Source organism: Lineus longissimus, chromosome 4 (assembly GCF_910592395.1).
Source record: "Lineus longissimus chromosome 4, tnLinLong1.2, whole genome shotgun sequence".
Taxonomy (NCBI): domain Eukaryota; kingdom Metazoa; phylum Nemertea; class Pilidiophora; order Heteronemertea; family Lineidae; genus Lineus; species Lineus longissimus.
In genome coordinates this window covers 16,664,647-16,808,825 of record NC_088311.1, presented here as the reverse complement: position 1 = coordinate 16,808,825, position 144,179 = coordinate 16,664,647, and the positions used below count along the sequence as shown (strand labels likewise).

At 40.5% G+C, this 144,179-nt stretch overlaps 8 protein-coding genes across 9 annotated transcripts; 3 read left to right on the top strand and 5 right to left on the bottom strand.

Annotated features, from left to right (window-relative positions):
* Nucleotides 1-5,440: 5,440 nt before the first annotated feature.
* LOC135486216 (armadillo-like helical domain containing protein 1) lies at nt 5,441-22,087 on the bottom strand. Of its 2 annotated transcripts, XM_064768873.1 has the most exons (11): nt 21,604-22,087; nt 21,190-21,261; nt 20,513-20,679; nt 17,793-17,989; nt 17,105-17,189; nt 16,863-16,982; nt 16,174-16,376; nt 15,406-15,483; nt 14,400-14,481; nt 11,781-11,797; nt 5,441-6,936 (listed from the first exon to the last, which is right to left on the bottom strand). In XM_064768873.1, exons 1-11 carry the CDS (start codon nt 21,810-21,812, stop codon nt 6,934-6,936), a joined length of 1,233 nt encoding a protein of 410 aa, XP_064624943.1. In that variant the 5' UTR covers nt 21,813-22,087; the 3' UTR covers nt 5,441-6,933. The 2 variants fall into 2 exon arrangements, with proteins under 2 accessions (XP_064624943.1, XP_064624944.1); XM_064768874.1 differs by lacking the exon at nt 11,781-11,797.
* A 4-nt stretch (nt 22,088-22,091) lies between these two features.
* LOC135486217 (transmembrane protein 53-like) lies at nt 22,092-26,302 on the top strand. The gene is made up of 2 exons (XM_064768875.1): nt 22,092-22,348; nt 22,916-26,302. The coding sequence occupies exons 1-2, from the start codon at nt 22,119-22,121 to the stop codon at nt 23,583-23,585; spliced, it is 900 nt and encodes a 299-aa protein (XP_064624945.1). The 5' UTR covers nt 22,092-22,118; the 3' UTR covers nt 23,586-26,302.
* An 18,815-nt stretch (nt 26,303-45,117) lies between these two features.
* On the bottom strand, nt 45,118-54,511 carry LOC135486788 (UDP-sugar transporter protein SLC35A5-like). The gene is made up of 6 exons (XM_064769888.1): nt 54,369-54,511; nt 51,003-51,139; nt 50,283-50,381; nt 49,509-49,642; nt 47,952-48,019; nt 45,118-47,768 (listed from the first exon to the last, which is right to left on the bottom strand). Exons 2-6 carry the CDS (start codon nt 51,103-51,105, stop codon nt 46,925-46,927), a joined length of 1,248 nt encoding a protein of 415 aa, XP_064625958.1. The 5' UTR covers nt 51,106-51,139; nt 54,369-54,511; the 3' UTR covers nt 45,118-46,924.
* Nucleotides 54,512-54,705: 194 nt separating this feature from the next.
* LOC135486264 (ATP synthase subunit delta, mitochondrial-like) lies at nt 54,706-58,172 on the top strand. The gene is made up of 4 exons (XM_064768943.1): nt 54,706-54,866; nt 55,822-55,975; nt 56,498-56,586; nt 57,333-58,172. Exons 1-4 carry the CDS (start codon nt 54,741-54,743, stop codon nt 57,456-57,458), a joined length of 495 nt encoding a protein of 164 aa, XP_064625013.1. The 5' UTR covers nt 54,706-54,740; the 3' UTR covers nt 57,459-58,172.
* A 4,297-nt stretch (nt 58,173-62,469) lies between these two features.
* On the bottom strand, nt 62,470-66,583 carry LOC135486953 (PAT complex subunit Asterix-like). Its single transcript, XM_064770164.1, has 4 exons — nt 66,451-66,583; nt 65,060-65,159; nt 63,518-63,615; nt 62,470-62,583 (listed from the first exon to the last, which is right to left on the bottom strand). Exons 1-4 carry the CDS (start codon nt 66,501-66,503, stop codon nt 62,517-62,519), a joined length of 318 nt encoding a protein of 105 aa, XP_064626234.1. The 5' UTR covers nt 66,504-66,583; the 3' UTR covers nt 62,470-62,516.
* A 60-nt stretch (nt 66,584-66,643) lies between these two features.
* Nucleotides 66,644-118,438, top strand: LOC135486204 (tetratricopeptide repeat protein 39B-like). Its single transcript, XM_064768857.1, has 20 exons — nt 66,644-66,668; nt 69,182-69,213; nt 74,956-75,789; nt 78,542-78,646; nt 83,021-83,119; nt 84,885-84,960; nt 85,756-85,888; nt 87,044-87,176; nt 88,107-88,272; nt 88,811-88,837; nt 89,920-90,031; nt 91,540-91,667; nt 92,178-92,269; nt 92,651-92,815; nt 97,613-97,730; nt 99,657-99,768; nt 104,560-104,677; nt 104,947-105,063; nt 105,352-105,566; nt 106,155-118,438. Exons 3-20 carry the CDS (start codon nt 75,737-75,739, stop codon nt 106,163-106,165), a joined length of 1,980 nt encoding a protein of 659 aa, XP_064624927.1. The 5' UTR covers nt 66,644-66,668; nt 69,182-69,213; nt 74,956-75,736; the 3' UTR covers nt 106,166-118,438.
* Nucleotides 118,439-122,394: 3,956 nt separating this feature from the next.
* LOC135487109 (secreted Ly-6/uPAR-related protein 1-like) lies at nt 122,395-125,872 on the bottom strand. Its single transcript, XM_064770493.1, has 3 exons — nt 125,777-125,872; nt 124,090-124,250; nt 122,395-123,772 (listed from the first exon to the last, which is right to left on the bottom strand). Exons 1-3 carry the CDS (start codon nt 125,823-125,825, stop codon nt 123,569-123,571), a joined length of 414 nt encoding a protein of 137 aa, XP_064626563.1. The 5' UTR covers nt 125,826-125,872; the 3' UTR covers nt 122,395-123,568.
* Nucleotides 125,873-134,045: 8,173 nt separating this feature from the next.
* Nucleotides 134,046-142,332, bottom strand: LOC135486854 (membrane progestin receptor beta-like). The gene is made up of 3 exons (XM_064769963.1): nt 142,166-142,332; nt 137,004-137,159; nt 134,046-136,421 (listed from the first exon to the last, which is right to left on the bottom strand). Exons 2-3 carry the CDS (start codon nt 137,113-137,115, stop codon nt 135,394-135,396), a joined length of 1,140 nt encoding a protein of 379 aa, XP_064626033.1. The 5' UTR covers nt 137,116-137,159; nt 142,166-142,332; the 3' UTR covers nt 134,046-135,393.
* Nucleotides 142,333-144,179: the final 1,847 nt, after the last annotated feature.

The following is a 144,179-nucleotide window of genomic DNA, read 5'->3' as shown; positions in this document are numbered from 1 at the left end:
CGATTATATAGGGGAAGTCACGCTCGACTATTTTTTACTCTGATTCGAACTCTAAAATTTTCTACAATTTTACATCGCCAAAGCCAGACAGTGTACACATATATATTGGGCAAGCTTACGTCAGAGTCACCCTACGAGCTGTCGACAGTTCGCCCTTGCGTAATTTTAGAATTTTCGGGCGATTCCCAGCCATGCGGGCAAGAGCAAAATTTCTAAGCCGGTGTAATGTTTTTGAGTGTTTCTATTTTTGAGTGTTTCCCCTCATTGTTTGGGAACGCTAAAAGATAGATTGACAAGTTTTTCTGTGTTTCCCCCTATTGAAAAGTCATGGTCTCTCTAGCTGCCTATTGTTTGGAAACACTGACACATGGGAAACAACCACAGATGTTACACCGGCATTTGTGTCCCTTGTTTCGTAAGTACAAAGCCTAGAGTTCCTTAACCCATGTCAGATAACAAGGAATAGCGCCCTTGTTTAGCTCTTTACTTTCACCCGGGGTAACTTCCCTAGTGATCTTTTTCACGTGGGTGGGGGGTTGAGAGCTTTCTGTCCTTCCTATAAATGTATCCTCTATTTGTTTTGCAGAATCAACGCTTTAGAGCGTATAACGTGCCAACATGGGGACTAAAACGCCATTTGATCCGGGGTCAGCTTCGCGCTCTGCAAGGTTCTCGCCAAGCTGGGTAAACCTCAAGGGACAGAAAGCCCAACTCCCCGCCCAATTTTGCCCAAAATTTGAGGACGTTTTTTCCCGGCGGCTAAGCTTTGATGTAAATAGTATTGCGCTAAGAGACTCAGATAATTTCGTTGCCGGCCAGTTGCACGAGCATGCCGGTTCTTGGGATGAAATTCTTCCCCCTGACGACCCTATGTCACAACAGTACAGCCACTGGCTACATGATGGAGTTGACATAGAGCCATTTTTAAGCATTTCAAGGGAAATTTTAAAGGGCAAGCATTTGACTCTCAGCGCCCGCCTTCTGAGTCGTTCCAAAATTCGCCCTCCTGTGCTAAATTTGCAAGCTTTATTGCATCAGAGTTGGAACAAAGAATGAAGCCATCTTTAGAGAATGCGGTAGAGGTACTTCCTATTGTGACATCCTAGGCGCGGGAAACCCGGCGGCATCTCCGCTCGTTAAAGCGTACCCATAAAACATATAGCAGGGGAGCAAGCAAGAGCTCAGGTTGTTCCCACTCAGGCCAAGCCCATGTTTCTCTCAAAAATTATCAAAATTGCCGCCTGTATTGATGATCAAATAACTCGTAGTAACCTGTCGCCAAGGCAACGTTTCGCTCTACATAGAGATCAAGCTTATTTCAAACTTCAATTCTTTGCGGGAGATCGTGCCAGTGATTTAGGCAGAGTCGCAAGCCAACTTAGAGGTGTGCGGCGATTCACGGACAACTCGGGTGTGGCGATATCGCACTCCTTCACAAAAGCGATTAGGGGGGCTACCGGCGTTTGCAACACTTTCACGGTTACACGCTGTGCCAATGTTGCTATACCTGCCCGATTGCGGGTCTTGACCGTTACGTAAGCTGGGCTCGTTCATGGGCGGTGGATCTCTCCTTAGGTTATCTCTTTAGAGTGGTATCGGAAAATGGTATCGTCTTAAATAAACCCGTATCATACACTACTATGTATCATCGCCTGATCCATTACCTACGTACCCTCGGCATATACCAGGGTGAGACCCCTCACAGCATAAGAGCGGGTTGCTCTATCACCCTAGCACTTTCTGATGCGCAGCAACCTCTACACCCTCGTGAAAGTAACGCCACCGACAAGATCGCCACCGACACGATGAGGCACGTGGGTTGGTCGACAAGAAAATCTTATGCTTATTACACTAGGGAAGGCTCGTTGAAGCGAGCTATCGCCGTTGCCCGTAGTTTGGCTAGCTCCTCAAGTGCACCACTCAGGCTGGAAAGAGAGTTCGAGCAGTATGCATCCTTTAATGCCTTGCCGCCAGCGCTGTAATTTTCACGCAAATCTGATTCAGCACAAAATACGATTGTAAGCGCTCATTCAATGACATTAGTTCATTAATTCAATGATATGCATGCATACATGTTCACAACGAGGACTTCTATATATCCCGGTAATCGCAGGCCCCTAAACCAAAACTCTTCATCAAGTTCTAGCTTCTATCATCATTCTCACTAAAGTGATTTCGGTAATAATACGTTTTGCGTTTGCATCATGTTAACTCCCGTTTCTGTAGCCGTATGTCACGTATATACATGTACTCTTGGTTCAAAGGAATAAAAGTATCTCTGTATAAGATATATCCGCCTTGTATAATTTTCTTTCACGCGTTGGAGAAGTTATAGGAGTTTTGGGAGTGGTGGGAATGTTGGAATAGGAATGAGCGAGATTTTGCCTGGCGCATTCGAAATTGAAGGAATGTCGTGCTCAGTTCCTCCCAATACTCTTCCTCATGAGCACACGATTGGATGGAGTCACGTGGGGTGCTATCAGACCAGACACTCATTGGTATTATCACAACCGGTTCAGAGACACAGGGACATCATTTCTAAAAATAATGTTGCAACAAGCTCAGGGGAAATGGGATCACCATCACTAGAATGTCATTGTCATTATCACAACCATGTTTATTTCAGAGACACCCTGACAACGTGCTCGTTGATAATATCACTATCCCAACCAGTCTAGAGACACATGGACATCACATCTAACAATGATGATGCGACAAGCTCAGGGGGGATCGCCATGGTTAGACGCTCATTGGCACTATCACAACCAGTCTAGAGGCACAAGGACATCATCTCTAACAATGATGTTGCAACAAGCTCATGCAGGGGGGATCGCCATGGTTAGACGCTCATTGGCACTATCACAACCAGTCTAGAGACACAAGGACATCATATCTAACAATGATGTTGCAACAAGCTCATGCAGGGGGGATCGCCATGGCTAGACGCTCATTGGCACTATCACAACCAGTCTAGAGGCACAAGGACATCATATCTAACAATGATGTTGCGACAAGCTCAGGGGGGATCGCCATGGCTAGACGCTCATTGGCACTATCACAACCAGTCTAGAGGCACAAGGACATCATATCTAACAATGATGATGCGACAAGCTAAGGGGGGATCGCCATGGTTAGACGCTCATTGGCACTATCACAACCAGTCTAGAGACACAAGGACATCATATCTAACAATGATGTTGCAACAAGCTCAGGGGGGATCGCCATGGTTAGACGCTCATTGGCACTATCACAACCAGTCTAGAGACACAAGGACATCATATCTAACAATGATGTTGCAACAAGCTCAGGGGGCATCGCCATGGTTAGACGCTCATTGGCACTATCACAACCAGTCTAGAGACACAAGGACATCATATCTAACAATGATATTGCGACAAGCTCAGGGGGGATCGCCATGGCTAGACGCTCATTGGCACTATCACAACCAGTCTAGAGGCACAAGGACATCATATCTAACAATGATGTTGCGACAAGCTCAGGGGGGATCGCCATGGCTAGACGCTCATTGGCACTATCACAACCAGTCTAGCGACACAAGGACATCATATCTAACAATGATATTGCGACAAGCTCAGGGGGGATCGCCATGGCTAGACGCTCATTGGCACTATCACAACCAGTCTAGAGGCACAAGGACATCATATCTAACAATGATGTTGCAACAAGCTCAGTGGGGATCGCCATGGCTAGACGCTCATTGGCACTATCACAACCGTCTAGAGGCACAAGGACATCATATCTAACAATGATGTTGCGACAAGCTCAGGGGGGATCGCCATGGCTAGACGCTCATTGCCACTATCACAACCAGTCTAGAGGCACAAGGACATCATCTCTAACAATGATGTTGCAACAAGCTCAGGGGGATCGCCTGGTTAGACGCTCATTGGCACTATCACAACCAGTCTAGAGGCACAAGGGCTTCATATCTAACAATGATGATGCGACAAGCTTTAGTTTAGAAATACTCCATTCAAAAGCAATGTGCCAATCTGTCAAGGGAGACTAGACTACATGTATAACCAATTTGAATGTTTTGCCGTCAGTGTCAGTTTAGAAACACTCCATTCAAAAGCAATGTGCCAATCTGTCGAGGGAGACTAGACTATAACCAATTTGAATGTTTTGCCGTCAGTGTCAGTTTAGAAACACTCCATTCAAAAGCAATGTGCCAATCTGTCGAGGGAGACTAGACTATAACCAATTTGAATGTTTTGCCGTCAGTGTCAGTTTAGAAACACTCCATTCAAAAGCAATGTGCCAATCTGTCGAGGGAGACTAGACTATAACCAATTTGAATGTTTTGCCGTCAGTGTCAGTTTAGAAACACTCCATTCAAAAGCAATGTGCCAATCTGTCGAGGGAGACTAGACTATAACCAATTTGAATGTTTTGCCGTCAGTGTCAGTTTAGAAACACTCCATTCAAAAGCAATGTGCCAATCTGTCGAGGGAGACTAGACTATAACCAATTTGAATGTTTTGCCGTCAGTGTCAGTTTAGAAACACTCCATTCAAAAGCAATGTGCTAATCTGTCGCCTCTCTATCACCAATTTGAATGTTTTGCCATCAGTGTCAGTTCAGAAACACTCCATTCTTAAGCAATGTGCCAATCTGTCGCCTCTCTATCACCAATTGGAATGTTTTGCCATCAGTGTCCGTTTAAAAACAGTCCATTCAAAAGCAATGTGCTAATCTGTCGCCTCTCTATCACCAATTTGAATGTTTTGCCATCAGTGTCAGTTTAGAAACACTCCATTCAAAAGCAATGTGCTAATCTGTCGCCTCTCTATCACCAATTTGAATGTTTTGCCATCAGTGTCAGTTCAGAAACACTCCATTCAAAAGCAATGTGCTAATCTGTCGCCTCTCTATCACCAATTTGAATGTTTTGCCATCAGTGTCAGTTTAGAAACACTCCATTTAAAAGCAATGTGCCAATCTGTCGCCTCTCTATCACCAATTGGAATGTTTTGCCATCAGTGTCCGTTTAAAAACAGTCCATTCAAAAGCAATGTGCTAATCTGTCGCCTCTCTATAACCAATTTGAATGTTTTGTCATCAGTGTCAGTTTAGAAATACCACACGGGAGACTGGAGACTGTTCAGGGAGACTGGAGACAAGGTTAACAACTTTTACTCTTATCACCTGCTCTACATCGAATCTAGTTGAAAGTGATTGTAGTTCAAGACAGAATGGAAGTACATGTAGATGTCTTTCCGGATGTTTCGAGTTCAACATTAACTGGCATGCCAAGGGCACTTCAGAGTGCGGTTTACCTGGTTTATCAATGTTTATCATGAAAAATACCTTGCCTTGTAAAGCTGGTCTAAATAATGGTTTTGGCAGATGCTCAGAGATAGGGAAATAAACAGTAACAATTCGATGAAACAATAATATGAATAGTTTATTTACAAACATATATGATATATTTAAACAGAAATGGACGGAGGGAACATTGAATTCGACATCAATTATTTATATTTATACAACCACAAGTTTTATTTTTATCACATTAAAAACAAAGCAATAAGTCATAAGATTTCTTCAATGTAAAAACATCGACTTTAAAACTTTAATACTAGTCAAGTGTTAATTTGTGTGGTCCTTCACCCAAATTTTAACTGCTCATAAATGAAGGTTAGACACTACAAATGCTTGTGCAACATCAATTTCTGAATTTGATAGGACATAACAGTACACAATTATATACAGTAGAACCTCTCTATTAGGGACACCCTCAGGACTGACAAGTGCTGTCCTTAATAGAGAGGTGTCCTGATCAGAAAGGTCAAATTGAATGGAAGCAACCAATTTGGGACCAAAACTATTGTCCTTAATAGAGAGGGTGTCCCTATTAGAAAGATGTCTGCTAAGGGAGGTTCCATTGTAGTTTGATGCAAGAAAATGACTTATCATGTGGTCTCCTTGCAAGGATCGATATACTCTAGCCTCACCGATCAAAGACTGTTTCTGGATAAGCAGACCAAGCCCCCTTAAATATTACGCACATTGTCGTGAGATGTCTTTCAACATTGAACAATCGGGATGGACAATGGCTGGGCAACACCAGTATGTCTGGTGGTCATGCCATTCGCCTTTGCATCAATTTCATCATTTCAGAGTTCAGAAGGCAGGCCCGTAAGGATTTCACTTCATTATCAATGCCGTTTAGATAGGGAAATTGATCGACCACACCATAACAACTGATAGAAGTACAGTGGTTGGGTAACAAGTGATCAGTTCATTCTCAAAGCCAACCACTGTCATTCAACTTACCATAACATGAAGACCGACAAGTGTGAGCCAATCAGTATGAAGGGACCATGCCTGTTCAATGCATTCATTATACTGTGGTCGGCCACGCCTCAAGTTAATGAACTGGTCTTAGATCGATGAGTCTAGAGTATAAGTGGGACCTCACAGATGAGGATCAGCAATTAAACTATAGAGCATTTGTTCAAGTTTGCAATGTCTGACCACTAAAAAGGTTGACATGAATTTAACCCTTCTGCTACAGAAGCCATACTTAGGCCTGTGTCGGCCCATGCAGTGGAGCAGAAGGAGAGAATGCTGAATGGTGCTTACTTTTAACTGAACGGACTAAGAGATTATGCAATGTACTCTAAAAACCATTTCCAGTTATGTTTCCAAGAGCATTTGGTCAAGTGCGGCAAAGTGCTGATGAACTAAAATTATAGTAGGGCATGACATGCTACGCACGTCAACGGCCTGTCATGGGGACATACTATAGCATGTCGCCCACAGCAAAATCTTTAATTTAATCCACCACTGCACTTGGTAATTCCAGAGCATGAAAAGGCAAAGAACGAATTTGTGGGTCAATCATCAGTAGAGCTAGAGGACAACAAAGCGACACTCCTGCTATCTTTTTTTATTCGGTCACATCTATCACTGAAAAGGAAAAAAAGATAGAATATAACACTTGTGATAATGATCATGAGATCTGTTCCAAGTAAGGCCAAGATCCTCAATTAGTCGAGCGTAGCCCAATCAAGCTATTTCATTGGCTGGGTAAAGCTGGTGTTGATAGAAATGATCCAAGTTGATAGTCAAACAATTTTTGTCATAACTAACTGACTAATGTAGTTCACAGTACGAACACAGGGAGGACTGAAAAGAATGTTCATGGGCAGTGCCTGGATATCTGAAATCCTGCACTATCAAGGTGCCTCAAAACTTTCTTCAGTATGATTTTGATGATTATGATTTTTAAGTCTTAAACCAGAATCTGTCTTTCTATGGCATGTTCTTCAAATCCTTAAAGGTCACCTGCAACACTTTTTAACTTAGGGAAAAACAATAGGGCATAAGATAACAAACACGGTGGTGAAAACCATATAAATAACTACCCAACTTCAAGTTATGGCAGGTAGAAAATTCAAATATTCCAGATGGTACAGGAAGAACCAACTGATGATGTACATTGTGCTGTACTGAAATATAGTTTTTGATACCTTTTGATAGTTTCATGCCTACATTTTGAAATTGGACATGTTCACTAAAAGTTCATACCTGTGACAAGGTGATTAAAATATAAGCATGAAACTATCAAAACTTATTTCATATTGTACAGCACAATGTATGCTTACATGAACATCATCTAGAACAAATGTCAGAAATGAAATACATGTATATGTTTGTAACTACTGTCCAGTTGCTGGTTTGAAGAATAACTTTTGCTGTCTACTGATATGAAAGTTTTTGTAACCAAGGTAACTACTTTCCAATTGTTCATTTGAAGAGAATAATCTGAGCAGTTTACCAAACAGAATTTGTCAAGGTCTCTGTCGCAGATTTGTGTCACAGATTGTCCTCTTCAAACCAGCAACTTGACAGTAGTTACATGCAGATATTTCGACCTGAGGTGCCTGGTATCCTGGCACATATGTGCCAGGTAACCAAGTCTGAATGCACAAGGTACTTACTCATATTCAAAGGTCTGTCAATGGAATTTTGAAAAAATGAACCCCTAAGGATAACATGGAACCGCTTAGGGCCCCAAGCTGATCAAGCAGGGTGTCAATGTTAAAAGGCAAGTTGAAGGAATCAAGCCTAAAGGGGGACTATAGGCAGGAGCAGAGGGGCTAATTTGGCCATCTTCAGGTGACTAATGTACAAAGTAAGGGCCCTGGGTCATGTCAGATTCAGCACTAAATATATTCCTCGTACAAGCGTGAATTATTTCATCATACTGTGAGATGTGAGAGACCCCTATTGGCAACTTTGTGTAACTTTATTTTGCCCGTCTAGCTGCTGCCTATATTGTCCCTTTAAAGCACTTCATTTTGCAAATAAAAGGAACACCAGCACTTTTACAATTACCCGAAATCAGACAAGATATTATTCAGAGGCCATGCAAGCAAAAGGTGGCAATGTCCTCCGAGTAATACTTCAACCATTTTGTGGGTTTCGGATGAGTTCTGGTGTATCTTAGATTGGCAAAATGGAGTCACTATAGTTTCACCTTAACAATCCATCATTGACAATGATTGAGTGACATATCCGTAATGGAAAACATTGAGGCCAGGCCAGTAACATAAATCACCTCGTTAGAAAAGTGATCCATCAACATTGTAACAACATGTATCGAAGTCTAACGAGAAGGTGAAGTAGTCAACATGTCATCAATTACATCAAGTACTTATCACAGGTGTAAGTGATTTATTAGTTTCTCTTCAAGGACTGGGTGTAAATCAAAACATGACCACTGAATGTGGTCAAGGCCTGAATTGCCTTAAAGGATCTACTGAGTTATTAAACAGCATTATTACCAAGCTGTTGACTGCCCAGTCATCATCCATTGTACATGCTGTAGTAGTTTTCATCATCAAATATAATTGAACATAAAAAGGAAAAACTCAAACCGGACTGAATTATCATATTACATTATTCCAATTTCAAAAACGTTTTGAGAAAAATAATTGTTTACTTATGAAACAGAAGCAGAACAAGTGGAATAATCCGCCTTGTCCTTTAACTAGATATTTGAGAAATCTGTTTGAAAAGATCAGAGTTTCACACAAAAATGTTCTTTGGTTAAAATGGATCCTCTGAAGTTTGTTGGGAGGCAGAAAAATCCTCACTGAAGTCCTTAATTCATTATGCTTGAACAAAAGTGGTTACGTTTTTTAAATATCAACTCTGATACACTTAAATCAGGATTTGGATAGCTCTCTGCGCACGGTCTAGAACAGCCACAAACTATCTTTAAAAATGCTACAATCATGACAATGTTGTTCACTTATATGAAAGTTTCAAGTGTTTTTGTTTCATTTTTCAAGTATAACACTTGTTCTGGTTTAAAGTTGCAATCAGAGGCATAAATTTACAAGTGGGACTCCGGTTTTCAAACATACTCCGGAAGCTTCTAGTTTTATGATGGTATTATTTTCAGTCAAAGATTAAAAGCACTTTTCAGTGGGGCCATGTCTATATTTTCACCCTGTAAATTCATTCGAAAATGTCGGTACCAAAAGCCTTACTCATTTTGCCTATTAAACATGTTAAATATTACAGCAGAAGAGGTCTATTTTCCAATTAAAGCATTTGCTTGAAGTCTGATTATGATCAGCATGTAAAATAAAGATTATAAAAAAGAGAAGCAGCAGGCAAGTCCATTACAATTACCTTTCCATTACATATGTGACTCGCTCTACCAAAACTAGGCGCTTGTGTCGCATCTGAACTCGACAGGTTGATACAGACTTTTTGTTCATTTCCCTATTGTAGACCTTTTGTGAAATCTATTACAAACTGATTTGGTCACATTTCACAAAAGGTCTACAATAGGGAAATGAACGACAAGTCCGTATCAACATGTCAAGTTCAGATGCGACAAGCGCCTAGTTTTGGTAGAGCGGGTCACATATGCTGTTCTTTGACAACACTAATGTTTGTCAAAATATAATAAACGTTATGCTCTTTATTAAAATGTGTCATCAAGAGTTGAGTTAACTGCAAAACCTGAAGTCAGAGCAATCCTTAAAGCAGCTGGCACCTGAAACTACTGTTGTTAACCCTTCCCTTACCAAGGAAGAGAAAAGGATAGCAATGCATTTTTTCAGCCAGGACCCCATGTAAGCTTTCATGTATAAAGCTATAACCATTGGCCATACGGTATTCGAGTGTTTATATAGAGGCCAGTTGTAAGATGCATTAGTAAATTTACACAAACTTCCCACAGATTACTGAAAGCGGCCAAATTGGTGCCCTACTCTGTAATGATGGTCAAGTTACGTCCCTCGATTTCAAAAGTTTTCAGCCTATTTCACTGAATGCTGGTGGAGTTGGTGGATTAAAGCAGTAAAAAGTTGTTGTTTTTTAAAACACAAAGAAGCCCTCCACCAAGTTTCCTAGTTTAGGAACTGAGAGCCAAATTTTATGAAATTTGTAGAAAAATAATACAATCAAGCTGGCAGTAAATGCAATGTCGGTGATATCAAATTTGTTGAATAAAAACTCATTGGCACTGTCTGTGTTACTACACATGTATTAAAACAGTATTTTCAAGATCTACCCCCCCCCCCCCCCACATCCACCCACTTGGAATACTTCTTTTTCTTCCTCATTGATTGACAATGATTAGTTAATTAGACGCTATCACCCTGGATAATCAATTCCCCGATTGCTGAGAATCTTATCAGCGCCTTCCGACTTACTGAGTGGCCTGCCCTGGATACCAACCACCACTTGAGCCCTGGGAGAATTGCTGCCTCACAAGAAAATAACTGCCAAAATGTGCACTCATTGGTAAATTTTCAAATTAAAATAAACTGTCTCCATTCAGTTACGTGGACAATATGTCATCATATGCACTCAATTTCCAGGTAAATTAACCAGCGGGTTACTCTGTGGTGCAAGCACAAAATCAATCCATGCGTATCTTCCATTTTGTTCGCTGCCCATAGGACAAGCAGGAGTTGCATTTTTCTCTATGTTACTGTTAGATGCAAATTATGTTTGAAGAACCTTATTACCAGATGAACACAACCATATTTCCTTGCAATACTCAAACAAGACAGTTTTTCAAACTTTATTGAATAAATTTTTCCTTTCCCAGGACAGGCCAGCTCGGCGAACTGGAAGTCGGCAATCTGGATATTGATTCTCCAAGGTGACTATTCAGAAAAATATTACTGTTTAAGAGGTTTTGCCAATGATTTTTCATTCAGGTTTGGTTGTACATATTACTGGCGCGCAATAGGCGTTACGATTACAGTAAAGGTGGATCCCTTTCCAAGGCAGAAGCAACCAAAGCATCACCAAGACAAGAGGGGCGAAAACTGCTGAAGATAATCTCTGTCATTCCATTTTACCAGTTTTGCAAGTCATGTTTCCATCAAGTGGCCTAAGTAGATAGAAATAAACATTGTTGCGGTAAAGTAACCAGACATCGCAACATGATCATCTTGAAACTTCAAGGGTTAAAATTCACACAATTCAAATGTGCTCATTATCAGAAATGAGCTAATTCATTTGTGAATGTTAACCCTCTATGGGTCAAGAATATGATGAAAATTGACCACTTTTTTGCTGTGTTAGAATTTATAGTCAATGCTTACTAACATAATTAAAAAGTCTCAAGTTCAATTCCAACATTTGAACAAACAGCACAGGTCTTTTTAAAAGCCTCAACTTTAAGCCTCAAAATTCATGAACAGAGTATTGTTATTGAAATAAACCTGGCTGCCCCAATTGAAGACTTGGTGACACCTATTGCCAGTTGGATGAATTACCTGGAATCTGTAGCGTGCTGGAGGGGGACAGAAATATTTCATAACATCATACATGACATGCATAAGAAACCAAAACCAAAATTAAATTTCATAGTCAGGTACATGTAACGGGTGACCCACACATAACAATTAAAAACTTACAACGAGGAACTTTGACCCACAGGGTGGTGGTGTAGTGGTTAGAGTACCGGACTTCTGACCAACAGGTTGTGGAGTTGAATCCCATCTGGGTCACTTAGTTTTCTTCTCATTAATATTAAAAATCAAACTTCACTGCCTGCGGTCCAATGACCCAAGAGTCGTTTTTTGCTCTTTAAGCAAACTTGCGAACGAAGATTCCAAAGGGAGTGAAAAGACCAAGCTGTATCGAAGTCTCCATGATAAAATTGTTAAAATCGTTTTGGTTTTTTTAGCATTGAGCACACAAAAATCTTCTGATCAAACGAGAATTTTACATTTTCAAATTCCTATATCATTCTCAAGAAAGGACTTTACATTAGGTATCAGAAAACAACTTTGGAAGCACACCATAATATCTTTTTATCGTGTTCCTTTTTATTCAACAAAACACCTAAATTCTGTTATCCATAATAAAGATTAAAATAATTAAAGCTAGCTCTGAGGAAAGAAGTGCATACTGAACAATTAAATGGTCATCTCCAACACCATTCATTATCTCAAGAACTTATTTATGTATGAAAAGTCCTTAAGTGCAACGATGAATCTAAAAGTTGTGCAAAATTTGACAGGAATTATCGCTGTTGATGACCTCCACCAATCACATCCTAAATCATGAAATTAGTTCAAGGAGATGTCAAGCCCCGAATTCAAGAAAATATCTTGGCTATTCTTCCATGACTGATAAACAAGCTGTTGATTTACTCTTTTTGATCTAACGACTGATGTAGAAGTTTAAAATGTCCTTGGAGACAATGTCCGGGGAACAATGGATTCTATTATTTGTTTAATCAGCAAGCTAGTTGATGATCATGGCCTCGAAAGAACCATCAGGCCTAGGTTAGGCATTTAACCATAATTAGGGCGTCTTTTAACGCCGATGACGTTATCTGTCAACTCATCCGTCTGAATACCACAGGGTCAGACACTTTTTCAAGAGGGACATTTTATACTTCTACACCAGCATTCGCAAACCTTAAGATTATAAGTATATAGATCGATGAAGTGCAATCTGTGAACTTCTAGCAGAATGACTAACGAGGTTTTCTAGACCAAAGGTAAAATGAGGAAATCAGGGGTTAATGTTCGCTTCACTGGCCCTGCACACTAACCCCTGAGGCAGTCGCCTTCATTTTGTGAAGTGCAGACTTACATCACCTTTAAGTCAGCACCGAGATTTAACTGTCAACCTCGGTTCTGGTATCATAGTTTCTAATGATTTGTATGAATGGAAATCGCACTCAGAAATCTAAGAATCGAGGTTGCAGTCCTCCCCTCGAAGGAGACAGCGCTCTCTATTCGTCAGTTTGATGAAACAACTAGTGAAAATGCGAGTTTGGATATCGTTTCGACTGCGTTTTTGAAATTTCTAGCGATGCTCTGATTTGGTGCAATTACTTCTGCGCTGGCACTTCACCAAATGAGGGCGAATGTCTCAGGGGTTTGTGTGGAGGGCTGGAGAAGCGAACATTAACCCCCGATTTCCTCAGGATGCAATTATTTTGGACTGATGCTTTTGCTAAGGACAACAGTCATTCAAAATGATGTACAAAGACATGTGTAGGGCATATAGCAGGCCACTGTACCTGCGGGAGGCACAACGGGCCTAAGTTAATCAAGGGTACATGGACTTTGGTTCGTAGACCATTGGTAAGTTCTTTTGAATCAGCTACCTAGTACCAGTTCCACATCCGCAGTACCATTATATAACCAATAAGAGTCAATTTAAATCACTCACGTTAAACTAAAACACAGTGCAATATGTGACCTGCTCCAGGAAAAGTAGGCCTACACATACAAATATGGATAAAAGGGAGTTAAACAGAGAAAAGTGAGAAGGCATTTTTTTTTCTTGAAACTGATATAGTATATTCAGTTGCTAATGAAGTCAAGTAAATAGCAGGTAACTTGGCGTTACTAATGGTTTGCATTCAAGTTTTCTCAAAATAATAAATTCAAAATAAATACTTGAGAGAATACAGTTGTGTTCTAAATCAATTCTGAAGTAAACATCATGTGTTATCCAAACATCAAGAAGGCAATTTTGTGCAAAATGTGAAAATGTCTGTTTTTAAACCCAAGGGCCTTTTACCTGAGCAGGTCACCTACATGTACATGTATGTGAGTAAAAAATTTCTCAGAGGGGAGGGCAAACGCTGAACATTTCAACTTCTAAAGTAGAAAACACAAGGGACAGGAACACAACACACAACACGCTCTAGAACACAATAGCACCATTTTGATGCTAGAATAAACACACTGTTCGAAATTATGTACTTTGCATCCAAATCCCTCCACCCCAGCTCACCATTTCAACTAGGATTCGTGTTTCACAGACATCTCATGCATTCCTTACACCAGACCTGTTAGATTAACTTTCTCATAACATCAACATGGGTTCAATTCTTTGAAACATCTTGAAGATGAATGAGGTATACTTACATCCTGGGATGTTGACCTTGTTTGACCGTAACACGTCTGCTTGTATTGGGTTCATGTTTACGTAGAGTGTTTCTGGGTTTGTCTGCAATGATTATATAAAACATGACCTTCAAAACGTAACATCATGTACGACATTAGATTTCAACACAGCGCTACGCATTGTGATGTCAAAACGTAAAGCATGCGCCATCCTTCTGGTTGAAAAAACATATTTTGGATGTCACTTCAGTAGCTTTGGGATCCAAAATCAGCTTGATGGAACTGGCTGAAAATTTTATGGAGTGAAGAATTCGGGGAGTGCCATCAATGCGTAAGAGCAAGGGAAGTTTGGATTTTTGTATTCTAAAGCGAATATGTCAGTTTAAAAAACGTATTCTTCCAACCAGCCAGTGCGCATGCCAAGAGTTGCTTGACAATGTTCCCAGAGATTGCATTGTAAAACTCATGTATAGCAATAAAGAAGAGATGTCTCCTAAAACGGACTACTATGCCAGGGTGGGCAAAAGGATCAACTCTCTTTGCCATGAACAGCCATGCCAGAGGCAAAGGGCTGGCAAAAGGATCAACTCTCTTTGCCTACGATAATCAAGCTGCAACCCTTTAGCCTCCCTGTTGCAGGGGGTTTCCACCAGTGGTGTGAAAGGCAAGCTCATGCGCTTCAAATAAACCAGGATGTTTTAGAAAGATGGAGCTCATTAGCTGTCTCGGGTATTTTACCTACGTGATGGAACCTCAGATTAAAAAACCCGGGGCAGATACTGCCCAACTCAACCCTTATAAGCCAAGGCCTCGAGATAAAGGACAGCTTTGAAATTGAAACTATCCTGACGATGGTAACACAAGACCTTGGCAACAAGGCAACTCATCATGGTGTTATATGCACAAATACTTGTCCAGGGAGATTCTCTCTAAAGAATCCGATATCCAAGAATTAAACAGTTCTCAGCGGCCACAAGGTAGGTTAGAATATGCTGTGTCTAAAACTATTATGAGCATTTGCACTTACAATAAACATTTCATAGAGGACATCACCCATGGCATCTTTCACATGGTCATCAACAATAGGGTAGTTGGTACTCAAAAACTGAAAAATAAAGCAAGTTTGAAACAGCTGAACAAAGCTGCCAGTGAAGAACCCAAATGAATACTGGATGTTGATTATCTGAGCAAAATAAACAAATAATTATTGACTATTGAAGAAACTAACTAAGATAAATGAAACCAACCAAACTCGATGGCAATTTAAAGATCGGCAGATCGGAGTTAAAATTGTTTGACATGCAGTTCACCTGTAAAAGACCATCAAGATGACAAAATTTATGTGCTGAAATATTGCCACCTGAAAAACAATCTGCATTCAAATCGACTGTTTTAAGGGCCAAATGTCTCTGCGCTAAAAAAAAGGATTGTAGGTGAAAATGAGGTCACACGATCTTGGAGACACCATGTAAAATCCAAGATGGACATCTCATTCAGGCACGAGGATAGCAGCGTCTGCTGTCATGCAAAGGCAACAGAGGTAATGACATAATAGACCACTTTTTTGGCATGCAAATGTAGAGTCAGCAGTGATGGTATGACATCATATGATGTCATTTTAGGGGGCGGGGCCAACCAACAAAACAAGCCCACAGTATATCAGTCTGTGACCTAAAACCTGCTCCGTGAAACCATGGGTAATTTCACACGCTCACTGTGTCTATTCAGGAAGCTACAAATACTACTATCAACACAAATCAAATGTTCAATCATAAAATGTCATGATTATGCTCACCTCAAGACTAATGCTGGCCTGCCTCTGGCTATCAGCATAGTCCAGATTACCCATGGCGTACATCAAGTTATGCACAACACGCAACTGTATCAACTTCTCAGCCAAATCGGTTGACTCTCTTGCTAAAATCCCTATACACTTTGCCACAGCAGCTTGCTGGACAAACACCGGAAGAGGGGCGTTCATCTTTGGTACATCAGGATCTGCAATCACAAGTCAGAAGACTTTTTTAACACCTTGGGCGCCCTGGGGATTTACTAAAGATTTCTCCTGATGCTTGTATTTCACCACTTTTTAAAAAATCTACAGAAGATTGCATAAAGTCTTAAGGCAGAGGCCTAAGTTTTTTTCATTAGATTCTTCATTAAGACTACTAAGGCTTTCATTCAAAAGTAGTAACATCCATCAAAAAGCACCATTTCCTCCCCCTCCTCAACTCACCACAACCCGTCCCAGTTTCAAGCTCACTAGGAAGATGCTTAAGCAGGGAATCATACATACTCATCACACATCTCTGATGCAAAAAATATTGTAAGTTCAACTCCCATTGTGATTTTCTTTCACATCCGGCAGAAAGAAGACCATTGATAAAAATAAACCAGACTACTTATGCTTGTCATCATATTGAATAAATGCTCTCCTCTAGCATTTCATTTCATCATTCAAAATAATGAAACATCTCTCCTCACCCTCCAATATTTCAGGTTTCTTAATCATGTCTTCTTTGGCTGGCCGCAGGAGTGTTACCAAATTTTTCAGTAGTTCAGACTGCACTTCGTAGCTCATCAGTAGCTTTACCAGTTCAATTGCTGAAATACAGAGACAATATAGATGAAGAAAATATTCTGAAAGATTCTGACCAGAAAATTGCAAACAACATACTTTGACCCAATTAACATTTACTCAGACTCTATTCACTGATAATACAAACCTTCATACTGTACTTCCAAGTGAAGAGTTTTGAACAAGGTCAACAGAGGCTCTACAATGGATGGGTTGGCAGCACCAACAATTGGCTAAAAGAAAATTAAAGCTTTTTCAGTGATATTATGGAAAAACTCATGACAACAGCCTTTCTAGCAATTGAAGATCAACATTATCATTGCCACTGCAATCCTGTTGTTTATTATTTTTGCACACTTTTGCAACCACCACAAATTCACACTCATGTCACACTGTGATGGCCCGAATAGAATTTTTGAAATACCAGTCATGCCAAATTTTGCTTGTGAAAAATCGATCAAAGATTGCTGCAGGCAACATCAGGATTATGTTCAGCATAGCTTCTTGTACACATCCGTATTCAAAACACAATCAAAATCGGAATGAATACATTAATTTACAATACGGCTTACATGTAGTTTCCATTATGTAGGGCCAAAAGTGGGAAACCAACATGAGTAACAGGCCCTGCAATTCTACCTGTAGACCGCAAAGTCTGTGAAAGCGACAAACAGCGGCAGTTTCATGCTATTATGGAATCAGACCTTTAGGCGGTCGATGAAATTCAGTTCACTCGTGACTCAAAAATACCCCGGCTTCTCACATCACAGAGAAGATCAAGTGCAACTGATAATTTTCATTGGGTTATGCAGAAACCTTTTGACGATCACACGTACCTGAACAACCCGTAACGTTTGTGCTGCCATCTGTTGTGCCTTCGGTGAGTTACACAACAGGAGAACGATGAGTGCTTTATAAGCTTGATTTTCATATTTTGGATTTCCTCTTGCAAGTGTCTCCAGCAACGTCCTAGCACACTCCTGGGTTTCTTCTGATTTGGACTTAGCTAGGCACTCTGCCACTGCCCTGATACCTGGAAAGAAAAAACACATTATAGGGGATTACACACTACCAGCGATTCAGCCTACATTTTCTGGGGCGGTGCAAAAGCACCTACACATTTCATGCCGCAAAGTCCGGCACGGAGCATTTAGCCAGGTTCTGCCTGATGAACAAGAATTAAAAAGATTACCAAAAGCTTTATTAAACCAATTGACACAAGTCACATAAGCTATCTATAATAGAGCCAAACTTACATAGAAGTATACAGAGCCGAACCTACATAGAAGTATATAGAGCCAAACCTACATAGTATTAGTAGTATATGAAGTAGCCATGCAGCCTGACTAAGAATTATGTAGATGTTTGCAAACCATATTTCACGGAACACAGTATAGTTAAAGTACTGCCATCTATGTTAAGCTTGAGAAACTAGAAAATATATACTCCGTTCGATTTGTTGATATTCCGAGTCGTGTTCTGTTCTTAGAAGCCTCAAAGGACAGACATTTCAGTATATAGAGCCGAACCTACATAGAAGTATATAGGCTGAGCCTACATAGAAGTATATATAGTCGACCCTACATGGAAGTATATAGAGCCGAACCTACATAGAAGTATAAGAAGTTTATAGACCCGAACCTACATAGAGGTATATAGAGCCGAACCTACATAGAAGTATAGACAGGACATAAATATATGAATGAACATGAGGACAATAGGGCCCGCAATAGGGTTTGATTCAGAAACTGGCGTATGAATTGATGATACATCAATTGCTTCGATACCGACTGAGGCAGGAAGGGCATTGTACTGGCGCTCATACAAAATTCGCTAACCCTTATAGTCTCACTGTCGAACTGTTGTTGACAGCGAAAAGCAACCCCTTTTGTCTAGTGTCCCAGGGATATATAGCATTCGAAAACTGCAAGATATTCTCTTATGAAGCCACATCTGTTTTGTTAATTAACCCTATGATGATAGGGGGATGTGGCGCTTCATTTTGCTGATACTAAGTATGGCAAGGCTTCTGTTGTGATGTTTTCTCCGCTATCTTCGGAGCCAAAACAACGACAAAAATTAGGAAAGTTTAAGATATACACCCAAATCCGCCATGAATTCATATTAGAATCCCTGTTGCTTTTTCCAGGATTATACCACACACAGGTGAAAGAAAATATGAATAATTTTTAAATTACAGATTTTGCAGACATCGTCAGAATTCGTTCGTTTTTAGCTCACCTCTTAGCAGAGGTGAGCTTATCCCATACCGTGGCATCCGTCGTCCGTCGTCGTCCTCCGTCGTCGTCGTCCGTTAGCAGGGCACGTTTCGTAACTGTTAGAGCTATTGAGGTGAAACTTGGTACACATGTACCCTTATGTAATGACACCTTGGAGACCAAGTTTCGGTCCGATTCGTTTCATGGTTTGGCCACCAGGGGCCAAACTTTCTAAGTAAAAATATGCAATATCTCCCTTAATAGTGGTCGGGAAATTTTGAAAAAAATATGGTAGGTACTTCCAGCAAAGGTGCATCATATATCCTCCGGGTTTTTGATTTGACCTCCTTTTCAAGGTCACAGAGGTCAAATGGTGTAAATTGGCTGTTAGGATGTAACGATGGCACGTTTCTAAACTGCAATGACTATTGATACCAAATTTGGTACACATTTACCCCTTAGTCAGGTGATCTCAGGGACCGAAGTTTGGTCCAATATGATTCACCACTTGACCACCAGGGGGCAAAATCCAAAAACCTTAAAAATGTGATTATTCCTTAACTTCTTGCCCGATTGCCACCAATTTGATATCATGGGTACATCTAACCACCATACAGTATATGTCACACAGGTTTTTAATTTGACCTTCTTGTCAAGGTCACAGAGGTCAAATGGCATAAATTCGCCGTCAGGCCGTAACTATGGCACGTTTCTTAACTGCAATGACTATTGATCACAAACTAAGTACACATGTACCCCTTGGTCAGGTGATCTCAGGTACTGAAGTTTGGTGCGATCTGATTTGCCATTTGGCCTCCAGGGAGGGGGCCAAATCCTAAATTCTTCAAAATGCCATTATTCCTAGTAATGACTTGCCCGATTGGCACCAATTTTATATCATAGGTACATCTAATTCTAACAACCATTCAATGTGTCACCCGGGTCTTCTTTGATTTGACCTACTTTTCAAGGTCACAGAGGTCGAATGTACTGTAAATTGGCCATTTTGGGGAAATTGTAATTGCTTGGACCTACATCAAACCTAACACTACATGACACAATACCATGCTCTTTATCCATCTTTCCTCCACATGAGGTGAGCACAATGGCCCTGGCCATTTCATTATACATTTCACAGTTTTTACCAATAAATGGTATGAGATAAGCGTGCAGCTGGTATTACCTTTTATCAAACACTTCTGTCTGAGCTACAAGACCTTATAAAAGATTTCCCTAAAAACTGCAAATTATTGTTCTCCAATGAAAAGCCAAGGGCTGTGTGGGCCCCTGAAGCCTCCACTACCATTTGAGGCAATGGAAATTCACAAAACACTCACCGTAACTTTCACACATCAATTCTTTGTATTTCCTTCCTGCATTGGCAACAATTTGAAGGAGCCTCAGGGCTTCAGCTTTGTCAGCCTCCTTGGCTTGCTTCAAGTTGATGATCTCTAAGACAGTCAGGATGCCACCAACCTCAAGGAATTCTGCCAAAAATTTGTGTCTGAAAGTAAGAGTCTGACCATTCACTGATATTCAAACACAGAATTTTAATGGAACTAACCCGTCTGATCAGCTTAGCTTGTTCCAGAGTGAGAGTCAAAATCCACAGAATCCCAAAAAGCCGAATTTTACAGGAACTAATCCCACCATTAGGCCTTCTGATCAGCTCGTTTCATAGAAAGAGTCAAAATTTACAGATTCCCAAAAGTAGAATTTTACTAAAACTAACCCCACCACAGATAGATTCACCTGATTTGCTCGTTTCAAATGAGCACGTTATGTTCGGTCTGCAGCTTTTGACACCACTTCTGATTAGACAATCCACTGGGACCAAATACCCAAATTTGGCTTTCAAAATAGGTGATGAAAGAATGTATTGTTAGCAGCAGATGTCCGAAGACAGTTGCTCATACTCATAAAAGTCATTGCACAGGCTTACTTGACAAATTCAAAAAGCATATTTATGATAAAATGTATGGCTAGTGAAAGTAAAGATATACAGTATACTTACCCACTTGATGCAGAAAGGAATATGGCTGTACTCCGCAACTGCTCATTCAAACATGAATTGTTCAACATGTATCTGTTAAGGCGAGTTAAGGAAGTAGCCAATACTAATTAGTTTTGGGGATCGTGATCCTCTCCTCGCCTCCTCGCTCCTGACAACAATTTTCTTTCCAAAGACATTGCGCTGTCCAGCAAATATGTAGATCACAATATTGTAAAGATGCTATATTCTTTCATTTGATGTCAAACTCTTTAATGGACCATGAGATGACCACAACCTAGTCCAAGCCTGCACATTATTCTCCAAAGACTTGCTCTATATCAACTATGGTGGCAGGACCTTAGGTTGGGGGCATCCCCCTCAACTTTTTTACTCCTGCCAAAACGCAAGGTGTAAATTTTAATTAATAAAGGATACGTCAATCTCAACCATGCAGTAAGCCTGGTTAAAAATAAACTTGCTGCCTGGGCAAATTCTTGTTCAAGCTCTGGTCCAGTTTTATTTTGATTCTGTGCAATAAAATCCTGCAGCATCCTCTTCCGGACACTCTTGGACCCCTTGTCCCATTCTCTCAAGATTCCATTTGTAACATTTGAAATTGCAGACTGTTGTTTTGCAGAACCCATTTTGCTATTAGTTCAAACTCTTGGGCTGAAAGTAATGCACTTTCCTGTCCCTTGTAACTTTAAGTTTTCTCTCTACGTGTTTCTGACGATTTTCAAAGCAAGATGAAATAGAATTTGGGATTAAATCGAGAGAAATATGAAGTGTGTTGTCATGTTGCTAACACCGGTTCACCATGTTGGATCCGTTCAAATGTAACCGTGATTGCTATTGGATAATTTTCTCGCACCTGCTGCAAATCAGCCAATCAGCTTTGTTGTTACAAATTATGTCGGCGGGCTCAACCTTGACCTTCATTCATTGTAAACATGGCAGAAATTGCAGATGACGATATAGATTTTGTGGTGGAATTTCCCTCCCCCACACCGAATTTAGATGATGATGGGGCTGATGAAGCGATGGCCTCGATGCCTGATGATGGAACCCCAGTTTCAGCAGAAGCAAATATTGGCAAGCAACCTGTAATAGTGCTGCTGGGATGGATGAATTGTCAAGACAAACATCTAGCAAAATACAGTGAAATTTATGAGAAAAAAGGGTGTGTAACAGAAACACAGGTTTTTTGGTCCCAAATAGTAAATATTGTTACATTTTTTTGTCTTTGTTGACAGATATTTTTTGCAACATACGTCTGGCGTGCTAGATTTCTTGCACATGGATGGAAGCGCTCACGGCGTCCTTTTTTGGCGCCTCGTGCAACAGCTGCTGTCGGGGCTTTTCGTAACTAACTTCGACATAAAATGGCCAACGGATATGATTTTTAAAAAGATGGCAAACAATTCTGCGAATGCTGGGTTTGTAAAGTAAACAAATATGTTGTAGCATATCGCAAGCACAGTTCTTGAGTTCATTGGCAAAAATAGAATTGGAAGAACTGACAGTTGCCAGTTTCATTTTCATTTTCTTTACCTTTCATTTTCATTTTTTTTACCTTTACTCATCAAATCCCAAACACTGAAGTTGTTCCCAGTATTAAACTTAGAAAATGAAGAATCAATGCATGCTATATATATATTCAATTTACATGCAAAGATGGACCAATGTGATATCGGAACGAATAAGGCTCCAGCCTTTTAATAATTTAGGCAATTTCTTTTACTTACAGGTGTGTCACCATCCGATACATTGTACCGATAGAAGATTTGTTCTACAATCAAAGCACAAAACTAAAGAGAACTGCTACTAAACTTCTCGATCTTCTCTACGACATGGAATTGGAGGAAAACCAACTCTTCTTTCACGTCTTCAGCAATGGGGGTGGCTACGTCTACCGTAACATCACAGAACAGCTTCACTCAAACACCAAGTACCGAGCCCTGAAGTTGAAAGGATGCGTGTTCGATAGCTGTCCATCTCCAGGCAATTCGTTTTATGCAGCCATGGCACTTGCGAGTTCTTACAATGGAAGTATCGTTGGTCGATACATCTATGCATTTCTGACTCTTATCTATCTACTTTTGTTTCGAGTTTGGGAACAGTTCATTTGGACATTCCGTAGTTTGAAAGGACAGCGCCAATTTTCTGGTGTGATAGGGTATTATAACGCTATGCTGAGTGACCCATCTCCATGCCCCCAGCTTTACCTTTACTCCAAGGCAGATCGCATGATCAAGTATTCAGCTATAGAGAGGGTGATTAAACATAGAAGTTCACGTGGAATTGAGGTGACGTCTGTGTGCTGGGACGATTCAGACCATGTGTCACATTTGAGAGCTCATAGAGAATCTTACATGAAGAAATGCTATGATTTTATCGACTCCTGTACTCACAGGTGAAAATGATGCATAATTGACTGTTGCCAGGTTGTTAGAGTGTGCCATACCATCAGTTTACTCAATACTTTTTTGGCTATACTAGGATAGTAGGGTACTTTAGTTTGTAACCTAGTGAAAGACCATCAGTGGTGACCACCATAAAAGCCAGATTGGAAATCGTATTTTAGCTCCCAATAAAGCCACCACTGCATCGAATTCTTGTACATTTCTCATTAATGAAATGGCCTCTAAATGTGTTAAATAATATACAATAGCTTGTATATTTTCTTGCTAGCTGATCTTACAATTCAGCAAAGATGCAAAACTACTATGACCAGAATACATGGTTTACAGGCCTACAAACTAGCTGTACAAATGTATGTAATATATGGCTCTCATTACACGCTAATGATAAAATATTCTAAAACAACTGGGTTTAGAATGAACTGCACATTACAGTGTAAATGTACTGTGCGTTAAGCCTCGTTTTGAATTCGGCAGTTATGATTAGGCAACCATAACCGCTTGGGTTGGTGCAAAATGTGGAAGCATTTAAACCACATTATTCGTTATTTAATTTGGGATGTTTTAGAATAGACATTGATACCTTACTGTCGGTAATGATAGTCTCACCAAAACCGCTCGGGTGGAGCTAAAATATTGGCCAAAACCGATGTGTTGAGTTCCACCCTGGTGGTTTTGGTGAGACAACCAATACCTCCAGTTCGGTTTCAATTCCTCAAACCTTGGACAGTGATGTTTTATTCTGTACATGGGAGCTTTTGCATGGCTTCGTAATAGGTCCTGCACCCTAGGTTGGCTTAGATTTACACTGGGTTAGCTGGTGATATTTGAATTACGCTGTTACTGTCAGCTGCAAGTGGTGAAGTCTGGCATTTTCAAATGCTAACTTTATCTCACCTACCTGTGGCAAGGTTTGTCAATCAATGCCTGTGTTCTCCTGTCCATTCCATTGTGTACTTACAATACATATAAAATTTGTAAATTAGTTTTTTTAAAGTATGTAAAGTATTTTTTAAAAAGGTCTACGCTGTTTGTTAAATATTTGAAATTTGTATTGTAATTGTATTGATTTGAAAATTTAAAATTGGTCAAAAAAGTACTGGATAAACATTTTGAAGATGCCGTTATGTAGACATATACACAAATACTCTTTAGTACCGCATGTTAGCAAATTAGTATGCATAATAACTGCACTACGGCATTCTACAATTAAATTTGTGTGCCTGAGCTTAATATATATAGTTTTGTTCTAATCTATATTTCTATATTTCTCATTAAAATTTGTGTTTTATACCAGTTATTTTTTGGAATACTGATACTGAACATTACTTTTAGTGAGGTTTTGTAATCCTGTTCCGAGAATGGTTTTCCTTCCTGGCGGAGGTATAGAAATGGGCTTCGCAGTCTTGACAGAGATCATCCAGTGATAACTGACGTTTTTGCACGGTTTTCAGTGTTTGGACCAACTGTTCAGTGGCATAGTACGGCCTGTTTATCATGCTGTCTTGACTTGTCAAAAGACTTTTACTGCATCTGGTCAATCAAATGTGAAAAAAGGTCATTTACCGCCAAAATGTCCCACAAGTTTGCCATTATTTGTTCTCAATGGAGTCCTGGGGTTCTACAGCCCGACTCACGTTATCCGTTTTGAAGAACTTCTGGAAGACTTGCCCTAAAACTGATGACGTCACGCACAAAAAGTTGTCATTCTCGTTGATTTAGTTCTTGGAACAGGATAGTGCAAAAAACTGACAGGTATTATTACTAAGCATGGGTACAATGATAATACATGTTGTTTATCTCAATATTTCCAGATGAATGCATTTTGACTCTCCAAAAAATATTCACGCAGTTAATTTGCCGACTGTAAAATGGCCAACAAAAATATAGATATTGATTGTTGTTAATTTTATGGTCAGCTTTGTATGGTCTGTTGCTGTGTTAAAGGCCTATGCCATTTGTTAAAAATTTGAAATTTGTAATCGAATTTGAAATTTTTTTATTACATACATACTAAATATTAAGTTCCATGTTGCCATCATTGCGCAGACAAATATACAAATGCTTTAGATACCAAGTTTCAGCAAACTTGCATGCACGATAACTGCACTACAGCATTGTGTATAACTGCACTTCTATTTTCCTGACCCAAGATTAAATACAAATGCCATATTCCTTTAAGGAGGAGTGTCTCGAGATAATAGAGAGGTTAAGATTTTCGATCCGAGACAGAGGTGGTATTTTGAATTTGAAAACTATCGAAGCCACTAAAGCCATTTCTTTGGTAAGTATTGGCAATTTTTTCAGATTCTCCAGCAATGCAGACTCATATTTTTCATGCTGTTCTCTGGTAAAAAGGGAATCTGAAAAATTGCAAAAACGAATGAAGAAACATTATTCACAGCCAAAAAACGACCCAAAAAGAATGAGAGAATCAGTTACTAAGGTTAGCCTTTAACGTCATATACATTATACCAAAATAATCATTACCGCAAACTGCCAACCACACATTTTGTTGCTGTTATAAAGTTGTATGGAAAATGTCAAAATGTTACTGTACGATTTTTTATTGGAGATATAATCTAATACTGAATGATTGTGAATAGTTCTGCTTTATTTTTGTTATATTCAATGTAGTTTTTCACAGAATAATGTTTTTCAACGAAATGTACAGAAACATTCTGGTGTAAATAAAGTGCACATCACAGTCTCTGTCAGAAAAAAGCTTCTGTTATTTATTAGACTAGGAAAAAAAGTTTTGTTTTATTAAAGTGCTACCCCGGCCCAATGAAAGGGCCAGCCAGATTTGGCTTATGTAACACCATTAACTTTCAAAGTCCATCACCAATGCCTGGCATTTGAGACTGCATTGGAAAGCGCAAGCAATGGGGCTCGAACCTTCAACCTTCCATTTCTGAGGCGGACAACTGACCACCAGGCCATTGGCGGCAGTTTCATCATAACATCCTTCTGGTACTAGAATCCGTCTAAAATTTGTAAGTTTCATGACACAAAGCAGGATGAAATTTTCCTCGTGATTTTTCTACTGATACCTCATGAAATGTGCCCATGACATTGTGCTTCCATGGGGCAACAAAAGACAGTAGTGAATCAATGAATGGAAGTTCCTAACTGTTGTATTAAGAATTTCAAATTGAATAATCAATTGGAAATACTGAATACAACAGTTAGGAAACTCATCTTTGCCTTGATGATGATATTATTATTATTCAGGCAAAGATGAAGGACTGTCATTGCAAAATTTGTGACCATGGGTCAAGCTCAAAGTTCATATTACACACTTGTGATTGTAATCATGTTTTATACTGACAAAATGTCACTATCCATAAAATTTGAGTTCGACTTAAAAATGTGACCTTGAAAAGATGTTAAAAGATTATGTAATGATAGGAGCGGGTGTACCATTGATGTCCTTCGATTCTTCTGGTAGAAACACGGTAGTTCCCTTGTCTGACTTGCCTCTTGGATTGCATCCTTTAACGATAGATAGACCTCTCCTTGGAGAAGTGTGCCCTTAATTACTCATTAAAACATGTGTAATGAGTCGATCCTGTCACATGCAGCCTCTAAGAGATGCCCTTTCCTATTTCCTACAAGCTGTATAGCCTCTTGATCCTCTTACCATCAGTAGGATTGAAATCGATGATCTTGTCAACAGCCATGTCAAATCCGGAGTGCGTCGTCAACCCCCCATTTGTCGACTATGGATGAAAGTTTAAATCCAAGGGCAAGTTAAAGGCCATGTTTTAATTGATAGAAATGGTGTTCAAGGGCAAAGGCCATGCATTTACAGTAGAATCTCTCTATTAAGGACACCCTCGAGACTGACAAGTGCTGTCCTTAATAGAGAGGTGTCCTGATTAGAGAAGTCACATTGAATGGAAACAACCAGTTTGGGACCAAAGCTAGTGTCCTTAATAGAGAGGTTGTCCTTAATAGAGAGGTGTCCGCTAAGAGAGGTTCTACTGTATAATATATTCCTTAAGCTCAAGTGCAAAGACCACAAATTACGATTTGTTATATTACAAAGTTCTTTTTGATTTAGGAAAAGGCACAATCCAAGCTTCAAGTCACAAGTGCTGATGTCATTCCACCCTTTAGCTGGTCAAGTCAACCACCAAGATTGTGGCAATGCATTCGCAACAGCTTCAGTGTGGGCAAAATACTTGGTAGACTGGCCCAACAAGAAACCAATCAATTCCATTTTGGATGGGATTCAGAGTGCACAAGAGCAAAGTCCCCAGTCATTGTTATCCAGTATGTAATCGCAAGTCAAGTCCTCCAGGAAACTCTATGCCCATTTCCTTAGACAGCCGAGTCGGTGTACAAGAGAGTGGACTCTCCATGCCCATTTCCTTTGTCAACTGATTCAGGGTACACAAGAGCAAAGTCCCCAACCATTACCATCCATACTCACGAAAGGTATGTCCTTCAGGTAACTCAATGCCCTTTTCCATTGACCAATCGATTCTGAGTACATGACAGCAAGCTCTCCAGCCATTGCCATGCGGTCAATGTAGCCTATTCCAAAAGGTACACATGTCTTTCAGGGAAATTTATGCCCATTTCTGTTGACTACTGATTCCAAGCACACAAGAGTGAACTCTCAAGCCATTTGCCACTTTCAAGCAGCAATCATGTCAGTACCTGTCAGGAAGACCCAAATTGCCACGTGAGGAAAGTGGTGAATGACTTGAGAGCCTGGAATCAGTCAGTATGTACTCGCAAATGTTATGCCTTTTACATTTAGCATGTTCAAGAAACTTCATGCCCATGTCCTTTGCCTAACTGATGTTCAGCACTGGTTGGACAAAATTACTGGTGGCACTTGCCACCTTTGTGAAGTAAAGGACACCCATTACCTGTGCACCTTAGTATTTTGCTCAATATGGAAAAGCATCGCTGTATAGTTCAGTTAATCAGGAGGAACTTGGCTCTTCGAGTATTCCCGAGAAAGGTGCTATGGGCTGGGAATTATGGGGTATTAAAAATGACTTAGAAAACAAATCAGACAGCAGTAACGATAAGATAGCTGGTGACAATGATGGAATACGTGAGCAGACGACTGCCTAATTCAATTAGCTGTTCAGGTAAGGCTTGTTGGTGAGCTTTTAGTGACTGGGTGATTTAATATAAATGAAAAAATGAAAAATATATCACAGGTTCTGCAAATGTCAGGACCAAGAATAGCAACCCCCACCCAGGGTGGACAGCAACAAGCGAATAGGGCTCACAGTACCCTTTCATCAATGTTTTATATAATTTCTACAATTCTGGTGATTTTTGAACCAGGACTCCAGCTTAGAGAGAATGGGGTACTCCAATCATAGGGACAGGGACAACAGGGTCCAACATGTAAAGGGTATAAGAAAATGTGTACGAATCAATTTTGATTTATAACTTTTATTTCGTTCAATATAATCAATAATCATCAAATACATGTACATTGTGACACATCATGATTATAATCATAATAATTATTGCACATAAATGAGCATAGTAAAATTCCCTCACAATCTCCTCCAGATTTCCAAATTTTTGATTTGATGCACAATTTCAAAATGTATTGGTCTTTTAGTACCAACCTTTCAATAGCATACATCTGTTTGCATGATATGAACACTTACAATCTCTGTAGACATGGTGGAGAGAGTGTTAACATGGTTAAGCACTCTATAAACCGTGAATGTTGAGAAAGGCCTCAAATGTCACACTGGGGAATCGGCAACAAACACTCCGAGGGTAGCCCACCTCTCCGAGTCCAGGGTGACAAACTCTCTCGAATCCAGCTATCTATACATGCTTCCCAAAATTGGTGGCTTGCATTGGAACTAACTTTTTCCCCCTTGTCCATCATTAAAGGCATTCAAGTGTGTTGGTCAACCATGACTATCTCCTTTGTCCCTCCACCATAAGGCCTAGTTTCCCCTTATGACATCACTATTTCGGACACTCAGCGCCCCATTTCTGGAAAGGTGTATAGAATCTGAACAATCTAAATAAATTTTGAAGTACCCTAGTGAGAATATGTCAGGATACTCCACACAAGGAGCTATGTTTTCAAAGTGAGGTTGCAACAACAGGGGTGTGGCCAGCCTTTTGTTCAGGGGGGGGGCAAAGGGGCGTGGGGCAAAAGGCTCATTGGGGAGCAAAAGGTCACTTATTGAAAGTTTTCAGCCAAAGTCACGGTCAAAAACCCATTGTTTTGGACTTCCTGAGGAGCATTTGCCCCCCCCCTGCCAGCTACACCCCTGAACAAAAAAAAGGGATGTATGCCTTTATTCAAACACTGTAGGACTCAGAGATGCAACATCACTTGAAAATCTAAAAATAGTTCCCGATCCTAGCATATCCCCATCAGAGTGAGCAAACTATTAACACACCCTTAGGAATATAGGTTTTTGAGCTTTTGAATAGAGGTTTTTCAAAATCTCAAAAACCATTATGGGTATTTTACCAAAAAACCTCTTCAGGTGCATATTTGTGTTGGCTGAAAAAACCTTTGAAGCAAACGCTTAAAAGCCTTTCAAAGAATGCATACAATACAAGGGCAAAGTTAAGAGGTAGCATCCTTTTGCCATAAAACTCTTCGGTCTAACATGGTTCACAAAATATTACATTTTCCAAAACTAGTAAATGCTGATGGCCTCTATGCTCTCTCTAATCAGCAAACACAGCCTTTCAGGTAATTGTGTCTGGTAGAAGCCAAGTACAGAAGAAAAATACATGCAAGAGTGATGTAAAATTAACAACATATTTGACTTAGAAATATTATGCAAACGATAAAGAACACAACCTGCGAAAATCAGTTTTACCAAGGACTAATCAAGAGTAGTATTTATTTCTACTTGTTATCATGGTCTCCCTGCCATTGGTCTCCCTGCCGTAACCATCAATCCTCTGCAGAGAGTACAAAACTCGGCAGACCGTTTGGTCACAAGAACCAGGAAGTCAGTGCACATTACCCCGATCCTCAGGGAGTTGCACTGGCTCCCTATTCTCCAGTGTATCCAATTCAAAGTTCTTGTAATTGCTTTCATGGCACTTCATTACATTGCACCGGAATACTTGTGTGAACTTGTCAGTGCAAGATGCCAGTCTCGGGTGCTCCGGTCATCAGAAAGTGTCAGGCTACTGGTTCCCAAGACAAGCATACCAACCTATGGTGACCGGGCATTTTCGGTGGCTGGACCAATGTTGTGGAACCAGCTACCTACGGAACTGACATCTTGTACTGACCTAACTACATTCAAGGCCCTCCTGAAGACTCATCTGTTTGGGTGGGTCTTAGGTCTCTGATCTTTGATCAGTTTCTCTATCATTGTAAAGCGCTTTGAGCGGAGATCGCATCTCTGGATACAGCGCTATATAAATTTCATTATGTATGTATGTATGTATGAATATCAGTAATATCAGTGCATCAGATCTCAAAGTTGACACTGCATAAACACCCAATTATTGTAATATTTTAAAGAACAAAAGATACAGTCCAAATCACAAACGACATCCTGTAAATGGGTGATTATCAGATTAGAGGGCCAAATGCTGTCCGGTGAACTCTTGGACTTAAATTTCCATGTGTGTCTACTCAAATGATGAATTTTATTGTTTTTATGAAAGGGTGGTTCTGAGCAAAAATATGATACCCAATATATTGTGTCCTTGCACTTTTTCACAACTAATATGCAGGGCCAAAGTTCGACAACGCCCTCTTTTAGCTTGTCCAAACCCTTGGTATCCCGACTTTGAATCATTTTTTATATCTTTTGGGTGCATCATACTAGAGGTATGCATGCTTGTCCGTGTTTGTTGATGATTGAACATTATTTTTTGAAAATTTCAGGAGTTTCCATGCAGTGGTTTTTGATTAGTGCACTATGAAACCCTTGTCCTCAACTTTCATCAACTCCGTTACGGCTGTGCAGTGGTGCCACCTATGCTGATCCAATTAATCTAATTGCCAAACCAATCAGATGTCCTGTTACATAATGCCACATTACAAATGGCCGCCCACCTTGCTCAGTGGCCTCCTGGCATTTTTTTCTCAATAAATTGAAAAAAAGGTTAGTATTTTAATTCACCCATCAACTCAGTTACGCAGTTTGCATCCACAGTGCATCAAGAAACTGATGAACATCATGTTGCAGTGAAAGCTAATGGGTAACCCTACCTCATACTACATGAACTTCATATGAGCCCATTGCCATGTAATGACAATGTGGCCAAAAATTTAAAATGCATCAACTCTGTTACATCAACTCCGTTACGATTTCGTAACGGAGTTGACGTAACGGAGTTGATGCATTGGTCTGAAGTGGATTTCAGGACATGACTGTTGAAAATCCAGTTGATAATAATCTTCTTTAGGCCCACATGAATGCATTGATGCCTTGTCCAACAGTCATACCTATTGCCCTTTTACAAAAAAATGTTTTATGGCCTAAACAGAGGTGAAAATCAGAGTGTAAGTTGTAACCAAAGTGGAGAAAAACTAGGGTCAGGGAAAAACCTGGCTCTGGTGCAGATTTTGGTCTGTAGCCTGCCACCTTTTTATTTCAAATTAAAATTACTACACTTCTAACTACTCTTAAAGGGTTTCTCCCCTGTTAGTTTATGTAATTTAAAAATCGGGAATACCGTACTTTTAAAGGGGAACTCTCTCCACAGATGGCACCTTAAAGGGGTCCTCAACCCACAATTGCATTTTTAAAGGCACACTTTCTTGATTGAGGGTATCTCAAAAGGGTCTGGTACTGGTGATTACTTTTAAAGGTAAACTCCCTCCATAGATTGTGTTTTAAAGGGGTCACTAGCGATGGTTGCTTTTAAAGGGGAACTCGCATGACGAATAGTGTCTTAAATTGGTTCTCTGCTCTTCAGGTGATAGGTTCCTCTTCGCTATGTAATTTAAAGGCGGACTCTCACTGTAAACGACTGCTCGGGAATGCTTTTAAATGGGAACTCTCTCCTCAGATGGCAACTTAAAGTGGGGATGACTCAAACCAGGCATAGGCCACGGTACATTCGGAACACTTGGGCCTTTCAGGTTATGATACCAGAACCCTTCCAAGCTAATTTCACAAAACGAGCCTTCCTTTCACCATATTCAGATATTTGTCTCTCTTTTCAGGTTTGGCTCGACTGCCTGCAATCATGGTGAAGTCAGCGAAAGAGCGCATGCGCGATATGCGCAATCGAATACGCCAGGACCCTGAGAGGCTAGCAGCTATGCAGGCAAAAGATAGAGAGCGGTGGAAGGACAGAAATATCCCAAAGATTTCTGACCTGTCCAAGGGCAAACAGCAACGAAAGAAATGGACAAAGGCGTCCAATGAGTACCGTCACAGACAAAAGGGTGTAGTATATTTCAATATTATTGTCTTTGGTTAATTTGGCTTAATTGGCCACTCAGGTTAAGGTTTGTTGTTGCTGTACTGCAACAGGGCTTGCGTTGGTAACCGTATCCAGGCTCCTGGAGGCTGCATTGTTGCCTGTATATAAAGGGCAGCTCTCACAACAATCTAGGACAGTTTACAAGCAGCCAGTCAGTCCCAGTGTACATTGAGATTTAGGAGTGATTATTCGAAGAGGTTTAGAAGAGTTAGAGAAAGTGTAGAAAGGTAAATACAGTTATATCATTATTTAATTAGGTGTTCGTGTGTATTGTTTACCTTTGTTGCACAATCAGCTGACTATAGATAGAACGAGACGGAGGTCAAGGGCGAGTGACACAACGGACAGCGAAGTAGGAATATTACATTGGTGACAGCAGTGAAAACAACTGAATCGTGTAGCCTAGCTATATACGGTAGCCTAGTGTTTGTTAATTTAGATAAATATAGTCCCAGCTATGAATAGAAAGGATGAGATATCCTGGAATAGGCAGAATGAGAGTGACGGCGTCCGTGAAATTGGCCGTGATGGCCGCCCATTGGCGTCACGCATGCAATCGGCAACAGTTTTCAGATCGGCTTCAGACGCATCAAACACTAATAATAGTCACGATACGATTCAGTTCGGACCCGTTATGAACAGAAGATACCCCAATTCATTTTATGCCGCCGATACCTTGGTGTATCAACCGGTGGAGGTTCGCCAACAGGCCGATAGTTGGGAAGATTTTCCCGAGGCAGGGAGTTTGTTGACTTCGAGCGGTAAAAGGGGGGTGTGAAACGACGTTAGAACAGCCGTTGGTGTAAACAACGCGGCTCCGAGTGAGCCGTCTCAGAGAGCTGTCTCGGCTGTCTTCGAGACAGAGATAAGGAAACTGCAGGAGGAGATAAAGGGGCTGGAGTTAGAATGTGCTATGGCTATCAGTAGGGGACATTTAGTGGGAGAGGGTGGCCTGAATAAAGCCACACGTGCACCTGTGTCTCCTTCTGAGCAGCGTAAAGCCCATATTTATGATAAGAGCTGGCAAACTGAAACAGAGCCTCTAAGTCAAAAAGAAAGGAGGAGGGAGAATGGGGATCGGAGCCTGAATAAGGCTAGATCAGGGCAATTTGAGCACTTGGCTCCGGAGCACCGTCAGCTCCAGAGCATGACTCAAAAGGAGCATCTGGCTCCGGAGCATGGGCTCCGAAGCAAGGAGCATCTGACTCCGGAGCAACAGCTCCGGAGCCGAGTTGGTCTGGCTCCAGAGTACCAGCTCTTGGGCACGGTGCATTTAGCTCCGGAGCACTCCATCAGGAGCACGGAGCATTTGGCTCCGGAGTATCAGCTCCAGAGCAGGGAACAGCTGGCTCCACAGTATCAGCTCCAGAGCAGGGAACAGCTGGCTCCACAGCATCAGCTCCAGAGCAGGGAACAGCTGGCTCCGCAGCATCAGCTCCAGAGCAGGGAACAGCTGGCTCCACAGCATCAGCTCCAGAGCAGGGAACAGCTGGCTCCACAGCACCAGCTCCAGAGCAGAGAATATCTGGCTCCGCAGCACCAGCTCCAGAGCAGAGAATATCTGGCTCCGCACCGGAGCATGGAGCATTTAGCTCCAGAGCAATGTAAACTCCGGAGCAGGTCTTACTTGGCTCCAGAGGAGCAATTTCAGCTCCGGAGCAGGGAGGCTGAACAATGCAGAGACAACTTGGAGCAAGTTGCTCCAGAGCAGTATCAGCTCCGGAGCAGAGAGCACTTAGTACCGGAGCAGCATCAATTCAACAGTAATGAGAACCCAGGACAACTGATGAGTACGCCAGTTAGAAGATTTGAACAAAATCCGGCTCCGAGAACAAATGTGTCTTCTATGTGCATGGCTCCCAAATGTCCTATAATGAGGCCAGACACGTACAACGGGTCAGGAGCATTAGAAGATTTTCTTTCTCATTTTGAGGTGCTCAGTGATTTGAACATGTGGGACAGTCAATTAAAAGCGAAGTACTTGGCAGCGAGCCTAAGAGGCCCAGCTCAAAGTGTACTCAGTGATATTTCTCCTGAGAGTAGGAAAGATATCAACGCGCTCACTGCAGCACTAAAGAGAAGGTTCGGACAGGAGAACCAAGTAGATTTGTTCAGGGCGCAGCTCAGATCGTTCAGGAGGAAAAAGGATTCGTCTTTGGCTGAGTTAGCCCAAGACATTAGAAAATTAGCGAGGAGGGCTTACCCCGGGGTGTCCGAGGAGATGCTCCAGTCCTTAGCTAGAGATCAGTTCATTGATGCGCTTGAGGATACAAATCACAGGTGGTTTGTTAAACAGTCAAGACCTCTCTCTCTGGAAGACGCTGAGAGGACAGCCACAGAGTATGAGGCGTTTCAAGCGGCTTCAAATGGGCGCGCGGGTGACCATGGGAAGGTCAGAGTAGTTGGAGCACAGCAATCAATGGGTAATGACAGCCAAGACAAGTTGTCAAACACTCTTGCTGAGGTTCTACAGGTTGTAAAGGAGCTTAAGAACAACAGGAACAACCAGGTGCCAAGGGCAGAGTACAACCAACACAGAAGCTCCAGAGACATATAGTGCTTCCACTGTCAGGGAAACCACTTTAAGAGGGATTGTCCTAAGTGGAAAGTTGAGCTAGAGAAAATCAAAGCTCGGGGCCAGGGAAACGAGCAGGTGTCGACCTCGGGGGCCAGAGATCGACAACAGTAAATGAGGAGGGGCCCGTCGTTGACATGAGAGCCATGGGGGCGAAAGGGGAAGCCGGAGATGACGGTCTTTATATCAGAGGGTGTCTGGCGACCTTGGAGGTCGAGATTTTAGTTGATTCAGGGGCATCGGTGACTTTGCTTAATCCAAAGACGTACAATGACATTCCTGTTAAAGAGAGACACGAGTTAGAAAGTTCTGGTGGGAGACTAACAGCTGCAAATGGTGACGTTATCCCCTTTGCTGGGAAAGCTGTTTTTAGCCTGAACTTTGGAGGGGTACAGATTGATCACCTATGCTGGGTGGCGGACATACAGGACGACGTCATTTTAGGACATGATTTCTTAGCAAAGTATTGCCAGGTTGACTACATGAAAGATACTGTGATGTGCTGTCATCACGAGATAATAGGCACAAGAGGTAGTGTTAAAGACGTCTGTCGGCGGGTGATTTTGCAGGACAAGGTGGTTATTCCAGCACGATGCGAAAAAGTTGTCTTGGGTGAGATGACTGGCGCACGTTGGGGACCAAAAGATGGTTTAGTTGTGCCTGCGTCGTCACTTATGGAAAAGAGTGGTATACTTGTCGCCAAAGGCTTAGTGGACATGTCAATAGAGACGACCCCATTTAGGCTGCTTAATCTATCCGAGGAGCCTGTAGTTTTAAGACGTAATACAGTTTTGGCATGGGTTGAACCTGTGTCGGAAATTTCAGATGAGGAAGTCATCAATGAAAAGATTAGGAGAATACAAGCTCCAGAATCTCTGGAGGCCAGTTTGAGCCAAACCTCAGAGAAGGGTGAGCTCTGGGTGCCAGAGCATGTCAAAGATGCGTTTGACAGAAGTTCAAAAGGGAAAGACCACACTAAGAAAGTGGCCATAGCCCGTCTTTTAAGAGAATTTGCTGATATTTTCTCGAACGACGCCAGTGATATTGGTAAGACGACATACGCCAGACACTCGATAGATACAGGGGATGCAAAGCCAATTAGACAACAGTCCAGAAGGCTTCCCTTGGGACAAAGAGGAGACATAGAGGGGGAAGTTAAAAGTTGGCTTGATCGGGGAATTGTTGATAATTCTGACAGCGCTTGGTCAACAAATTTAATCCCAGTACGAAAAAAAGATGGAAGTTTGAGGTTATGTGTGGACATGCGTCCGGTTAATAGCGTGACAAAGCTTGATGCATACCCTCTGCCTAGAGTTGATGATTGTCTTGAGGCTTTATCAGGGAGCAAGTGGTTCTCTACTCTTGATCTGAAATCTGGCTACCACCAGGTAGAGATGGACAGCCTTGATGACAAACTTAAGACGGCTTTTTCTGTGCCAGGATTGGGACATTTTCACTTCAATGTGATGCCATTCGGTCTAGTAAATGCAAGTGCGACGTTTCAGCGTCTGATGGATGCCGTACTAAAGGGTCTTCCATGGGAAGTCTGTCTTTTATATCTTGATGACATAATCTCACATGCGCCAGATTTTGACAAGGCATTGGAGAGACTCAGAGAAGTCTTTGAGCGGCTAAGGAAAGCAGGTCTCAAACTCAATGCAAAGAAGTGCAACTTGCTGCAGGAGGAAGTGTCTTTCTTGGGACATATTGTAAGCAGTAAGGGAATTGGTATGGATCCTGAGAAAATCAGGGCTGTCACGGATTGGCCGACTCCAAAGAGCCAGAAAGATGTGAGATCTTTCGTAGGCCTAGTCTCCTACTATAGGAAGCACATAAACAGTTTTGCGACAATAGCCAAGCCTCTCCATAAGTTAATGGAGAAAGACAAGGAATTCTCATGGGATGAGGAGGCAGAAGTAGCCTTTAAAAAACTTAAGAAAAGTCTGACAGAGGCTCCCATCCTTGCTTACCCGATACCTGATAAACCATTTATCTTGGACACCGATGCCAGTAACTGTGCCATAGGTGGTGTGCTTAGCCAGTGTCAGGAGGGTGAGGAAAGGGTAATAGGCTATTTTAGCAGGTCGTTGTCTAAGCCAGAACGCCGATACTGTGTTACTCGGAAAGAGATGCTAGGAATTGTCGACAGTATCAAACATTTCCACCACTTTCTCTATGCTCAGCCTACTTTCCGCGTAAGGACCGATCATCATGCACTGAAATGGATGATGTCTTTCAAAAACCCAGAGGGTCAGACAGCCAGATGGTTAGAGTACTTGTCACAGTACAGATTTGAAGTTGAACATCTGGCTGGTGTCAAGCACTCTAATGCTGACGCTCTATCTCGGAGACCAGACTACTGCTTAGATTGCAAGCAGTGTGATAGGATGGAAAGACATGAGCATGATCAGGACTCCGTCTCAGACTCGGGAGACCTCCTGAAGGATGCACACAGGGTGCAAGTAGTGACTCATGATGTAGATTCAGTGCAGGGAAGTCAGAGTTTCACTATTGTCAGTCAGGACTCACAGGAGGAAGAGGAATCTAGTTCGGAACCTCATGAGGTTGATTGGCCAAGTAACTCAGAGGAGTTGAGACAGGGCCAACATGAGGACAAGGACATAGCCCTGATAGTTAAACTCCTGGAGGAGAAAGACGCGAGACCACCGTGGACTGAGGTCTCTCCTCAGGGTGTGATCCTGAAATCCTATTGGAGTCAGTGGGACTGTCTTTCTTTAAAGGACGGTGTCCTTTACCGACAATGGGAGTCTGATAGTGGCGATGCTCGCAAAGACTTATTGGTGGTTCCACCAAAACTTAGACCCCTGGTAAGAAAAGAGTTGCATGAGGTACCCACAGCTGGTCATTTTGGTCCAAAGAGGACTTTGGCCAGAGTCAGAGAGAGGTTTTACTGGGTAGGGATGCGCAGGGAGGTAAACAATTGGTGTCATACCTGCATTCCCTGTCAGTCTAGGAAACCTCAGGGCAAGAGTCCGAGGGCGCCCATGAAGCAATTCAATGTCGGAATACCCCTAGAAAGAATTGCATACGACGTCTGTGGTCCTTTCCCAGGGACGGACAACCACAATTCCTATATACTGGTTGTTGGAGACTATTTTACCAAATGGATTCAGGCCTATGCTGTGCCTAACCAAGAGGCCACTACCATCACAGATCGCTTGGTGGACCATTTTATTGCAACCTTTGGTGTTCCTGATCTGGCTCACTCCGACCAAGGAACAAACTTTGAGTCTCACATCTGGAAAGGTGTGTGTGAGCGTCTTGGGTGTACCAAAACAAGGACTACACCGAGACATCCGGAGTCGGACAGGATGGCAGAAAGGTTCATGAGAACCCTTGGGGACTTGTTGTCTCTATACTGCAGTGAAAACCAATTTGATTGGGATGTTCACCTAAGTCTCCTCAGTCCTCATTATGGCCTACAATTCATCTGTACACGACACTACTGGTTTTTCTCCCGCACAGCTCATGTTTGGTCGTGAAATGACTTTACCAGCAGACATCATCTTCGGGACAAATCATCCAGGGGCCCCAGAGTGTCATCCGTCCGAGTACTTGGACCGGCTCCTGGAAAAGATGGACAAGATACACAGTATTGCGAGGGACAAGCTAGCGATTGCCAGTAACAGGCAAAAGGAGTACTATGACAGGAAGGCGTCATTTGTACCGTTTGAGGAAGGGGATATTGTCTGGTTTCATGATAAGCCTAACGTTCGGGGGAAGAGCAAGAAGCTGCAGAGGCCGTGGAGGGGTCCTTTCAAAGTGACAAAGAAAATTTCAGACTTGGTGTACCGAATTCAGCAGGGCCCTAGAAAAAAGCCCAAGGTTGTCCATTTTAACCGGATGAAGCGGTTTAAGGGACCCGCTCCTGAGTCTATGAAATGGAATGTGACAGTCAAGGAGATTGCTGGGACGGGAGAGAATATCCCAGTCCAAGAGAAACGGAGTGAGGCACCATCAAGGAGGGGTACTAGGTCTCGGAAGAGTGTGTCTCGCCTAGATCTGTAAGAAGTAGGCCCTTCTTGTTCAGTATGTTGATTCGGTAGCCAGGGTAGCTAGTAGTGCTACTGTATTTGTAAATAGGTTATTATGACTAGAAGTCCCTAGAGATAGGGCAAAGATGTCACATTTCTAACGCTTTGTTTTATTTTAAGAAATGGCGCCGCCGACAGACATCAGGAGAAGTCGGAGTAGAGAAGTGTCGCCGTTTAGATGTAGTAAATGCTCCTTCGAGACGAAGAAAAGATCAAACTTGGATCGACACGTTGGTAGGAAGCACACTTCCGGCACTGTCAGGAGCGAGGTCGGATGCGTCAGTTCACCGGTGCTACGGTCTCCTAGGGTTAGAATTTCGGAGCGTCGCTCACGTTCTCAGAGCGAGGATTCAATGAGACATATCAGTAACGGAGAGAAACGGAGACGTCTTATGTCAAGTTCACCTGTAGCCACACAGAGGACGACGCTACCATCCACTTCGAGGTATGCATCGAAACAGGGAGAGTCTTCTTCGAGCAGTGAGTCATCCAACTCATTTGAGGCAACTTGTCTCAGGAAGCTGCCGCTTTGTCTGAAGGCGATCATAGATACGCTGGAGATCGACATTTCGGACGCGAAGATGTCACGAATGATTGTTCGGAAGTATTCGGTAGATGGGGCAAGAGAGGAGGTTCAATTTGACTTTGTTGCATAGACTAAGACATTTAATTAATTAATGGTCTACTCCTGTTTATGAGAGGGGACAGGTGTAGGGAGATGCATGGACACTATAGAGTTTGTTTTTTTGTTTGGACATTGAAGTTTAGGATTGTATATAAAAATTGTAATTCTGCTATGGACTTTTGATGTACCGCTTCGTTTTGGGTATATCATATTTCGGGTGTACATTTATCATGGTACTGTTTTAGGGAAGTTTAAGCTTTTATTTGGGAGGGGATGATGTAGTATATTTCAATATTATTGTCTTTGGTTAATTTGGCTAAATTGGCCACTCAGGTTAAGGTTTGTTGTTGCTGCACTGCAACAGGGCTTGCGTTGGTAACCGTATCCAGGCTGCTGGAGGCTGCATTGTTGCCTGTATATAAAGGGCAGCTCTCACAACAATCTAGGACAGTTTACAAGTCAGCCAGTCAGTCCCAGTGTACATTGAGATTTAGGAGTGATTATTCGAAGAGGTTTAGAAGAGTTAGAGAAAGTGTAGAAAGGTAAATACAGTTATATCATTATTTAATTAGGTGTTTGTGTGTATTGTTTACCTTTGTTGCACAATCAGCTGACCATAGATAGAACGAGACGGAGGTCAAGGGCGAGTGACACAACGGACAGTGAAGTAGGAATATTACAAGGGACTGAAAGAGGGCTGCGCGAGCAGAGGAGAAAATGGAACAAGCCAGGGACGATACAATTGATACTCCAAGGCGTGCAACAAAATGGCTACTAGGAAACGCTGAGGTCCATCCAGATGTGCGAAAGACACTGGTTTTTCACCACGCACTGTTATCAGACTTAAACACCACTGTGACTGAAAAAGTAAATAGTGAAAAGGACAAACAGTTCATTTCAAAGGTTTTTGGTGGTAGAGTCATGAAAAAATACCGTTTGGTCAATTTCGCTAAGAAAAAACTTGTAGGTGTGTCCAAAAAGCGAGTTAAGAGCAATCTTGTTAGAAAGGGGAAAATTTGTATAATATGAAAGAAATATGAAAGAAAACAAAGAGTAGATGCTATTGGTGAGGTCATGCAGGCTAAGATCGCTGAGTACTTTCTTCGGGATGATAACTCACGGGTTTGTACAACAGTAAAGCGTACCAAAACAAGGTGTGGTGTGAAAAAACCCATCAGGTATCTGAATGACAGCATGAAAAATCTTCATGCCAAGTTCAAAACAGAAACATCTGTGACCATTGTGAGGAAAATGGTTTCGTTTTACGGGGTTTTATTCCGGGTTAATAGCGACTTTGAATTTCGCGGGTTTTATAACTTAAATTTAGCTTTACTTTCTTTTGGACCGGGACTCGCGCTTCCGCTTCTTATCCTGTCGAGAGTATACCGTGTCCGGCCCCAGTTTTCGGGTGATATGATCCTCTGATGTTGTAGAATTAACCCAACGTATTGGAATAGTTCAACACGGCTTCAAGATCCCAAAATTATCCTTTATTCACGTCATATCTCCAAGCTTTCGGCATGACCGGCCATCTTCATCACGTGACGTAAACAGCTCTGTCACTCATTAATATTCATGGCCTTAAAATACCTTTTATTCCTTAGGGGCACGGTGTATGGTCGGCAAACTTTAACATGTTGATATTCAGTCTTTTGTACCATGTACCGCATAGCTTTTATGTGATACATTGTTTGTCGGCGAAGTTGCCATAATTGTAAGACTGTCCCTTCCCCTGACATACCTGTGTGTGGCGAGACTGGTTCTCGTGTTACTTCTTGCCTGGTCAGGCATCCTTTTTATACTATACTCTATATACTTAAACATGCAATTCCCAGCATCGCCGAAGGGCATCTTACACCTGAGGGTCAGGGGGCGAGGGGATAAGCCTTCCGTTTCTTTGTCTTGAGGGGGAATAACGGGGAGTCAAGTATGCGGTGAGTGAGACCACGTTGGAATAGCACAAGGGAAAGGATCGGCTATACTTATAATATTCATTTATCATCATATATCGTACACCCGTTTAATCACCGGTTTTGGACCAATGTCATCGTCGGGTACCGGTCTAGGACAGTCGTAAGTTGATAATTTGTCTGTGCATCTCCCTACTTGTATATACCTAGATCGCTTTTAGTATCAGGCTTTCGAATAAAATAAACACCGCCAGAGGTGAAGTGAATCCGGTTATTCTTTCATTTAAGTTCGTTCCATTTCATTGCGGGTGGCCCTTTCCTGTTACACCATGAAAATCAGCTACACTGCGTTCTGTCGCTTGCGACCATTTTGGGTCATCACACCAAAGGTTGGTGACCGTGACACGTGCCTTTGTAAAAAACATGCAAACATCCAGCTGCAAGCAGATAGGCTTCATGAGCTCCACTTACTGGAAGCAAAAAACGCCGAGGATACTATGAAGCTTGTTGTTTGTGACCCCAAGAGCTACGCCTGCATGTACGGTACATGTGGATGTGCTGATTCCAAGCTGACCTTCCCGGCAACTCTACCTGCAAACCAAAGTACCTGGTGGTGGCAGTGGAACACAGTCCGAGAGGTTTATACGAAGGATGGTGTGGAGAAGGTAGCGCAGAAGACCATCAAAGACAAGGTAGTCGGTACTGTACATGACCTTCAAACTTCCTTTTTAGACACGCTAAAGGGGGAACTGTGTCCACATGTACAGGGCCTACAGAGATCTCAAGCTGGAACTAGCCGAAGATGAGGCAATTGTCCACATAGATTGGAGTGAGAACTATCTCTGCAAGTACGCAACAGAAATTCAGAGCACACATTTTGGCGCCTCAAATCAGCAGGTGTCACTTCACACCGGTGTAGCATACTCAAGGTCAGTCAATGATCTATTGTCATTTTGCACATTGTCAGAATCGATGCGCCATGACCCTGTGGCGATTTGGGCCCACCTAGATTCTATCCTCCGTCATTTGAAGACAAGAGGATCCTGTGTCATACACTTTTTTTCAGATGGCCCCACAATGCAATACCGGAACCGCACGAACCTCTGTCTGTTCTCATCCGTCCTGTATGAGCTAGGGTTTGTAGGTGGAATCTGGAACTACTTCGAATCCGGGCATGGTAAGGGTGCCCCGGACGGTATAGGTGGTGTGATTAAAAGAACAGCAGATGACCTTGTAGCCAAAGGGAAGGACATTCCTACTGCTAAAGCGTTGTATGATGAATTGATTGATGCAGAAACATCAGTGAGCCTCCATTACATTCCAGCATCAGACATTTCAAACATGGATGAGAAAACACCAATTCATATTCCAGCAGTGAAAGGGATCATGAAGGTACACCAAGTTTGCACCCAGGCCAAGTATCACATTTTGACCAAAGTGCTTAGCTGTTACTGCACCTGGCCGACACAATGCTCCTGCTACAAAGATAAGGAGGTGATATTTGCCAAGACGGCAGAAGAGGACAATTCCCCAGAGGAACTTGAGCCAGCAGATTTCATCCCTACTACTCCTGTGGAAGCTGCACCAGCTATTCCTGAGAGACCAGAACCAGCAGAAACACCACCAGCTGTTCCTGAGGGACCAGAGCCAACAGAAAACCCCCAAAGCTTCAGCATGAAAGATGATCTGGTGGGGAAATGGGCCATTGTAGACTACGATGGAAAGCCTTACATTGGCAAAATATTGAATAATGATCAAGACTCTGTTGAAGTCCATGAACTTCGTAAGGTTGGTTACAACAAATTTGTGGAACCAAGTGATGACATGACACTGTGGTACACATATGACAAAGTTGTTTCTATTATTCCTGACCCATAGCACAAATCGAAGCGTCAGTTGATCTTACCGATGGCAACCTGGAATAAGTACTTTGCTTGAGGTTAAACCCCTCACCTACAAAACCAAATTCCAGGTCGGATAGGTGCACCACACCTTGTCTCTTGAACATCATTGGGTCAGACCAACAGGGAGGTGTTTAGGTGACGGTAAAACTTGTAAATGTGTTAAAGGGTTTGATGGTTATGTCACACAGCCAGTTGACTGATGGGCACTTTTTACTGAATTTTGATGGTTTAACTGTATTTTGTTATTTCAACTCAATATTCTCAAGTTAGCAATGAGAAATTAACATTGTTAGAAGGAACTGCCTTTGTAAGATTCGCTTTTATAGCAGCTAAAGATGTAACGGAGTTGATCCAATACACAATGGAATAAAATAGTTAAAGAAAATTCTCTAAAGGCAGGTGGCTGAGGATAGACCTACCCTTACAAAGCACTAAAGATATGGTTTTTATGTTATTACTGTTAACAATGTTAATTTCTCAAGTTGTAGGTTTGTTGTTGAAGTTCATCAACTCCGTTACAGTATGAAGACAATGTAAACATATTAGAAGAGTAAAGAAAAGTACATGGATAGGTGGCATAAATGTTTACATGGATACACTTGCAGTGGCATATTGACATTATTCATGAAAATTTGAACTGGTTTGTTAGGGAGTCGAATTAACAATGATTAAGTTTTATTGCAATTAAAATCCTCAGAACGCACTTTGACAGAAAACATGTTGCATGTTACATGTGTTATCAACATAATTTTTTCCTGCCAAGAGATACTCATTTTTACTATGAAGTTATATGCCAAGCAGATTTTGTTATCTGAAATGCACAGAAATAGAGTTCTACTTGTATTCTGGTGAATTTGTTACTAATAAAACGTTTGTAACGGAGTTGACATCGTCGTTTCTCTTCTCATTATTGCAAGGTAAAAAATGGCGGATACAAGAGGGAAGTAATTTTTTAAGGCATTATTTCAGAAGCCTAGCATACCATATATTGTAAAAACATTGGAATCACAAATATTCCATAATAAATATGTTTCTGTCCTTGAAAAGTCCTATTGGGCCCCTAATCTGATAATCACCCAAATAGCGTCAGTGACACGCTACCTAGTGCGTAGGTCGTGCATAAGTGGCGCATGGACCGAGCGTAATATATGTGAAAAATAGAAAGATAAGCATGTCACTTGTGCGTCATTGACGCGTGGGACGCGAAGCAGGACGGATGTCAATTGGGATTAGGACTGTAGGCGAGAGGTAGACTACAAATTGCAGTAAGACAAAAAGTATTTTCATAATACAAAGGGGATTTGTACCTGGTTGTTGAGAATTTTAACATGTTTAATAGGAGGTGTAACAAAAAGTTCGGAGAAATTGAATAAAAGGCTAATTTCAGCATAAAGTTGGATTGTGTCCAGAACTTTTGACAAAAAGGTGTCGGGTTCAAATCCCTTCCAAGCCACTTTGTTTTTTCCACGCTGAAGCTTTGTAATTCATCCTGGTTAAGAAACATTGTACATGTATAGCATATAGGTCAAACCAAAGTCGGTATGACATGTGATGCATCTATGCTTGGAGTAAGTACCATAAGAATATTATCAAAAACAAGTCACTATTAAGCGAGATATTGCACTTTTTACCTTTTTTAGTTTTGGCCCCCTGGTGGTCAAGTCAAGAATAAGATCAGATTGAAATTTGATGTCAGCGGTTATATGATGTAGGGAGTCATCTGTACCGATATTCAAGTTCATAGCTTTAGCAGTTAAGAAACGTGCTATAGTTACACTCAAACGGCCAATTTACGCCATTTGACATCTGTGACCTTGAAAATTAGGTTAAATCTAAAACCCATATGATATGTGATGTATCCTTGCTAGGAGAACCTACCATAAATATTTCATCGAAAACAAGTCACTCATAAGAGAGATATCACACTTTTAGGTTTCCACTTCTGGCCCCCTGGTGGCCAAGTCAAGAATGAGATCAGACCGAAATTCTTTGTCAGAGGTCACCTGACCTGGGGGGGTCCTGTGTACAAAGTTTCAAGTTCGTACCTTTAGCAGTTAAGAAACGTGCCACTGTTTTTGAAACAGGATACAGACGATGGCGACGACGGACGACGGACACTGCGCTGTTGTATAGACTCCCCTACGGTGAGCCAAAAATCCTGTGTTTGATAGAATAGGCATGGGTTAGTCAATCAATGCAGGTTTATACAAAGAAATAATGCCTTCGGTAGGCCTTGCCTTTTAAGGCGCTCAATTACACTTGAGCACCTCAGTGCACCTTAAATCAAATTAAGGTGCTCACTTTCATGAGCACATAGCTCAGAAAATTGAGCACCTCAAACTTTTTTTTTAATTTCGATTTGTCCCCGCAAATTCTAGTCTGGCAGACTACAGCAAGCTAGTATAGCAAACAGAAAACAGTGAAAATTCTGGTTGCAACAAGTAAGCTACAAATTTGGCTCTTAGATCTAATTAATCCAATTACCCTTTAAAAGTGTGGGCCTTGAAATATCTAGAAGGCTCAAAAAAGTGAGCACCTTCATTTTTGAAAGACATGGCTTGCTACCGAGCTACCCTCATGCACCAGTCAATGCAAACCCTGTACCCCCAGGTCAGCAGTCACCATGAATTAAATGCCGAATTAGTGACGAGTTCTGAGTGAACAATCATTTACTCACCGTCAAATTTCTGTCAATAAGAAATATAAGAAATGTCCACTCACTTCGAACGATATCATTTCAAGTAACTGGGTGAATGTGTGTCAAATCCTGAACACGGAAAAAGCAGCAAGTTTTTGCATTGAAATCGGCATTGAACTTACAGCAAGTAGACCTTGGCATAGGAGGATATTGGGTTAATCTTCCAGTAAATCATTGGCTATCACATTGACGAGAGCTCGCCTCTCCTCTGGTACGTCACCATCTTCTGCGTTTTCCAATGGTCTATAATCTCCATTACCGTCAGTCTTTTTACTCTTCGTTATATTAAACAGGTAGATTGCAGACAAGACTATCGGAGCACTGAGGAAAAACTCCAAGGGCGGCCGGAAGTTGAAGAAGTACATCGACGCTGAAATCATCAGAACCGTCGTAGCTTGTGTCGACATCACATGGAACATATTATCACGGAACTTCAAAATTAACGCCACCGTCAGTCCATAGCCTGCAGTCACAAATGTTAACATGACGGAGTAGATATTGTGTCCGTAGAAAAAGCCACAGTGCAGTAATCTACCACGGTAGATACTCTGAATGAGAAGAATTATGGCATTGAATATGACCCCGAAGAAATACAGTTTACTATTCTGAATATAAATGCTTTCCTCCATGCCAGCACCTTCCTTGAATATTTTTTCATTATAGACGTTTGCAGTCGAAGATATAATGCACTGTATGAGGACTAGAATGTATCCTTCGTTAAATTCGAATTTAAATCCACCAGAATTGTCTATCGTGTCAGTAAAGACATCCTGTCTTTCTAATTTAGAATTCGTAGTATTTTTGTGCTGTACTGAAAACGAGTGTCTCATTGGTTGACAGACACCTGTCATATTCTGGTTGTCCGTAGCAACAAGATGATTGACAGCGTGATGCCTATGGTGATCCACTTGAACGTCCTGCTGTGATTGGAGGGATAAGATCATGATGGACAGGAAGAGGATGAACAGCGACACCCATTGAGTCCGATTGAGTTTCCTCCTGGAAGAAAACAAGCAAAAAAGATTATTTTGGACATCAAGTAACTAGAAGACGTGGTTTGCTTAACGTACATCTACATCCCTTAAAGGAATAAATGCTGTTCAAAGTTGTGTCCTAACATAATAAATGTAGTACTTTACAAGTTTTTTTTTCCGCAGTTTAATAATTTTCCTGTTAACTCACTTGAGCAGAATCCTGAAGAGCACAGCCGTTGTGATGATGTAAAAGTTTCCAAGTAAAACTACCATCGCCTGCAAAAGAAGCAAAGGTATATCATATCTTGACCCCTAAGCCTTTGAGATCCTAACTCCTGTAAGCTTTGTTAAAGAATGAAATGATCATACAGAGGGAGCTCAGATGCCATGAGCAGGAACTTCCTAATATAACATTCTCCTATAAAATGAGACACAAATGTCTCCCGCATAGAAAGTAGGCCTAGGCACACAGGGTCAACAACAGACATTGAGTTATTGGCAAAGGTAGCCATGTCGCACATTGTCAGACATTTTCATGATGAGCAAATTGTACAGGAACCATATCTTGCAGTAAAGTACTATCCAAGAGCAATTGTGACCCGTCACAGCAAAACCAAGCGCATGTCGCTCTGAGCTTGGCAGGGTGCGACGGACTGTTTGTTCATTTCTCTATTGTCTGCCTCTTGTGAAATATGAGCACATCAATTTCTTCCATCATCTCCTGGTGTCATTTAAGCTCATCTTCTGTGCGACATGCGCCTGGTTTTGCTGTGACGGGTCACAATTGTGAAAATGACAGTGATATCCAACAGTTTTCAACATCTTGAACCAGACTATAAAACAATTTCCAATTGACAAAAGAAGATACAAACTGCATAACTATGTCTCTCCAATTTACTCTGCCAGCGTCACTGTGAGCCAGAGTGAATGGCAACAAGTCCTCTTATCAAGATATCACATAGGTTACATTATTGTGAAAATGACATTTAATTCACTGCCCTTCTGTCACTTATCTACACACAACAATTATAACAATTAAGGCACGTCACAATTTGCATCTTTCACCCTTTCGCTCTAGCAGCCATTTTTCAGCCTGCACAAGCAGTGGATAGCAATGCAGCACTGCGCTTACTTTTATTTGAACATGCAAATATGTGACAACCATAGCAAAATGAGTCACAAGTCGCTTCAAGCTTGACAGGTTGAGATGGACTGGTTGTTCATTTCACTATTGTCTGCCTTTTGTGAAATCTGAGTGTATCAATTTTTATCTATTATGTCCTGGTGTCGTTTGAGGCTAATCTTCTGTGCGACATGCAACCCATTTTGCCGTGGTGGGTCACATATTCAAAAGTGTCGCCATCTATAGTATTTGGATCAAATTGATGTTTTCCGAGTGCATATGGCATGTTAAGAGAGGCTGCGGCCAAGTGCTGATGAATTTGAAATTACAGTAGGGCATGACGTGCTATGCACATCACCCGCATTTGATGGGGCATGTGACATGACGTGCTAGGATCCGCAGCAAAAGGGTTAAGCCAAAGCTTGACAATGTGCAAAGTGGGGTTATTTGGAAGTCATCTTTAGCCAGCTTACTTTATTATGCAGAGATAATACTGCAGTGTACAAAGACGTCCCGAGTGTAAAAAAAGGGATTTCTACGTCATTAGCTTTGGTGAAAGAATCCCCGATTTTTTTTTTAATTGAAAAGAAAACTCATTCTAGTTATTGGTAAAACAAGAAAGTAAATAAATCATATACTCACTGGCTGGAAATATCTGATAATGTAAAATGCAATCAAATTGTCCATGAAATAAAGGGCCCCAGGCACAGACCATTTTGCAAAGTCGAGAACCTCCGTTCTGCTGCTGCAGCAGAATGACTTGCCGTCTCTGTGATCTGTAATGAAAGACAGAGACCTGTTAGTCTTGCTTGGGAAATAGCCAACTATGAATAACTAACACCTATAACTTGCCCACCATGTTAGTAGACATGAAAAACCTTATTAAGCCACACACTCCTGGCCTCAGCTTTAAACAGGTTGCTATCAAAACCTTTTTTTACGCCCTGGCAAGAACACTGCATATTCCCCTCACCACTTCGTCACTTTCCTATTCTAATCTCAATGACATGGAAAATTTGACAGCTCAGGACATATTTTCTTCAGAGGTCGGGCTTTACACACAATTCTGCATTTACAAGAAATCTGCTCCAGAAAAAGTCTAGACTAATACGTAACATTGGACTTGCTTCATTAGTGAGGTATCTCAACAATCACAAATTACAAACTTTAGTTTAGAAGTACATATAACTCATGTTTCAGCAAGGTATCTTATGTATGTATGTTGTATGTTACGTATTTGAAGGTGCTGGCCGTATGCATGCCTACGTCTAGCTTTGACAGACTAGTATCAATCAGCTAAAAAAACAAATAATTGTGGCATCACTAAAATAGACAACAATTTGGAATTTGTGAGAGTGGCGAAACCTTGCTATTGATAGAAATTGATGAGTAACAATAATGATGCACTGGCCTCACCTTTAATGAAATATTTTATGGACAAAAGAAGACACACCACCAACTTGATGAGCTCTGATGAGACGTTCACAGTCACGGGGAGATACTCATACTTCCCTTCTGAAAAAAACCAAATAAAACCATTTTTTATCTTGAACAGTGAATTTTTTAATCAGGGTTTGTAGTTTTACAGGAATGGCATTTGCTATTAAGTGTCAGTGATAATTTTAAAGGACAAACCCACATGTAACTACTTGTCGCATACTGCGACAGTGTTATATGTTGTCTTCGGCGCCCCGAACGGCTTATTCGGAAATTGTGAAAAGTGTACAAGATAACAACAACCACAATCGAATCTTCGTGTTCATCTCGTCTTTATATTCGTCCAATTAAGGCACAATGTATCAAAATAGCCTACACTACTTCTCTATGATGCAAATCATGCTTGAAGAACCTAAACACCAGATGAAGACAAAAATATTTTCTTGAAAGACTCTACAACATAGTTTTTCTAACTAGACTGAATAAAGTTTTCCTCTCCCAGGACAGGCAAGCTCTGCAAGCTAAGGCCTACCTGATTCTCCCAATCTGAGGAATCGATTGTCCAGGGTGATGTGATGTTTTAATTTAACCCTTTAACTGCCAATTCTTTTTTTTTAATTTGAAAAATTTTCCGATAACGATCTTTCAACGAAACTCAATGAATAACGCGACGATGCCAGTTCAAGGGTCAAGCCTTACCTTCATTTTCAGAAAACTTGATGAGCAGAACTTTCAACGAGCCAAGGCTGATGAAGACTACAGCCAGGCCAGCAGTGGTCAAGATGGAACGAGGCCACTTCATTTTCTTATTTCACTCTTCAATCAAAGTGGCAAACCTGGAAGAGAAAAGCCACATATAGGAGGGCATAAATGATCAACAGTGACATCAGTCACTGGCTACAACAGCCCGCACTTGGCAATGTTGGTGTGTTGTCTCCTAGACTGGTTCTTTAAAGGCCAATACCGAATTGGCATTAAACTTCTTGAGTGACAGAATGATAATGCGATATACCATAAACACAACAATCTACACTTTTGAAGAAGTTTGTTTGAGCGCTGACCAGACATGTGCTTAACCTGAAACAAAGGGTTTGCACAGTGGCTTATGGCGATAGGGCCATTTACACGGTACGTGTTCGATCCGGTTCGAGACCAGTTCAGAATAAAAAGCACCGTGTAAATACGATTAAATCAGCCTGAACCGACCTTAACTGACTTTAACCGAACCGGCCCGAGACTCGTCGCAAAGCTGAGTCTCGGGCCTATTCAGGAGGGTTCAGGCCGGTTAAGGTCGGTTCAGGCGGGTTCTAATTGTCGTGTAAATGCGAACTGGCTTTAAACTGACCTAGGCCGTGTACATTGATACATTGCTCCACGCATATACACGCTGCAGCATATGGTGACCGTCGAATGCCTTACTTGGTTTTAAAATTTCTTAAACTTTTCCAATTTTCATCAAAGAGTTGATAATATATAGGCCTATCGGACTAAAACTTTATGCCAAATTAAAGTAGCATTCCTCGAAACGGCAGCGACTTTTGGGAAGACTTTGAAAAGCCGTCGCGAAGTTTGTAAGGGTGTGTTTGTCACTCGATTGGTGGCTTATTGATTATTGATATCGATTAATTGAGTGATTACCTCCACGTGCCTGTGCCTCCAGTCGACAGGGATTCTGAAACGCCACCATCGGCCACAGTGCGAACGAACTGGCCTCGAATGGGATCGAAGCCGGTTCAACTAACCCGCACCATCTAAATACGATTTCATCCAGGTGAACTGGCTTTGAGGGAACCGACCCGAGGTGGGTTTAGGCCGGTTCCGATGAACCCGCACCGTGTAAAAAGCCCTATTGTCCGAAGTCAGCTAAGGCCTTAAGAATTGTTCTGAGTGTGCGCATTTGTTCTGTTTGGCATTTGGATTCGGATACCTCAAAAGTCCTATATGGCATGGTGATAAGATGTCTTTTGACATCAATCTACCAGTCAGGACTTTTTGCCCAATGGAGCTACAACAGCCAAATGGGCCAATATATCCTGAAGGATGCGTTTTGCTGCCACAAGAGGCTGCAGCATCCAGATCGTGAAGTACCAAAATCTTTTTAATAGATCTACCAGTCAGGACTTTTTGCCAATAGAGCTATACCAGCCAAATGGGGCAATATATCCTTCTTCTTCTTCTTCTTCAGCGTTCGCTCTGCACTTGGAGGGGTCATTCTCCTACGAGTAATCCTCCAAGGCGGGATGAGCGTATCCTGCGTGCCACTACAGTTAGGCGCCAATTGGGTTTATTGGCCAAGTGGTCCGACTTTGGCGAGAGAGATAGAGTCCACGCAAGCTACTCATGTTTCTCACTTGGTGGGGGTCCTAGCTTGCCCTGGCATAGACACCAGGTACAAGGAACCTCGGTTTTGAGTCTCATTCGAAGGCCTGTGAAGAGCCAGGAATTTTAGTTCCTTGAAAGCCACGCCAGTTCATCCAGACATACGATCCTGGGTTCTCCCCGGGCCCTATTGCGTGGTGGCCAGCAGTGTAAACCACTAGGCCATGAGGCTCCTTGCAATATATCCTGAAGGATGCGTTTTGCTGCCACAAGAGGTTGCAGCATCCAGATCGTGAAGTACCAAAATCGTTTTGATAGATTTGCGCATCGAGATTGGGGCATTTGCCCATGCTCAGAAGGTGAAGAATCAATAGGGAGGCGTGTCAAGTTTCTATACGATTATGAATAAAACCGCTTCAAGAAAAATTGAATTATCGATTTTATACTTATAGCCAATCTTCAGTTGCAGCAGATGTAAAGCATATGATGATTTATGTTTGTGGTTGTGTGTCAAGCTGATGTTGTCTAGTTTATTTGATTCAGCAACGAATAATGGAAAAATACTGGTCACAAACAATGAAACATAGAAAGTCGGTCTTTCATGGATGTTGTTCAGTTGCATTCATGTGCATTGTGCTCTGATACTTCTATACATATAGATGGCAGCACTAGCGCTCGTCTCGGGATGCACTGATTTCTGCATCCTGATTGGGTGATTTGTTCAAAGGGCGGTTACGCCCGTTCAAGCTATCATCAGGTTTGTTAAAGGCCTACGCCGTTCGTTAAAAATTTTGAATTTGTAATTGAATTTTAAAATGTCCAATTGCGGAAATACATACTAAATATAAATTTTAACATTGTTATTGTGTAGACAGATACAGTGGAACCTCCCTTAGCGGACACCTCTATATTAAGGACAACTTCACTGTTAAGGACAACCTCTCTAAGGACACTAGTTTTGGTCCCAAATTGGTTGTATCCATTCAATTTGACCTTTCTAATCAGGACACATCTCTATATCATATGACAGAGCTTGTCAGTCCCGAGGGTGTCCTAATAGAGAGGTTCTACTGTATACAAATAATGGTTAGCCACAAATAATATGAATACCAAGTTTAAACAAATTTGTACACATAATAACTGCACTGGCACTGTGTATTGGTGGACTTCTATTTAACTGGACCACAAGCAATTACGAACGGCATAGGCCTACCCCTTTAACGTCCCCTTCAGGCTGTACTCCCAATCAGGCAATTTGTGCTCCATTGTTCGAAAAATCCCGACTGTCTACTGTGGCTTCGCATTATTTGGGACTGTGTGTGGCCCCTATGGTTAAAATTTACAATCCCTGATCGGAAATACATAGTTTGATATTGCTCTCAACTACCGGTATAAAACTATAAATCCATTGAACAATGGCACTTACATAAATCAATGACCTTTTTTTTTGGCTGTGATCAGGGGTTGTAAACTCCTTCCGCGCCTTTTGAGGGACACCAGCGCATGCGTGTGAGACAGTCGGTCAATGGGGCCATGACAGGGAGTGGCTGTGGCACGCGATAGGCCCGGCCCCGTGGCCCTGGGAGTGGTACGGTGGGAGTGGCCATGCAGTGCTGAGTGCAGGGAACGTGATTACCGATTCAGGCGATTGTTTCCAATCCAATCCAACAATTTACCTATGTTTTATTGTCGATTCAGACGTGCTAATTGACATATATGTTATCTTAAGAACGAATCATCCAATACCTATTATTCCCTAAAGCACTATTTCTTAATTCACGGGAGCCGTAATCTGCAATTACGAACATTTTCGAAAAATAAACATGATAAAATTCGTGGACGTGGTACTTCTCAAAACGCACCACGAATTATTCTTAAAATTTATCGCTCTCATGACAAATTGCACCCGTTTTGGAGAAAAAATTTTAATTTAACTGTAGCGAGTTGGTAGCTTAGAAGACGACAAAAATATCACCTGACGATTTTTGATTGATATTCACCAATTTATGTCAAATAATCATTTGAAGTTACATTTTCTCGCAATGATTTTCATGATCCGCTAAAAGTGAGGTGCATCCTGGGAATGACCTTCACTTCCGAACCATCTTTTCTCAAAAAATGGCTTTGCTTCGACCGGCTGCTCGTTTGGGAGGCATTTTCAAGCAATGTGGGCGCCTAATCGCTACCACACAAGCAAATAGAAGTTATGCTGATATGGCTTTTACATTTGCATCACCATCAGAGGTAAACAATCATGGAAAGGCTCGAAATCTGGCTGGAAAGTGAAGATCTTCGGCATTTTCTGCACCGTCCGTTAGCGCCCTCTATATAATATGTAAAGTAAAGCTCAAACAAATGACCAAGTTCCTAATTGGTTGTGAGATGATCAGAGTTGCCAGCCCAAACTCGGCTTTTCTGTCTAGCAATGGTGCAGCAGTGGCGTTACCATGGCCACGCTACTCATGTCATTGTCATAGGCCTAGGCCTTTTGTCAGTCAGATACTTGAAAGGGCATACGTCACACATTGACATGGTCGGACCGACCCAACTAAAGATTCATTGAACTAACCATTGGCTTCCCCTTCCCGTGCAAACTACAGCAAAACCGCGCAATGCATGCATACCGATCGCAAGCATCTTGTTCAACGTCTAGAAAATTAAGAACTCTTGCCTTGACCACCCTTGAATTATATGTTGTTATTTTGTAGAAAATCGACATTGATTGCATTTTTACCCATGTGTTTGGCAGGTTGATCGAGTTTACTTCCCCGACCTCGGCATTTGCATGTGTGCATGACTCTATTGACTCATGCTTTCAAAAGGAAGTGAATGCCAATTTCAAGGGTGGGAGTCAGTTCTTTGTTTACCTGAGAGAACAGACTCCCAGCCTTGAAATTGGCATACACTTTGTTTTGAAGGCGTTCTAATTGCTTTGAGATTTCAAGTTCTAACCAAAATGGCCGTGCCTATGGCCAACCCCTAAGTCATGAGGTAGGCCTAGGTGAGAAAAACTCCTTGTGTCCAGGTGAATCTGGCAACGATCATGCAACGTTAAAATTGTCGCTTCACGCCATCTTCTGTTGAGAGGAGGTTGCGCACGGATGCTTCATGCCAATGATTTATCGGCGACACCAGAATGACATATCCATCTATTGGTGTGCAGTGGAATTATGAGGTAGCATATGTCCTTTCCTTTCAGGTATTCTATAGAGATGCCAGTGTGAAGCAGGTTGACGTCCCTTCCTTGTCTGGCGACTTTGGTATTCTGCCGGAACACGTTCCATTACTAGCTGTTCTGAGACCAGGAGTTGTCAAGGTATACGAGGAGGATGGCTCCACTAATAATGTTTTTGGTAAGTGCATATGATTATTGATTACCTCAACAAAACTGTAGAAAATGTCAACTCATTAAAAAAGCCAATGGCCCGAAGAAATCCATGACAAATTATTTCATTTACAGCAACGTTGATGTCAAATGTCAATTGAATTTATCGTTGTTTATAATTATATCAATAACTTTTTTGTTGACAAAAAAGCTATGCAATAAGAAAGAGCCAAAGCCAGCACCTCTCTCGATCATGTAATACTAATATCAAGTTTTGCGCATGTTTTATTTTTAAGGATTTTGAAAATTACCTCAATTTGCAAGAAAAAAAAATTAGTTGATTTAAAAAACTAACTGTAAATTGTAATCCACCATAATGAAAATTGCAAATTTTTATAAAGAGTAAAAAAAAATCGTATACAGAGGCACAAAAACTTGATGTGTACGGTATAGCATGCAGTTCTCTTTTCATGCCGTAAAATTTGGATGAACAAAGTTTTCATTATCACATATGAAATGTTTTAAGACATCATCCTTTTTCTCCTTTCAGTGAGCAGTGGATCAGTCACCATCAATTCAGATTCGTCTGTTCAAATCCTAGCAGAGGAAGCGACACCCCTAGACAGAGTAGATGGTCAGGTAAGATTTCATCCTGAAGCTAGCTTTTGTGTAAGCTCAACCGTCTCTGCAGTATTGCGACTGCCAAGTGGGTGTTATGAATTACCTGGTTTGACTTGTGCGTTTGGTCTGTAAAAGTGAAGTAGTTGCTCAAACATTCACAATTTAAAGGGGAGTGATCTCACTCAAAGCCCATCTGTCCCCCTCCAAAGGAAATATCCTTTGGACAAGGTGGAGAGATATCATTATGGGCCCCAGACCCACAGTCTGGGGACCATATTGATATTGCTGGAAGTTCTACATTCTTCTATCTGTTCACCCACAAACATTTTTGTGAGTGTTCTCTAAAACACCTAAATAAACCAAAAATCTTTCTTCCGTATACCACCAAACATAACCCCAACCTTTCAACGTCACCAAAGACTTTTCGAAATTTGGGTTCATTTTGAGCACTTGTCAAGATAACAAAGATACAAGGCATGGTAGCCGGGATGGCATCCCGCTGTGGGCAAATGCAATGGTAACTTATGCGGGATTCTGTCCCGCCTGGGGACTCCTGTAAAGCCAACTCATCCAGGGGAGGAAAAAACAGTGATGCTGCTCTTTTCATTGTAAAAGCCTGGTCCTTTGTCTTACAAGCAGCCCAGGGTTTTTGTCATTGTCTAAAGGGAAAATAAAGAGACATGCTCCTAATTTGCCCAACTTGTAACACTCTGTTTATAATGCGAACATCGTCTTTGACTTTATTTCTCTCCTTTTCTCTACAGGCAATCCGGGAAGGACTCACCAAAGCCCAACAAGAACTGACATCCGCTTCATCAGAGGTAGCAAAAGCCGAGGCCCAAGTAGCGATCGATTGTTACGAAGCTTTACAAAAGGCAACAGGACATTAAGATCAGTGATTTTAGGGAGCATTTTGGAGTGTGTACATATGGTAGAATCATCCTTTGAAAATTAAAAATCTCATAACTTTGACATCATTTGAACATCACAAGTGGATTCCCCTTCTCAAAGTTAGACAACAAATGTTACTTTGAACAAGAAATTATGAAACAAGTTTTTATTTATTCTTGATAACTGACTGTCGGAAGCAGTAATGATATCCTGTCTTGTTTCTTGCATCTGAAGTTGTTGCAGACTTGTCTCATTTGAGTAATATAGTGTAGGCCGTGAAAAGTTAAGAACAAGTTTGTGAAAATTCTCGTTTTCATTAGGCGGTTTTCATGATATTCACTAATTTACACCCGAAACCTAAAATAGATGGTCTCGCAAATAAGCTGATCAACAGACCTAAATTTGTATTACTCAAGTGTTTGTTAACATGTGCAGTCATGCCAGTTTCCTTGACTATTCAATTGAAATGCAAGACTTAAGAAATTTATTAAGTTTTGTAATAAGACCTAACTGTTTAGTACTAGTATATCAAGTTATTTGGACCACACACAAAAAAACTGGACAGTAAGAAATGCTCCAGAGAGACATTGATACTGTATGAGATGATTGAGAACTTTAGGTTTTGCTGTGAACTTAGGAAGTCCTGTGATTAACTCACTAGATTGTGCTGTTTATATTCAAATTGAATTGGTAATAATTGCACCATTCTCGAATTGATTGTTTGACGTTATTAGGGGGTGTGATGCAGAATGTCTACATCAACACCTATATATTCATGCACGTAGGAGTTCGCAATAGTGACGTCCTTTTGCATTTCATGGTGTATACGTTTATGTACTACATGTGCACTTCCTTCAATTGTGGTAAGAGTGGCAATTGGCAAAAAAGTCTAGATGCAAGAAATTTCTTTGATAGATGACGATATACTCTGGCTGTTAAATTTGGTGGACTTCATCTGTGTTGATTCTGCCCCAGTAAACTGCAAGTTGATAAGAAAGAGCTTCAGACCTGTTACTGTTGAGTCTCTGTTACTGTTGAGTCTTACTGTTGAGTCTGTTACTGTTGAGTCTGTTACTGTTGAGTCTGTTACTGTTGAGTCTTACTGTTGAGTCTGTTACTGTTGAGTCTGTTACTGTTGAGTCCGTTACCTTGAAGTGGTGTAGCAGCTTGTGTACTTCAATGACACGGATGGCTATGCTGGCTGGAGTGAAAACTTCTGGCAGGCTCAACAATGCCAGACTGGCTGGTGAGAAGTCAGTTTAATATGTTTTATTTTTCAAACATCTTTGCATAGACAGAATAGTTGACTTCCCAGGTCCTCCAGGTTGGGGGTTTTGGCATAGGGTTAGCACCCCATACGTGTGAAAATACACTATTGCTACAGAAACTTCAAATCAGGTAAAGACTTCACTGGATGGAACTGGCTGAGATATGTGTGCCGAATTCCACCTGGCACACTCCCAAGGATCGCACTCAATTGGACAGCCAACAGAAAGAGGAACCAAGGCTGTCCAAAAGAGACCTGGCAACGTTCTGTAGAGGAGGAGATGAGGCTGCTTGGTCTGACGTGGGCGAACATCTACAGACAAGCTGCCGACCGGTCAACGTGGAGACAGAAAATTGAAGCCTTATGTCCCCTCTAGGCACTAAGAGGACAAAGTAAGTAAGTCAGAGCTGGTCATTTTTGGTTTGGAAACTGCTGTTATGAGCTTCTTGGAGAGAAACTTTGTCTCGGCCAATCAAGTCGGCACTGTATTGCAGGCCACTTTAGACGTATCGCCAGCTTTGCCTATTTAGAATAATACCGTGTCCTACCCTTTCTCAGAGTTGCAACTGTTGGCAACATTGTCACAACCTATCCAATTATCTTCTGCATGACCTCATCCCATGTTGTCCTGACAACATGGTTTATAGTCATTGATTATACGACATAACATACTCATCCTTTGGTTATAACCGGATAGAGACATTTTTACAACCTTTCCAGTCGGTAGTTAACACCAGACCATGTCTAGCTCTAATAATAATAATAATAATGAGTCTTTTATATAGCGCAATTCCGTGACACTATAGTTCTCGCTCAAAGCGCTTTGGGATATCATATTATTACCCCGGTCTCCACGAAAATCAATTGGGGGTTTCAAGGAGCAACCAGAAGGTGCTCACTTGAACTCGACCAGTAGGGGAACCAAGGAGTGACTCGGCCGGGAGTCGAACCCACGACCTTCTGATCATGAGGCCGACTCTCTTCCACTGCGCTACCGCTGCCCCTCTATCTACACAGAATTGTAAGTAATCTTGAATAGGCCATGTCATACCCATCCTCGGGGTCATAACTGGGTAGAGACATTGTCACAACCTATTCAGGCACTGTTCTCTACATGACCTCCATCCATACAGCAATGTCTTATCAGAAATGTGCCATGTCATACCTTTCCTGAGGACCACTACATGGGACAGACAATAAAACCAGTGACTTCAAGACCATCCAGATAGCCCAGTTAATTCAGGAGTATGCTATGTCATATCCATCCTAAGGACCCAAACAGGGGACAGAGAATAATGCAACCTATCCAGTCACCATTATCAACAAGATGGCACAGTCAATTCAGATATGGATTCAGGAATCCTAAGCAGTGGCTTTTGCCCTCCCCCCACAGAGAGCCTTTTGACCCCCCCCCCCCCCCCATAACCAAAAAGCTAGCTTCAGCCCTGCTAAGGGCCCTTTGGGATGTGTATAAGTGTCACAACACAGTACAGAAAACAAGCTATCCAGTGACCTTTGTCTACAATACCATAGCTGTATCAAGACAGCACTATCAATTCAGAGGTATGCCTTGTCATATCCATCCCAAGGGTCAAACCATTGTAGAGACATTGTCACAACCTATCTGGTCATTACTGTCCAAGACCATTGTCTAGCTGTGTCCAGGTAGCACGGTCAATCAATTCAGGGATATGTCAGGTCACACCCATCATAAGGGTCGTAACCGGGTAGAGACATTGTCACAACCTATCTGGCCATTACTGTCCAAGACCATTGTCTAGCTGTATCCAGATAGCACGGTCAATCTATTCAGGGATATGTCAGGTCACACCCATCATAAGGGTCGTAACCGGGTGGAGACATTGTCACAACCTATCTGGTCATTATCATCCAAGGTAATATTTACCTTTTTTCAGACAGCATGGTCGATAGAGGAATGTGCCAAGTCATAGCCATCCTAAGGGTTCTGGGTGAGAACAGGGAAAATACATTTTCACAACCTATCCAGTCACTGTTGTCTGCATGACCATATCTAGCCGTATCAAGACAGCATTTTCAATTCAGGAATGTGCCAAGTCATATCCATCTTTAGTGTCGCAACCGGGAAGAGACATTGTCACAACCTATCCAATCACTATTGTCTACAAGACTGTATCTAGCTGTAATCAGACAGCATGGTCACTTCAAGAATGAGCCATATCGTATCCATTTTTAGAGTCACAAGTCGGTAGAGACATTGTCACAACCTATCCAGTCATCATTGTTCAAGATCATATCAAACTGTATCTCAGGAAGTCAATTCAGGAATGTGCCACATCATATCCACCTATTGGTCTTAGCTGGACAACACTAACCTATGCAGTCATTTCTTTCAACAAGATGGTATCAAGCTGTATCCAGACAGCACAGTCAAGAATATGCCATGTCAAACCCATCTTTTATTCACAACTCGGTAGAGACATTGTCACAACCATCCAGTCACTGTTGTGTACAAGACCTATTTATGGGACTGTATCCAGTCACTATGGTCAATTCAGGAATATACACGTATATGTCATATCCAATCTAAGGGTCAGAGCAACAGGGTCAAAACAATGCCTCCGTACCTATTCACCATTGCCGACAAGGCTGTATCTTGTCATATCAAGACAGCACAGTCAAATAAGGAATGTGCCATGTCCGACTTGGTAGAGACATTGTCACAACCAATCAAGCCACTATCGTCAACAGAATGACAGGACCATATTACCATATCCGGGTACTACTGTCTACTGTATCCAAACACAGTCAATTCAGGTATGATCTTTAGAGTCGCAATTGCCTAGAGACATTGTCACAACCTATCCAGTCATCTATGTCGAAGGCCATATCAAGCTGTATCCAGACAGCTATAGCACAGCCACTTCAGTGATATGCCATGACATAGCCATCTTTAGAGTCGCAATGGGTAGAGACATTGTCACAACCTATCAAGGCACCATTGTATGAAATACCATATCTAAACTCCTTGTCAGTCGTCGACGATAGATTCTGGATAGGTTTACTTGGGTAGTAGAGACGTCCGATCAACCTGTTATCCCCAGTGTTCAGCTGAAGCAAAAGCAACCAGATAGACTTCCAATGCATATTGTGTCAGGTGAATCGCTATACGGATATCCAGCTGTATCCATACAGTATGGTCATGCCATGAACAGACGATGAGAAGCTTTGTGAGGACTGTTACACTATAAAGAGCACTGGGATGGTCAAATTGCTTTCAAAACAGTTCAACGTCACTGTCAAGCAACACCCGAGTTCAGATCTGTGAGGGTGAGGACGTAGTGCAACCGAAGGGACATCAGCCAAAGCAACCAAGCAGACACTATCACAACTAAGGGTTCTTCCGTACATTGTACTTGCAAACATTCTGGTACAATGGGGCAGTGGACTTTTGATAAATCCCTGTGTTAATGCAGCAGCGAGACGTGTACCTTTTCAAGGCCCTTACAAACAACACCGACTGCAGCGTTAATGAAACATAGCCACCAAACGTCACAAATATTGCCCATGGCTGATGTGATTGGTTTTGCCGTGATCGTTTCACTTTGTTTGTTGTTTTTCAGGTATGAGCCCTGAAAAGATACACAAGTGACAGCGCCCCCTAGCAGATTCGATTAGCCACTAACTCACTGCCCTTCATTACTGGAAGTGCGAACCGTGAACTTCTCTACAAATTCTGAGAAATAAGCAATCAACTCAATAAATGACAGCAACTTCAGCTTTTTACAAATAAATAATAATACTTTATTGTTCACCATGGAGGAGTCATTGGCTGTGGGTTCTGTAAATATGACATGACAACGGCAGAAATTGACAACCTGAAAAAAGAGAAAGGAAATAATCAGATACAGCCATTTATAAATACTTCACATATGGACATTAAAGATTTGAAATTACTTGTCAGATTAACAATCACTTCTTGATAATCTCGTCTCGGTTTTGGCTAGCCTTTGCAGCATTGAGAATTTCTCAGGATAACTCACTGGTGCTTCCAGAGCCGACACTGCACATGTACTCTTTGCAGGTGAAACACCTATGCACTGAGAAATGCATTTGTTCACATTTCACGATATAAATGTTGCAAAGTTTTAGACAGGCTAACAAAAAGTTAAGTCAGTAAATTCAGTAGGGTTTTCTGTAATCAATTCGCAAGTTATTTAATAAAGCTGATTCACCACCGATAAGGATTATTATCAACCTGAGGAAGAGAAATACCCCTGCATGTATGTGGTGGTCCCCAAAAACGTGACATCAGCATATATTAACCCCACCCTCAGACTCCAAGCACTAGTACCAGTGGATGGAAAATCTTTCTGAAGAAAAATTAAATGTCCAAGTGAAGCCATGCAAGTGAATGTGAAGCTAAGTCAGGAGTTAACAAAATTTGCTCTGGAGCTACATCTAGAACTTTGCCAAATTGAGGTGTTGGCATAATTTTTTTCGCGAAAGATCCTTGATTCAGTGGTGCTGGTGCTTTGGGCCTTTGGGTGGTGGAAGTAGGATTGTCTGTTTTTTACGAGCCCCCATGTATATATACAGTAGAACCTCTCTTAGCAGACACCTCTCTATTAAGGACAGCCTCTCTCACTAGTTTTGGTCCCAAATTGGGTTTTTCCATTCAAATCAACCTCTGTAATCAGGACACCTCTCTAACAGGGACAGCATTTGTCAGTCCCGAGGGTGTCCTTAATAGAGAGGTTCTACTGTATATATATTCTTTTTAAATACAATGAGTCAAATTTGGAGACTTACATAAAGCTGCTTAACATTTGTTTGGTATCTTCAGATGATCTAGAATTGGCAAAGCTAATGAATGAACAATAAACGGCAGCCCAGGCGCACCACTTCATCTGCAAGGAGACGATGGGAATAAAACGAAATTAGTAAAAGTTAAAATAGGCCACATCTGAACAGTCTCATCTGAAACAGATTTCAAATCTTCATAGTACAATACATGTAGAAACCCCCTATCTGATGAAATCATCTTGCAGCTCCTCAAGATATGGCCTTTTAACACCTACACAAAGTTTTACCTTCATAGTAGAAGGTCTGTCAAGCCATATGGTATAAGAGGGGTGGGTCTGCCTTTTTTGGCGTTGTTGACAGAATCATTTTTAAAGATCATTGTTTTGATGTCAGTGTTTTCCACAACATTTATTTGGGACCAGGGGCAGAACCAGTGAGCACATTTCAGCACACTTCTCTTTTCATTTCAATTTTGTCCTGATTGGCAGAAAATCTGAGTGCTCGAACAGGAAACCCATAACCAACCCCGTGAATCTGACAGGTGCCAAATTGTTTGTATAAGGATGCCAAAATGGAAAAAGTTTATTTTTCCTGGGACCTGCACCTGGATAATACGATGGAGAACTCCGGACATTTCACTGATCTTACAAATTTTTTTGAGGCACAAGGAGTCACCTGGTTGTGTTTTTCAAAGACGGTGAGTCGGGGGAAGAATCTTACTTTCAAAAGAGGTGGAAATAATTAAGAAGGTTATCATTAATGTTGGTTCATCCTCGAATAGAGTCTCTCTTAACCCTTTTAGTGTCACTCTCGACCTCAGGTCGAGATGGAAAAGCTACCCCGTTAGTGTCACTCTCGACCTGAGGTCGACAGGGGATATAACATTAGAAAACAGCATGTACATCGTTTCAGCATTGTCCAGTCCGTGTTTTATATCTACCTTTCGAAAGAGCCAATCAAATCTGATCGTTTGGTACCGAATACTCATATGCTTTCTACAGTGATATTTCCCACAATTTCGCTCTGAAAATCAAACCAGCGGAAACACCGAATTCTGACGATAGTTCAAAATCACATTTTCACCCCAAAAAATAACCAATTCATGTTGAAATTTCTTTAGCTTCATCCAGGATAGTGTACTAAACAATTATCAGAAGAGATCTGCTACAAACAATTCCTAAAGTACATTTTAGAAAATTATTTCAAAGAAATCGTCAGAATTTGCGCGTTTTTCACACTTTTTCATGGTTTTTACCCAAAAATGAAATGACATATACGCATTCAACTGGTACCATCCTTTGCTCCAGGCAATTGCCTACAAACTTTTCAATTACTGTAAAGTGATAGAAGTGAACACTTCTGAGCTACAAGGCTTCATAAAAGAGTTACCTAAAAGCTGCTAAAACCCAAAAACATGCTTGACATTCTGGGGTAGGAAAATGTAAAACATGGTTGACACTAAAAGGGTTAAAAAGGGCTTAGACTTAGTCATAGCTGTGTTGTTAGCCAGCCAGCCTACTCCAACTCAAGAGGCATCCAGATACTCACCTTCAACATGAGTCCACACATGCTAAATACCATGCCCAGTAGGTTCATGTAATCTGGTGTTGGATCATCAAGAGGTCCTCCGGAGGATGGGGGCTTGTATCTGAAGATAGATGAACAGATAAGAAAAAGACTTTCAGGAATTACTGACAGTAACAGAAAAAAAGTTAACATTTATTCCTGTTTCGAGTGTGACAACACCAAAATTGCCAATTCCCCAATACTTCGACAAGTTAACTACAGTGTTGACCGCCTTTTCAAAAAGGCCTTGAGACCACAATTAAAAGGGCTCCTCCATCGTCCCTAGCAATGCGGTCACTATTGAAATCATGAAAACAATCTCTGCATCCAAAGCGCACTATCATCGGATGAAATTTCTAACACTGGAGCACACCCTGTTGAATTTATTATTATTACATGATTTTGAAAGTGCTTATACAAAACGTCCCTGCGATCAGAAAAATTATCGGTAAATACCACAAAGCAAAAGGTTCAGTGAGATTATTGCAAGGAATAAGCAAAAGAAAAGTTAGCAACTAGAAAGAAGTTAAGGTTTGTATTCTTCAATTTCAAATTGGTTTTGGAGACAGCCGAAACAAACCTAAATATTGACATTAATGTAGTATACAGAGAGAGGAAGAAAGCCAAGTTACCCTGACGCACCAGACTGAACTACCACCTCGCGAGCGTTATTTTTTTTCCTACTTTTAATTGAGCAGTGAAAGACCGGAAAACGGTAAAAAAACCTGCATTGTGATGATGATGATGACAGGCACAACGAACAAAAGAAAATGTGCAGGGTTTCCGCCAGAGGGGGGATGGGGGGATTCATCCCCCCCTAAAAAATATTTCAAGGGGGGATATCCCCCCCCTTAATTTTGAGCACTAAAGTTTGTTTTACTGTCAAATGAGTAATTTTCATGATTTGATATGTAAAATATTTTGGGAGCCAATTGTAGCGGTTTTAGGGCCAAAAAACATCTCAGGAGGGGTCAATACCTTTTTTAAGAAAAAAAAAATTTTTTTTTTTGCTCCCCTCAAAATAATTTAATCCTGGCGGAAACCCTGATGTGGTGTGCGAGTGCGACCATGTCCATGCAGTCTTTTTTTTACAACTTATTTAATGTGTGCGGCCAACAGTGGCTTCCTCTTCCTAGTGTGAGGGCCTCTATAGTGCTCAGCTCGGGTGAGTAAATGGCCTTGATTGAAGCTTAGGATGTGCATACATACATGCACACGTCATGATTATGTACGTGTACATGTACACATACATGGTGTCGTGGTATGGTTTCATGTGTGTAAAAATGCACGTCGTACGTACAGCTAGTACAGAGTGAAAACAGCAGGTTTTCTTGTGAAAAATATAATTCTATCCAACAATTTTACTTTCTTACCGATGTACTTTATTTGGTCGTCGAGGATCATTGGCGCTGTTAGGTAAAGACATCGTATTTAACGTTAAAACCGGTAAAAAAGAAGATTTTTAATAAATTTTTGTCCAGCCCATAAAACGGAAGTTAAGCGAGTTTCTTCAACGACGCATGCGCAATTCACCGTGTTTACTTCCCGTGTAAAAATGTCTGAAAGAGAAGACGAAAGCGAAGAGAGTGAGGTATGAACCCCTTTTTATGACAAATGAAGAATTAAAAATGATTTGAAATTTTGAACACTGTTAGAATAAACTTCAACGCTTAGGAAAATGCAGTGTTTTAATTGATTCTTTGCTAGTTGATGCCAACAAACCTAAAGAAGAATAGACACATTTTTGAGAAATTTTGACGAAACTGTCAAAACACTCTCAAAAGACTCTCATGACTCGACTCATGCACTTGGCAAGACATGTCACTGAGACGTTTTTTGCTGTCTAGCTTTAACAGATTGAGGACAGTTGACGGATGACTGGGTTGCAAATAATTATATGCCAAACACTAGTTTATAGCATATAGGCCTAAAAAGGAAAGTGTAGGCCTCGATAAATAAAAGTGTATTAGGCCTAGAACAGGTTGAAATAAAAGTGAGAATAATAGTAACAAGAACTTCAACTTGGAGAACGTCTACTGATTTAGGCAACAACTTGATTTATTGGCTGTCAGTGCCTTCCTGTAGGAGGCTAGGGAGGGTGAGATCACCATACTCTCTGGCAGCTCATCCAGAGTCTGACAGTCCTGGAAAAAAAGAAAGCTTGAATGCATCGCCCCCAGTCCCACATTTTGGTTGTATGAATGTGTTGGAGTTGCTCAATCTCGACTTTCTGAAGGATCGGGTCAAGTAATTCTGTAGGATTGTCGCTGCCTTGCCTCTTGTCATCTTGAAAAACAGACAGAGGCTCCTGTGGTCGCGCCTTTGTTGGAATGTTGGCCAGTGCAGGAGGCCCAGCATGTCGTTAACTCTCAACGTGTTATGTCATGATACCTGTTTTAAAGGCCCAGCGAGCAGCCCTGCATTGCACCATTTCCAGCTTGTTGATGATGTTTAAGGTGTGTGGTGACCAAACACTTGAGCTATACTCCAGCTGAAATCTTATTTTGAAGCTGAAGTATGCCATGGAATTGATTTTGGGGGAGTTTATCCACAGGCACTTATAAATAAGAGCTCACCCCCACTGACAACACATGATGTGAAATAATGGAAGGTAATGCACTGTACATTTGGAGATCTCCGTCACCACATATGCAACAAGATCACAAAGTCATCGCCAAAGAATTTTTCAAAACTCCAACTCTTTGCATAGTGAGAATATTATATATTTCATCATGGTACACAGCAGTAATCTTTAATATCTACTTGTTTGCCAAGAATTGGAAAGTTTCTGAAACTTTAAAAACCTACCGCTTATCTGGCGGTCAGCCAATGCTATATATAGCCTGTACATTCACATTATAAATTGCTCAATAACGCATGTACATGCTATAGCATTGGCTGACCACCAGTTAAGCGGTAGGTTATTAAATTTTCTGAAACTTTTCCAATTTTTGGTAAACACTTAGGACCCTTCGTGCCCTAGGTGGCACATGGGGCGTTCCCCAGGGTCCTCCACTCAAGTCTGTTGGCTGCTCGCTGTCTGGCTGCCTCCCACGTTAGGCCCTTCTCTTGAAGTTCCTTTGCCATGGAACGCCGCCAGGTCTCTCTTGGTCTGCCTCTATTCCGTCTCCCCTGTGGTGTCCATGTGAGTGCTCTCCTTGGCAATGCGTTTGCAGGCATTCGGAGCACATGGCCCAACCATTGCCATCTTCGTTCCTTCACCAATTCTGATATGGGCTTCAGGTTTGCGTCTCTCAGTAGGTCTTCGTTACTGATTGTCCTTGGCCAGTAGATGCCTCGAATTGGTAAACAGGTAGATATTAAAGACTACTACTGTCCACTTGAAACTTGGTACATATGTTGCCCTATGTTATAAAACCTTGCAGACGAAATTTTGATGCAGTTCAATGCCTGCTTTGGCCACCAGGTGGTTAAAATGGAAAACACTGAAACTGCTTAAAATCATTGGCAAATTTTTATCATATGACTTGAAACTTGGTAGTGGTACATATGTTCCCCTATGTAATGACACCTGGGAAACCTAAGTTTGGTCAGGTTCGATTCCTGATTTGGCCACCAGGTGGCTCAAACCAAAATCACAAGAAGTGCTATCTTCCTAACTGTCTGAGGGCTCAATCATCACCTAATATTTGTTACAGGTACATGTGATGATGGTACATGACATATCACACAGCCACAGGTTTTTGACTTTACCTACTTCTCAAGGTCGCAGTTACTTTGAGTTAGTCAAATAGCGTAAATTGGCCGATAGTGGCATGTTTTGTATTTTACTGGACTTGAAACCTGGTGGGTCTATTTTGATTCCTTGTTTGGCCACCAGGAGGCTAAAATCGAAACTAAGGGCTTGATCAACGTGCTGTAATAAACTGTCTGTGAGGAAGGTGAGCACAATGGCCCTGGCCATTTCATTCAAGGTCCAAAGACATTGCTTGGCAGTGTTCTCTTTAAAAGCTTGGCACCAGGCTTTTTGCCTGGCTGACATTGACATGACTATAAACTACTACAAATTTCATAACCAAAGTTCAATCGGATGAGCAGAGTGGTGTTTTTGCCATTTCATCATTTATAATTCCTTCATTTCAGTCTTTTGAAGATGCCTTGGAAAACAGACAAGTGTAAGTAGAAGTTCTTGTTGATAGGCATAGAAGTGATTCATGTTCAATTCCAAACCCGCTTGCAAGTATTCATAAAGTCTTAATGAATTCTTGCCGATAGCTGACACTTTTTAACCAACTGACATCCTCCTCTCCATTGCCCAAGATGTTTGCATTATGTTTCAAAAATGTAGGGCACAGTTTCAGTAAAAAGGGGCTGTTCTCCCATAAAAAAGGGCATCTTTGTTTTGGTGACCTCGGACTTGATTAATCTACAAAACTCATCACATGGTCTTCATAGGCATTATTGGTGAAAAAGACAGGGTCATTTTACAGTAGAACCTCTCTATTAAGGACACCCTCGGGACTGACAAGTGCTGTCCTTAATAGAGAGGTGTCCTGATTAGAGAGGTCAAAATGAATGTAAATGACCTATTTGGGACCAAAACTAGTGTCCTTAATAGAGAGGGTGTCCTTAGTAGAGAGGTGTCCGCTAAGGGAGGTTCTACTGTAATTGTTTTGCATGAATAAACCTCAGTTTAAAATGAAAAAGGGTCTTTGTTTCAAAACTAACAAAAAGTTTGTCCCCTTTATTCCTGAGAATTTTTGACCAATTTTGGCTGCTCTTAAATATCAGAGTGACTGACCTGTGTTATCTGGAAGATTTGACAGTTTTCCCTGGGAGAGTCACAGAGCAGTGGCTGACACCTAATCACCCTCAGCAATCAAAACAGGTGTTATTTTAAAAGTCATCACGAGAAAAAAATTTGGAAACAGGTTGGAGTGCACCTTAGAATATTGCCAAACATAATATAGCCAGAGTTTTGCATGAGATTAAAACTTGTATTATTTTTAAATCCAGCACTTTTTCATCTTTCTGGTGTAATGGAGTCATAAATATGCAATGTAATATCAATTTGAAAATAAAGGTATGGCCCGCGTTGGTTATATCAGACTGTTCACAACCGTTGTGTAATGGAAAAACTCTATCTCTCTCTGTTGTTCGGTTCATTAATGTTTTCAAAGGTTCTTAGGGCATCTGGTGCGTCTGTCGTTGAGCAAACAACACCCGACAGGCCTATTGCATTGGTAATTGCAGCTGTTGCAATGGTGTGGCGCTTATGCCTGCATAATGCAGCTCGGCATTATAAATGATCTCTATGCCCAGTATTTCATTGCCCAGGATTCAAACAATCGCACCGGTCAAGCCTGTTTTTGCGGAGTGACCGTATTTTGAGGGAGCTTTCTGTGCTTTGGAGTTTGAGATGGATGCTGATTTGTTGTGACTACTTTGTGGTACTTTCGATTCTGCCGTTTTCGTTTGATTTCAGTTGATCTTGATAGTTTTTGAATATATGCTTGAAATCTTGATGAACACAGTCATTGATTTTAGCTGGTTTATGCAAAATCATTCTTATCGCAAAAAAGGCAAATATTTAATTGGGATACCAGCCAGACAATTTGGCTGATTTTAAGCCTGATCTGGCTGTATTCTTTCGTCTTGACCCTGAATGTCAATGACTTTACTACAACCTGGGACAACCAGAGTCATGATGTGGCAAAAACCTTCTGCTGTGGAGCTTATAGGGGCACTGTAGCAGAAGCAAGGGGGTCAAGTTGATTGTCTTGAGGTGACTTTTATGCACAGTCAGGTTCCTGGGTTCTTCAAGTGTGCATTTAATTGTCAATGCTAATAAAGAGCATGATTGCTGCTTCCTTTTGGAATGCAGCAGTTATGAATATGTTGTGTAATGTAAGTGTTGGATGCACACCTGCTATACATCAGGTTTGATCACCTTGTTCCTACATTGATTGTACATCTTGTTGTACAAACTACAACAACATCTGAATTAAGATATTTCTACCAGACAGGGTGGACATTTTTATGGACATCACTTTGATGATAATATTCGAAAGAGACCAACTTAAAGAAATCTGTATTTCTGAATCTTATCCCTATGCTTTAATTGCCCCTATAGCTTCTCTATGTTTATGCCATTTGGGGTGTAAACAGGATAAAGTGTCTTCTTCGGCTTCCGGATGTACCAGCGTTTTCACTTGTTTTTTTGGCAGACACCAATTTCTTAGTTTTATGGATTAAAAATGTTTTTTAAAGGGTTTTTGAGTCATCTTGGTATATTTAAAATACATGTATGATCGAGTATAGATTAGTAATCCATATTTGGTATGATAGAAACCATGTGTAGGGAGGTCATAACGCTTTTTTGAAAATAAGAAAAAATTGTTGGCCCTCAAATAGCACCATAGCAGTTAGCACCAACGTGAAGGCTGATACATTCAAAACGGTCTACAGGGTGGCCCAGAATTATTTTCCCTCGCACAATGGATACACAATAGAATTCTATTATATATCATATTTATTTCATACACAATCTGTACATAGTAGTAAAACAGCGCATTACAGTGAATAGTGCTGGGTGCGTTGAAAACTGATGACCAATTAATACAATTCTGAATGCATATCTCTAAACACGTATGATCTAAGAATAGGTAATACATATACAATTACCCATAATCAACCCTATGGTATAGTTACATACATTGTACATAGATATTCAAGTTTTTGTCAGTAATTTCCCTGTAGTTGAATATATTATCATCCAAAGATTCCCTCATAACCATCAATTCTCCTATTTGGGATGCTACCCCATTTTGAACGTGCATATCAGTCTGTTAAGTTATTATATCAAGCATCGTCCCTAGATTTGGTAAGAGGGTCCTGTTCCAATTATACATATTTAGGAGCCACATAACACTTTTTCCAATAGACGAAGCTACCCTGAATAATCAATTTTGAGCTAAGGTTTAAGAAAACATTTGCTGACATCAGGATACTTCAAAAGTACTTAAGGAAACGTTTTTGAACTTGTGTTTGAATACACAGGTCCTGGATTATATATGGAAGTAAGACATTATGCGTACAGTATGGAAGGCACAAGATTTTAAGGACACACTTTCGCCACGCTACATACAAATCTGTCATATATGGCTTAGACAAGTCAAGAAGCTGGGAACCATATAATGACATACAATAAGTCTTAAATAAGTGGTATCGAGTTTCAAAGTTAGCAAATCTAAATTGTGCCAATACTATATTTTTCTTTTGTAGAGGTCATTGACCATTTCATGTACCCTTCTCCGACGGACATCATGCCCAAGAAGAATGCCAAGGTGGATTTCTTCAGTGGAAGGCCTTATTAAATTGCCATCAAAAAACACCTCGGGAGGATCATCCTGAGGGCCAAATACCAATGACTTGCTCTTTGAAGCATTAAATGATATTTTAAAAACAATTGAAAATTGCTTTGCAATCTTCAGCAATTTCTTCAACCCGAACAGTGTTGGAGACATGATGATTACATCGTCTGCGAATGCAAAGGCACCACAGAACAGATTACCAATGTAGCACCCAAAACCTGAATTTCTTAGACCCGTTATTAATTCATCAAAGTATATACCAAATAGTACAGGTGAAAGCACCCCTCCTTGTTTTACCCCATTCTTTAAAGAGAATTCTGCTGCGAAGAGTCACCCCACTGAACCCGTATTTGCTGGCTAGTATACAAATTTGCTAGTAACCGTGCAATCAACGGACACAAACCCTTTTTTAATAATATTCGGAACAATCTAACGAAATGAACGTAATCAAACACTTTACTTGCATCTAACATTATACAATAAACAGCAGTGTTACAGTTATTGTAATAATCGACCACCTCATTTACCACAGTGCTACAACTTGCCGTTGACAGGCTCTTTTTAAAACCGAATTGTGCATCTGAAGTAGACAATACATTTTCATACTTTCGAAGGAGTATATAATCTAATACTTTTACTATTGTCAAAAGGAAAATAATTCTGGGCCATACTGCCACTGGATAGAGCATGGCAATATTCAGTCAATGGAGAATTCACTATCTTCTTTTGGGGGGATTTTCTCTTTTTGAGACCCGAGTATAAAATTATACCGCGTTGAGCATTTTTATTCTGTGATATATTGTGATGGCATCACCTGTCAGTGCCTGTCCTTTATTTCTGGGTCGATGGACTTGAAACATACTTAATTGGGCATTACCTGATACCAGCATATTGCATAGAGGTTCAGTTAAAGTTGACAATGTAAGGGGCTTGCTTATTCATTCTCATCTACATTGTACACATATGGACTTAAATGATGGACTTAGACGACATGCCACTATTTCATGTGCTGAAAGAAGCATTTTTCTCAACAACGGCATTGAAAATTGGCCTTGATTTCTCAAATTCCGCTTCTGACCTGAATGAGTTTGATGGAGAGATAAATAAGACAAATGAACAGCAGCATGCGTGAGTAAAACATGGTCTTTGTACCCTCAGGGTGTTCCTTTGACTCCTTTCCTTGAGATTTTCTCAACTGGTTGCAGTTTTTCATAGAGGGGGTCATATGCATCCCCATTTGAATGTTTTTGGGGGAAATCTTTGAAATGACTGAAAAAATATTTTAGGACGTCAAAATTGCCCATTTTGGCCTGACATGTGTTCTTCTCCCCAAATCTCTTAGGCTGATGCTATAATCAAGTATGGACTAATCTATCCTTGCTATAATCATGACACAATACATTTTAGTTTTGTCCAGAATTAGCAGTAAAATCTGTTGGGGTGCTCTAACAGAAAAACCATTATCAACTACCGTACAAGAAAATTATCCAAAATATCAATTCCAAAGCGCAGTTTTGAATTTGATGACATTGGACTTCGATTGGCTCACCTATCTATTAACTCAGCAAGCCAACTTGAACTTCATCGAATTTTCATAAGAAATTGCAATTATTATCACTCAAATCCTTTAGTGCAATCCAAAATATCATAGCCATAAGGTGCAAATATTCAGTTAAATGTCACAATAACCTATGGGAATTGTATAATGGCAAAAACAAGGCTTGCTTTATATGAATTGTTTATCATTACCAAAATTTTCGGAAACTGGAAAAGTTGCAGGGTTCCCTGATCAAAAGATGCTTTGGTTTATCGAAATTTTGTCATCATAGCTCTCTATTAAGGGCATTAGATATTGACAACCCGCGGAAAGTAATCGAACAGAAGCAAATTGGACTTTTAAGAAGGATTCTCTCCATCGATTGTAAAGCACGAGACGTCGTCATTGGCACGAGAAAAATTAAGGGTACCCTGTGTAACCGAGTGTTTAGTTCGTCGGGCCTCTCTGCCGCCAATGTCCTGTTTGTAAATCCAACATGTAGGCCTAGACGTATCACCAGGGAGGAAAATGGAATTGTGGATTCGGTAAAAACCTTATGTGCCAATCTAAACCGGAAAAGCCATAAACTATTGAAGCTTTTACTTTCACCCTTTTGATCGCTTTTTTATTCGTTCTCTGTGTATGATTTTTATTGCATATTTGTGTTGTCTGCTCCTTATTTGGAGGTTTTTTTACAATAAATTATTATTATTATTATTATTATAGTCGCTTAAGAATAGTCACAGCGCAGTTCAAAAGATCCAGGTTCATTTTGATCTTTTGTTGTTGACATTTCCTCCCAGGTTTCTTACATGTGGCATAGCAAGCTATTTAAATTTTACATACCAGCATCATTAAAATTGGCTTAGTTTCAAGGTAAATGTCAGCTTTTATCGACGTTTACCTTGATGGCAATTGAGTTTTAATGTTCTTGATGCTTTTCTCCATACATGTACATGTTGTTCCTGTGATGTACAGCTCTTCTATTGTTGTATCTTTCTTCAAAGGGATTGAATCCAAGGCACTACACATTGATTGATAGATGTTAAAAAAGGAACGTTTTGTAATGGCGCATGAAATTGGATTTTTCCGCCAGATTGAATAAAAGATTTTACTGCTTTGCCTTCATCTATGAACATTTGACATTGCCTGAAAAAACGGAACGTTTCCGCTGATGAGTGCAGTATTTGAATTGTTTCTGGTAACCCAGCATTATTTTCTATCAGATTGGAAACTTGAAGGACATTCAGTTTGGAGTTAGGTTTCCAGTGGCAGTGCAAATGGACTTCGGAGCTGACTAAAACTACACTACAAGTGACTACTGGGTGTGGTAGATGATCAAAACCCTATCTTGCAATCTCCATGATCTGCAGATACTAGAGTGTTCCTCGGATAATTCAATCACCTGTTGGCATCAACCAAAATTGCTCTGGATTCTAGCAGTACCAGAAGTGATCCACATTAAGTAACGTTTATGGAATTGATTTGACACTGACAGTGAAAGTACCCAAATATCCTGGTGATTGTTTCAGATCGCTGAGGGATACAATTCTTTTGCCAGGCGAGAAATCAGCATAGGTTGATTGGATTTCTCCGAAGGAGTAGGTTTGCTATTTCATGTATAAATCACATCTCCAACATATTTGGCACCGACATCAAGTTGCAACAGGATTTCACCGAAGCTCCTCTGACATGCAGTTGAGCTAACCTGGAGCTGGAGTGTGAGTCGATCCGATATATCCCCGTTGTCGTGAAACTACCAGTACGGGATAATAAATCCGCGCCAGAATGTCTGACGATGACTCTGACCTTGCCAGCAATTTTGGTGATCAAAATGACAGGTTAGGACTTTGTGGAAATAGTTTTATGTGGAGCAGGATGTCCTTGTCCTTTAGTGTGAGAATCATTGGTGAAGATGCACTTTAGCATAAATGTAGGGTGGTGGTAATTAATAGTCTTATTGTTAAGTGTTGAGGTGCACTTGTCTCAAAAAGTAGGGTTCCTGCTCTTGTTGCCCTCCTAACTCTTTCACTGCCAGCCCTATTTTAAAGTTATTCCCCCATCTTGGCAGCATTTTTGCCATTTTTACCACTTTTTTGTTGCAGGAGCTGGGGGCCCTCTTTGGCACCCTCGACCACGCCCTCGGCCACGTGCAGCTTGATTCCCAACTGCAGCAGGCTGCGCCCCCTGCCCACCATCACCTGAGTCATTGTCACTACTACTTATATCATTACCCCCAACTGCCTGGTCATTATCATCATCAGTATCAGGCTGACCCCTCAAATTGATCTCAAATTGGTCTATCTTCACCAATAACACCTGACTCGAAATACCCACTTCCTGGGGACAAGATTGAACCGAATGCTTCCGAGAACACTTCCGAAGACATGGCGGGAGGTTTAAATCAACGTAGAATCAATAGTTTGGTTTACTTTTTGATGGGTAGATGGAAACACTGGGATAACGTTTTGAAACGTTATTGGCAATTTAGCGCCCTATTTTCAATAACGTTTTAAAACGTTTTTGGCAGTGAAAGAGTTAATAGATTCATCAAGGCGGTGTCCATCATTGGCACTGCTCTCCTCCTCAAAGTCTTCTTTTCCTGGCATTCTGGTATGGTTATGCTGTCATTCACATGGTATAGAGCTCGCAGCTGCACCCCCTACCTCGAATTCACTTTCCTCTCCCCAACCACAAAACCCGTTCATGACAATTTATGATTCTTCAAGTGAAAGATTTCTCACAGGTGCTGTGCAACTCATGAGGAGTCTAGTTTCTGGAAGGACTTTGCCATTGTGGCCAGGAGCATCTCAACTAGTTTGCAATTTATATATTGTCTGTAAGGTCACTGTGATTATGACATAAACAAGCTCCTGGAAAAAAAGACATTCGCAATTATACAAAACATTAAACTTTAAAGTTGGACATCAATCATGTCACCAACTGGCTTCGAGGTTCAAGTATACTAACTAATCTTCATTGTATTTATCATACACAAACATTCAAAGGATTTGAACTGTCCTCAGTACTAAATTCGACCTGAGGTCTTAAACTGCTCAAGAATGACATTGAAAAAAAGGGATGTCTCTGATTTATCTCCATCTTCGGGATATTTTAGTTCACTTTAGTGATGGTTGGCCTCTCTACAGTCATGACACCATTTTCCTCTTGCCTAACTGCACTACAGCTTTATAGTGTTCTGATTGAGATGATTAATGGATGATTCCCGAGTGATGTTCACCGTCCACCTGCAGGGAATACAAACATTCTAATAATTATGTTTGTACATCGAGACACAGAATATTTGTGATCGAGACGCAGAATATTGGTCTCGTGCATATTATTGCTTTTGTTCAACCCTGGTTCATATTGGTTTTTGAAGCAAATATTTTCGAAATAGATGTAAAGTGAAAAAGAGGTTATGCATGTATATTCAAAAATTAGAAATATAATTCTGTAAACGAGTTAATTTTCGTCATTAGAGCGCCATGCCAATATTTCTTAACTTAATGAATGAAAGCCAAATTTTCGAACTTTAGCTTCAGTTGCTTTGAGTTATTGAATTTCTCATGTAACAGAGGTCACACATCATTACCACTTCCACTCTGATTTCAACTCTAAGGCTGCATTGCAGATATTTAGTGAAATCTTCAATTGAAATAAAATTCATGAGTTCATATTGATAAATTGCCTGTAATTTTTGAAATTTTTGATATGTTTGTATTAAGACAGAATGATGATGTCGTGTCCCAAGTCGTAAAACAGCACTTTATCACTTGTGAAACGAATTCATTATTTCTGCCTTATGCCGAGGTCTGATTGGGAAATTCAAAAATGTTCATTTACAGGTCCATTTGGTTAACCCTTTAGCACTCCAGCGTTTTAATTGTTTTTCCATCTGTTCCTCCAGAAACATTCCTAAAAATCCTAAAAATGAACAATTTCAACATGAAATTTGTAGTGTTACTCTGTAAACGGATGACTCCATGACTCAGCAGAATTTCAGCTCCGAACATCGGCTCAAGCAGAACGATGTTTTGAGTCACCACTTTCATGTCAGATGTCAACCCCTAAATCGTGGTCGTCCACGGGTGTTTGAAGGAAAAAGCTGCGGGCGTTCACAGGAGTTTGGAGGGCTAAAGGGTTTAGCAATATGAAACCGTTTGTCAGTTCAGTTTTAAAAATTGCAGTTGTCATGTGAAATGTGGGTTGCATGGTGCGGGCCTTCTCTGTTCCCTTCTGTCCATAGAAGGTTTACGTTTGTCCAGGTTCTTTAGAGTTGTTACTTTTCAATGTCACGTCTTTTTATACATGAACCTTTAAATTGATCACTGGCTTCTGTGGCCCGTCTTATCCATCCCAACATGACAATAATACACAACATCAAACTCTCCCGAAAAGTGCTGAAAGAAGATAAATGAGAAATTCTGAAAGTGGAAAATATCATACATCTCCCATCACTGCATAACAGTCAGTGTATCCTTATGTCGTATTGAGCTTGGACTGTTGTAATTGGAGTGTAATCCCACCCAGTGAATGTAAAAGCCCATCATTTCGATACCTCAAGCTATATGATTTCATGTTTCTTTTCAGGGCATCCGAGATGGACCTTGGGGCGGCCATTGAAGAGACCACCATGGCGCTCAATCTCTTCCTCAACAACAAGTTCTCTGAAGCTAAAGCTATCATGGAACCATGGTAAGTTGGAACGGAGGGCCCATAATTCCTAAAATATTATTGTCGTTGCACTTCTTTTTGATGTGTTTGATGCCATGAACACTACTGCCAGAGCTGCCGGCCATAGTCAGTACGCACCTATGACCCAACGATCAAATTTCAGACCCCCCTCCTTGCGTGCGCCTTCATGTCAGTAAGCCGTACATTCTACAGTTTGTATGTGGAAAATAGGTTTATGAGTCCTGATGAAAAATTATTTCACGTCCCAAACACCCCTTTTTGGCCTCTAAGGCTCTATCAGTATCATAAGTCTTGAAATTAGCCAAAACCTGCATGGAAACGTGTTTTTTGGGGAGCATAATGTTTGCCCCCTCCCTCAATTATCCATGGATGCATCGAAAGTAGAACATATTTTTACATGATATTGTTGCCTTTATTGACCTTTCATGATCAATATTTCTATTCAAATTGATCACCATGACTTCTTGGGTAGCATCTGTTCTACCTGATGATGGTATTGTCCAATGAACCAACGTGATGCAGCCCATGGCCTAGGGCTCATTACTGTGATCTGCAAAACGTTTGCAGGCGTTCTATTTTTGTGACTTTGTAAATAGCAAAGACTTTCAAGAATAAAAAAATACAAAAAACATATTTTTTGATTGAAGAAACTGAAAACATCCTGCAAACTGCCAAAATAAAATCGAGACATTTTAACTCCTTACTGTTTTAGACGAGTTAATTCGTTACGACCATTCTCTACACCAGCGTTGTAAACAAGTTGATACGTCGACACCATAATGACCGGTTCTCTAAATGTTTTGAACGATATAAGATGTCACAGCGATCGTCGGCTTCACTCCTAGTTTGCCCAGAGTCATATAGATGGCAGTACTGGTGTGTCACTGTCTCTGACACCTCATTTCATTATCTATCATGTGCTGAAACAAAGGTGTCATTATTGAGCACAGGGTGACGCCCCACAAAAATATTTATATAAATCGAAAAAAGACACATTAGACTTTTCAATTCATTGTAAAAAACCTTTTCTTATGAATAACCTACATTGCAACAAATGAATTTTAACATTCTCTCCAGCCCCTACCACCCAACCCTAATGGCCCCAGAAAAAAAATTTTAGCTGTCGAAAAATAAAGGAAAGCATGTCTCCTACCATAGGAAAATAATGAAGTGAGATTTATTAAAAACAATGACCAATGTTTTATATTTTTTAACAATTGTTTCCAACAAAAAGCAATTATGCCTGAAACAGTTTAACACTGTGCGGTCGCTTTTCAAAATTTAATTTAACAGTTTAAATGGGTTAATTCTTTTTAAGAAATATTCATGAAGCGCAAAAAAATAGACATGGACATTTTATGGTATACAGTAGTAGACATGCCTAGATTAGAATCTAGGCCTGAGGCCTGTGGACAGATGAAGTATTTTTAGCTCAGCTGATGAAAGTCAGCAGAGCACACAGTGGGTAAAGGTATCGGTTTGCCAAAGAAAAATCGTGACGACACAAAAGAAACAGACAAAAGATTAGTTCATTTTGAGGGGCGTAAGGCCCACATTTATAAATTTTATCCGATTGTACCCCTCCGACACTGTAATGGGAGGGCCTTGTTTCTATTGTGTTGCAAAAGTAAACCAATACCTTTACCAACCGTGGAGCTGGTAAAATAACTATTCAGAATGGCATCTGTCCTTCCATCCGTCAACATGGTGCACGTTTTGTAATAAACCGTAGGACTTAGGCACTTCAAATTTTGCCATTAGGAAGAACACCCAAGGAAACGCCCCCGACAGAAAATTTAGTACGCTTCTCGATCACCAGGGGGCTCAAGGTGTAAATTACAAGGACATTTTTCGTGGCTTTATTCCAATAGATAGAGGCTTGAAATAAAGTTGACGAAGTCTGCATGCAAGTTGGTTTTGATAAAAAATTACAATAGTTTTGATTGATAGTGATACTTCCAGTTGGCATTACTGAGCAAAAGTCTGTGTAATTGACCCAGTTTTAACTTGATTTGAATATATCCCGCTTTTGTGTAACTCCGAAGGTTGTGGGTTTGATCCCACTTCAGGGCAAAATAATTTTTCCTTTTTCACTTGTTTATTATATTTTCTTTATTTTTAAAAATTTGGCAGGTGGCCATCTTGGAAATTATATTTTTAAAGCCTTTGGCTGTAGCTAGAGTGACTAAATGGTTGGTGTATCTAATATTTCTTCATTACATATCACCCAAGTTTTCGATTTGATCTATTCTTCAAGGTCATAGGGCTCAAGCTCTTAAATTTCAACCATAAGTGGCACGATTTGTTATTATTTGTGTGATAGGCATATTAATAATATGTTAACAAAATTGAGGTTGAAAGAGATACCAGGTACTTTCCATGTTTTGTTTATTGTACCTATGTATTTCAGCTGAGTGCCAAACCCTTGGGTCTCTTGTTATAACGTCTTGTGTATCGATAAATCCCTTTCTGAAGAAATCAATTGGAATGATTTCCATACACAACGTCTCATGATGACAATTAATTTTAGCTCAACCAGGTTTTACGATCGCTTGTTGTCAGTCATCTGTTGTTGTTATTGTCCGTCAGTCCATCTGTCCATCTGTTGTCGGTCAATCTGTAATGCAGAACCATTTCATCATTTGTGATGCCTTTTCTCTGTCCTGACGAAACATGCATATTTTCTTTTTAATCCCATGTCATATAAGACTGCATGAAGATGTTGCGAAAAAATGAGTCAATATCACATTCTAGACAAATACAAAACCCAATGATTTATGTCAGCTGATTAGCATTAAAACTGATTTCAATTTGGAAATCAACATTATTTCAACATTTCTATTGGATTTTTGCCATTGTAAAGTGTGATATCCAGCCATTTTATATTTTCTCGTATCATGTGGTTGTGTCACATGTTGCAGGCACGTGAACCTTGGTCATTCTTTTTGCATGCTAGGGTATAAACGTCATTGCCCTGTCGTCATAACGTCATGGTGTCATTGCATTACGTCATCAAGGCACACCTTGGTCTTCAATTTTGGAATGACATAGTGGCCTGTGGTGCATGCCCGGTGGGTTTCGGTTGGCCTAGACCACCACTTAAGAGATATTTCCACAAAAAAAAATGCGGAAGCTGTCAAAAAGCATTTTAAAATCAAATTTTTCGTATATATTTTAGAATAGAAATTGATACCTCTCTGTCGGTGTTGATTGTCTCACCAAACCCGCTCGGGTGGAGCTGAAATGTTGGCCAAAACCTTGGCTTGGTCTACATTTTAGCTCTACCCTCGCTGTTTTGGTGAGACAACCACTACCTCCAGTTCGGTATCAATTCCTTAAACCATAGGTGCTGCCATAAAACTGAGGCACACTAGTCGCATAGTGCATTATACACTGAAGCCAAATTAGAGGTTCATTGTATTCATTGCGTTTTAGAATTTCTTACTAGAAGTCATCACCTGAACCCTGACCTATGCCTCACTTGTATGTATATCTTTAAAAGTTTAGTTAATTCGAAATTCGAGGAAAGTCAGTACTTTTTTCTCAATGTTCAACAACAGAAATCAATGTCCTCATCAGCCATCAAAATGTATAGTGTAAGTTTTATAATACCTCATACATGTAGGCCTATGATATTTAATCACTGTCAGTCTCAAATACAGATGTTACCACACATTTTTTGTCTGTATTTGAGAATATGGTGCCAAGTATTGATTTTACTCCCACCAATGGGCTGCAGCATGTTTTGATTAAATTGCCATTTCCATTGAACATTGTTGAAACAAATATGCACCTAATAGGCTTGAACATGTAGGCCTATGGTCGCAGACACGATTAACTTGCAACCAGATGTTGTTAAATGCATGAACCTTTTCCCATTAAATTATGAAATTGCATCTATTTTGTGGAAATAATGAGGTGCATGTGTTAATATGGTAAAACAACATGTAATCAAAAAATACATGGACACTACAGCCTATATATAGACATTTTCAGAAGTACATGGTTGTCACTGTCATTTTGGGCCACTGTGAAAAACTATTGGCCAATTTCTTCTAAGTTTGGTTTTTCTTCAATCTAATTTTTTACAAGCTTGGCATATAAGGAGTCAAAATATTTATTGTGCAAAGATTTACTGATTTGATGAATGTAACGCAACTGGGAATTTTCGCTAAAATTGAGGAGTGAAAATTCCCAATGCTCTCGTCCATTTTGGACCAGTAAATAATACCGAGTGGGACTGGCCAAACCCCCTCCTACCAATCACGACTTTTCAGTACGAGAAGTGTGCCCCTTGTGATTTTGTTGAGAACCATTTCATTGAATCATCTATTTCCAACTGCATGTTAACCATGTTTTCACCATCACTAACAGCTTCAGGGAGTTTGAGTCATCAGCTCATCACATGTCCTCATCGGAGGAAGTATCCACCCCGCCTAAAAACAAAATTGAAAAAAAACGTTTGAAGCATATGTAAGTGTGTGATAAATAAAATTTTGCATGTCGACTGTGCTTTCCCATTAGAGTAGGATATGAATTTGAAGGGTTCATTCTAGACATGTACAAATTATGTAGCTAAATCTCAAAGACAGCAGTGTTGGCTTCTGCTTCTTTCCCTATCAAATAGAACTGAGATCAACATCTCAGAGAAGTGGCCAGGCGAGGCTTTAATTTTGGTGTCTGCGTTCCCCTACCATCAAGCCTCGGTAGTAGCAACTCCAGCAGGGAAACCCTTCCACAATCCTTCTGCCACTGGTATTGATTCTCTTGCTTTCCAGCCACCCATCCTTTCCTCAACAGCCCTGCATTCTATCTGTCTCTTAGAGTTCTGTGTGTACTCCCGTTGCTAATCAGCTTATCAGCTAATTGTTCTGACTACAGTCTAAAGAATTGAACTACAGTCAAAATCACAATTAAATCGCATCATAGGTGCATCATTGATGCGCTACCCAGCGCGTAGGTCCGCGTAATATACACGAAACGTAAGAGAGATGAACGCGTCACTGGTGCATCATGGGTGCAACTCGCACGTACGTGGCGCGTCACTGACGCTAAGCAGGATTGATGTCATTTGTGACTTGGACTGTACATGTATAGCTAGCTACCAGGTGCACCTAAATAAATTTCCTGAGAGATGTTTGTTTTTCTTCAACTTTTCTTGTGCCTGTGCAAATAGGATTATCATCTCCTCAGAGAGATGGCGTGTCTGCGGCTAATGCAACATTGATTTGCCAGGTCATACATGTAGTGTGGGAAAAAACGTTGCTTTGAACAATGTCAATTTGTCATTCTGCTTCGAAATGGATTTTTTTGTTTCGCCGGATATTTCAGTTAAGCTTTAAACCTGAACCCAGTGGTTGATGAATGGAGATATACAATTTACTACAACCCTGCTAAAAATGGTGGCAGTCCCAATTTTTATTTCAATAGACAATTTTTTTGCCACTTAGATACCTTGGTGTGGGGACCACTTCAAAACCGCAGGGTCAGGGACAGATAGAGGAGTCTGATGAATAGGTGGTGCCTCAGAGAAAGAGGGAGCAACCAAGTGTTTTTATGTCAGTTTCCCTATGTTTATGATAAAATTTTGAAGAATGTTCTGAAAAAAGGAGGGTGGGATGTGTGCATCCCTGTCTGAGGTTATGGAGCAACGATTGTATCAGCATACCTTGATGCAGTATCAAAGTTTATCCAAGTTGTGTACATGTCGGTTTGAATTCAGAATGATTATTTGTTTACCACTCCGAATTAAAAAGTTGAACCTGCTTAAAGCTGACATGCTTGCATAAAATCCCTGGAGGCCTAATCAGAAAACACGAACGCCTGACCGCCATGTTTCAAATATCCTCAATTGGCAGTGGCGCTACCATATTCACAAACTGTGTAACTTGGCTGCTGGAGTATTTATGCATGCATGCCAACTTGTTACAATGTATGGTAGTTTTCTGTGTTGTCTTGGGTACATATAGAACAGGTGAAACATCACACTTCATCATTGAGTCAGCTTGTTTCTTGTCCCTCGAAATTTCTTCAGAAATGAGGCCAAACATGATTAAAATGTTGAGACATATCTCTTGACTTTGATCGTTTAAAGATTCATCCGACTCGTTTATGCTTTTTTGCACATTTTCATTGAGTGATTTAACCTCATTTAGTCATGGTATGTTATTGACATCCTTGGTTCTACTGTGATACATAGAATTTATTTTGATATATATGCTTTCTTTGTTAATTTCAGGGCAACCTCAAGTATGTACCATGCACTTGGTTACGGCACCATCATGTACCTTCAAGCTGTGATGACATTTGATTCCGTAAGTTCGGACAGAAGATAGCTACAGATTTATGAACAATTGCCAATACTCCATTGCTATAAAAGGCTGAATTCAAGCTTGCACTGGAATGATATTAGCTAAGTAAACAACCTACAGTAGTGGATCCAGAAATTTGGGAAAGGGGGCGCAGCCAAACCTAGAATCCCAGTAGTGTGATCTTTGAGACGAGGGGGGAGTTTGGGGTCTTTCCCCGTAAAATAATTGGTAAATTGGTGCCAAATAGGTATTTTCCAGGCATCTGCAGACAAAAATTAAAAGCAGTCATTGGCTTCTCAGAGAGAGGAGCCTGATTGCCTGAAAATCGTTGCTCTCCAGCAAAAAGGGAGACAAGCATCTTATGCGCCCCTGACTTGTAAGGTATCATTTCTGTGTCATATTATCGCACTATTGTACGGGTTGATGTGATGTCTACTCAATGTGCAGCATGAATTAGACTCAAAATTAGTATTGTCAAGAATTGATGAAAACTTCTTGTTATTGATGTTGTCAATGATGAAACAGAGGAACCTCCCTTAGCGGACGCCTCTCTATTAAGGACAACCTTATTATGGATACTAATTTTGGTCCCAAATTGTTGTTTCCATTCAATTTGACCTCTCTAATCAGGACACCTCTCTATTAAGGACAGCACTTGTCAGTCCCGAGGGTGTCCTTAATAGAGAGGTTCTACTGTTATAGCATATTTTTGGAGAATCCAACTATGGTGCAAAATTTCAACATCTATGATTGTATTATACCAAAAAAACGTCTTAAATGAGTTTTCTATTTTAACAGGGTGATATTGATGCAGCTATTCAGACATGTAAACGTTCAGTTATCGTCTGCAACAAGAGGCGGAAGAAAACGTCCATGATGGATTCATTCTCGAAGGCAGTGAATAAACCGAACTATAATGCGTATACAGATGGTGGGTATATGATGGGCTGAAAACCAAATGGGAATTCATATCCCTTTTCATCCTTGAGAAGCAATTCCCTAGACTTCTGAGAATCGGCAGGCCTTCCAACTTGCCGAACTAGCCTGTCCTGGGAAACGAGAAAGTTTTTCAACAATGTCGGAAAATTATATTGCTGAAGTCTTCCAAGGAAATAATGTTGTGTTCATCTGGTAATATGGTTCTTTGACTTTAAGCATGAATTGCACCACAAATAAAGAAAAATGGACTCGAGGTTTGTCCTGTGGATAGCAAACAAATTGCAAATTATGATTGAACTGATTTGTGGTGCACTAAAAAGGAACTGGGTGGTCATTAAACCTCGAAATTTGATGCATTTGATATCAGAGTGTCCTTGTTACCAGATGAATGCCTGTTATTTTGGTAAATATACCAATAAGTGCACATTTTGCTGAGTGATGTTTTGGTGATGTAGACATGTTCCCAGGCCTCTTCCAGGCACCACTGTTCAGGAAGTAGGAGGGCCTGCCTTGAATACGGTAGTATGTAAATATTGAAACAAGCAAAATGAAACAAGCCAAACTAAACGAGCCAAATAAGCGTTTTAAATCGGAAATGAAAGCTCAAGTTTTTGTGTAATATAAATTGGATTTGGTCCAAGTATCTGGCATAAAATATAATTTCATACACAAAGTCCCATTCAATTTGGTTCATTTCAAGTTTTGATTGGTGCACCATAATACATTTAAACCTGATCTTCAATTTCTTGTTTGGAATGTTAATTTGGTTTGTTTTGTTTGGCGTGTTTCATTTTGGGTCTTTTCAACTTTTACACACTACCCTTGAATACATAAGATATAGGGTCGGATTATCGGCAGACTGGGGTATTGATTTTCCTGGGTGCATTTGCTGCCAATAGAATGCAGAACCTTAACAAAAGTTCAAGATTTTAGTATGGTGTTACTCTGAACTAGGTTCTTTGATATCGTATGGGTAGCAGTTATCTCAGCAGGAAAAAAAAAGGTGCAAAATTTGACAACTTACCCTGTATATTTCTGATAATTCTCATTAAAAAAAAACCCGTTGTGAAAACATATTTCTCGATGCTTGGAATAAATACTAGATATTTGTGTTGTAGTCACCTGTGATTCATTTGGGATTTTTCAGAGGAAATTCATGCAGAATTATGCTACGCTGAATGCCTACTCGAAAGAGCACTTCTTACATTTCTTCAAGACGAGAATCTCATTAGTTTTGTGAAAGGAGGTCTCAAGATACGGCAGTGTTACCACTCTTACAAGTAAGCGTTTTCTCTCCATAGTTTAGTTGTTTTTGCTGCTATTTTCATGCTGTCTACCATCTCAAGTCTTGCCTCAGCCAGCAGTGCCACTTGGGTGCGCATTGCAACACTTGCAACGTGAGGGAGGAGGCCCAGTGCATCAGCCAGACTGGGCATTACTGCTCTGGTGTCAGCAACCAGTTATTCATTTATCTTCAGTGCTTGTGTGCTTTTGGTGCTCTTGCAGAGAACAATGTCAACTGAAAGGGTCGGGAGGGGGGGTGCACTCTAACCATCAAGCAGATGACAATGCTCCTATCCTGTTGATCCAGCTGCCTGGACACTAGTCTGTCTTTATTTCCAGAAAGTGCTAAAAGATCTCCGAGTGGACAGTGGGACAGTTTAACCAATCAGTAAAAGACCATGCTCCTGACCTCTTCATCCTGCAGCCTGAACCCCAGTCTCTCTTTATTTCCAGGGAGTGCTACAAGATCTCCTTAGTCTGGAGTGTGACATCCAGTAGATGACCATGCTCCCGGCCTCTTGATCCAACAGCCTGAAACCTGAATAGTTTCTGTTCATTTTGTTTATTTCCAGGGAGTGCTACAAGAGTCCCCCGAGTCTGGGGTGTGACACTCTAACCATCAAGTAGATGACCATGCTCCCGACCTCTTGTTCCAACAGCCTGAAACCTATATAGTCTGTTTATTTCCAGCGAGTGCTACAAGATCTCCCGAGTCTGGGGTGTGACACTCTCACCATCCAGTAGATGACCATGCTCCCTACCTCTTGTTCCAACAGCCTGAAACCTATATAGTCTGTTTATTTCCAGGGAGTGCTACAAGATCTCCCGAGTCTGGGGTGTGACACTCTAACCATCCAGTAGATGACCATGCTCCCGGCCTCTTCTTCCAATAGCCTGAAACCTATATAGTGTCTGTTTATTTCCAGGGAGTGCTACAAGATCATGAAACACCGAACTTGGCGAGACATGAAGATGAAGGCCCACTTCGAGAGCGGGTGCAGGATGGGAGTGGGTGCGTTCAATCTCATGATCTCATTGCTTCCAACAAAAGTCATGAAATTGTTGGAGTTTGTTGGATTCTCAGGGAACAAGGTTTGTAAAATGTGCGACCGAACTTTTTCTGAATCTGTAAATCTCAAATTTTGGCTTTTGTTATTATTTTTGCAGGTTTTGCAAAAATATTTTTGACCGAAAAAAGTTAAATTGTGAGGAAAGTTTAATGAAAATTTGTAAGTTACCAAAATTAACAGAAATTTACCAGTTTACACTACTTTCAAAGTGGTCTTTGTCACCAAAATCTCCATTGAATTGATATTAATTGGGTATATTCTGGGAAGAGATGATCCCGTAACATTGTCACATGCTCATATTTTCGTGTTGTCTCTCACCATGTCAGTTCGAATATTGGCATTGCTTTGCAACATAACTTCTGTGCATGGTCGTAGGCCTCCTAGCCTGAGGCTTGGGTGCATGCTGTTGCAACTTCATGGCACCATCAGTTAATACCTCGAAGGCAAATTCACGGTGTTCAAACAAGTTGAATAAGATTCAGGAATAACTGAAATCTGATGGTTCCCTTATCAATGTTTATTGCTTGGGTGAACTTTCATGCATGTGTCTTGTACTTCAGTACATTGAACGCTGTCACCAATACTGGGTAAGGAATCATAAGGTCCAGTGAATTCACTCTAAAATGATGAGAAGCTGGAAATTTTGGGATTGGTATTTTGCACTGTCTAGAAGTCTAGAAAATGCCTCATAAATGTAGAGATATGGTTGTGGCTTTTCATCCCAAAAAACCCCTGTGTTGACTTAAATCATCATTGCCATAATGACGTTGCAGTAAAGCCTATTGTATTGTTCATTTTGATGAAATATCCCACCTCCTTTAAAAAAATGATCTAGTGGTTTATACAGTTCTGATAATCTGGTGCCAGTATTTCAGATTATTATTCCTAGCTGGTAGCTTGTAATGTAGTGTAGATTATTTCATTCTGAGTGCTTTAAGTGTTATGGGCTAATGCCTGCTACCTTTGTCCCATGTTAGCTGCTCGTGCTAATGCTAAGTGTGATTGAAATTAAACCTAAAGCGTCGTTTTTATGGGAGAAGCCAAAGTTACATGGAAGACGTTGGAAATCATTTTATAAAAAAAGCCGATAAATTTACCGCCATATGTGATGTTGATAACGGCTGATGGCCGTCCTGTTGATAATGGGTGACCTTGACGAAGTTTTGACTGGGCGAGTTGAGTTGTGGCTCCATGTTTGAATAATTAAATCATATTTCCTATTTCCTGTTGAATATTAGAGAGTGTGCTGTTTATGTCTGGTATGCCAAGAAACAGGAATAAAACAATCAACTTGATGAGGTCAAAAAGAAAAGAAATCACTTCATACTCGTTCTAGTTCTTGAAATCTGAAGCTCTAATATCATAGTATTGTCATTTTTCCAATTATCTGCCCTGGCCTGTCTTTGTATCAGTGACAATCCTTGAAAAGTCATTTTTTAAAAGTTAGGATGAATATTGTATGGGACCTGTCTCTGGTACATGCGTGTATATTCAGCAAGAATTCATAGCTCGCAGTTCTCTGGTTAAAATCACACCTGGTGCTTACAAAATCAACCTTAATTTTTCTCTTAAGTTGTTAGTATTGCCCTCAAGTAATGTTATAAACTGATCACACTTTTGAAGTGTTTGTATGACTTAATAAAATTTAAAATTTTCTCAATATTTTCAGAAATATGGATTAGCTGAACTGGAAGCTGCAGCCGATCTTCAGCACAGTCTGCGGGGTCCACTTTGCTCAATGATCCTCATATCATACCATACAGTGGTCACATATGTTCTAGGTAAGCAGATCTTCAGCACAGTCTACGGGGTCCTCTTTACTCAATGATCCTCATATCATACCATACAGTGGTCACATATGTTCTAGGTAAGCAGATCTTCAGCACAGTCTACGGGGTCCTCTTTACTCAATGATCCTCATATCATACCATACAGTGGTCACATATGTTCTAGGCAAGCAGATCTTCAGCACAGTCTACGGGGTCCACTTTGCTCAATGATCCTCATATCATACCATACAGTAGTCACACATGTTTTAGGCAAGCAGATCTTCAGGACAGTCTACGGGGTCCACTTTGCTCAATGATCCTCATATCATACCATACAGCGGTCACATATGTTCTAGGTAAGCAGATCTTCAGGACAGTCTACGGGGTCCTCTTTGCTCAATGATCCTCATGTCATACCATACAGCGGTCACATATGTTCTAGGTAAGCAGATCTTCAGCACAGTCTACGGGGTCCACTTTGCTCAATGATCCTCATATCATACCATACAGCGGTCACATATGTTCTAGGTAAGCAGATCTTCAGCACAGTCTACGGGGTCCTCTTTACTCAATGATCCTCATATCATACCATACAGTGGTCACATATGTTCTAGGTAAGCAGATCTTCAGCACAGTCTACGGGGTCCTCTTTGCTCAATGATCCTCATATCATACCATACAGTGGTCACATATGTTCTAGGTAAGCAGATCTTCAGGACAGTCTATGGAAGTCAAAGGAATTACATTTAGTGTATTCAGACCTTAATGTAGCCTTGTAGAACTAATAAAATTCAAATCAGTGTATTGAGTCCTTCGTGAAGTCTCGAAGAACATAAGCAAATTCAAGGTTTCAGACCATCATGTAGTCTCAAAGAACATAAGGACATTCAGTGTATTCAGTCCTTCATCTTGTATTGTCTCCAAGAACGTATTCAGACCCCCATGCAGTCTCGAGGAACTAAGGTCATTCAGTTTATTCAGTCAACAGGCCCCTAGTGGGATTATCGGGCTAAACAATGGGATAAGCCAGGAAAGGAGATATGAGAAGGGAACAGAACTATGAGAATGTAATGTAATGTAATGTTTATATTTATATAGCGCTAATCAGTAAAGACTGCTCAAGCGCTTACCCTGGTCTCCACAGAAATCAATCAGGGGTTTCACGGAGCAACCAGAAGGTGCTCACTTGAACTCGACCAGTAGGGGAACTAAGCAGTGACTCGGCCGAGAGTCGAACCCATGACCTCCTGATCATGAGGCCGACTCTCTTCCACTGCGCTACCGCTGCCCCCGGTACTGTTCCCTTCTCATACCTCCTTTCCTGGCTTATCCCATTGTTTAGCCTGATAATCCCGCTAACTAGGCTTCAGGGGCCTGTGTTCAGTCCTTGCTGTTGTGTCTGGAAGAATTAACGAATAACATTCTTTGTGTTCAGTTCTTCATGCAGAGTCGTCCCGAACAAGTGATGCTACTTGCCTATCTGGTAAATATCAATATCAGAGTCATGTTTGCTTTTCTAGGCACAGCTGATGGTGATATCGACTTTGCTGAAAAGACGCTGAAGCTCTGTTTGCAGAAATATCCAAAGGGAGCCATGTTCCTCTTCTTCGCTGGTCGACTGGAAGAGATCAAGGGAAATATGGATGAAGTAAGTTAGCTGCTGAGTATCTCATGGGAGCACATAGTTAAAATGCCAGACTCCCGATTGAGGCGAGTTGCAAAAAGTAAATTCTGTCCAGCAGTTTTGTTCTACAATTTATTGAATAACTCAAACTGAAAAATCTGTCAACTGAAATCTTTGAACGTCCCCCAGAAGACTTTGGTGACAAAGTGTTTCTTTTAAGGATATGATCATGGACTTGAAGTGTATAATTAGAAGCTGTTGAACTTAGAAAATAAGGCCCTTCTAAACTCACCCTAAGAATATTTTTTTCCAAAATACTGAGAATCAGCCTCCAAACTTGATACCAAGCTGTCTTGTGCTGGGGGGAAAATGCACCACCAGTCTGTTCTGCGGATAACTAACTATTTGTAAAATAGCATAGGGAATGAACTGAATATGTTGCAATTGATCAGGTTATTTTGTTTTTGGAATTTTTTTAACGCCATTCAGATTAATAAACAAGAAGCCATATTTCTCCATTGCATTTGTTTTCAGGCCATTCATAGATACGACGAATCCATTGAATCTCAGTCAGAGTGGCGACAGTTCCATCATCTCTGTTTCTGGGAACTCATGTGGTGCCATGCGTAAGTAGGTCTTATACGCTCATTGGATTTTGGATTTGTTGGATTTTGGACATGCCGACAGTGTTATTTTGTTGGGAAGACTCCAAAGAACAGTTTTCCCAACATTACTTGAAAAATTTCTCCCTTCCCAGGACAGGCCAACTCGGTAACTGGGAAAGCCTGGCTGATTCTCGTTAAGCTGAGGAATTAATTCCCCGTGGGTAAATATGACATTCCACAGGCAGTCATGGCCTGCTTGGTATACTTTGTGTTGACTGTTTGATTTTCCTCACCTAATGGCCCTTGATGACAACACAGTATTTAGTGCCAACATTTCAGAAGTACCATTTGGAACAATTCAGATTAATATTGATGGCTGTTATGTCATGTTTTCTTCATCAGATTCAAATGTGATTGGTTGGTGGCCATGAAGTATGCTGAGAAACTGTTCCACGAGAGTCGTTGGAGTCGAGCCACATATACATATCAGAAAGCTTCCTTCCTTATGATGTGTGATAACAAGGAAAACACAGAAGAAACCCAAGAGCATCTGAACTATTTATTCAGGTGAGAAATACTTGATCAGGCACTAGGATTTTATAAAGTGAAAGATTATAACTTTTTAAGATGGCTACAGGTTGTCTGTACACTTGGTGCAGGATTAGCTGAAGGCCAATTTAGGACATTTTAATGAAATTGACTGAAAAAATTAACAAAAAAAATTCTGTCGGTCTCAAGGAAAAATGAGAAAAACATTACATTTTCACATTCCCAAATGTTTAAATATGGTAGAATCTCTCTATTAAGGACACCCTCGGGACTGGCAAGTGCTGTCTTTAATAGAGAGGTGTCCTGAATAGAGAGGTCAAATTGAATGGAAACGACCAATTTGGGACCAAAACTAGTGTCCTTATTAGAGAGGGTGTCCTTCATTGAGAGGTGTCCGCTAAGGGAGGTTCTACTGTAGCTTTATCAAGTCTATGAAAACAACTTGAATGAAAATCTATTCATGATAGACACAGAAACTTATGTGAAGGAGAGAAATGTCACCAGGTAAAAATTTATAAGGACATGATATTTCAAATGAGTGCAATCTGTTGACGAGGATCAGACAGGAAGGCACATATCATGTGCTTATAAATTATTGCTGCCGGTCTAGCCTTTCAAGATTCACAAGCTGCTGCATTGGCCTAACAATGACAGCTGTACAGTTAGATATAGCCCAATAGATTCACTGGCCTTTCTTCACTAGGCACTCCCTGTAGTTTTGTCCAAGTTCTTTAGAATTGCTTCATGCAAATGTTATTGGGTCTTGTCCGGTGTCGGCCGGGGGCGTCCGTCAACAGTGGTGGCACATTTGCTCACCATTAAGTCTAGAAAGTTGAAACTTGGTGTGTGGATCTCTTATGACCTCATGTCTTAACAATAACATAAAGAAAATAATCACGCCAGTTTGATCTACTTTCTGGGCTCTAGGCAGCCATCTTTAAAAACCTTATTTTGTCATAAAATCGTTATCGTGAGTCATGCCAGAATCATGAAAGATTTATTGTGGATATTTCTGATGAGACTGTTGTCCTTAATAGAGAGGTGTCCGCTAAGGGAGGTTCCACTGTACTCTCCAAATTTGATGTTTGACAAAAATTTACGTCACTGTGAGTTACTTAGCAGGTGTAGTAAGTAGTTCAAGGACATGATATCCTATGTGGGTCATATGTGACCCATCACACAAAATTAGGTAGAAAGTCACCAGGCCTACTAATGAGCAATCACCAACAATAGAATTATGTCACTTTTGGTCCATTACAAGATTCTGGCAGAACACGCTTTATTAACACTATATCTACATGTAGGTATTCTTGAAAACAATTTTTAGCTCAGCTGAAAAGCTGAGCTATTCATATGAGTAAATGGTAGAATGAGTGTCCGTCTGTCTGTCTGTCTGTCTGTCTGTCTGTCCGTTAAACAGGCACGTTTCAAAACTATGGCGGATAGGCGATAGATTTTCCCTCTGAGGCGTTGAGACCCTTCAGGACTCCTGAATAGACCAAATGTGGGTCCGGCAGGATGAGCGGTTTGGCCACTAGGTGGCACCGAGCGAAATTTTCCAAAAACTTTTCCAGCAGCTGATTTCTCAGTTGGGGATCATGAATCAAATCTAATTTTATAGAGCAAAGCTTCCTCTTTCATTATCAATAGGCGTAGTTCATGAATTTCTCACCAGGTGGTGTTACTGGCGCAATTTAGTGAGCACCCCCCAGAAGAGCATTTTAAATGTCGCGCGAGTTATCCCACGTCCAATCACACGTGCAGCGAACGTCACGTCTCGAGTCTGCGCAGTTCAGACGTAAGGAGACCATGCTATGGAATAGATCGCGTTCTGTCAATTCAGAGGTAAGTTCTCATTAAATTCACAATTTCATAGGCGATAATATTTGGCTGCTTGTGTTATTGCATGTTGATGACATTAGGGAAGGCTTGGATTGTTTAATTGGATGTGATTAATTTGAAATAGTTCGTCGACGATCGTTGAAAAACGATCTGCGAAATGCAGCTTGGTTGGTCTGAGAAACGATGTCAAAGTCCGGCTTTAAATCATGGATTTCTCAACAAATAACTCTTGTCACATAGCAGAACTAATGTGAATAAACAAGACAATAATAAACATCGTTCTGATATCATCGGGTAAGGTTGCCAATGTACATAAACAGTGTAATTGAGGATCGACTCCAGCGATTTGAAATGTCAACAAACAATAAATGCGATATGATACACACTGACACTTGCACACTGTACATAGCACAATGCTTCAAACGGGGCCGATTCATCACTCTTATCACAATGTATTCCCAATCATATCGATGAACTTCCTTGATCATTCGGCCCTAGCGCCTTATCAGTTGTTGTTGGCCTTGTATTTGATATAAAACTTGGCTAGCTTACCTATTCTATCAAAATTAAAATGTTATCTCCTCATCATGTTTTGCAGGACAGGAATGATCTGCAGCTGCATTTGAACATATTTGGTGACCACATCTCAAAGATGACCAAGAGAGAGGATCGAGCTATGACTTTGCACATCCCATCGACTTCGGTGTTCACCAGTGCAATCTTCAGAAGAGCCAGGCAATTCTAGTATTCAAGTATTTCATTCTGTAATACTTACCTCAAAATTTACTAAATAAAGAAAACCGCATGTGGCAGTTGGTTAAAAAAATCAAGTCTATCTGTTTAAAGTTTTTACTTGCTATCATTATTATCAACATTTCAATGGTGGCATTCTGCTAAGGTTTGTTAAGAGTTTCACTTGACTTAAGCAGGGTGTACACTAGTAAAATATTAGCAACATTTTACCAACATTTTACCAACATTTTACCAACATTTTACCAACATTTTTACAACAATTTTGCAACAAGCCCTTCAAGGCCCTGTGTTCACTAGCAACAAAATTGCAACAAATTAGCAACATTTTTACAACATGTTGGTAAATTGTTGCAAACTTTTTAGTGGGAACAAAGGGAAATAGGTATTTTGGAGGGAAAATGGATGATTCCAAGGAGAGAAGATGTGTTTTGAGTGCTTCTGCAGCAATTTTAGCTGTCATTGTTGAGAGACGGAAGAGGCGGCGAAATAACCAAAGAGAATATGGACCAGGCCCTGGATCAAAATGAGGGTGGATGATGGGGCATACCACGGCCTGTTAAGGCCGCGTATCCATAGGGTATGCCCTTGTGTAGTGTGGCGTTATGGCGTAACAGCCTTGTGACCTGGCACTATGCCCTGAGTCTCCATTGGATATTCCTTTTTAGTCATGTAGGCCTTTGTAGTCCTCATTTCGCAGCGGTCAATCGCGTTTATCCGCACGCTGTCATTATTTCAGAAGACAATTTCTTATGAATATTGAAAATGAAAATACAAGTAACTTGTATTTTCACTTGCAACATCAAATTGACATGTACATGTACATGTATATAAAACCTGACTTTTAAGCAACAAATTACAGGTTCGTGCTTGTTATGATAATCATCAGTTTCGGGGTCCCAGAGTAGTTCCCGTTGATGAACCTCTTGAATTAATTTCGCCTCAGACATTGCTTCCGTGTTGTTCACTCACAAAAGAATGGACATGTTCAATCCCAATATGGGCCTATATTCCCAATCCACAGTGCATATATGCCCGCAATGTGACACGGCATAACCTATGGGAACGATCAATAACACCAACGAAGGTTCATTGTCCGTGTGGCGCGCCAGGCGGTAAAAAGGGAATGTTGTGCAGGGCACGGAACAGCCTATGGATACGCAGCCTAAAGGAGTTGCGGCTGACTGACAAGCCGTCATACAAAAACTTCTAGAAAAGGTTTCATCACCCTACGAAGCAAGACACTCACTTGAGAGTTGCTATACCTGCTTCTTGTTCAAGTCACATGAACTCCGGTAGATCACATGACGCAAATCTTATTTCTGATTGGCTGAAGAGTTTGCAACATTTTTACAACATGCAACAAAGAATTGCATTGCATTTAATTTGCAACAATTTTACAACATGTTGTAAGACGCGTTTTGCTCTGTACACACTACGCAACATTTTTGCAACATTTGTTGCAACTGGAAATGTAAAAATGTTGCTAATATTTTACTAGTGTACACAGGCCTTTAGGCAATAATAGAGCTGGGTAGAGCATTTTGTTAATGTTACCCTTTTAGTTAGGGAAACTGGTGCCTTCTGCATTAGGTGGACCCCACTTACTCATCTGTCAGACCGGCCTCACACGTCGGCAGTAGAGTTTAAGGTCCAGTCTGCGAGATTTACCCATTTCTACCCAGCCAAAAGCGGGTGATTGGGCTAGTCTCTCCATGTGATTCAATTCGCATGGATTCTTGTGTCCCGGTGCTGAAAGGATCCCTCCACAAGGGCAGACTACATCCGGTGGAACTGAAGTATGGAAGAAAGACAGAAGACGACCAATTTGCAAAAAGGATCATCATCATCATCATCATGGTAACAGCTGAGGATGAATCATGTTGCTGTGTGTAGAATTGATGGTCCAATATAGGTTAGGTTATCTGTTTGCGCACACATTGCAAGGGTGGAGCTTGCTTGAAGTAGATTGCGCCAGTCTACCGTAATTCACTGTTACACATCCAGAAGCTAATATCCTTAGGCTTTGAGTCCTTAGTTTAGTAGAGTTTGACGAGTAATGTAATATATACGAACAACGCAGCAACAACTCAGCTGAGCGCCAGGCCCTTGGGCCTCTTGTTATTGAAGTCCTCCCTAGGGAAATGCTTAATGTGTTGTTCTAAAAATATAGACACTTGCAGGTTCCCCTTTAAGTCATGCTGTTGTTATTATCACTTCCAGCCGCATTCCAGTCCTGAAACAGAAGATTGCTGGTAAATCTCTGCCCATTGAGAAGTTTGCTGTGAAGAAAGCCCAACGTTTTGTCAAACAGGGTAACAGACTCACCCTTCCAGCACTGGTAAGGAACATCACCTTTCATATTTTAGTTGAGTCACCTGGTTTGTTATCTTCATGAAGCAGTAGTTTGGGGATTTAGGGGTAATCTGCTTCTTTCAGCAGGTTCTCCTTCAATGTCAATACAGTGTTCTAGCCTGTGCCAGAACACCTTGACGATGCAGCCAGCTTATCCAAGAACTTGGATCACTTCTGAAGTCATCACAAACACCCTCAATAGAAGTGCGTGACAAAAAACGGACATTTTTGATGAGTCAGTCAATGAATTGTGCACTCAAAGTGATATCACATATAAAGGTCGCGTCTCAGCTACATAATACTCAGATTTGATTCGGTAGATGAGATTCATATTTAAAAGTATATCATGTGTTTTTTACACCTGGTACCTTTGGTGCTGTTTCATATAATTTGATTGCAATTTACTTGCACTGCCACCTTTTATGCATGTGTTCTATTGAAATATTTTTAATTGAGCTACTGGTTTGTGTTTAATCCAATGATCTTTATAATCTGCTATAAAAATAACACATTGGGCAACAAATTTGTCAAAAATTGTAAACTATGAAAATATTGAAGGCCTATGCCGTTTGTTAAAAATTTCGAATTTGTAATTGAATTTTTAAAAATGACCAATTGCGGAAATACATACTAAATAAATAAATTTCAACATTGCCACTGTGTAGACTGATATACAAATACAATGTACTATGAATACCACGTTTATACAAATTCGTATTCATAATAACTGCACTACGGCATTGTGTACTGGCAGATTTCTTTTTAACTGGACCACAAGTGATTACAAACGGCGTACCCCTTTAAGGATGACAATTTACAAAGTACTTATGTGCTTGTCGCTTTTATTCTACATCACACACTAGTGGTGCCTTAACCGTTTCTCTGCCAGTAGACTGCTTAACTCATCTTTTTTCCAAGATACGGTAAACAGCCAAATTTTGGCGGGCAATTTATTTTTGTGGGCAATTTATTTTTGCGACTTTCGAAATTAGCCTATGTATTCCTAGATTTGCGAAAATTAAAAGTCGCAAAGAAAGAATTTTTAACAGAAAAACCGAAACATAATTATATAACCGAAAAAAAGCAATTTTCAACCAAAATATTTAACAAGCAATGTTGCTCTAAAGTGCTTATATCAATCATACATCATCTTGAAGCTCTTTGTGTCTTCTTCAATTTACTGCATAGCAATCCAAGATATGTAAAGTAGCAAAAAAGTTGCCATTCCAATGATAAATTCAAATTTTGCTGCCTTGTCCAAAACAGAAATAATTGGTGGAAGCTCATTATGTTCAACAAATTACTTGAATTTCAGAAATTTATCTCATTTTGGGAGGTTACCAATCACAGCCCTTGAGCAATCATTCGAACTTATTTATGGCTTTGTTTTTAGACTATGATTGTTTTAGTCAATGTACACTGCAAGCACTTCAGCCACTGAAAATTGGTTGCTGAATTCTCCCGCCATTTTGGCCTATCTTCCACTGAACACCTCAACTTCACTCCCAAAATGAATAATTAGTTCTTGCAGATGATATCAGATAGCGCCTCGATCAATTTCCAAAAGATCGTTGGGCGGAGATCGCTGGAGTTGTAAGGGAATGGTTCAACCGAGGGAACCCGGTGTGCGTTGCAGGGGACTGAACTGGCAACCGAGTACACTCGGTCTGCAGCATTAAAGAGTTAAAAACCATACCAGAAGTTAAAGATTTGGGCAGGGGTTACCATTATAGGTTCAGAGTAGCTGCTACATGTAGCTCTCATATTCGACCACAGTTGCAGTTGGCAGTGAAAGGGTTACTGTACTCTTGGCATTTTTCTCCTAAAATATGCTTTATATCGGTGGTGGAAAAGCTCAGAAGTGATAAATCCCTTGACATAAAGGGACTGAGCGTTTACTTGTTTTCGACAGGAGTTAATCTATGTGTGGAATGGCTTTTCAATTATTGGCAAAAAGATGCATCTGCTCGAGCCGATGATGGCTAGCATTGAAAAAACTATTCAAGAGGTGCTCCAGAATAAAGGTCAGTGCTTTACGTTAGTGCATGATGGTATGCTTGGTCAAGCAGCACAATCTTTTTATTGTTATCACAAACTAAGGCATTTTGCAGTCTCCTCCTTCAAAACAAGTATTTTGGATGTGATGTCCGCTAGAGCACCCCACAAATGAGTAATTGTTGTCGCTGCAACGTGTGACAATTGTTGCTGCAATTAGCAAAAAACATGGCTGCAGTGCAGGTAAAATGGGTTGTCATAAGGTTTGATATTGACCAAATGGTTGCAGCAGTCACCGATTCTTGTTGCTGGCACCTGCAATGACAACTGCAACTGGGAGGCTTTTGTCTCTAGTGCAATCATGATCGCAGGTCATAGCGACAAAAGTTGCTTGTTTGCGAGGTGCTTAAAGGCTTTCATTCTTGCATAACAGAATGTTTGTTTTTAGCTGGAAGCAAGAATGAAGAATAAAGAATTGAAATACAAATTATGATATCAAAGCAGGCGGAGGCTGCAATTTTGCTTCATATGTACCAACTTTTCATCTGATGCTCTCCGAAGAAGTTATTTTGAAAGGAAAAATATTCCATCAAAAAGCATGTATTCTAAAAGAATTCTCACTGATGAAAAATTGGTATATATTTTGTGACACCCTGTATATATGTGCCCATGTTCTTAGCACCAGATAATGCTTTCGGTGTTCTTCTTGCCACTCCAGGAACTCTTATTCGTTCGCAACAATTTTACAATAATCGGAAAGAGGGCGTCCCTTGTCCACAAAATATTGGGAATAATTGAGACGGAAATGGAAAAGATTAAAAGTTGTAAAGGTACCTGGTAGCTATCTGTGTGTGCCGTCTTTGTTGTCCATTTCTGTTTTCTTAATCTTATTTTTCCTTATCCGTGTCCTTTGTTGATTGAACTAAATAAATTTAGTTTGAGGAATTCGTGCAGAACTGGAGGTGTATTCGTTGCCTCAATAATCACCACCTGTACAATGTAGACTAAGACAAGGCGGAAGCTTAGGTTTTTGGCGAAATTACAGCTCCCCCTGAGTGGTGTTTGGTGAGACAATCAGTACCTTGAGATTCCAGTTAATATTCTAAAACACCAAAAACTGATATCCTGAAATGACATTTTGATTGCCGAGATTTTTTGCACCCACCCATTCGGTTATGACTGCCTAACCATAACTGCTGCCGCCAAAATGAGGCAACCAAGGTGTTTTAGAATTAAGAATCTCCTGCACCGAACAAATTTGCTCGTGAAATTCATTTTAGAAGTATAATTATAATTAAACATAGTCCTGCCTGTGCTTTCTATAGTGCTTCATTGATGTGATCCATGTTTGAACAGAGATGTACTTGTGGAGGCTATCAAAAATCATATTATTAATCAAACGTGTAATGTATTTCCTCTAATTTCTTTCATGTGTTCTGGAATGTGATGGCATGGCACATCTGAATGAGCACATCCTTTTCTATTCAAATTTTGTTTGCTTTCATGATTAGTTATCTGCATATCTGTAAACCAAGACCAAATACAGGCCAATTATGTTTCCATGATAGAATCTATGATGGGCCCATGGTAGAATCTATGATGGGCCCATGGTAGAATCTATGATGGACCCATGGTGGAATCTATGATGGGCCCATGATAGAATCTATGATGGGCCCATGGTAGAATCTATGATGGGCCCATGGAAGAATCTATGATGGGCCCATGGTAGAATCTATGATGGGCCCATGTTAGAATCTATGATGGGCCCATGGAAGAATCTATGATGGGCCCATGGTGGAATCTATGATGGGCCCATGGTGGAATCTATGATGGGCCCATGGAAGAATCTATGATGGGCCCATGGTAGAATCTATGATGGGCCCATGTTAGAATCTATGATGGGCCCATGGAAGAATCTATGATGGGCCCATGGTGGAATCTATGATGGGCCCATGGTGGAATCTATGATGGGCCCATGGTAGAATCTATGATGGGCCCATTGAAGAATCTATGATGGGCCCATGGAAGAATCTATGATGGGCCCATGGTAGAATCTATGATGGTCCATGGTGGAATCTATGATGGGCCCATGGTGGAATCTATGATGGGCCCATGGTGGAATCTATGATGGGCCCACGTTTGTCACAAACCACATTTTGCATCAGCTCTACCATCATACATTCTATAATGCTATCATATAATGGATGTCCCACGATAGATTCTTCTAAGATACATCAGTGCTCTAGTTCAAACAATTTTGCAGCTACTGCTAGTACGAGAACTATGTATCGTTTTTGAGCTGTACGGTCTGAGTAGGAACCGACAGTGATCCGAGGACTGTATCATATTGTATGCGTACCATGCAATGAATTTTTGCGATATGGTCCAAGAGAAACCAGCACACGACCCGGAAAAATCATAGTACTGTCCGATAAAATATATAGTACGAGCCAATAGAAATCGAAGTACGATTCGGGCTTGTTGTATCAGAAGACAATACGATACGACATGAATGAAGCGATCTCTACATGAAGCCTAAGTACGACACGATACTAACTAAGTAGTTCTGGTACTAGCTGTATTGCAATATTTATGATCATGTTATCCATCCAAATACCTCGCATGGGATTGGTTTTTTGCGCACTTCAACTGACAGTTCGACCTGTTTTTGGCTCTTCATGAAAACACAAAGAAGTCGAATAACTGCAAATACCTTGGTTGGGTGGTCCCGATTATTGATGGCTTATTGGGGAACTTTCTTTTCGATTGTACAGTGCCATCACCTCAATTCAACAAAGCTGCCAGCAGGTTTCTTGGATTTTATCATCTGGAACTTGTTCTAGCTCGAGCATTGCTGCAGTTATCGCAAAGAAATTTTATCGTGTTATCCATCCCAATACCTCCATTGGCATTGCCTTCAGGCAAAGTTTCATTGATAGTTTGGCCTGTAGGTGGCACTTTTTGAAAACGTGAAGAAGTTGAAAAACTGCAAATGCCTCGGTTCAATGGTCCTATTCTGTTGCTCATTGTCAGTTGGGATAATTAGCAGACGGTTTGTTATGATTTTCAGCACTGCCATTATTCACAATAGCCATTATGGTTGATACTCTGGATTCAGTGATACTGACCATAACTAAACAACAGGTTACCCTATTGATTCATGTCTCAGTGGGATAGTGATGTGGGTTGAGGGAGGTGCCGTGTAGAGGGATTGGGTGCACACGGGCTAGGATCCCAGTGCATATTCAACCCCATCCCAGCCAGGGACCAGCCATCCCACAAAATTCGGTCATTTCCTGTCAGGATTCCTGATCACAATTTGTGTCGGGTGGTCTCTCCATTGACCACTGTAACAGATATTGGTCTTGGCCATTTCTTGTCATCTCTCCAAAAACTAATGTGCATGATATCATGGAATCCTTAGACATGCTTCACATGGTCAGTGAATTCTATTGGATTTTTGCATTTTGGCCAGGACTGGTGTTTATGTTGCATTTTGTCTTGACCCTTTGGTACTACTAACACATACTACCTCATTCTAAATAAGACTACAAACCTTGCTAAAACTCCCACTGTATATTGGCTCCTGCAGTCTTCAAGCTTTTCCAAGATGAAGAATCTTACGTGACCCATCACAGCAAAACCAGGCGCTGGTTGCTCTGAGCTTGGCAGGTTGAGACGGAATGGTTGTTCATTTCACTGTTGTCTGCCTTTTGTGAAATATGAGTAAATCAATTTCTTCCATTGTCCCTTGGAGTCATTTAGGCTCATCTTCTGTGCAACGCACCTGGTTTTACTATGACAGGTCACGTATGCTGCTCCAATCTGCCCAATCCGAATGAGTAGGGGGCCTCGGTATTTCATTTCATTTTACTGTTTATTTTGTTTTCATGACAGCTAACATTGGGCAGGTTTTTCTTTCATACATGTATCATCTATAGATGATAAAACTATTAAGCCTATTTACAAGGGGCTTGTTTGATCTGGATTGAAACCGGCTCAGATTAAAAAAGCACCGTTTAAATAGGGTTTAACAAGCCCAAACTGAAGCCCAAACTGACCTTATATTTTGAATGTGTTGTAGAAGGTAATCCCATGAACAAATTGATAACAAAAACCTTTAGTTGCAATTTGTTCTAGGTTGTCCTAAATTCAGTGCAGATTGGACCATTAACTGAACTGAGACTTTTCACAACTGCAGTCTGATAATGGCGTGGGTTCAGGTCTGGTAAGGCGGGTTCAAGTTGTCATTTATGTGAACTTGCCAGGCTGGTTTGCACTTTTGTTATTCATTTCATATTTCACGTTGATGTTATGGCCACAGCAAGAGTGCAAATTAGTATCAGGGGGCTTGGGGGGGGGGTTGGTCTGGTGAAGAGACGAGCCTTCTTTTAGAGATTACGGATGAGTACCAAATCTAAAGTCATTAAAGAACCCTATATAGGACTAAACACTGCAACAAAATGTTTTAAGGTGGTAGCCAAGAGACTGGTTAAGCTGGGTTATGCCAGCAGGTCATACAGTGTCAAAACAAAGTCGAAATATACCTCTAAAGAAGTCGGGTGCTGGCAGGTGAGCTAGTGTTTGCTGATCTTTGAGATATATTAGAAGGTCGACAAAATTCTTAAGAATCAGCCAACGCCGCCATCACCCTCGACACAAATCAACTGGCCTCATCTGAATCGAAGCTGGTCACCCCGTCTAAAAGGGACTTCACTCATTTTGTACTAGCCTTGTCTGAACCAACCCGTGGTGGGTTTAGGCTGATTACGATGAACACATCAACAACAAATCACTCCATAGTGCACTCTTGATTTTAGATTCGTACGAGTTCTTTGAAGACGACTACTGCCTGTGCCTGATCCTGAAGGGGGTCTGCCTGCGTCACCTGGGACGGAGCTTTCAGGCGGAGATGTGCTTCAGGGAGATTGCTGACAAGTAAGTGAAAATTTTTGTAGTTTTGTTCGAAGACTTGGATTTTATAAAAGTCACTGGAGGGAAAGTCCCCTTGAGATGGTTCTATTGTAAAGACTTTATTCTAAAATGTCTAAGGTCATGTACTTGTCTCTCTAATAAAATGCAAAGTTCATGCAGCACCTTGCTTTTCATATTCTGTGTTGATGGCTACAATAGGAATTCTTTAGCAGAACTGTAGCCAGCCCATGTCAAAGTTGCCTTGATGCTAATTCAAATATCTCTTGTTGCAGTGAGAAAAAGTTGAAACAAGACCCGTACCTCTCACCGTATGCCCAAGCCGAACTTGCCTTCATGATGCTAGATGATGAGCAATATGACAATGCAAAGAAACTGCTCGACCATGTCAAGTAAGTCTTGTTTTGAAACTGCACTGCTATATGCACTTTCCGTGAATACGAACGCAGACGGAAGATCAACTTGAGTACTCTGAATATTGCTTTATAATAAAGAGATTTGTCCATGTATTTTTCATTTCTCACACAAGTAACTTGTCCTGGTCTTCTGGTACAGACATGGTCCTCAAAAAACCACTTTGTTATGTATGAAAATCGTACTGTATGAAGATCTCTTTGTACGACCAAGCATTTTAAAAACCTCTTCTCTATCTGACAATTGTTCACTTCTTCCATTTCTAGGACCGGGTACAAAGGATATTCGCTGGAATCACGACTACACTTTCGTATCCATTCCGCTCACCTCAAGATAAAGGCTTTGAAGAAAGGCGAGGGAAACACCGCAGACTTCAATGGCATGGAGACCACGTCACAGCCTGGCACCCCAGTGGAGGAGGCGCGTTCGTTGCCGAGCAGTATGCCGACCACCCCTACAGCCCAAACACCAGATTCCCCAGGTGCACATTCACTTTCAAGCAATTCGTCTTCTCCCTTCGTACACAAAGAAACATCTCTTTGATGATTGGATAAGTTTAGCTATCCGTCAAAAATTTTTTAGGAGAAAGCTATGACATATAATCACAGCTTTGCCAGATCAATTCCTGATAATCATTTCGTTACAGTATTTTATTCTGTTTGAATTATTGGCTGTTTTTGTCCGGAACGAACTTCAAAAGGAATGTATTGATGTATAATATTCAGACTAATATGAGATTATCAGACTCTACAAGGGTCTTGTTGAATATCCAAAAAGTGCGAAAGCGTCTGCAAACATTCAAAGTTGGTATAAAGATGATATTTTAAGTCAGTTACTTGATTACTGTCAATTATTTGTTTTCATTTAAAATCTATCCACCATTTAAAGAATGAATGCAAGGTTGCATGGGCATGCCTTGCCTGCCCTTTTTTGCTGTTTTTAACCAAACCTTGGATAATGCCTGTACCACTCCTTCTTCAATACCTCCCCTGTCGCATGGGCAAAGGTATCATTTTATGTTCGAGATTACATTGTCATGAATTTCATTACGCCCTCTATCTTTTTACAGGAATATCATAGAAACATAACAAACCCATGATATTTGCAGGTGAGATTATATCTGGTGAGGGGGCCTGCGCACCCATGATTTAGACACCTGGTGATCACAGGAATGTTTCAAGGATGCGGTCTTTGTTTGATAAAGTTCCAAAGTCATGTCTATACCTTGAGAAACTTGGCAAAACTCTGATTCTTCATCTGGCACATATATATCACAAATACTGTTTGTTCCACACTTACTCAATACGTTTTACTGCTCACGTTTAGAAAATTATAAGTTACTCTTAAAGGAAACCTGTAGGGGAACGCTTATAAAAATGGGGAGTTTTGAACGGCCCGATTAAAACCAAAGGCGGGAATAAGCTTCCATTGATGAAACTTAGCAGTTTCAAATTCCCCTCAGGTTGTTGATAATGTGAGCTGGGAATCTTGGTAACATTGCATAATGTTGCATAACATTACTGACTCCAGTCAATGAACTGCATAAGAGGTAATCACCAATATAGTTATTTTGACTACGTTTAGTTAGTCTAAATTAAGACTTGAGCCACGACTGGATCTCTTTAAGCACCCCATAAATAAGCAATTTTTGTCGCTGCGACTTTGTTTGTTGTGGTCATTACAGGTGCCTGCAATCAAAATATCAGATTGGTGACCTGCAAGTGACAGATTGCTCATTTAATGCTGTGACAATCAGCAGTCGCAGCGACATGCGAGTGAAAGATCACGTGTTTGCTGTGAAAAACAGTGTTCACAGCATCTGCATCTGGGCTTTCACTTTCACAATCAGTGGTCACTTCTAAAATCGCTACATCATGTTGCCAAGGCTGCGTTTTGCAGGGACATGTGGTTAAAGGGGGACTATAGGTATGAGCTAGGGGGGCAAATTGGTGGTCTTCAGGTGAATTATGCACAATTCGGGGACTTGTTTGTGTGTGGTTCAGTTATTGATATCTTCCTCGTACAAGCCTGAATAGTTTTGATGATCGGTGAGACAGGAGAGACCCATACTGGTGACTTTGTGTAACTTTATCTTGCCTACCTGGCTACTGCCTATAAGCTCCCTTTAATATAGCTTCTTTGTGGCGGACCGTCACTAATTTGCAGGAGAACCTGTCACAGGTGCAGTGTCATTGTGCTTTAATTCTGTGCAATTTGTGTGGTTTATGTTAATGTGACTTCTTCATTCTGATGCAAATGAAAAATAATGCTGATCAATAGATCAAAAAGTTTGAAATAACTAAAAGTAAGTCATTATAAAGCGCTTTATGATCTACAACATCCTCAAAGCGTGCGACATTTATACCTGCAATTTCTGCCTTAAAATGATCAGTCTCTGTCACCGCTCTCTGATAAAGCTTACTTGTTTGCTGTGATATTGTTCTCCAGCCTGATGTCCCCTGCCATCCCTGCACATTCTGTTGCACTTTACCAAGCCTATATCCATGCACAGTTCGAAAGCCTGGTTTTGGGATATACAGGGTGTCCATGAAAAAAGTATACCCAACTTTAAATCCAGATTACTGAATCCTGAGCAATATTCCTGAAATACAAAGGTTGTATGAGAAAGCCTCGTCTGTCCTCTATCCAATGGTACCTGGATCATTATGTAACTGCCATGGATGACTGAGCAATCATGACCATAATTAAAGGTGGTAACATCAGCACTGTGCCAATTTAGCATTAAACTCAAGTGGGGGATTACAATGTAATATGTAGCAAGAATATAAGTAATAGACATACATTTGTAAATTGTAAATCTCTCCTCTTACGGAAGGAAATCATTTTTGTGGAAGAGGATTTTGCCTTGTCCGCTTGTGGTTAGCATCAATATCCCTTGGTGCTGGCGGTGTAGTCTCATGCAAGGGATGGGTTCCATTCTCGTCGGAGGCGGAATGCTTGCAAACTGAACCTAAAATTCCTGTGGTGAGAAGACTAAATATTAACATTGTATAACCAATGACACTAGAATACGTAGATTAAACATCTTCATCTGGCATTTGTCTGGCTTCAGTAAATTATCTAAGAATGCTATGGGAGTAAAGGAAAGGTGCTGTCCCTTGTCTTTGTATTGTTGTCTATGTTAGGGGCAGCGGTAGCGCAGTGGAAGAGAGTCGGCCTCATGATCAGGAGGTCGTAGGTTCGACTCCCGACCTAAGTCACGACTTGGTTCCCCTACTGGTCGAGTACAGGTGAGCGCCTTCTGGTTGCTTGTTGAAACCCCGGATTGATTTCTGTGGAGACCGGAGTAATAATATGGTATCCTAAAAGCACTCTGAGCAGGGAAATCTGGAAAGCACTATAAAAGAACCTCAACATTATTATTATTATTTCATTGGTGTAACACTGAAGAGCCTGGACTGGAACTACAGTCCAAGTCACAAATGACATCTGTCCCACTTCGCATTAGTGACGCATGAGGTACGCGTGAGTTGCACGCCAAAGACACACCAGTGAAGCGCTTATCTCTCTATTTTTCATGTATATTGTGCTCTGGGTAGCGCGTCAATGATGCACCATTGACGCGATTTACAGGATGTCAATTGTGATTAGGACTGTAGGTATCCAGAATTTAGGTTCAGGTTGACTTTTGTGTTGCTAAATGGGCTTAATCATAACAGTGTTAAGTCTGTTTTTCCCATCATATTCCCATTGTGTTGATACATTTCTGTGTTGAGGACTATCTCTGACCATATGTTCTGTAAACCTTGAAATCTTTTTGTGGATTTTTTTCGTGTTTACAGATGATCAGTTACTAATAAATCGCAAAATGTATGTCCGCAAAAAAGAAAATCTAACCAAAATTACTGTTTTAAAGGGACATTATAGGCGGCAGCTAGGCAGGCAAGATAAAGTTACACAAAGTTGCCAGTAGGGGTCTCTCACATCTCACAGTAAGGCGAAATGATTCACGCTTGTACATGGAAAATATTTAGTGCCGAGTCTGGGTACTCTGACATGACCCAGGGTCCTTACAGTGTACATATAAAGTCACCTGAAGATGGCCAAATTAGCCCCTCTGCTCCTGCCTATAGTCCCCCTTTAAGGGGTTGTCCAAATTGCTAAACTAAAGATAAGCTTTAATTGAAAGTTCTCAAAACCGCAAAACAAAATGTCTGTCAATATTTCTGAGTTTAGAGTATATTATTGGGGCTTTATGTAGTTTTAGGTTTTAGCGACTGCAGGTTGGTGCAATGAATAAAGAAAATGTGATGTTTTTTTGTGGCACTCCGTATAAGGCATAATAAGTTGTTCATTTAGATGCACTGTTATTAGAATGTTGATAGGGGTTTTTGTACATGAATAATGTGACGACCAGCATAAGAGACCTATTTATTTCATGAAGATCTATAGTCTATATTGTTGAGATGGGAATAGAGTTGAGATGTTTCACATGCACAGCTTCCAAATGTAGCACTTGACTGATTTGTATTTCCTGCACGTGAATGACGTATCACGAAATATCTCAGTCGTGTGTCACTGTCATGTTTGAAGTAAGCTTACATGATACGTGAATATTTAATATTGTTTCAGTTTTGCTGATAACCTGGTCAATCTGAATCCATTATCTATGATGATGGCGTACAATTGTTCGACACTGATGGAGCCCCAATAATTCAGAGAGATGGGATGACCTTTTTGACCAAAAACTTTACAATGTTGACCAAACACATGTACATGTATGTGAACACGCATACATACTCTAAAACCTCGAATACAAGGTCTGCGGCTCAGCCCCCATTTATTACAATAGTTTTGAATGCGGATGGGTTAGTAAGTCTGGTATTATTCTTTTATCAATGGCATGGGCCAATGCAGTCGCATGTGGTATAATCTTGCTCTGATCTTGGCTGACATTGACAGTGAAACGAAATCAACATCACCAGTTATAGTAGCCCCATTTCTTCTAATAAAAGAGACCCAGCCTATTACTTAAGATTGACAGTCAAGATCAGCGTCATTGGCTGACAGAACAATGCGAACACTTGACAATCCCTCCACCATTGTAATTAATGGGGGCGGAGCCTCAGACCTCGTATTGGAGGTTTTAGAGTATATATCTATCATTGTCTATTGTGTTTGTATGATATTTGTAGTCACTGATTTAACACTCTTTTTTTTTACAAAAGCTATTAGATTGTTTAGGTAAACTCTTTTACTCTTGTTGATTTTAAATACTATTTTTATGCAATTTCCAAGTTCTTGCCTTCTCTCATTGTGTCTTAGAGATTGTAAGAAGTTGTTCATATAAGGTTTATTTACGCAGACTGTCAGGAAATTTTCAATTATAGTTTGGTTCAAGGTGTTCAGAAATGTTGCATGTCACTCTCATTTTCACAATTGCTCTCGGATTTTCGTCAAACCTACCTCAAATTGATTGTTGCATCATGTCCAAGAGTTTTAATCCATTCAAAAGTTCATTCCGGCCACAACCGCTGCAGAAAATGATGAGTTGGTGCAGGATATGAGCCCTGATGCTTTAAAATGCAGGTGTCAATCACCATGTGTCATGATGACACTATTTGCAGCAGAAACAGAGCATCTAGAGCTTGTGTTACATCAATTATCATGACATTTCTTCAATAGAGTGGTTGCACGTGACGTCATCACCAGCCATGTTGGAGGAACAGATAAAAGAAAGCAAGTCCAAGAGACCATGACAGCATTTTAACAAGTCAGGTCAGGCATGACAAATCATTGTTCTGCCCTCCAACATGGCTGTCTGTGAAAACACTATAGTGGTACTTCCACTACAGGAAACTCCGGTGTGTGTCTGAGTTTATTCTGATTCCACTACAGGATCTCCGGGTTAAATAGGGCTGGAGCTACTGCTAATAACACCGGGTTTATTATACCCGGCGATTATCGGTGGGTTTCACACCCAGTTCCGGATCGGCACCGGAGTTTTCTGTAGTGGAATACCAATGACACTGGATATAAAAGTTGTATAGATTCGGCGATAGGTGGCACGCCAATTGCTTAATACAAGTGCGCCCGGTGCATGCTGGAAAAATAGTGCCCAATATTTCGATATCGCCATCTGTCGCCGAGCTTTATATTAACCTGACATGCAAGCTTGTGGTGGAACAAGAACCAAGAAATATCCGGGTTTATTTATATCCGGAGAGCCTCCGGATCTATTAACACCGGGTTTAAAACCTGTAGCGGAAGTAAGACTTATGGGGCGAAACCCCTGTGCAAATTTTGGGTAGTAAAACTTCGAATGCTGGAACATCAGGCCTTTTACTAGAGTGGTTGTGGTCGGAATGAACTTCTTAATGCTATGATGTGATAATCAATTTGAAGAGGGTTTGATGAAATTCCGAGAGCAATTGTGAAAATGGGAGTGATGTGCAACATTTCTGAACATCTTGAACCAAACTATAAGACTGTTGTTGCAACAACTGCCATTTTAATGCTTTGGACGGTGACAAAAATGATCTCTTCTGCCTGTTTCTGTTTAAGTTCAGCTATTATTTCAGAAAGTGACTCTATTTCTTGCTGTACACTAGTGTGATGACATTCAGCTAATTCAGAGTTAAATGTAATATCATCATAATCACCTGATAATGCACTGTTTTCATTGGGCTATTAGGGTGGTGCAGAGGGCTGTGTTAGCTTGGGTTATGGCAGGCAGTGTTTAACCTGGTCTTTGATTTGAATGGGTCAAACCTGGCTGAAAATTTGGTGGTTCACTTTTCATATAGACGTGTTAAAATATGAAAATATAAACCTTAGACGGGCTATCTAATTATCTCTGTCAACATTAAAAGCTCTCGTGCTCAATTGTGCACATTAGTGCAAGACCAGGGAGGAGATTGTCAACAATGTCAAACGTAAACATATGCCAAATCGTCTTGGGAAAATGTGATTCCCAGAACTTGCTTGACACTGGAAGGGTTAACAATAATTCTTATGAAAGATGAAAGAGTGCCCTCATCTATGATATACAGTAGAACCTCTCTATTAGGGACACCCTCGGGACTGACAAGTGCTGTCCTTAATAGAGAGGTGTCCTGATAAGAGAGGTCAAATTGAATGGAAACAACCAATTTGGAACCAAAACTAGTGTCCTTAATAGAGAGGTGTCTGCTAAGGGAGGTTTCGCTGTATCTATGAAGCTAAATTAGAATTTCACAATTAGAAACAAATTATTTGAATAACCTGAGAGAATTTGAATTTGTGTACTTGTCCGGTGTATTGTCTGCAAACTGTGAAGAACATGTATATCTTAAAAGATTTCTAAATATTCTTATTAGTTCCGCTAACACAACATGACAGAAGCAACGTCACATGAAATGACACAACACTGAAATTAAGGAATCCAGATTGATCTAGATACTTCTTTGACATAAAAAAAAGGGCCTTCAGTAATGAAATCTGCATCCGCACAATCACACTATTGTAATTTGGTGACCGGGTTGGTTGGGATTGGCTGCGTTTAAACGACACACAACTGAATCGCATCCAGATCAAACTCAAGCAATTCGGTGGGTTCAAAAAAAAATTCAAATTCAAGCTACATGTAGATACAGACTGGATTAATTTTTGTTATGCGGACATTTTTTATCGGATGTGGATGCGATAATGAACTAATGTTGCTTTATTTCTTGTTGAGGGAAGGCACTTTGAAGGTGTGGTATAATGCCTAAAAAATACTGTCGTGATACATGTATGTTGATTGGTATATATTTTTATCATGTAAAAAGTAATATCTATAATGTATAAAGCTTGTATGATGTAAAGGCAGTTATTTATGGTGCATTCTGACTTTGCTTTGTTTTCACGGTTGTACCTTATTGTCTCAAAATTTATTAATTTTCATGCCAAATATTCAATTTGGCTCGTAGCTGCACTGTGCAGTGACGAGCTGCACTGTGTAGTGCCGCAATGTGGTTTTCTGATGAAGTGTTAATTTCTGCTTTAACCAATCGGAGTAAGCTGTGTGTGTCCTCCTGATGTGATTTTCTTATTGGTGTGCTTCTTGCTGTGTGACTTTGTGAGCTCTTCGACGTTTTCAGGATGCAAGGAATTTTAGACTCATCGTTTTATAAAGCTAATAAAAGGCATCTGTGTAGAAGATTGAGTTTATACATTCCTGACAAAAATAAGAGGTTTAGTCCTACTCCAAGTCTCACTAGGATAGAAATGGTTGATTCGCACTTTGTCAGGTGTGTAGACTTAAGGAATGAATTCCTCTGTTAGAGTGAATTGCCTGATGGCGGGGTCAAAAGACATGATCTCAAGTTGCCACATTTGAAGTCAGTGACGCCGAAATCATGTTTGAGTGGTCAAAGGAGCTTGAACTTATATATATTTGTGACGCAGGAAAGTGAGTGCGTTGTCATATGTGTGAAGTTGCACGACCTATGCTGTACTATTACAAGGAATATTATCTATCAGTTTGGTCGTAGGTAGGAGTTTCATGCATTCCTGAAAATGTTTATGAGTCGGTGTATTTCAAGTTTTAACTACCTCAGTGTCATATCCTATGAAAGAGCTTTCCTCTTCTGGAAATTGTGTGTGTTGAATTGGTCTGTTTCTTTTCCAGGGGCAGGGTAAGCTGGATTCCTGTCCACTTTTATAGTAAAAAACTAACTGTTGCAGTTAGACATGAAAATAAAAGAACGTGCGTCATGAAATTGTAAACAAAAATCTTCAAGGAATTTTACCACTATTAGTTCAGTTCTTGTTATTCTACAGTAAATTCTACCTAACCACCCAGTGAAGTTGATGACGCTTTCAAACATGTTCAAGATCTTTTTTTCATTAATAGGCCTACAAAATTTCTCCTGTAACCTTGGAAATTTTTTAGCCTTATATTTGGCAGTATAATGATGCCAAGTATTGAAAGGAATGAAATAGCATATGGTAATCCCAGCAGTAAAGTAGTGTATGCAGTTGATACATTTTAGCTTACAACACACGAAAACCAAATATTATTGGAATCCATCTTGCCCTGCGGTCTCCTGACTTTCTACATTCATTTGGCAATAGCATAACTGGTGAGAGCAATAAGCCAGGGGGTGACCGGTAGTATGCCCGTCTGGGTTGAACCTCGCACCTCCGAACTGAAGTGTATGCCAGCAATACTTGATTTGTTTTCATCTGATATGATTTGTGGTTTAGCGTCAGGCTTTGTATTGTGTGGCTGTTTCTTCTCTTCGATTACTATAGTTGGCCACGGGCACGTGAAAATGAGTTCAAAGCCCCCCCCCCCTGAATTCGACTGACAAAGACTCTCCTGACAACACAGTATTCTTGTATGTGTTTTGTCAGCAAGGGTTTTTTGTCAGTCAATGGGGGGGGGGGGGATGGGGGGCTATTGAGTTCATATTTTCACATGCCTGTGGTCATTTTAGACATCTTAAAGGGACAATACAGGCAGCAGCTAGGCAGGCAAGATAAAAGTTACACAAAGTCCCCCATAGGGGTCTCTCACATTTCACAGTATGTCGAAATGATTGACACTTGTACGAGGAATATATTTAGTGCTGAATCTAACATGACCCAGGGCCCTTACTATGTATATTATTATTAGTCACCTGAAAATGGTCAAATTAGCCCCTCTGCTCCTGCCTATAGTCCCCCTTTTATATATATTGTTAACTGTTAATTTTTCACTATATTACTTTTGAACTTCACGTCAAAAAAGATAGCATGAATCGGCAGACTTCCAAGTCATAAAAACCATTAGGTCTACTTAACTTGCCCAATATTGTGAAGGAAAAAAATACACAAAATACATTTACAGTTTACAACCAAAGAAGTTTTAACAACCTCTGTGGAACTGTAATTGGCAGGGTAATGCTATATATGTAGTTGAGTGAATGCCTACTTTTTCATCATTGCTCAACGCTAGTCACATCTGCTTTAAAGGGGTATGCCGTTCGTCATTACTGGTGGTCCAGTTGAATAGAAATCCACTGATACACAATGCCGTAGTGCAGTTATTGTAAATACAAATTTGTTTAAACTTGGTATTCATAGTATTTGTATATCAGTCTACACAACGGCAATGTTGAAATTTATATTTAGTAGGTATTTTCACAATAGGACATTTTCAAATTCAATTAGAAATTCAAAAATTTTAACGAACGACGTAGGCCTTTAAACTTGTAATGGAAAGGTCAATGGTAACTGCTACATGTCCAAGGAGTTTATTTCAAGTGTGTGGCTATGTCAGATGGTTTTAGTTCATATATGTGGCTTTACACATAAGAAGATAATACAAAGCCATTTAAAAACTCATAATTTGGTTAATGTATGGTCGTCGCGCTACATGTAGGGTCAACTTCTTTATATTGTTGGCTTGCGTATAACATTGAGCGAGTTTCAGGGTGCCATCTGTTTGTACATCCCCTTTAAAAACTGTTTTTTTCCAACGAATTCTCTGTGGGTCATCACTTCAAGAAATAAAGGTATTATCATCAATTTGCACTTTACCTGTATCATTTTACCTATTTTCCCGAAAGTTTTTGACATTTTCCAATTTCGGTGCATATTGGTATTACTTAGTAGAAAAACACATTATGTGTTATTTTTAGCCCTATGTGGCCTGGCACAGGAAAGGTTTTCCCTGCGCCCATTAGTGCACCTGAGGTGGACCAATGCGCCACCCCTCTATCATGATACAATGTTATTTGCATTCCTTGGTAATCGATTGTTTTCACCGTAATCTCATGGTGAAAATCTAGCCTCCGCGCAGTGCGTCCACATGGTCCAGTCAAAATTGAAATTGAAATAGTGTGATAATTCAATCAGTTTTGGATTTTTTTAATTTTTGGGCAGTTCAGTGATGCGAAGTACTCCTTGAAATGACTGATGGGCAGCCAACATTTTGGTTACTATGGCCCTTATAATAATGCCATTCATCCTTTAAGTGAATACCTGCCTTAGTGACTAGTTTGAAAATGTACCCATCTGTACAAATATGTGTTTGTATATATTTCTGTATAGTCTTGTGTCAGAACATCAGATTTTTTTACAGCCTTTCCACTCCAAACATAATATGTATGTATACAATGTATATTGAAAGTGTTGTCTGACATCATCCTTATAAATAGAAACCAGAGATCTGCATTCCTTGTCTGTAGCTGGTGACCTCTTTTAGACAATGTTAAATTTTTGAGACAGATCTGATTTGTCCTTTTACAGGCTATATTGATTGGGCACATAATCAGTATATAAAAACATCTGGGTTGTATGGCCATTGGCTGGGGTTTTAATAGTTACCTGTGTTGGGTAAAAAATAAGGATGGTCTATGTCTGTTCTAAATAATGTTTTAATGATGCACATGTGCAATGGTATGTTTCGACATCCACTTGTATATCACTTTGTACAGTAGAATATCTCTATTAAAGGGAATCTCTATATTAAAGACATCCACTTGTATATCACTTTGTACAGTAGAATATCGCTATTAAAGGGTTATGATGTTTGTTTTGCATGTATTTACTGTTGGTCCAACTATACCTAGTTCCTTTTTTTAAGGCCAAGCGACGCCAATAGTCAATCGTATTGAATGCCACATGCATGTATGCTCAAGCGTTAGCCGTATTCACTTGGTGCGGGTATCAATTTTCCCAATCGCTGCATGTTAATTTAGCGTATGTGTACTCGATTACTCATATGAGAATACTACAAGGAAAATATAGCAATTGGTAAATCGCAAATCTACCAAAAGCCATAATTTTTTTCTGCTGCCAGCACAGCAGTGGTATGTGTCATTTTTATGGAAACGACCATAATGGTAAACAAACGTTGTAATCCTTTAAGAACATACACCCTTAGAACTGATGAGTGCTCTCTTTGATAGAGAGGTGTCCTTGTCTGTTAGGGAGGCTCTGCTGTAGATCTGAGTGTGTAATTCATACATGTATGTGTTCTTGTGGTCATATTACTGCTCCAAAACATCAATATTTTACCACGGGTGAAAAAAAGTCACATGGGTGATTTGCATGTTCTGTTACTCTAAAAGTTGAGACTGTACAAAAAAAGTTTGGAAAATTGCTCAATATATTATGTTATCATAGTTATTAGCATATATATAATCAAGGTGTAGAATAAAGGGATCAAAAGTCTCCAGTCTCAGCACTAATAGATTAATAAGCTTTTTGCTAAATTGTCACAAGTCTCTGAACCATAATTCTTTACTCTGACACTTGTATGTTGGGATGCTGTACAACCTTTTCCAGTCTTTTGTTCTCTTCATCAAATACTGTAAACTGCGAAATTTTCATGCCTTCTGATTTTGCTATTTTCTTTCTTCAAATTCAAGACAAATTAAAATTTTCATGATTTATATTTTGCTGGATCAGCAAAATTTCCTCTGGTTTTTCCAATCAAAAACAAAAAGTTTTATTTTTATTTTTCACAATTTGGTATTTTTCATAATCTGCAAAAGTGAATCCCCGTGAAAATTTGTCAGCCTACAGTGAGAGATGAATCCTGCTTTTATTTTGGCTAATATCACACGTAACAGTTTGGTGCACTTTGGCCACTTGCTTTTTAAAATTATCACTATGCACGAAATGACTTTTCACACACAGTATTGGTACACTTATAAAGCTATACATGTATATATCTTTCAGCCATAAGAAAGTATGAGTAAGGGGAGGTATTCTCATAATGTTTTAATAATGAAAATGATTTCAGGCTACAAGGTCAATATTGGAGGAAATCAGTTCTCCTCATGCCAATATCCCTCAAATCGGGTCATCCCTATGTTCCCCAGTACCTATGTTACCCTGTACCAATCTTCCCCCAAGAGGTACCTATGTTCACCCATATAGTTTTTATGGTACAGTGTATGTAGCAATTTAAAGCAAAGGCGTGTGCACCTTAATGAATAATGCTGAGTAAAAATGTCTTTTAATACAAAAAAAATACTGAAACTCTGCTTTTTGGGGGATTTCTGGGAATTGCAATTTCTTGGAATTCAGTGACTTCATTCTGTGAGGTCCAGGAATTTGTGGAAACAAACCGTATCACAAAAAACACACTTTTCTTTGCGGACATAGGTACTGGGAACATAGGTACCTGGGGAACATAGGTACCGGGGAACATAGATATGCTCCCCCTGAAATCATGATTGTGTATATTTCACTGAAAAGAACCCAATTTGGAATTAAATATATTATGAAGTGGAACCAAGTGGTGTCCTTATTGATAATGTAGAATGAAGATTAATAGGTAGTAAAGCTGTAAAAAGAAGCACATAATCTGTGTATGTTCACAGTTTAACTTATTCTGTCCACTACATTCTTTTGTTGAAATAAAAGGATTAATGATGTGATTATTGTCTACTTTTATATGTACGTATTGCCTTGGTAGCACTGAATGTAGATGTCATCGCGAATGAGTTGGGTGTGTACTCCGTTTGCATCGAATGGATGCTGATGTCTATGTTAGACTCTGTCGGGAGAATGGGAGCAGGTGTGGGCTACTGTAGAACAAAAAAATTCACGAGACTATCAATCTGGATGAATTGTCCTTGGAGACAGACTGTCCTGAAGAGTCTTTGGGGACAGACTGTCCTTGTTGATGAATATTGCCCAAGAAGACAGACTTTCATGAATTGTTCTTGGGACAGACTATCCTTGTGGATGTATTTTCCAAGGAGAAAGATTGTCCTGACTTTTCCTTGGGGAGAGACTATCCTTGTGGATGAAATGTGTCCCAGCAGATAGACTATCCTGAATTGTTCTGGGGACAGACTGTCAAGAACAGTCTTAGGGGACAGACTGTCCAGAACAGTCTCAGGGGATAGACTGTCCTTGTGGATGAATATTGCCCAATAAGACTTTCATGAATTGTCCTTGGGGACACTATCCTTGTGGATGAATTTTCCAAGGAGACAGATTGTTCTTACTTCTCTTGGGAACAGACTAACCTTGTGGATGAGGTAGACTGTCCTGAATTGTCCTTGGGGACAGACTAGCCTTGTGGATAAAATGTCCTAGGAGGCAGAATGTCCTGAATTGTCCTTTGAGACAGACTGTTATGAATAGTCTTTGGGGACAGACTGTCCTTGTGGATGAATATTGCCCAAGAAGACAGACTTTCATGAATAGTCCTTGGGGACGAGACTATCCTTGTGGATGTATTTTCCAAGGAGAAAGATTGTCCTGACTTTTCCTTGGGGAGAGACTATCCGTGTGGATGAAATGTGTCACAGCAGATAGACTATCCTGAATTGTCCTTGGGGACAGACTGTCTAGAATAGTCTTTGGGGGCAGCCTATCTTTGTGGATGAATATTGTCCAAGAAGACAGACTTTCATGAATTGTAATTGGGGACAGACTATTCTTTGTGGGTGAATTTTCCAAGGAGACAGATTGTCCTGACTTGTCATGGGGAAAACCTATCCTTGTGGATGAGATAGACTGTCCTGAATAGTCCTTGGGGACAAACTATCCTTGTGGATGTATTTTCCAAAGAGAAAGATTGTTCTGCATTGTCCTTGGGGAGAGACTATCCTTGTGGATGAAATGTGTCACAGGAGATAGACTATCCTGAATTGTCCCTGAGGACAGACTGTCCAGAATAGTCTTTGGGGATAGACTGTCCTTGTGGATGAATATTGATCAAGAAGACAGACTTTCATGAACTGTCCTTGGGGACACTATTCTTGTGGATGAATTTTCCAAGGAGAAAGATTGTCCTGACTTTTCCTTGGGGACAGGCTATCCTTGTGGATGAAATGTGTCACAGGAGATAGACTGTCCTGAATTGTCCTTGGGGACAGACTGTCCAGAATAGTCTTTGGGGGCAGCCTATCTTTGTGGATGAATATTGCCCAAGAAGACAGACTTTCATGAATTGTAACTGGGGACAGACTATTCTTTGTGGGTGAATTTTCCAAGGAGACAGATTGTCCTGACTTGTCATGGGGAAAGCCTATCCTTGTGGATGAGATAGACTGTCCTGAATAGTCCTTGGGGACAGACTATCCTTGTGGATGTATTTTCCAAAGAGAAAGATTGTTCTGCATTGTCCTTGGGGAGAGACTATCCTTGTGGATGAAATGTGTCACAGGAGATAGACTATCCTGAATTGTCCTTGGGGACAGACTGTCCTGAATAGTCTTTGGGGACAGACTGTCCTTGTGGATGAATATTGCCCAAGAAGACAGACTTTCATGAACTGTCCTTGGGGACACTATTCTTGTGGATGAATTTTCCAAGGAGAAAGATTGTCCTGACTTTTCCTTGAGGAGAGACTATCCTTGTGGATGAAATGTGTCACAGCAGATAGACTGTCCTGAATTGTCCTTGGGGACAGACTGTCCAGAATAGTCTTTGGGGACAGACTATCCTTGTGGATGAATATTTTCCAAGAAGACACACTTTCATGAATTGTAATTGGGACAGACTATTCTTTGTGGGTGAATTTTCCAAGGAGACAGATTGTCCTGACTTGTCATGGGGAAAACCTATCCTTGTGGATGAGATAGACTGTCCTGAATAGTCCTTGGGGACAAACTATCCTTGTGGATGTATTTTCCAAAGAGAAAGATTGTTCTGCATTGTCCTTTGGGAGAGACTATCCTTGTGGATGAAATGTGTCACAGGAGATAGACTATCAATTGTCCTTGGGGACAGACTGTCTAGAATAGTCTTTGGGGGCAGCCTATCTTTGTGGATGAATATTGCCCAAGAAGACAGACTTTCATGAACTGTCCTTGGGGACATCATCCTTGTGGATGACTTTACCAAGGACACAGATTGTCCTGACTTGTCCTTGGGGACAGACTATCCTTGTGGATGAGATAGATTGTCCTGACTTTTCCTTGGGGAGAGACTATCCTTGTGGATGAAATGTGTCACAGGAGATTGACTATCCTAAATTGTCCTTGGGGACAGACTGTCCTGAATAGTCTTTGGGGACTACTATCCTTGCGGATGAATATTGCCCAAGAAGACAGACTTTCATGAATTGTCCTTGGGGACAGACTATTCTTTGTGGGTGAATTTTCCAAGGAGACAGATTGTCCTGACTTGTCTTTGGGGACAGACTATCCTTGTGGATGAGATAGACAGTCCTGAATTGTCCTTGGGGACAGACTAGCCTTGTGGATAAATTTTCCAAGGAGACAGACTGTACCGAATTGTCCTTGGAGACGGACTGTTCTGAATTGTCCTTTGGGAGAAACTATCCTTGTGGATAAATTTTCCAAAGAAAAAGATTGTCCTAACTTTTCCTTGGGGAGAGACTATCCTTGTGGATGAAATGTGTCACAGGAGATAGACTATCCTGAATTGTCCTTGGAAACAGACTGTCCAGAATAGTCTTTGGGGACAGACTGTCCTTGTGGATGAATATTGCCCAAAAAGACAGACTTTCATGAATTGTCTTCGGGGACACTTTCCTTGTGGTTGAATTTTCCTAGGAGACAGATTGTCCCGACTTGTCCTTGGGGACAGACTATCCTTGTGGATGAGATAGACTGTCCTGAATTGTCCTTGGGGACAGACTAGCCTTGTGGATAAATTGTCCTATGAGACAAGACTGTACTGAATTGTCCTTGTAGACGGCCTATCCTTGTGGATGTATTTTCCAAAGAGAAAGATTGTCCTTGGGGAGAGACTATCTGTGTGGATAAATTGTCCTAGGAGACAGACCGTCCTTATTTGTCCTTGGGAACAAACTGTCATTCAGAAAGAATTGTCTTTGTGGATAAATTGTCCTTGGGACAGAACAGACTGTCAATGGAGAGGCTGAGATAAATGTCCTTAGGGACAGACTGTCAATGAGGATGAATTGTAAAAGGGGAGACCATTCTGCCCTCCCAAGAGACACTGCATGCACCCCATTCTGGACGCCAAAATTGGCCCCAAACTGGTGTAGTACTGCTGTGTTCTGTTATACCAAATTAAAGAGCAGTATCTGAAGTTACTGCAGTTTATTTTGGTTGACCTATACTTCCTCAAATAAGTAAGATTTTTGGCCACCAAGTTAAACTACAGTATCTGACAACCTGCAGTTTAATTTGGGAGGCCAGTATTCCTGGGGAGGAATTATCCTTTGGGATGAATTTTTTGAGGAAGATGAATTGACGTGATACAAATAATTTTTGGGAACGAATGGTTCATTGACAAATTGTCCTGTCACTAATAGATTGTACAACAAAAAATAACAGCCAGTGAATGACCTATTAAACCAACGGATATAGGACACTTTAGTCATGGGACACTTTAGTCCTAATCTGTGGCTTTCAAGAACCAACAATCCTTGCTGTATTTAACAATTTTATTGAAAAACACATGATATAAATCAGATAGATACAAATATTGCAAGTTATAATTACAAACTCTTCGAAAAATAATACACTCATATGCCACGTTGCAAAATGCACATTAGCTCCACGAGTTTGTTATTGCAAAACTTTTGAGACAATTAGCCTAATACCATTAGGCCCCATGTGCTGAGGCGGCTGCTGCCGGGGGCCTAATTCTAAATGATTTAATTTTTTTTTGTAATCCTAGACCAGAAGTTTGGAAAAGCAGGATCTTCGGCTAGGATTAAGTTTTAAAGTTTTAATGACGCCAAAAAATGTCTAACAGTTGGTTTTTCATACGAGTTGTCTGTGTCAGTCATAAATTACACAAATTTGATTGTTAGTATGGACAAGCAGATTTAATTCAATAAAATATTCCATGTTTGAAAAATCGACGACCAACTTCTGTTATATACGTTGTCCCTACGTATAAGCTCCCGCCAAGTGGCCAGTGTGTAACCACTATTGGCCAGTTCCGGGCCACTCTCTGTAATGTAATCAAGAGAGTGGTTGAGTCACTCTATGTTATCAAGAAAGTGGTTGAGTAACTCTATGAGACAATTTGTTTCTCAAAGCCATTTCCCTGAATTTTGCAACAAGTGATTTTACAACTAATGATAGACCTTATTAACTCTTTCCCTGCCACAGCTACTTTTAATTAATATCCCCAGTTTTCACTATTTTCACCAGATTTTCAATAATTTTTAGAAAAATACCAAGAAGACATATATCCTTGAAACCTGTTTTATTTTCTTTGTCTCAGCTTTCTCTTTCGCCTACATATCAGTTGTACTGCTTTTTTCCATGGTAGTCATTGAAACAATCACCATTGCAGAGGGGTACTTTGCATGTTTTATGCGGTTTTTCCCGCCATTTTCACTTGATGAAGTCACAAAATGCATGTGTAGAATGAGCAGACGATTGTCTGCAAGGAAGCCTCAACCAAACCATTTCCTGGTACAGTACCGAGATGACATCTGGTGTTATGACGGAGAACAAACCATTTCGTTCTGGAACGAGTTTGGCAGGAAATGGTTGGGAAGTTGCGAACGTTCTAGAAAGAGTTTGGCAGGGAAAGAGTTAAAATGAGTACCGGTATTGTGAAAGTTCTAAAACGTCGCACAAAAATGCCCGATACTTTTTAGTTCTGGAACCACTGCACCAAAGCAGCCAAGCTGAGGATGAGGGCGACACTGCCGGACATAAATGTAGCACTGTTACAGTAATCCGTCTGGCAGCATCCTGTGTAGGCTCGGATACCGAAGAAATCGGAGTCTGCAGCCACACACGAGGATTTGCAGCTTCGTTCAAAAGCCTCCAAGCCAAAGGCACCTCCTATGGTTTTCTGAAGAAGATGTAAGAGTGAAAAGAATCAATTTGATACAACAAATCTGCAATTCCAATCAAAATTTGCAGATCCAGATATGTACATGTATACGACTTTTCGTACAACTTATCTGTGTCATTTATGACATTTAAACATTCACTGGATACCTTACTCTATAGTGATTCCTTATTGTTTTCCAACGGAACTGAAAGAATTGTGGGAACATCTTCTTACTCTGAGGATTTCGTGAGTGGAAAGTCCCTAGCCTTTAAAAAAGTGCCATGAAGATTTAGAATGTTGCCAAGCCAAAGAAGTTGCCATGTTCTAATACCTACCACGCAATAACCGGTGCAAGTTTCTGTTGTGAAGTTTGTTCCAGCCACGAAGGGATCTTTGCAAGTGTTGCCATCTGATGACCCATTGCTTGACAGGCTAATCAATGCACCACCAACATTGGCACTGCTACACTTGTAGCAAGTTAAAGCCTGACTGAAACCTGCATAGGACAAAACGTAAATTAGTCATTGTCACAACCTCTTGAGGGAGAAGGGTCAAAATCATTACTGTGTGTCCTGCAAGGACTGACTGTGAACTAGTCACTTCAAAATTAAATTCAAGCTCCAAACTCAATTCACTTTTTGAAATAAATCACTTTCATGTCCACAAAAGGTCACAACAGTTCATCAGTCATTTTAGCTAAACGCTATCAAGAATTAGTAGACTGGATTTTATCAATTGTGACCCGTCAGCAAAACCAGGTGCATGTCGCACAGAAGATGAACTTAAATGAGACCAGGAGATAATGGAAGAAATTGATGTGCTCATATTTCACAAAAGGCAGACAATAGAGAAATGAACAAACAGTCCGTCTCAACCTGCCAAGCTCAGAGCGACATGCGCCTGGTTTTGCTGTGACAGGTCACAATTATAGATGCTCTTTAACTGTAATCAGAACACTGCTTAACTCACTGGCCAAAAATCAGCTAAATTCTTTTAGAATTCAGGAATCATCAGAGACAACCTTCCAACAAATTCACATTAACTTATCCCTGTATGGCTGACGGAAAACATGAGATGTCACCGTGGATTCTTAACAATTTTATTGTAACTGACACTATAGACCTATTTCAGTAAAATCGAAATTATATTTGGAACAAATGAAAATATTTTAGGTTGTGAAAACCAAATTGAAGTGCATTACCATTTGAGGTCATACACATGTAAGTCACCAACAGGGAACACAGAATAATGTAACCAACAATTAGGGATGCAAACCACTCTGGTTTTGTAGAAACAACATTGTAATCACTCAGGTCAAGAGGAAAAACCGAAATACATTTTTTCCTGAACCTTGTTAGTTTCCCTGAACGCAAATGAGATCATTATCACCATGGACAATGGGAGCGTCCATTGGGAAAGCAGACACCAATTTGCCAGGGTGGAACTGCTAACCTGATTTTGTATTGATTATTATCAACATGCGTGGATGAATTTATAGGGGCCTACTTGGTACATTAATAAACATTTCTTAAGGATAACATTTTGGGAAAAGATAATTTGACAATTGAAAGGATCATTGCAATATTAAACTTAAAGTAATAAAAATCTTTGATTAAATGGAGTTACTGGTATCAATCTGTTCATCAGACAGCCCTCTAAAAGCTAAAATGTAGCATTGTTCTACGAACAGTCTTAAAATTCCAACAAAAATGCCCTCAAAAGCAAAAGGTAAGAAACAGGAGCTTCACTGAGAGCAAGAACCTGGTAAGTATACAATGCTTAATGCAGAAGACTGTCGGTAGATGATGTCCTTAGCACCAGCCTAGTGTCACCCATGAAACATGGTAGGTGCAAACGAAACCTGTTTTTTTCCCAAAATTACCAAAATGTTGTTTACTGGGTTCTTGTCTTGACCCTTCAAATTCGACATCATCAAATGTTTGAAATGCAATGTGAGTTGTCAATCAAAACGTATTAAAAAGTTTCTCCACTGTAAAATTAAATTTAATCAATATGACTTACCAACAAAGCAGGCAAATAGCAGGATAATGGCACTTATTTTGGCAAACATGGTGACTATGATTTCAATAGTAGAAATTTCAAGTAGAACTTCTTCTGTGTGGATTTTCTTTTGGAATGATACAGAATAATCTTGTTGTGGATATTATCTTATCATAAGTCCTGTTGTGATTGGGTAAGAGCAAAATATGTATATTGCCCCCATGACGACCGGAAACCGGCCTTGCCTAATTATCACTAATTGGTCATCAGAGTGTGTCTCAAACCTGTAGCAAAAATGGCCCAAAATAATCAATCCTGCTTGTGCCTCAGAACAAACAGACGCTTAGAATTTATAACAGTACATTGATTTCAAACGTTAAATAAAAAGTCCTAGGGACATTGTGCTCGCATGGGGCAATAAAAGTTCTTAAAGTGTCATAGTCAGTTTTTCCAATTTACTGTTTTCAGGAATAAAAGATGTAGGACTGTCAATACAAACCTTTGACAATTATGTCCCATGAAAAGTATTAAAGAGTTTAAACAACCAACTTTGGAATCCCAACTTTGGCTTCTCATTGTAAATAGCTTAGCCAGCTGCAGTGCAGAACCGGTAGCTACTAGCCACTATCGGTTGGTGGTATTCTGGCTTGGTTTTGTAGTCACATCCATGCCATTCCATCTGTGATCACCTCATTAAGGCCACTCAGCTTGATCGACAGCTGAAAATGCTCGCTATGGGTAAGTGTCACCAGAATCTGAAAAAGACTATAAATGATATTCAACCAAAGAAAGTTCTAAAACTGTTATCTGAAGAACCTTCTGCAAGAATTTGATAACTGTGTGGATATGACTAGGCATCTTGTGTAACATGAGGTAATCCTTGTGATAGCATTGTGTGCCTTTTGGTATAAATCAGATCAAGGATTAGGATATTCATAATCACACAGCACAACTCACTAATGAACACATTAAACTGTCACCTTGCCAAACTCACGCAATTTGAACGAATAATGTGGTTTTGAATGCTTTTTGAGTGCTTCCATATTTTGTTCCAACCCAAGTGGTTATGGTAACCATAACCGCTGAATTGAAAATGAGGCACTGTAGGCACATAGTGCATTTACACTGTAAACTGCGGTTCATTCTTAACCCAGATGTTTTAGAATTTAAGGGTTGACCATAGGTACCGCCGTTTTGCTAGACCTCCAAATCCTAAAGCAATTAGAAATCTTTCCAAATGAATTGAATGCTCATTTAAAACCCTGGAGGGTGTTCTCTGGAAAACAAAGAACAGATTCCAGCCCTTGAAATGAGCATTCACTACGTTTTGAAGGAGTTCTAATTGCTGTATGATTTCAAGTTCTAGCCAAAATGGCGTTAATGGTCAACCCTTAACACCACATAGTACATTATATCATTTGATGGTAGTTTGCAGGATTCACAATACACTGGTATCAGAATAAGCCTGTGAACCCCTATCAGCCAGAGTTGGAACAGCCCAGCTGATATAACTTCCATACCAACTGACCTCCATGACGTCTCTGTTCCTGTTACAGTCCCAGTCACAACTGACATACCCTCTGCTTCGCGTAAGCTGGACACAACTAATGTCCCGATGTGGCGTGAGCCACATGCTGGCAGCTTACACACTGGTTGCTTGCAAATGGCGCTGAAGATTTAGCGTATGTTACATGTTATATACGGCCATCATTCTGTGCGAAATTTGTATGCAAGTTGGGTGCAGCTGACGCAAAGGTTAAAGAGATTGTGGTTGTTGTGCAACCTATGTGTGGGTTGCGCATAAGTTGTTTGTCCATTGTGCATCACATATGCAAATTCAGGGAGGTCAATATTGATATGGGATGGCATAAACTTACTGATTCAAAATACAACTGATTTATGAATATCCTTAGTATCAATGTCACCAAAACCTTTATAAGTACCTGTATGTTATATATTTTGGCGAGACTGACAGCAAGCAGCAAGTTGTACTGATCCGCCTTAACAAATTTAACTCAAATGTTTTGGATAGAGTTTTATTATAATGTTAAAATGACATGTCATGTGCTGAACACTAAGACAGCTAAGGAGATCTATTTTTGATTTACATCTGAGACAACTTATACTTGAAGACTGGGAATATACGCATATAATTTGCGTTGTTTTTCAATGAAAATTGCTGCCAGCAAAAGCAGCGCAGATGATACGCAAAAGAAAGATACCACATTACCCATGTTACCGGTAGACTTCTATCTTACTTTCCACGGGGCGGATCCAAGACTTGGAGAAAAAGGCATGCCAGCAAAGTTGCAAGGTGAAATTCACTAATTTTAAAGTTGTTGTGATTTCCTGGTAACTTTCAAGCTTTTTCTGAAATAAAGCACTGAGAACTATAACCCCACAACTTGGCCGGTATTGCCCCCTTGGATCTGCGCCTGCTTTCAAATGTCTACATACCCTCATTTTAACATGTTTAACCTCTTGAATCCCAAAACTTGAAAATCCCAGGATCCCAGGGTGGTCACGTGGTTGCGAAATTGGGTCTGACTTTCACAATGTATAGCACCCGCATACAACCACCAAATTTCCGGTACCGAGGCGCCATCTACCCAGGCATGCTCTACCTGACCCTACTGTACATCAAACACGCCAAAACAAGCAATAAACTAGTGTCCAAGCTCAACGTAATAAAAATATCACTGAGACCGACCTGTCGGTCGTTGGGAAAAAAACTTTATTTCAAAATGACCGACTGGTCGGTCACCGGGATTCAAGAGGTTAAGTACATAGAGAGATATTACATTTTAATGCCAGAATCTTAAAGTGTCCTGCACGTCCCCTCCTCAAGTGACACAATGGCGCTGCAATAACGTCAAAGCTCAGGGTTATCTGCCAGCACTCCTTGAAACCTTGTCAAAGCGTTCTAGAATGGTTGGCAATTTGTTAGGCGTCCGCCTTACCATGTCTCGGACAAGAGGCGATAATTACTGATCCTGTTTTAATAGTCTAAATCGAATGTTGTACCTTTAACACAAAACTTTGATTTCTTGTTACAAGTGCGTCGTAGTCTTCAGGAGGGGATGTGCAATCACGGATTGAAAGTAGAGCAGAAATGGAACATTTAGAACAGTTCTCAAGCGGAAGAAATGTTCTCATCTTTCTCCTCTAACAAACTGACTAGTCATAATGTACAACTTGGAATGCATCGCAATAATACTAGGTACATACTAGTATGTTTTAAGCAATATTGATGCGTAGATGTGCACATTTTCCAACAAAAAGTATAAAACATAGATACCCTGTAATTGAAGGCAAATTTCATTGAGAACGTTTTGAAAATAATGTAAAATGCCTAAGATGGCTTATTTTAATATCTAACCCTTACCTGGCAAACTCTCAAACGGAAATTACCATTTTGACCATCTCGCCCCCCCCCACAGGAGAGGCAGTGACTGGGGGCTGACATTCACATGTCTGACCCCCTTTTATCCTTTTACTGACGATGGCCTGCAAAAGGGTTAATTGAGGTAGCCAGATAAGTGATAAGTATCTGGTCATAAAGCATATGTGGTATGAATGGTAACGGCAGGCTTTACACTGTCTGTTTCACCAGCTTCCTCAATAAAGATTCAACTGGTGATAACGGGCGTTTTCAAAAGCTAACACTATCGCGCCCGCTTGTCATGGTTTGTCAGTGTCTGTACTCTCCCTTTAATGTTGGCTGCCGTAAGCATTTATGAGACTGAATACAGTGGTGGCTTAAGTTAAAGGGACAATATAGGCAGCAGCTAGGAAGGCAAGATAAAGTTACACAAAACCGCCAATAGGGGTCTCTCACATCTCACAGTAGGTCAAAATGATTCACGCATGTACAAGGAATATATTCAGTGCTGAGTCTGACACAACCAAGGGCCCTAACTGTGTATACTAGTCCTTGAAGATGGCCAAATTAGCCCCACTTCTCCTGCCTATAGTCCCCCTTTAAGAGATTCTGTTGTCCGAATACAATAAGTTATTAAGTAACCTACAGGTCTATTGTATACTGTATAGTTTATATATAATCTCAGAACACTACACTTTCGGCTATAAAAAATGCCCAACATATTAGTAAAAAAATCACAAATACAAATAATACTTTGAAAATATCAAATCTTTGTCACTAATATTGTTGCTAAACACAGAACTAACTACAAATGTAGTTAACAAAGTTAGTTAAACAAAATAAAGAAAGCACAAAAAAATCAGCATTGTCCTTTGAAAGATACATGGCTAAAGAAAGGAACTTTCATTCCATATATGCAACTGACAAGACTATCGTATTGATGACGTTTTCATGCCGTCGGTCTGACACCTTGGTTCCATCTGACATGTCTGAGGTGAGGTGGTTTTTGTCACAGCTAGACAATCTGATCGTCCAGTCTGAGAAATCAGCCGAACCCATGCATGGCTTAGCTGGTAGGTGCCCATGTCTTGGTTCATTCAACCATGGGTCTTCCTAGACCATAAAGATGCCTTGTTGTATCTGGTCTGTCTATGTGCTTCCCAATCAGTCACCTTGACCCCTTCCCAGTCAATCACGTGGTTCTCCTCCGCAGCATGGTCTGTGATTGCTGACATGTGTGTGATATAGCCCTCCCTGGTTCTTGCGGCTCTCATTTATGTGGCCAGCGTGATTATAAGTCAACCGCTCAGATGTGACCGAGATGACCGACCGAAGACATTAAAACACCATCAGACTATAAAACCCTGTTTTTTTTGCAAGCCGAAGACAACAGTTACCTCAGTCTTACATTTATGGAAAAGTAAAATGTAAACACAAGTCAAACATGAAAAGAGATAAAGAATCAAAAATAATTGCACCACGGGAGTGTAAACTAAAGGGATACCAACTCTCAGTAATTGACTAGTGAACTGGACTAGTTTTATAGGACAAATTATTGGCTTTTACTCATCAACGAGGTGCAAACTCACCTCGGTGGGATATTGGGAACGTGTTTACAATCCCTGATCACGACCAAAAAAAGGTCATCAGCTGATGACGATGGGCCACAGGTTCAAAGAATCTATAGTTGGATGCGCTCAAACAACGTCACTTCCGATCAGGATGGTATATTTTAACTGGACAAATACACCCGAAATCAAAGCTGCAGTACTGGTCACAATTGACATCATCGCAGTGTATGTTGCACAGAGTCTGCATAAGCTGTCAGTTCCAATACAAAGTTCATGGTATGAGTATACTTATCAACATCCATATTAACATTTTAATGCATTGCAAAGACTTGCGTAACTGCACGAAAGCTACTAATTTCGTGGTGTGACCAATGATTTTAAAACACCCACCTACATATCTTTTATGAAGCCTATGCGAAACTTTGCGTGAAGTCTTGCGAGGCAGCATTACATGCTGCGTGTGACCTACGCAAAGCAGAAGGTACATCAATTATGACCAGTTCTTTTTCTGGTAGATGATCAACTCACTATATCGAAATACGAAACTTTATCGTCAAATTTCACGGCATCTTGTTTTTGCGGATTTTGTGAATAAGTTAGATTTGCCAAAAATTGTTTTTGGTTGGAAAAACCAAAAGAAATTGTCCATAAAAAGTTAATTAAGTTTTTACATTTTTCAGAGATTTTCACCAGTTTTGATTCCATTGAATAATATTATTTTTCTCGGCTCAATGGCACAAAACAAAATTACCGTACCATCTAAGTATAGCATTTTGATTATAAAGTTGACTGAATTTCAGGGTTATTGAAGAGTGTACATGTCACATGGAAATTGGTTGACATATTCTGTTCAACAGTTTAGGAGTAATAGGACTTAGTTGGATTTTCAAGATGGCGGCCTGGCGGTCATATTTGCCATGGGATTAGACTGAAAATTAGGGATATTGATAAGAGTACATAGATACATAATCACATGAAGTTTGGTTGCAATCCGATCACCAGTTTTCTAGTAATAGGACTTTATTTAATTTTCAAGATGGCCGCCTGGCTGCCATATTGGTCGATGGATTTGACTGAAAATCAGGGATGCTGTAGAGAGTACATAGATATACAATCACATGAAATTTTGTTGCAATCCAGCTTTGTTTAATTTTCAAGATGTCATTTAACCTTATAAGACACACCCACCATAAAAATTTTGTCACTCTACGTACAACCATTAGCTTCAAAAAGGCAAAAACCTATTTCCAAGATGGCTGCCTGGAGGCCAGAAAGTAGGTCATATCGTGAAAAAGAAAAATTAGTCTGGGCATATTGCCCAAAGCTACCATCACACCAAGTTTTAGCCATCTAGCCCTAGCGGTGACGAAACGTGCTCCGCTAAAAGACGACGACGGACGCCACGGTATTGTATAAGCTCCCCAGAGGTGAGCTGCCAATGTGAGTAAACTTGGCATGTTTTATAATCATTGGGGTTCAAATTTCAAAATAATGAACCTGACCTTAAAGCGTTATGTCATTAAATCACAAATGTAAAATTTCTCTCATGATTGACATGGTCCCAACATATTATAAGCATATATTGATTGTTACTCATTCATCTTGAACTTTTGACTTTATAGATTATATTGATTCTATAGATGTCATGGGTCACATGGTATACGAAAGTAAAATATTAATGATTGATCTTAAGATCTATTTTCTAGAACATTTCAACTCAGCAAAAATAGGCAAAACCAATAAAAAAGGCAAAACCAGTAAAAAGTTGGTGGGCAAATAAACTATACAAACTTATAAAATTCTAATAAATGTCTATGGGCGGTTATATCCGCAATTAATGGAGGTTGAAATTTTTATATGGACGTTACCAATTTTATATGGACGTTACCAATTTTATAAGGAGGTTGCAAATTTGGGTAGTTAAATTAAAGACGTTAGAATTTATGACATTAACAAATTTAAGACGTTAGTAATTATAGACATGGCGATTTACGGAGGTTGTGAATTAGGGTCGTATTGTTAAACAGACGTGGTTTTATACAGACGTGGTTTTATACGACGTGGTTTTATGCAGACGTGGTTTAATACAGACGTTGTGTTATACAGTCGTATGTTTAACAGCCGTTGGGTGGCGCTCGTGTCGGAAATGAAGGGAGTAGTTCGGCCATTGCTTACCAAACGACGACGACAACAACGACCCTGTTGTGCATATGCATTGTATACCTTGCATGCTTGGAGAACATGAATGCATTCTCGGTTCTGGGTGATAGAGTTGAACGAGTCATCGGTGAAATCAAATTGGCTATTGAACATGAATCTGAAATTGACGATGCTGTCCATTTTCGATTAGAAAGTGTCATGCGTGACAGTATTGATTTGTGTGATATAACCGCCCATACAGAACCGAGAATGCATTCATGTTCTCCAAGCATGCAAGGTATACAATACATATGCACAACGGGGTCGTTGTTGTCGTCGTCGTTTGGTAAACAATGGCCGAACTACTCCCTTCATTTCCAACACGAGCGCCACCCAACGGCTGTTAAACATACGACTGTATAACACAACGTCTGTATAACACAACGTCTGTATTAAACCACGTCTGTATTAAACCACGTCTGTATTAAACCACGTCTGTATAAAACCACGTCTGTTTAACAATACGACCCTAATTCACAACCTCCGTAAATCGCCATGTCTATAATTACTAACGTCTTAAATTTGTTAATGTCATAAATTCTAACGTCTTTAATTTAACTACCCAAATTTGCAACCTCCTTATAAAATTGGTAACGTCCATATAAAATTGGTAACGTCCATATAAAAATTTCAACCTCCATTTATTGCGGATATAACCGCCCATAAATGTCCACTTCAAATACACTGTGGACTTATATCCACTTGATTTTAAGCAGCCTATATGTACAACCTCCATAAACAGCAGCTAGAAATCAAAAACACATTTAATTGCAGCTGCAGCTACATGAACAACCTCCATAAACAGCAGCTAGAAATCAAAAACACATTTAATTGCAGCTGCAGCTACATGTACTAGCTGGATTTGCACTACAGAAGTTCAGAACATTATCACAGTGACAGACTTAAATATAAGCTCTACCTCTCGCATGTACCATCTAGTGTGACCTGGTTACGATTCAACTTTAAACAAAAAGTACAGTACAGTACAGCCCCAATCACAACTGACATCCCTCATCCTTTAAATTGTGTAAGTTATATGCACAATGTACGCACACGCAACCTGAGCTTAGGTTGCACAAATGTTTCCACCACAATCTACTTCACCTTCGCATGAGCTGCATGCAACTTATGAGCAACTTATGAGCAACTTATGAGCAACTTTTGCAGAGTAGGATTGGTGTATCTTCTGCATATGTCATGAAAAACATTTGCAAAACCTCCACAGTGATATGCACGCAACCAGTGCATAAGCTGCCTGCAGCGCCAGAACATAAGTTTTGAGCAGCATATGCAAAGCAGAGGGTATGTCAGTTGTGACTGGGACTTGGCCTACGTTAGTTTTGCTAGCACTTTTCTGAGATGTAGGCTATTGAGCAAAGTCTGAGCTTTTTCTTACACGCCAAGAAGCCGATACCATAAACAATTACAGTCGGCTTCAGAAGTAAATTGGCATGTCCACAACCTTTTATTTTTCCAGGCCTGACGAGCCTCGAGTTTACAGCTGCACACAAGAGAAACCCATGTTATACACTATTGGTACCAGTGCTCGAAGAGTTATTTCGGCTACTGTTGACCAAGCGGTACCCTTGCAGCAAAAAACTTCAATTTTATTACATTCTATGCATTGAAAATGCAGGAATTCTTATAGCCAAATGGTGAACTTGGTCCACAACCAATTAGGAAAATTTTGTCATGCAGCCACTGAGAACAAAAACAACTTTTCGAGGAAAAAGCAAATGCAATAAGATTCACCCTGGTTTGTCTATCACATTTACTTTTCGGTCCATGGTGTCACCATAATCGACGTAATCTCTCTTTAACAAAAGTAATATCATCAGTTTGAGTAAGACAGGTCAGTCAGCTCTACCTCTCAGTTACACTTTCACCCTAATTCTCACAATTCTCACAAGTTTTCAAGGTACCTAAATGAGTAGCTCTTGTCCAATAGGCTGAAGATATGTTATAATTAATATTTCGACACAATCAAACTCTTCCGCAAATAAGATAGTGCAATCAACCCCTTCGTGAAACTTCTGTGCCAGTGTAACGGCCCCTGCTCTGTCAAAGTTTAAAGAAGTAGGGCACTCCACAATCAGCCGTCACAGCGCTTAAGAAAATGTACAGGAACATCTTATCAAATGTACTACTACATACACTACAGAGCCAGTACACAGGAACTCTGTCACAATACATAATATTAGATAACCACAGGCAGCAGTTAGCCCTACTTCTCCTGAGGAACCTATTGAAGTGTCACTTTTCTTAAGCAATATTATGCAGGGCAACTAGATACATATAATTTAAAGTGGTACAATTATAGAACCGGTACAACTGTAACCCTACAGTGTAGAAAACAGCTGACAGTACACACCATTGTACACAGAGGCTACAAGCGTACCAGAGCTATAACTGTACCACATTACCTTACAATACATGTCAGCAGAGAATGGGCAGAGCTAGCCATTGTCAAAATGTACCTTGTAACATCAAACTTCTTTTGCCGCCTTTTTCATAATTTTCTGCTTGTTGTACAATACCCAGGCAATCTCTAAAGAAATGATGATAATGAGAGAGCTGAAAGACGAGAGAAAGGTAGGCTGTGGACGCTTTATGATGTACTGATAGTTATCCTGGATATCCAGGAAAATAGCATCTAATTTAGACAAACTACATAGAGCTATGAAGACGTGAAAGATCTGATGACTGTGGCCAACGATATCAAAGCAGCCCGGGAAAAACTTCTGAGGTATGTCCGACGCGTAGAATATTCCACTAGTCAGAAAGAAGAAAACTTGTCGCAGATGTGCATTGATACTTCGATCACAATGTCGCTCATCTTGGTAGAATCGACAATCGAAGAATCGATGTACGATGGGGAGAATCAACCAGGCGTACATTGCAGCAACCGATCCGATCTGCCAGAGTTTTCTTGTGAATGGGTACGGACGTGTATACGTCAATTTACCGTGCATGTTACCAAAACATGTGAAGAATCCCATAAACGTAGCGACAGGAATAAAAAACGATTTCGCAGCATAGTAGAACTCTTCATCTGCACTGTAATGAAAGTGGAGAAGAGCACAGCCAAATCCATACACGCCAATAGCAGAGTAATCCACCATGAAACAGAAGTAGTGATAATACTCCGACTTGGACTGGAAACAGTGAGCAAAACTGCTGCAGCCATACAGCAGAAACCCTGCGATGAACCCAGCAATCAGCGGCCACATATATGGGTCGCCGATCAGGTCATATCCGGCTTCGGTGAACTTCTGGACCTTTTGAAACATGAGCAAGCACGCAATCAGGTGAGTCAAGACATTAACCGACTCATTGTGTATCTGGAATACACTCAGGAGGTAGTAGTACCAAGGTTGGTAAGGCTGACGGAAGCCAGTGTTGATGTGAGGCTCACGAAATATAAGTGGGACTTCATTACGTGTCTTTGTTGGTAGTAGGCCGAACCAAGTTTGAGATTCTCCGTCTCCGTCATTCCTAACATCACCATTTTCAACTGAAATAAAGGTGTAAAATTATTAAGATGTGAATGGATAATTTTCAACCTAACCAAAGGAATAATATGAATACTGTAAACCACCAATTTTTTAAAAACAGTAGTAAAATTAGGAAGTGGATTTGAGCTGCACTGCTTTTCATTATCATAGCCACAGCGAACATCAACTCAGAAATTTCTGAGCGGATTTCAGGTACACTCTGGATGCAGTGGATCAGCCATACTCTCCCCCACTGCCACTAGTGGAGGTCCATCTGGTGCCAAGACCTTTGCCGTATGACTTGCCAAATAGCCCTATGACTGGCCAATTTATATGTTTGACGCATTTCATGTGGTAATACTTCAGCAAACTTGGTTGGTTGTGATTTATCTTGATGGTGGCCCACAGTATTGCGATCAATTTTAAAACTACAATCTCCTTATTCCCATCTATACTTCGATTACCCGAACAATCCACAGACATCTTTCGGAAAAATGTCAAATTTCTCTTTATCTTCTTCAAATCAACCATTAAACTGTCTTTATGATAACAGGCATTAATGTTGAGTGAATCTTCAAGGAAATTTGAATCCTGCTTCATACCTTGCTTTGGCTCATCATTCCCGCTCGGTAGTTGCTCCTCTTTTTTCTGGCCTTCACCAGTGACACCTATATGTCGTTTCATGACAATAGAGTTGTCCTTGCTGACATCCATTGTATGTCGGAGCGTCTGTTGGCTTCAATGGAACCTGAGAAGACCTGAAGATAAAAAGAATGACAGAATGGTTGATAGATTCATAAGACAAGTTGGTGTTGACAGATTCATATAAGACAAGTTGGCCGGCAAAGTTGAGGAATAAAGACCCTATGGTTAGAGAAATGGATACAAAAACCTGATGCCTTGCTGAGGAGATTGGCCGGCCACAGTTGAGCAATAAAGACCCTGACCATGCCTGAGGTTAAAGACCTAATGGTGTGATGCCTTGCTGAGGAGATTGAATGAACAGGATAACACAATTATACAAAAACGGCCCATTCTGCATACTTTTTCCAAGATCTTGAAAATTCACGGGTTGCTGGCCAGCCATGGCAGTGAAAGAGTACACCAGTTGTTCAATATCTGTCTGCCATTATAGAAGATTTGTTTTAGTTATTGTTTTAGGTATTGTTCCTTGAGTTCTCTGCACTCATGCACAGAACATTTCTATCACCAGTGCGACTATACTCTGTTAATGAGGAAAGCACTCAACTGGAAGAAAAAGAAGATGCGTGGTTATCTTAACACAAAGAACAGATTTACAGTTCTGACATGCATGTGTAATCAACAACCAGATGTACAAGTCTTGATTTACATGTGAATTGTATGCACGTCCCCATTTGCCATGATCAAGAATCCGAACCATCTTGTCAGTACAGATTATTGATTTTCGGTAAGCTGCAAGAATATGAGCGCCTACACATCTACATCAGAGAGACGGAGATAATTTACCCCCATCATCCCCAAGGTGTCAATATGATCTCATCAAAGCCAAGACAATGCGGATATCTGAAGAAATTTTGATTTTGCTGACTTTCATTATTATTGATCGGAATAAATCTCATTTAAAGAAAGTCTGAAGCAGTGTAAAAGTTGGAGCTTTTACGTTGTTAGTCAAAGAAATTAGCTGTACGAGAGTCTTTCAAATAAAGAGTCAGGCAACTCGGGAACGTATGGTTTCAACATCAAAGCCACTGCCCATTCCAAAAGATGCACACTGGGACAGAGCTCTCTCGGGTTCCCAAGCCAATTCCACACAACAATTCTTCGATCAGCTGAACATGGCCATTACAAACGCCCCGTTTTAAACTAATGGCCTGCTTCAAATTCACTTATTTCTATAAAACTATTTAGATATATTGTCAAAGACAACATTGACATGAAAAGCGATATGTTTCATCTTTTACTTTTCGACAGTTTTGAGAAGTGATGGCACTGATTTGAGAATAATTTTCGAAATGCGTTTTTTCTACTCCAAATCATCACATATTTTTGTGGTTAGCAGTTGAGTATGTTGTCGGTGCCTTTGACCATCTAAGGGTATTATATGGTTCCATTTGTTGTCATCTAATGGGATATTCATATCTTATCAATTTCGACACACTACAGCGAGTTTTATAGTAGGTTTAATTTTGTTTGTGGTAAAAAACTAATATGAAAATATGAAAAATGGAAAACGTCTGGGCTTTTGAGGTCAAACATTCACATGTTTAGAAATCACATTTTAGTTTTATTTCAACGTTTTTCTAATTTGATATAACTGTTATTTATTGGGATCTTTGATAGTTTTGTGATTTTGAAGCCCAGTTTCTTGGTTTTTAAGATCAGAAAACAGTTAATTTTCGATGAGCTTGTTTTGGCAAACATTTAGCGTAAGGTGGTGTGAGGTATACCATTCAAATATTGTTAAACACGTCATTTGGCTTACACCACACATATTTATGATGTGTAAATCAATTTTGAGTCATCTCATAAGATACAATTTACAGTATAATGTGCCTGTCACGAGTTTGACATTTATTACAACCTGATTACGGATTTTTTTATAACAAATTGCAAACCGATCAGTCAGTGCATGCAGCTTAATTGCGGTTTGATTATTGTTTTGTTGGGTAATTAGCAGCCAATCCAAATTTACTAACACATCTGCAAAAATTGTCAGATCGTTCACATCAATATAAGTCAACAATTTATATTGTTTTTATTTGTAACCTGATGAATCATGTGCAGGGTATATTTTTTCATTGAATTCTTTAGTCGTTATATCATTGTTTTGCACCTCAGCTCAGTTTGTAGCTGAATTAAAGTGGGCTTCATCATGGCTTCCAGCTAATTGCCCGAGAGAGCTGTGGGATCAAAGGAAACTAGCCGTGACCTGACTCAATATTTGAAAGACTCTGGCTGTACCAACCAGCTTATCTTCAGAATAAACTTGATGAACAAGTTAAGCAATTCTGACTCTGTGCTAAATTACACCACCGGGCATACAGTGATTAAGAACCAAGCTGTCTCTCCCAGCTTCTCTTCAGAATGAACTTGATAAACAAGTTAAGCAATTCTGACTCTGCGCTGAATTACACCACCGGGCATACAGTGATTGAGAACCAAGCTGTCTCTCCCAGCTTCTCTTCAGAATGAACTTGATAAACAAATTAGGCAATTCTGACTCTGCGCTGAATTACACCACCGGGCATACAGTGATTGAGAACCAAGCTGTCTCTCCCAGCTTCTCTTCAGAATGAACTTGATAAACAAGTTAGGCAATTCTGACTCTGCGCTGAATTACACCACCGGGCATACAGTGATTAAGAACCAAGCTGTCTCTCCCAGCTTCTCTTCAGAATGAACTTGATAAACAAGTTAAGCAATTCTGACTCTGCGCTGAATTACACCACCGGGCATACAGTGATTGAGAACCAAGCTGTCTCTCCCAGCTTCTCTTCAGAATGAACTTGATAATAAACTGGCTTAGCCTACTCTGACTCTACTCTGAATTACACCACAGGGAAGACAGTGATGAAGAACTTAGCTGTGACAACCAGCTTGATGATAAATTGATTATTCCTACTCAACTCTGAATGACACCACAAGGAAGACAGTGTCAGTGACCAGGTCAATGAACTGGCCAAGGCTAATGAAGTGGTGGAGCCATTCTGACCCTATCCTCATTATTACACCACAACTTACATGTAGACAGTGAAGAAGAATCTCACTGTGACTACCAGCTTCTTTTCAGAATGAACTCGTTAATCAATTGGCAGAGCAATTCAAAAGCCAGTCGCCAGACACACCCTGCATTTAGTTTTTATGGTCGAGGTGTGGTGCATAATAGAATGCGGATCCACAATCCACACTGATTGTATGTGGAGCTGACAACTCGATGATGAAATCAAACTGATATTTTTGCAAGTTTGACCAAGAAATCGACAAGCTGACACAAAAGTGCACAGGAAATTGAGCCAACTTACTTGTACCTACTCCTATATTTTTGGCAGGCTATTCGATCCCATGGGCATATAAAACAAGCTATCCTAGACTGTCTCCTCTCATGCTATATGATCGAACCAATGTGGCCACTACCTCGTGCCCAGTCTAGCTCGTGTAGTCAGGCAAGCTAGACGGTGAGGATCAATACGTGCTCCACCACAAAATGATTAGATCATGGATACACTGTTTTATAGTGTCCTGTTATTGCATGTATCAAATGTAATATTGATGTCCCTTGAAATACCCACGCTACTGAGCACTCTGGAGCGTAGGGCTACAGCTACTGAACACTGTGTAGTGTATGACTACATGTACAGACGTATAGCCTAATGTATATTGAACAACTTTAAGGGGTACGCCCTTTTATTTCATAGTTTGCACCTGAAAATGCCTGAATCTGCTTCTTAGTGTCTTAAAATGCCACTTCAGACTTTAAAATTAATCAGGATTATGGGAGGGGGCATATGTCCCCCGTTCCCCCTCTCTATGAAACCCTAAAAGGTGGGTTCATACCCACCTTCTTGAAGCAAAGGTGGGTATTTATATCCCCTCCCCCCCCCCCCCCCGTTCCTGGCGCTGGCAGAAACCCTGCTCAGGTAAGAGATACCCACAAATGCCAGAGGGCAATTATTGTGCATGCAAATTCGCTGAAACTTGGTATTCATAGCATTTGTATATCTTTCTACACAACGGTATTATTGAATTCATATTTAATAGCCTTTATAAACAAAATATCCATATTAAAGTTTGATTATATACTTCATTCTCTCTCAAACTGAGTTATTCATTTCAACACTAGACATTGTGAGATTTTAGAATCAATGTCTCAGACCAGTCCGTGTATAATTCATTAGCTCATTTAGACATGCAGGCCTCCTCACAAAAGTGCAAAACGGAAAGGCTAGGCTATACGTCAATTATAAAGGGAGCTAAAAGCTTAAGGCTAGCTGCTTCCAACAAGTCACTAATAAACGAGATATTGCACTTTTTACCTTTTCGGTTTTGGCTCCCTGGTGGCGAAGTTGAGAATCATTTTGGACCGAAATTTGGTGTCAGAGGTTATCTGACCTAGAGAATCATGTGTACCAAGTTTCAAGTTGTTAGCTTTAGCGGTTAAGAAACGTGCCATTGTTGGCCAATTTTAGCCATTTGACCTCTTTGACCCGTGAAGAGTAGGTCAAATCAAAACCCCGTATGAAATGTGATATATCCTTGCTAGGAGAACCTACGATAAATATTTTATCGAAAATGAGTCACTCAGAAGAGAGATCACACTTTTTAGGTTTCCACTTTTGGCCCCCTGGTGGCCAAGTCAAAGAATCAGATTGGACTGAATTTCAGTGTCAGAGTTTCAAGTTCATACATGTAGCCCTAGCGGTTAAGAAACGTGCCACAGTTTTGGAAATAGGATACAGACACCGGACGCCGACGACGGACACTGCGGTATTGTATAAACTCCCCTTTGGAGAGCCAAAAGGTGGACAAAAAATAGAAGCTATGAGCTCTTCAGAAATATCCAACGGGTTACGGCGAAAGTCCTCAGTGCAGAAAGAAAACTTTAAAAACCTGACTGCGAAATCCCTTTAAAATTCTTTTGTAAAACACAGACAGCACTCCCTCGGTAAGCCGACATCACCTTTAGAAATTATGGTCATTCCAAGGGAAATACACCATATCTCGACAACTACCAGACCACCATCACTGTACCAACATTAACATGACAGATGACAAGCAAACTCACCATTGGCACCTTTTCAAATTCTGCCTTCACGAAACTTTCAATCCACCAGGCACATCATTACATCAAAGACTCTGACTACAAAAACATAAATTGTAATGGGAATTAGGATTTAATAAATGTAACGAAGGGCAGTAGACCTTATACCTTCCCAACACGAACACAAAAATTCTTCAGCCCTGAATCTCCATACCGTTATCTGGGTAGGTTATGTGCTACCAATGACGTTCTGCTGGTTTCAATATAAAATGTATGACTCGGGTTTGATTATCGACTGCCTCATTATGCACCAGCAGGGTGATTCGGAACTCACGAGAGCGCTCGGATTAGCCGAGGTGATTCAGACACCTTCATGACAAAGATGCTGCAGGAAGCAACAGAACGATTACACAAGACGAGGAAGCAATGGATGGAGTAGCTGGCACAGGAAAAGGACCTCATTGATGGTAAGCTGCAAGCAATATAATTCATCTCATATGTAATTTTTATTGAAGAACGAGTTGGTGGAAGTCACCGTAAGATATGACAATGGATTCACCAGTTTTCAAGAAGATATTCTTTGAAGATTCAGCAAAAATTTTGATAATGTATTTTGCACAATCTATTACTCGATAATACTAGAAACAGATTATGATAATTTGTATGGAAAAGTCATTAATTTTTACACTGTATACCTGGTATTTTCAACTTTGTACATGGATGAGAATCTGTGGCTCTAGAATAAGAACAGAATTTATGATATCTGGAGAAAAGATCATTTCATTATCATACATTTTCTAGTCATGATCAACAGGTGAACAGGCAGTGGTTTCTCATACTGAAGAAATTTTAATGTGTTTGGAGATGTACCACTACCAGACATGTGACTAGATAGAGCCAGTTGTCGCACAAAGCAGCATCTTGACTGACTGATCAGGAAATTAGAAATCTGAGGCAATTCACAATCTCAACAGGAAAAGATACTGTGAGGCCACTCAGGGTTTCCGCCAGAGGAGGGGATGGGGGGGATTCATCTGCACTTAAGTTTGTTTTACTGTCAAATGAGTAATTTTCATGATTTAAAAATAAGAGCATTTGAGAGCCAATTGTAGCGGTTTTAGGACCAAAAAACGTCTCAGGAGGGGTCATATACCCTTTTTAAGAAAAAAAAAATTTAAAAAAAAAATTTTTATAGAAAAAAAGTTTTTTTTTTGCTCCCCTCAAATTTAATCCTGGCGGAAACCCTGCCACTACCATTTGCTTCTCTAAAAGACATTTGTAACTTGTATATTAAGAAGCATATAAACTCACACCATTTGACTCCTGTGACCTTGAAAAGCAGGTTTAATCAAAAACCTCACTACTATAATGGACGTAGAGCTGAAATAGTTTGTCACACATCAGTTCAGATCGGATGACCTCGAAACCTTTCCTGAAAGTCGTGGTTGATATGGAGATGGTCCCCGCCGGGTTAAATGGGTAATCTTTGCAGCGATCTCGGAGAAATAGCATTTTTTGTTCTTTCTATATATGGGCATACTCATTCACATAAGGCCCTTTTCAGCAGGTCTGATTTGCATATGGGGCCATCTATTAAATCAAAAGTGTGGGATTATACAAAAATAAGCCGGGAAAGTATTGAGGCCACTATATGTTTAAAGCATTCATCCATTTCCGCAATTTTCCCCCTTTATTTTGGTCGTACTCTTTCACCTTACGTTGTTAATCGCTCTTAATTTTTCTATTACCGTATGGGAATTCATCACATGATACACGTCACATAATAACAAAACCGCCTCACCCGACCTAAGCATAGGGTGCAAAGTAGCGCACAGCTCCCTATATGAATACCCGGGGCAAATATAAAATATAATATAAAATCCCGATTAACATTTCTTTACTGCAATAAAAACATGCTAACCACTGCAGATTAACAAGGAAGTGAGTGTTCCGGAACGAGTGGAGTCCGTGCGGATGGTGTCGAAAAAATCCTAGGCGACCTACTTCAACCGTCTGGTGCTGCCACCCACTTTGCTCG

Coding starts and splice junctions, on each gene's coding strand:
- LOC135487109 (XM_064770493.1), bottom strand. CDS start 125,825: ATGTTTGCCAAAATAAGTGCCATTATCCTGCTATTTGCCTGCTTTGTT. Junction 124,251..125,776: donor GCTATTTGCCTGCTTTGTTG/GTAAGTCATATT, acceptor TGTCCTATGCAG/GTTTCAGTCAGGCTTTAACT. Junction 123,773..124,089: donor CTTGCACCGGTTATTGCGTG/GTAGGTATTAGA, acceptor CATCTTCTTCAG/AAAACCATAGGAGGTGCCTT.
- LOC135486953 (XM_064770164.1), bottom strand. CDS start 66,503: ATGTCTTTACCTAACAGCGCCAATGATCCTCGACGACCAAATAAAGTA. Junction 65,160..66,450: donor CGACCAAATAAAGTACATCG/GTAAGAAAGTAA, acceptor ATCTATCTTCAG/ATACAAGCCCCCATCCTCCG. Junction 63,616..65,059: donor TGTGTGGACTCATGTTGAAG/GTGAGTATCTGG, acceptor GTCTCCTTGCAG/ATGAAGTGGTGCGCCTGGGC.
- LOC135486854 (XM_064769963.1), bottom strand. CDS start 137,115: ATGGATGTCAGCAAGGACAACTCTATTGTCATGAAACGACATATAGGT. Junction 136,422..137,003: donor GAATGATGAGCCAAAGCAAG/GTATGAAGCAGG, acceptor CCTTTATTTCAG/TTGAAAATGGTGATGTTAGG.
- LOC135486217 (XM_064768875.1), top strand. CDS start 22,119: ATGGCAGAAATTGCAGATGACGATATAGATTTTGTGGTGGAATTTCCC. Junction 22,349..22,915: donor GAAATTTATGAGAAAAAAGG/GTGTGTAACAGA, acceptor TTTTACTTACAG/GTGTGTCACCATCCGATACA.
- LOC135486264 (XM_064768943.1), top strand. CDS start 54,741: ATGGCTTTGCTTCGACCGGCTGCTCGTTTGGGAGGCATTTTCAAGCAA. Junction 54,867..55,821: donor CATTTGCATCACCATCAGAG/GTAAACAATCAT, acceptor CTTTCCTTTCAG/GTATTCTATAGAGATGCCAG. Junction 55,976..56,497: donor CTCCACTAATAATGTTTTTG/GTAAGTGCATAT, acceptor TTCTCCTTTCAG/TGAGCAGTGGATCAGTCACC.
- LOC135486788 (XM_064769888.1), bottom strand. CDS start 51,105: ATGAAGTGGCCTCGTTCCATCTTGACCACTGCTGGCCTGGCTGTAGTC. Junction 50,382..51,002: donor CAAGTTTTCTGAAAATGAAG/GTAAGGCTTGAC, acceptor GGTTTTTTTCAG/AAGGGAAGTATGAGTATCTC. Junction 48,020..49,508: donor TTATCAGATATTTCCAGCCA/GTGAGTATATGA, acceptor CTTCTTTTGCAG/GCGATGGTAGTTTTACTTGG.
- LOC135486216 (XM_064768873.1), bottom strand. CDS start 21,812: ATGGGTTCTGCAAAACAACAGTCTGCAATTTCAAATGTTACAAATGGA. Junction 20,680..21,189: donor TTCCTTTCTGCATCAAGTGG/GTAAGTATACTG, acceptor TCTTACTTTCAG/ACACAAATTTTTGGCAGAAT. Junction 14,482..15,405: donor TCCTCTATGAAATGTTTATT/GTAAGTGCAAAT, acceptor TAATCATTGCAG/ACAAACCCAGAAACACTCTA.
- LOC135486204 (XM_064768857.1), top strand. CDS start 75,737: ATGTCTGACGATGACTCTGACCTTGCCAGCAATTTTGGTGATCAAAAT. Junction 78,647..83,020: donor AAAGCTATCATGGAACCATG/GTAAGTTGGAAC, acceptor CATCACTAACAG/CTTCAGGGAGTTTGAGTCAT. Junction 87,177..88,106: donor CAGTGTTACCACTCTTACAA/GTAAGCGTTTTC, acceptor GTTTATTTCCAG/GGAGTGCTACAAGATCATGA.